This window comes from Glycine soja, chromosome 9 (genome assembly GCF_004193775.1).
Source record: "Glycine soja cultivar W05 chromosome 9, ASM419377v2, whole genome shotgun sequence".
Taxonomy (NCBI): Eukaryota; Viridiplantae; Streptophyta; class Magnoliopsida; order Fabales; family Fabaceae; genus Glycine; species Glycine soja.
This window is the reverse complement of record NC_041010.1, coordinates 46,640,674-46,749,208: the sequence shown is the minus strand read 5'-3', so window position 1 is coordinate 46,749,208 and position 108,535 is coordinate 46,640,674. Positions and strand designations below refer to the sequence as shown.

The 108,535-nt window shown below is 32.2% G+C and overlaps 15 protein-coding genes and 1 long non-coding RNA gene across 19 annotated transcripts; 8 read left to right on the top strand and 8 right to left on the bottom strand.

Moving 5' to 3' along the window:
* The first annotated feature begins 2,032 nt into the window (after window positions 1-2,032).
* On the top strand, window positions 2,033-4,995 carry LOC114425296 (receptor-like protein EIX2). Its single transcript, XM_028392165.1, has 2 exons — window positions 2,033-2,356; window positions 2,429-4,995. Exons 1-2 carry the CDS (start codon window positions 2,095-2,097, stop codon window positions 4,699-4,701), a joined length of 2,535 nt encoding a protein of 844 aa, XP_028247966.1. The 5' UTR covers window positions 2,033-2,094; the 3' UTR covers window positions 4,702-4,995.
* Window positions 4,996-8,954: 3,959 nt separating this feature from the next.
* LOC114425297 (receptor-like protein EIX2) lies at window positions 8,955-11,804 on the top strand. The gene is made up of 2 exons (XM_028392166.1): window positions 8,955-9,275; window positions 9,348-11,804. Exons 1-2 carry the CDS (start codon window positions 9,014-9,016, stop codon window positions 11,618-11,620), a joined length of 2,535 nt encoding a protein of 844 aa, XP_028247967.1. The 5' UTR covers window positions 8,955-9,013; the 3' UTR covers window positions 11,621-11,804.
* A 1,412-nt stretch (window positions 11,805-13,216) lies between these two features.
* LOC114425835 (pentatricopeptide repeat-containing protein At1g56690, mitochondrial-like) lies at window positions 13,217-15,976 on the top strand. Of its 2 annotated transcripts, none has more exons than XM_028392796.1 (2): window positions 13,217-15,608; window positions 15,688-15,976. In XM_028392796.1, the coding sequence occupies exon 1, from the start codon at window positions 13,339-13,341 to the stop codon at window positions 15,472-15,474; it is 2,136 nt and encodes a 711-aa protein (XP_028248597.1). In that variant the 5' UTR covers window positions 13,217-13,338; the 3' UTR covers window positions 15,475-15,608; window positions 15,688-15,976. The 2 variants fall into 2 exon arrangements, with proteins under 2 accessions (XP_028248597.1, XP_028248598.1); XM_028392797.1 differs by having other exon boundaries at window positions 13,217-15,621.
* Window positions 15,977-18,437: 2,461 nt separating this feature from the next.
* On the top strand, window positions 18,438-23,390 carry LOC114425295 (putative zinc transporter At3g08650). Its single transcript, XM_028392164.1, has 6 exons — window positions 18,438-18,765; window positions 18,894-19,585; window positions 20,062-20,346; window positions 20,793-20,921; window positions 21,934-22,031; window positions 22,222-23,390. The coding sequence occupies exons 2-6, from the start codon at window positions 19,115-19,117 to the stop codon at window positions 23,033-23,035; spliced, it is 1,797 nt and encodes a 598-aa protein (XP_028247965.1). The 5' UTR covers window positions 18,438-18,765; window positions 18,894-19,114; the 3' UTR covers window positions 23,036-23,390.
* A 2,730-nt stretch (window positions 23,391-26,120) lies between these two features.
* Window positions 26,121-28,030, bottom strand: LOC114425294 (protein RETICULATA-RELATED 3, chloroplastic-like). The gene is made up of 2 exons (XM_028392162.1): window positions 27,802-28,030; window positions 26,121-27,597 (listed from the first exon to the last, which is right to left on the bottom strand). Exon 2 carries the CDS (start codon window positions 27,590-27,592, stop codon window positions 26,543-26,545), a length of 1,050 nt encoding a protein of 349 aa, XP_028247963.1. The 5' UTR covers window positions 27,593-27,597; window positions 27,802-28,030; the 3' UTR covers window positions 26,121-26,542.
* A 3,471-nt stretch (window positions 28,031-31,501) lies between these two features.
* LOC114425293 (KH domain-containing protein At2g38610) lies at window positions 31,502-38,716 on the bottom strand. Its single transcript, XM_028392161.1, has 7 exons — window positions 38,431-38,716; window positions 38,152-38,240; window positions 36,874-37,025; window positions 33,859-33,975; window positions 33,607-33,723; window positions 33,331-33,474; window positions 31,502-32,315 (listed from the first exon to the last, which is right to left on the bottom strand). The coding sequence occupies exons 1-7, from the start codon at window positions 38,508-38,510 to the stop codon at window positions 32,169-32,171; spliced, it is 846 nt and encodes a 281-aa protein (XP_028247962.1). The 5' UTR covers window positions 38,511-38,716; the 3' UTR covers window positions 31,502-32,168.
* A 4,929-nt stretch (window positions 38,717-43,645) lies between these two features.
* On the top strand, window positions 43,646-45,771 carry LOC114425292 (NADH dehydrogenase [ubiquinone] 1 alpha subcomplex subunit 1-like). The gene is made up of 3 exons (XM_028392160.1): window positions 43,646-43,806; window positions 43,886-43,976; window positions 45,441-45,771. Exons 1-2 carry the CDS (start codon window positions 43,699-43,701, stop codon window positions 43,970-43,972), a joined length of 195 nt encoding a protein of 64 aa, XP_028247961.1. The 5' UTR covers window positions 43,646-43,698; the 3' UTR covers window positions 43,973-43,976; window positions 45,441-45,771.
* A 6,172-nt stretch (window positions 45,772-51,943) lies between these two features.
* On the bottom strand, window positions 51,944-54,459 carry LOC114425440. The gene has a single exon (XM_028392369.1). The coding sequence runs from the start codon at window positions 53,217-53,219 to the stop codon at window positions 52,236-52,238; it is 984 nt and encodes a 327-aa protein (XP_028248170.1). The 5' UTR covers window positions 53,220-54,459; the 3' UTR covers window positions 51,944-52,235.
* Window positions 54,460-60,581: 6,122 nt separating this feature from the next.
* Window positions 60,582-62,343, top strand: LOC114425494. Its single transcript, XR_003669231.1, has 3 exons — window positions 60,582-61,197; window positions 61,433-61,536; window positions 61,841-62,343. It is a non-coding gene; the product is annotated as an uncharacterized LOC114425494 (long non-coding RNA).
* A 1,310-nt stretch (window positions 62,344-63,653) lies between these two features.
* LOC114367158 lies at window positions 63,654-67,463 on the bottom strand. Its single transcript, XM_028324267.1, has 6 exons — window positions 67,010-67,463; window positions 66,409-66,588; window positions 66,073-66,213; window positions 65,428-65,601; window positions 64,880-65,050; window positions 63,654-64,301 (listed from the first exon to the last, which is right to left on the bottom strand). Exons 1-6 carry the CDS (start codon window positions 67,235-67,237, stop codon window positions 63,942-63,944), a joined length of 1,254 nt encoding a protein of 417 aa, XP_028180068.1. The 5' UTR covers window positions 67,238-67,463; the 3' UTR covers window positions 63,654-63,941.
* Window positions 67,464-73,344: 5,881 nt separating this feature from the next.
* LOC114425289 lies at window positions 73,345-76,439 on the top strand. Of its 2 annotated transcripts, none has more exons than XM_028392158.1 (2): window positions 73,345-73,454; window positions 74,517-76,439. In XM_028392158.1, exon 2 carries the CDS (start codon window positions 74,517-74,519, stop codon window positions 76,170-76,172), a length of 1,656 nt encoding a protein of 551 aa, XP_028247959.1. In that variant the 5' UTR covers window positions 73,345-73,454; the 3' UTR covers window positions 76,173-76,439. The 2 variants fall into 2 exon arrangements, with proteins under 2 accessions (XP_028247959.1, XP_028247958.1); XM_028392157.1 differs by having other exon boundaries at window positions 73,423-73,618.
* A 1,046-nt stretch (window positions 76,440-77,485) lies between these two features.
* LOC114425758 (protein PIN-LIKES 6-like) lies at window positions 77,486-82,105 on the bottom strand. 2 transcript variants are annotated; one of them, XM_028392714.1, is made up of 11 exons: window positions 81,810-82,105; window positions 81,464-81,688; window positions 81,288-81,367; window positions 81,054-81,178; window positions 80,797-80,918; window positions 80,386-80,574; window positions 79,823-79,897; window positions 79,194-79,294; window positions 78,443-78,495; window positions 78,129-78,317; window positions 77,486-77,815 (listed from the first exon to the last, which is right to left on the bottom strand). In XM_028392714.1, the coding sequence occupies exons 2-11, from the start codon at window positions 81,650-81,652 to the stop codon at window positions 77,694-77,696; spliced, it is 1,245 nt and encodes a 414-aa protein (XP_028248515.1). In that variant the 5' UTR covers window positions 81,653-81,688; window positions 81,810-82,105; the 3' UTR covers window positions 77,486-77,693. The 2 variants fall into 2 exon arrangements, with proteins under 2 accessions (XP_028248515.1, XP_028248516.1); XM_028392715.1 differs by lacking the exon at window positions 81,810-82,105 and having other exon boundaries at window positions 81,510-81,626.
* Window positions 82,106-94,045: 11,940 nt separating this feature from the next.
* LOC114367459 (cytochrome P450 714C3-like) lies at window positions 94,046-95,190 on the bottom strand. Its single transcript, XM_028324651.1, has 2 exons — window positions 94,714-95,190; window positions 94,046-94,479 (listed from the first exon to the last, which is right to left on the bottom strand). Exons 1-2 carry the CDS (start codon window positions 95,003-95,005, stop codon window positions 94,259-94,261), a joined length of 513 nt encoding a protein of 170 aa, XP_028180452.1. The 5' UTR covers window positions 95,006-95,190; the 3' UTR covers window positions 94,046-94,258.
* Window positions 95,191-98,331: 3,141 nt separating this feature from the next.
* Window positions 98,332-99,379, bottom strand: LOC114367068 (calcium-binding protein CAST). Its single transcript, XM_028324157.1, has one exon. It carries the CDS (start codon window positions 99,256-99,258, stop codon window positions 98,707-98,709), a length of 552 nt encoding a protein of 183 aa, XP_028179958.1. The 5' UTR covers window positions 99,259-99,379; the 3' UTR covers window positions 98,332-98,706.
* Window positions 99,380-101,179: 1,800 nt separating this feature from the next.
* Window positions 101,180-101,864, bottom strand: LOC114368562. The gene is made up of 2 exons (XM_028325780.1): window positions 101,721-101,864; window positions 101,180-101,635 (listed from the first exon to the last, which is right to left on the bottom strand). The coding sequence occupies exons 1-2, from the start codon at window positions 101,862-101,864 to the stop codon at window positions 101,180-101,182; spliced, it is 600 nt and encodes a 199-aa protein (XP_028181581.1).
* A 3,053-nt stretch (window positions 101,865-104,917) lies between these two features.
* Window positions 104,918-108,055, top strand: LOC114425688 (mediator of RNA polymerase II transcription subunit 33B-like). Its single transcript, XM_028392636.1, has 3 exons — window positions 104,918-105,590; window positions 105,903-106,109; window positions 107,017-108,055. The coding sequence occupies exons 2-3, from the start codon at window positions 106,001-106,003 to the stop codon at window positions 107,451-107,453; spliced, it is 546 nt and encodes a 181-aa protein (XP_028248437.1). The 5' UTR covers window positions 104,918-105,590; window positions 105,903-106,000; the 3' UTR covers window positions 107,454-108,055.
* The last annotated feature ends 480 nt before the right edge of the window (window positions 108,056-108,535 follow it).

Genomic DNA, 108,535 nt, shown 5'->3' with positions numbered 1-108,535 from the left:
AAGCCAAACAGAAAGAACAACCCGACAAAATCCCCCTCTCTTTCTTTCACCCCTTTTATCTCACGAGTTCTTATACTTCATCCATTGTAAAGCCTCAATGACCATGAGTGTCTAAACTCTTAGTTAGGACCTGGGAGGCCTAAAAGCCAAGTGATGTATGATGTACTCACTATTTATCAATGCAAAGGTGTTTTCTATTCTTTTCTATTTTTATCTTACATTACTCATCTTTAGATTCTGTTAGGGGTTGTTAGACGTTCGGGGGAGGGTAACTTCTAAATAAGATTTAAAGAAGGTATGCATGCATTGGTTTTAGGGGTTACACGCTCGGGAGAGGATAACTTCCAATGGAACAAAAAGAAAGGATTTCTAGGAATAGAATGATAATTTTATGCCCATGCATTCTTGCAAACATCTCGAATTCATATTTCATGCATTTTATTTGAGTCTTTGCAAAGGAAGTTAGAAGATAGATAAATAAAATAGGCTTGTCATGGTGAGGAATCAGGTTCAAGTAATTGAACAGATGTGGGTAGAACAGAGTCACCTAAATCGATAAAGAAAAATCATAAATTCATACATCCCAGGTCCTAACCTTATCAAATTCTGATTTTATTTTATTTTTATCTTCTATTTTTATTTTTTTATTTTTCTTATCTTATCTTTATCTTAATCTTTTATTTTCTTATTTTCTTTATCTTCTATCTTTATCATCTTTTAATTTAAATATTTTATTTTCATCTTTAAATCTTTATCTTATCTATTATATTTTCTTTTCTTTATTTTAAATTCTTTATTTATTGCTTTTAAATTGGATTTGTAACTTGTAGATTATGCATAATTAGAAAATTTCTAATATCCACAGCCACAACAATTGATAGTACATTATACACAAGCTCAAATAAAGGTGGTAGGTAAGTTTGGAAATGTCACTGTCTAAGGCTAGAATTGATGCATTAAAAATTATAAAAAAAAGGTTAAATTAATTTTTTATTTCTCTAATTTTTTTTAATTCAATTTCATCCTTTAATTTTTTTTAATTTGGTCCTCTAATTTTTAATTTGGTCCTTTAATCAGTTGTTTTAGAAAAAATAAATGGAAGAGATAATGAAAGCTAAATAGAAGATGACTTCATAGTCAACTAGTCAACTAGGTAGGGTACATTGTTTTAGAAAAAATAAATGGAAGATATAATGAAAGCTAAAGAAAAGATGACTTCATAGTCAACTAGGTAGGGCTACAACACTTTGTGAATTTAAACTTCAACATAATGGTTCATTGTATCCGTGTCCGGTGAAGAATAATTATATTATAATCATACATTCACTTTCTTATCATCATTTCGTTACAACTTAAATAAAAAGTGGACAACTAAGTTGTAACTAGTAAATTATGCATGATTAGAAAATTTCTAGTATCCATATTCACAACAATTGATAGTACATTATACACAAGCTCAAATAAAGGTGGTAGGTAAGTTTGGAAATGTTACTGTCTAAATCTAGAATTGATGCATTAAAAATTATAAAAAAAGGTTAAATTAATTTTTTATTTCTCTAATTTATTTTTTAATTCAATTTCATCCTTTAATTTTTTTAATCTAATCCTCTAATTTTTAAAATCAATTCAATTTGATTCTCTAATTTTTTTAAGGTTCATTTTGCTCCTCTAATTTTTTAAAACGATTAATTTTTTGAAAAATATGTATTTTATGACGGTTTAAAATCACTTATGATTTTGAACCATCACAAGATATGATTTCTTATAATTTAGATTAAATAAACAAATTAAATTAATTTAAAAAATTAGATAATAAAATTAAATCCAAAAAATTAAAAGATTAAATTAAACCCAAATAATAAATTAGAGAATTAAAAACTAATTTCACCTAAGAAAAACCTTCAATTTCTTGTGTAGAACAATTAACTCTTATAACGTACCTTATTGAATATTTTTTTATTTTGAAGCTAAATATACCATTACCAGCATAAGACTTGTAGGCTGAACGTTATATATAGGCGCTAATATATTGAGTGAGAATCACCACTCACCAGCAACGACCCATAGAAAAGCCCCCAAATTAATCAATCAACCATGGTTTGCTTCACATTACAAATTTCAGTTGTTTTGCTACTTTTGCTATATGCAATGACATTCCACAAAGGCATTTGTAGCACAAGTTGCAATGCAAAGGATCAATCTGCACTGCTAATCTTCAAACGCGGTGTGGTAGACCGTTCCAACATGCTCTCCTCTTGGTCCAATGAAGAAGATTGTTGTGCATGGAAAGGAGTCCAATGTGATAACATGACAGGCAGAGTTACAAGGCTTGATCTGAACCAAGAAAACCTGGAAGGTGAAATCAACCTATCTCTGCTTCAAATTGAATTTTTAACTTACTTGGACTTGAGCTTGAATGCCTTTACAGGTCTAAGTCTTCCAAGCACCCTCAACCAATCACTAGTCACACCCTCCGATACACATGCTAACTTCTCTAGCCTCAAGTATCTAGACTTGTCCTTTAATGAAGATCTTCATTTGGATAATCTTCAATGGCTTTCTCAACTTTCTTCATTGAAATACCTCAATCTCAGTTTAATTAGTCTTGAAAATGAAACAAACTGGCTTCAAACTATGGCCATGCATCCTTCTCTTTTGGAGTTGAGATTGGCAAGTTGTCATCTAAAAAATATCAGCCCTTCTGTCAAGTTTGTGAATTTTACTTCACTTGTGACTCTTGACCTGTCTGGGAACTATTTTGACTCTGAATTACCTTATTGGATTTTTAATCTTAGCAATGACATCTCCCATATTGACCTTAGCTTCAATACTATTCAGGGTCAAATACCCAAGAGTTTGTTAAATCTTCAAAATCTTAAATATTTAGGATTGGATAACAATGAATTTACTGGACCTATTCCAGATTGGTTGGGGGAACATCAACATCTGCAGCATCTTGGTCTGATTGAGAACATGTTTTCCGGTTCCATTCCTTCAAGTCTAGGAAATCTCACATCCTTGAACCAATTAACTGTTAGCTCCGATTTGTTGAGTGGTAATCTTCCAAACACCATTGGTCAACTCTTTAACTTGAGGAGACTATACATTGGAGGTTCCTTGTCTGGTGTTCTATCTGAAAAGCATTTTTCCAAACTCTTCAATTTAGAAGCACTTGCCTTGAATTCAAATTTTGCATTTGATTTGGATCCCAACTGGATTCCTCCTTTTCAGCTTCATCAAATTAGCTTGAGAAATACAACTCTAGGTCCTACAATTCCAGAATGGCTATACACACAGAGGACACTAGATATTCTAGATATTTCTTACTCCGGAATTTCATCCATAAATGCAGACAGGTTTTGGAGCTTTGTATCCAATATTGGAGCAATTCTCTTGTCCCACAATGCAATTAGTGCTGACTTAACAAATGTCACTCTAAATTCTGGTTACATATTTATGTCTCACAATAATTTCACAGGAGGGATCCCACGTATATCAACAAATGTCTCCATCTTTGATATATCTAGCAATTCCTTGTCTGGACCAATTTCCCCTTTATTGTGTCCTAAATTGGGTAGGGAAAAAAGTTTGTTGAGTTACATGGATTTATCATATAATCTTTTGACTGGAGTAGTTCCTGATTGTTGGGAGAATTGGAGAGGTTTACTTTTCCTTTTCCTAAACAGCAATAAGCTAGGTGGTGAAATCCCCCCATCAATGGGTTTGTTAGATGGACTCATTGAAATGGATCTGCAGAAGAACAACTTGTTTGGTAAGTTTTCACTAGACATGTCAAACTTTACATCATTGGTATTCATCAATCTTGGAGAGAATAATTTTTCTGGAGTTCTACCAACAAAGATGCCAAAGAGCATGCAAGTGATGATATTGAGGTCCAACCAATTTGCTGGCAAGATTCCACCAGAAACATGCAGTCTCCCTTCTCTATCACAACTTGATCTTTCGCAAAACAAACTTTCTGGATCTATTCCTCCTTGTGTCTACAACATTACTCGGATGGATGGTGCAAGAGCTGCGAGTCATTTTCAGTTCAGCCTCGATTTGTTTTGGAAAGGTCGAGAGTTGCGGTATGAAGACACTGGACTGTTGAAAAATCTTGACTTTTCAACAAACAACCTGTCCGGAGAAATCCCGCCTGAACTTTTTAGCCTCACTGAACTGTTGTTCTTGAACTTGTCTAGAAATAATTTAATGGGAAAGATACCAAGCAAGATTGGTGGCATGAAAAATTTGGAGTCCCTTGATCTCTCCAACAATCATCTTTCAGGGGAAATTCCTGCAGCCATCTCTAATCTTTCTTTCCTAAGTTTTCTCAACCTGTCATACAATGATTTCACTGGACAAATACCATTAGGGACTCAGCTTCAGAGTTTTGAGGCATGGAGCTATGCTGGGAATCCCAAACTTTGTGGACTTCCCTTAACAAAGAATTGCTCTAAGGAAGAAAATTATGACAAGGCAAAGCAAGGAGAAGCAAACGAGTCTCAAAATACGTCACTCTATCTTGGAATGGGAGTTGGCTTTGTTGTCGGCTTATGGGGACTTTGGGGTTCTTTGTTCCTCAATAGAGCATGGAGACACAAGTATTTTCGGTTGCTGGATCGTATTCTAGACTGGATTTATGTGTTTGTAGCTCTCAAGATAAATAAGTTTGGTGAATTAAGGGCAAGTTCTAGATGAAGTAAAAGACTGTTTGGATGAGCATTTTAGAAAGTATTCTAGACTGGATTTATGTGTTTGTAGCTCTCAAGATAAATAAGTTTGGTGGATTAAGGGCAAGTTCTAGATGAAGTAAAAGACTGTTTGGATGAGCATTTTAGAAAGTACTAATTAAAATAAGAGAAGAGCTTCTTGGAAAAGTGGTAATGTCAGAAGCAACTTTTGAATAACTCATTTTGTGTTTTGGATGCTGATCTAGTCATCTACTTATGTGCTTATTTAAATGATAAGTGATTTTCGTCATTTAATTGTAAATTGTAATTATATGTTGAAGTGTTTTTGTCTAATAAAATGATTAAAATGGACAAACATAAAGGTTACTTAATTTGAATATTAATAAAAAAAAACAATAATAAATATTATTTGAGAGAGTTCTGCTGTAATGGTAAGGTTGCTATCTTACTAACATATTTAAAATCTTAACTAAAGCCAGGAGGTTATGGCAATATCTATGAAAGCATTTTATCTGATGAAACTTTTGAGGCCATTAAACGAACAGTCGAAGCTTCCTTAGAAGGACAAGACGAGATTTTGACTAAGGTTGAGCTTTAATCAAGTTTACATCATCGAAATCATGTCTCACTGATTGGATAATCTAATGAAGAATGGGAGCAGATATCTAGTTTATAGATACACTTACGTTTTCTATATCATCTTGCAACCAATTTTATTTAAGAATTCAAATATAAATGAGAAAATAATTTGTTCTGCATGAATCTGCATAATGATTAAATAATGCCATAGCATAAGTATCATCTAACTGTCAAGTCAGATCCCTTAGTCTCTGAGCTAATATGCATGCTGTTTGTCTTCTTTAGACTGTTTAAGCTTTTTCTTAAGTTGGTTATTTCTGTTGATCTGGTTTTGCATGTCTGTGCTGTTAAGCTCACATATAAGATGAGCTTATCACTAATATATTCAAGAAAGCTTATCTTTGGAAACCAAATACAATCTGAGTTTAGACATAGATTTTGCCATATTAGCTGTACACTTGACACTGACAACAATATTATGTTGTGTTTTTGTGGAGTATTTCAAAAGATTTGAATTTGAAAAGCTTACCGGACAGATAGTAAACATAGAAAGTTTATTAGAGACATAGCTATATTTTGTCTGCACTTCCCATAAGGAAAGTAAACTTTATAGTGGTGACTATGATGTAACAGTGATATATAACATTTTTTATTTTAAAAAAACTAATAGAAAATAATGTTTTATTAATACGTTTAAAGCTCAACCTTTAGATGTAACTAAAAAATAGAATGAAGAAGGATGACAGCTAACTTAAAAAAAAGAATCATACAACTAAAATCAGTTCAACTTTCTCTTAAATAAATTGCTTCACTTAAAATTAACAAAGAAACACTAAATAAACAAGTATTAAACTTTGATGATTGTTGATGTAAAGATTTTTTTACACTGTCAATCAATTATCATATATACATGACAACTCATGATTGGATGACGGCGTAAAAAATCCTTATACTGTTAGCGTATTCTAATTAAATTCAATAAACAAGCTATCATTAACAATGTTACACAATTTTATTATGTCAGGTTAATACGGCTCGTCAATCTGGCACAATATATTCCATCATAGACAGCAGAATGGGGTTATATCCATCCGATTGCTTGGACAAGTTTTTAACTCTGGCCCTCAGATGTTGCCAAGACAATCCAGAGGAGAGGCCATCAATGCTAGATGTCGTGAGGGAACTGGAAGATATCATTGCAATGTTGCCTGAACCTGAAACTCTTTTATCAGATATTGTTAGCTTAGACAGTTCTGGTAACATAGCACCCCCATCATTTGCATCAACATCAGCATCAAATGTGACAAGGGAGGAGCAACACATGTCCTCATATGTTTCAGGAAGTGATCTTGTCAGTGATGTCATTCCCACCATTGTTCCTCGCTGATGCTGTACTATGCTAGACTACTTCACATATTCCAAAAAATGTAATTATAATTTTTCCTATACTAAAGATTTTGATAAATGGTAAAGTAGGAAGTTCAAGTTCCCATTTGGGACCTTGTAAATTTTATACTCATAGTTATAAGAGAATATCATACAATTGGCGGTGAAAAGAAAACGAGAATGATACAACTACTACATTTAAAAAAAAAATGTTTATCATGTGTGGTTTGTCAAAATTAAGGAAGTGCTTTCTTTTCAGTAATTACAAGGAATCCTATAAGTTTTAAAAATCGATTAATTTTAAAGTCTGTTTCCAGATTCAAAGCCATGACCAACTATATCAGTGAGAGAGGGCTTGCTCTCCCTTCCAAACTTGACTATATATATCCACCCTACTTAAAACCCATCTCTGGTCAACACTCTTGTTTTCTCTTGTATCAATCATTCAGTGATCGTGGTGTAACATAACATCCAAATCCAACAGCACCAACTCTTGTCAAGACCATATGCAATAGCAGCAGGCGGCATCTTTGGTGGCTTTTCGCTTAGACGGTAACAACAACATTCTTTACATGCGCTTTTAAATATGCATGTTGATTCCATAAAATGAATCTAATTCTGCCAAGCAATTGGAATTCACCACTTAACTATTCCCGTTAACATCTGCAATGTGCAAATGACATAAATGCCTAACATTGCTTGTGAGATACGTGCTTTAATATACACATTCCCCCCTAAAAATTTGAGCTTATCATTAAACTAATAATATTCAATAATAAATCTTAATCAAGTGATCAAGTGCAAAATATGGTGCTGGTCGGACCAATTATCTCACCTTTTTAACCAGCTTTTTTTGTCTTTCAAATGCCAAAAAATATATAAAATAATATTTTTTAACATACATTTTAATCAAACAAAAAAAGTAATTCATTGCAGGAAAAAAACGTTTAGTGAATTATTAAATTATTAATTAATTAAACACAGAAGTAATCATAAAAAACCATAATGGGTCGTTACAACCAGTCAATTTAAACTAGTCCACAACGTACTATTTTCTACATGGAATTTAATAAAAGTCATCCTTCCTTTCTTTCATATATTTTTGGTCTCCTTTCACATTGATTGTTTCAACATTCTTCCTTGCTTTCATATTTGTTTGGTCTCCTTTCACATCGATTGTTCCAACTCTCTTAAAGAGAATACAACATTGGTTTCTGCACATCATTGTATACCGTTTTAACATTGCATAAATTTTCCCCCATTTAACTGCATATATTTTTTTCATGAACAGATATTTCCCTATCATAATACAAGTCCTAAAAAAAAATATGAGAATACAATTCCTAAAAAGAATTCTAGATTTTTACTTGAATAACTTATTAAAAAAGCTATACATAAAATGTCTTTTTAGAAAATTACGTACTTATGTTAAATATTCTGCCTATGATTATGTGATATACTTGAATAATTAATTTATTGCTTGAAATTAAAGTAAAAGTCATTAATTGGTATCTGTCACAAGGCTGTATCACTATTCATACATGATACACCTCTCGCAGGTTTCAAAGTTCATCCAAGTCACACATATATAGAATTAGACGTAGGATTCAGTTGTTTTAGAAAAAATAAATCGAAGAGATAATGAAAGCTAAATAGAAGATGACTTCATAGTCAACTAGGTAGGGTTGCTTTAGAAAAAATAAATGGAAGAGATAATGAAAGCTAAATAGAAGATGACTTCATAGTCAACTAGGTAGGATACATTGTTTTAGAAAAAATAAATGGAAGAAATAATGAAAGTTAAAGAAAAGATGACAACTTGACAACTTGAAAAAAAAGTGGACAACTAAGTTGCAACTTGTAGATTATGCATGATTAGAAAATTTCTAGTATCCACAGCCACAGCAATTGATAGTACATTATACACAAACTCAAATAAAGGTGGTAGGTAAGTTTGGAAATGTCACTGCCTAAAGCTAGAATTGATGCATTAAAAATTATAAAAAAAGGTTAAATTAATTTTTTATTTCTCTAATTTATTTTTTAATTCAATTTCATCCTTTAATTTTTTTTTAATTTGGTCCTCTAATTTTTAATTTGATCCTTTAGGTAATTGTTTTAGAAAAAATAAATGAAAGAGATAATGAAAGTTAAATAGAAGATGACTTCATAGTCAACTAGGTAGGGTATGTTGTTTTAGAAAAAATAAATGAAAAAAATAATGAAAGCTAAAGAAAAGATGACTTCATAAGACTTGTAGGCTGAACGTTATATATAGGCGCTAATATATTGAGTGAGAATCACCACTCACCAGCAACGACCCATAGAAAAGCCCCCAAATTAATCAATCAACCATGGTTTGCTTCACATTACAAATTTCAGTTGTTTTGCTACTTTTGCTATATGCAATGACATTCCACAAAGGCATTTGTAGCACAAGTTGCAATGCAAAGGATCAATCTGCACTGCTAATCTTCAAACGCGGTGTGGTAGACCGTTCCAACATGCTCTCCTCTTGGTCCAATGAAGAAGATTGTTGTGCATGGAAAGGAGTCCAATGTGATAACATGACAGGCAGAGTTACAAGGCTTGATCTGAACCAAGAAAACCTGGAAGGTGAAATCAACCTATCTCTGCTTCAAATTGAATTTTTAACTTACTTGGACTTGAGCTTGAATGCCTTTACAGGTCTAAGTCTTCCAAGCACCCTCAACCAATCACTAGTCACACCCTCCGATACACATGCTAACTTCTCTAGCCTCAAGTATCTAGACTTGTCCTTTAATGAAGATCTTCATTTGGATAATCTTCAATGGCTTTCTCAACTTTCTTCATTGAAATACCTCAATCTCAGTTTAATTAGTCTTGAAAATGAAACAAACTGGCTTCAAACTATGGCCATGCATCCTTCTCTTTTGGAGTTGAGATTGGCAAGTTGTCATCTAAAAAATATCAGCCCTTCTGTCAAGTTTGTGAATTTTACTTCACTTGTGACTCTTGACCTGTCTGGGAACAATTTTGATTCTGAATTACCTTATTGGATTTTTAATCTTAGCAATGACATCTCCCATATTGACCTTAGCTTCAATACTATTCAGGGTCAAATACCCAAGAGTTTGTTAAATCTTCAAAATCTTAAATATTTAGGATTGGATAACAATGAATTTACTGGACCTATTCCAGATTGGTTGGGGGAACATCAACATCTGCAGCATCTTGGTCTGATTCAGAACATGTTTTCCGGTTCCATTCCTTCAAGTCTAGGAAATCTCACATCCTTGAACCAATTAACTGTTAGCTCCAATTTGTTGAGTGGTAATCTTCCAAACACCATTGGCCAACTCTTTAACTTGAGGAGACTACACATTGGAGGTTCCTTGTCTGGTGTTCTATCTGAAAAGCATTTTTCCAAACTCTTCAATTTAGAATCACTTACCTTGAATTCAGATTTTGCATTTGATTTGGATCCCAACTGGATTCCTCCTTTTCAGCTTCATGAAATTAGCTTGAGAAATACAATTCTAGGTCCTACAATTCCAGAATGGCTATACACACAGAGGACACTAGATATTCTAGATATTTCTTACTCCGGAATTTCATCCATAAATGCAGACAGGTTTTGGAGCTTTGTATCCAATATTGGAACAATTCTCTTGTCCCACAATGCAATTAGTGCTGACTTAACAAATGTCACTCTAAATTCTGATTACATATTAATGTCTCACAATAATTTCACAGGAGGGATCCCACGTATATCAACAAATGTCTCCATCTTTGATATATCTAGCAATTCCTTGTCTGGACCAATTTCCCCTTCATTGTGTCCTAAATTGGGTAGGGAAAAAAGTTTGTTGAGTTACTTGGATTTATCATATAATCTTTTGACTGGAGTAGTTCCTGATTGTTGGGAGAATTGGAGAGGTTTACTTTTCCTTTTCCTAAACAGCAATAAGCTAAGTGGTGAAATCCCCCCATCAATGGGTTTGTTAGATGGACTCATTGAAATGAATCTGCAGAAGAACAACTTGTTTGGTAAGTTTTCACTAGACATGTCAAACTTTACATCATTGGTATTCATCAATCTTGGAGAGAATAATTTTTCTGGAGTTGTACCAACAAAGATGCCAAAGAGCATGCAAGTGATGATATTGAGGTCCAACCAATTTGCTGGCAAGATTCCACCAGAAACATGCAGTCTCCCTTCTCTATCACAACTTGATCTTTCGCAAAACAAACTTTCTGGATCTATTCCTCCTTGTGTCTACAACATTACTCGAATGGATGGTGAAAGAAGAGCGAGTCATTTTCAGTTCAGCCTCGATTTGTTTTGGAAAGGTCGAGAGTTGCAGTATAAAGACACTGGACTGTTGAAAAATCTTGACCTTTCAACAAACAACCTGTCCGGAGAAATCCCGCCTGAACTTTTTAGCCTCACTGAACTGTTGTTCTTGAACTTGTCTAGAAATAATTTAATGGGAAAGATACCTAGCAAGATTGGTGGCATGAAAAATTTGGAGTCCCTTGATCTCTCCAACAATCATCTTTCAGGGGAAATTCCTGCAGCCATCTCTAATCTTTCTTTCCTGAGTTATCTCAACCTGTCATACAATGATTTCACTGGACAAATACCATTAGGGACTCAGCTTCAGAGTTTTGATGCACGGAGCTATGCTGGGAATCCCAAACTTTGTGGACTTCCCTTAACAAAGAATTGCTCTAAGGAAGAAAATTATGACAAGGCAAAGCAAGGAGGAGCAAACGAGTCTCAAAATAAGTCACTCTATCTTGGAATGGGAGTAGGCTTTGTTGTTGGCTTATGGGGACTTTGGGGTTCTTTGTTCCTCAATAGAGCATGGAGACACAAGTATTTTCGGTTGCTGGATCGTATTCTAGACTGGATTTATGTGTTTGTAGCTCTCAAGATAAATAAGTTTGGTGAATTAAGGGCAAGTTCTAGATGAAGTAAAAGACTGTTTGGATGAGCATTTTAGAAAGTACTAATTAAAATAAGAGAAGAGCTTCTTGGAAAAGTGGTAATGTCAGAAGCAACTTTTGAATAACTCATTTTGTGTTTTGGATGCTGATCTAGTCATCTACTTATGTGCTTATTTAAATGATAAGTGATTTTCGTCATTTAATTGTAAATTGTAATTATATGTTGAAGTGTTTTTGTCTAATAAAATTATTAAAATGGACAAACATAAAGGTTACTTAATTTGAATATTAATAAAAAAAAACAATAATAAATATTATTTGAGAGAGTTCTGCTGTAATGGTAAGGTTGTTATCTTACTAACATATTTAAAATCTTAACTAAAGCCAGGAGGTTATGGCAATATCTATGAAAGCATTTTATCTGATGAAACTTTTGAGGCCATTAAACGAACAGTCGAAGCTTCCTTAGAAGGACAAGACGAGATTTTGACTAAGGTTGAGCTTTAATCAAGTTTACATCATCGAAATCATGTCTCACTGATTGGATAATCTAATGAAGAATGGGAGCAGATATCTAGTTTATAGATACACTTACGTTTTCTATATCATCTTGCAACCAATTTTATTTAAGAATTCAAATATAAATGAGAAAATAATTTGTTCTGCATGAATCTGCATAATGATTAAATAATGCCATAGCATAAGTATCATCTAACTGTCAAGTCAGATCCCTTAGTCTCTGAGCTAATATGCATGCTGTTTGTCTTCTTTAGACTGTTTAAGCTTTTTCTTAAGTTGGTTATTTCTGTTGATCTGGTTTTGCATGTCTGTGCTGTTAAGCTCACATATAAGATGAGCTTATCACCAATATATTCAAGAAAGCTTATCTTTGGAAACCAAATACAATCTGAGTTTAGACATAGATTTTGCCATATTAGCTGTACACTTGACACTGACAACAATATTATGTTGTGTTTTTGTGGAGTATTTCAAAAGATTTGAATTTGAAAAGCTTACCGGACAGATAGTAAACATAGAAAGTTTATTAGGGACATAGCTGTATTTTGTCTGCACTTCCCATAAGGAAAGTAAACTTTATAGTGGTGACTATGATGTAACAGTGATATATAACATTTTTTATTTTAAAAAAACTAATAGAAAATAATGTTTTATTAATACGTTTAAAGCTCAACCTTTAGATGTAACTAAAAAATAGAATGAAGAAGGATGATAGCTAACTTAAAAAAAAGAATCATACAACTAAAATCAGTTCAACTTTCTCTTAAATAAATTGCTTCACTTAAAATTAATTTTAAGTAAAATCAGTTTTGCAAAACTAATTTTATTTCAAATCAATTTAATAAATGCTTACACGAACACGCAATTAATAAATATTTGGGAACGTGATTTTAGCGTAGATAATAAAAAAATCATTTTAAAATTAAGAGGATTATATAACATTTATAAATAAAACATTAGGACATAACATTTTCATTAGACGTGACAATTTGTTCAAGTAAAAAGAATATACTCAAAATGCATTTAAATAAATTCTTATATTTATACTAATCTATTATTTTTTTACAAAAAAATACTAAATTAAAAAAATATTTGTTTGAAGAAAAAATCATTCCCCTCTCTATAATTACCATAAAGTATTTGTCAAAAAATAACTAATTACCATAAAGTAATCATGGTTATAAGGAAGAAACGCTAACGTTGCATCCTTTGCATTCATGTGTACATGGGTCACTCTGGTCGCGCAATTCTGCGTCGTTGCATGATGCTGCAAGTGAGACTACAGTGCACCACTAGTAGCAGTTACGCCATCGCATGTTACGCGCGCAACGGTCAACTCGACCATGCTCGGAAGGTGTTCGACGAAACGCCTCTCCCTCACAGAACCGTCTCTTCGTGGAACGCCATGGTCGCCGCGTACTTCGAAGCCCGCCAACCTCGCGAGGCCCTCCTCCTGTTCGAGAAAATGCCCCAAAGAAACACCGTTTCATGGAACGGCCTCATTTCGGGCCACATCAAGAACGGAATGCTCAGCGAGGCGCGCAGGGTGTTCGACACAATGCCCGATCGCAATGTTGTTTCGTGGACCTCCATGGTCCGCGGCTACGTGAGGAACGGTGATGTCGCGGAAGCGGAACGGCTATTCTGGCACATGCCTCACAAGAACGTGGTGTCGTGGACCGTCATGCTCGGTGGGCTGCTGCAAGAGGGTCGTGTTGACGATGCGCGCAAGCTGTTTGATATGATGCCTGAGAAGGATGTGGTGGCGGTTACCAACATGATTGGAGGGTATTGCGAGGAGGGCCGCTTGGACGAGGCGCGTGCGCTGTTTGATGAAATGCCGAAGAGGAATGTGGTTACTTGGACCGCTATGGTTTCTGGTTATGCAAGGAATGGGAAGGTGGATGTTGCAAGGAAGCTTTTTGAAGTGATGCCGGAGAGGAATGAGGTGTCTTGGACGGCTATGCTTCTGGGGTATACTCATAGTGGGAGGATGAGAGAGGCTTCCTCGCTTTTTGATGCGATGCCGGTGAAGCCAGTTGTTGTTTGCAATGAGATGATCATGGGGTTTGGGCTTAATGGGGAGGTGGATAAAGCAAGGCGAGTGTTTAAGGGAATGAAGGAGAGGGACAATGGGACTTGGAGTGCGATGATTAAGGTGTATGAGCGGAAAGGGTATGAGTTGGAAGCATTGGGTTTGTTTCGGAGGATGCAGAGAGAAGGGCTTGCGTTGAATTTCCCTTCGCTGATTAGTGTTCTTTCTGTGTGTGTCAGCCTGGCCAGTCTTGACCATGGCAAGCAGGTGCATGCCCAGTTGGTGAGATCTGAATTTGATCAGGATTTATATGTTGCCTCGGTCTTGATTACAATGTATGTTAAGTGTGGCAATCTTGTAAGAGCAAAACAGGTTTTTAACAGGTTTCCTTTGAAGGATGTTGTTATGTGGAACTCTATGATCACGGGTTATTCCCAGCATGGCTTGGGAGAGGAGGCTTTGAATGTTTTCCATGACATGTGCTCTTCTGGAGTTCCACCAGATGATGTTACCTTCATCGGAGTTCTTTCAGCATGTAGCTATAGTGGTAAGGTGAAAGAAGGGCTTGAATTGTTTGAAACAATGAAATGTAAATATCAAGTGGAACCTGGAATTGAACACTATGCTTGCCTAGTTGATTTGCTAGGCCGAGCAGACCAGGTAAATGAAGCAATGAAACTAGTAGAAAAGATGCCTATGGAACCTGATGCTATTGTTTGGGGTGCATTGTTGGGAGCATGCAGAACCCATATGAAGCTGGATTTGGCTGAAGTTGCAGTTGAGAAACTTGCACAGCTAGAACCCAAAAATGCTGGACCGTATGTCTTGCTCTCAAATATGTATGCTTATAAAGGAAGATGGCGAGATGTTGAAGTCCTTAGGGAAAAAATAAAAGCTAGGAGTGTTACCAAATTGCCTGGCTGTAGTTGGATTGAGGTGGAGAAAAAGGTACATATGTTCACTGGGGGAGACAGCAAGGGCCATCCTGAGCAGCCTATTATCATGAAAATGTTGGAGAAGTTAGGTGGATTGTTAAGGGAAGCTGGGTACTGTCCTGATGGTAGCTTTGTCCTTCACGATGTGGATGAGGAAGAGAAGACACATAGCTTGGGTTATCATAGTGAAAAGCTAGCCGTAGCATACGGACTCCTAAAAGTGCCAGAAGGGATGCCAATTAGAGTTATGAAAAATTTGCGGGTTTGTGGTGATTGCCATTCTGCAATTAAATTGATTGCAAAAGTCACTGGAAGGGAGATCATTTTGAGGGATGCTAATAGATTTCATCATTTTAAGGATGGTCACTGTTCTTGCAAGGACTATTGGTGATTCCTTGGAACACATATGGCATAAGATGTGAAAAGAGGGTTGCTTAGTTCCTGAGCATGATGGACTTGGATACCATGTACTTTGGTGGGCTGTATTTTACAATCAAACTGAAGCTCCCCTTACAAATTGCATTGGTAACATACATGAGTGAGTATATTTTACATTCAGCTGACAGCATCATTTGGGATGACATAGTATTTGTTTTTTATGCAGAAAATTGGAAGAGCCAGTTGACGTTATACGAAGGGATTTTTTTCCAACTGAAATTTGCATTACCTTGAGATGTGTTTAAAGTGGAGAATTTGCCTCCACTTGGAAAGAATTTGAAAGACAATCTCCCAAAGCCAGCGTATGCTCTGGTTATATGATTTAATTGGGAAATATAGATGATTCATAGAGAATTTTAGGTAAAATGCTTATCAATCTGGCATCACATTCTGTATTATAGACAGAAGATATCATTCACAATTTGAAGTTAATCTTAAATGAATTTGTGAACAAATTCATAAATTTATAAATAAAAGTAAATAATAATTCAATATTTTTAAATAAAATATAAAACAAATTTAATATAAAATATGTTGAATTAGAATTCATTATTGACTGTTATTGTTAGTCATAAAATTAGGAAAATATAGTTTTTTATTAAAAAAAATATATGTATGATATAAATTATTTACTTAAATAATATATTTAATACATTAATATAATTATGTGGATTAGGACAAGGTGGATATTATAATATTGGTACTAGCACTCATTTTTGTAAAAAAATTCCAGGTAAATATTTGTCCACATTCCTAATCCCAATAAACGAATAATTATCCTCTAACAGGATATTGATAAGATAAGATTGAGTTTATTTTGTCATTCCTACAGAATGCAAGTCCAATTTCCTATCTTTGAAGCCTTCCTTATTAACTCCGTCCTCTTCGTGCCCTCAACCGTCCTTCGTCCAATTGACCTCCTCTCACCAACCCATACCTTTTTTACTCCCCTTGTCTAATGGGTGTGTCACGTAACCTCTAAACAAATTTTATGTAATAACTATTAAAACAATTATATATTTCCTTCCTGTATATATTTCAACATCTTTCAATATATAATTTTTAATACTATTAAAACAATTATGTTTTATTTCCAATAAAGGATTCTTTTAACGTAATGGTAATTTTTTTAAAACATTAAATGCTATTTAATAAAACTATGATTGACACGTTAAATGTTAAACGTTAATAAAACTTTTAAGGATTCTTTGAAACGTTAAATGATAAATTTTCCAATATCTTATTTATTTGATTGATTCAAATTCTTTTAATATATCATTTTGATGGATTCAAATATTGATATTATTATAAATTGACACTGATAGGAAAATTTATCAAATGTGTGTATTGGATTTGTTTGACATGTTAAATGCTATTTAATAAAAAATAATAATAGAATTCCAAAAATTGCATACCTCAATAATAATATATTTCCAAAAATACCCCACATATTTTCCTTTATATAAAAAAGATAAAGATAAATTTTTGTGAATAAATTTAATTTGTGAATAAATATATTTATTATAAATTTGATTATAGCAAAATCAAATGTACATGTTTAATTTTTAAGATCTAGTTATTAATGTTGATTTGACTGTTACAATTTTTTTATAACTTAGGAATTTAATTTGTGAATATATATATATATATATATATATATATATATATAAATTTGGTTAGAGAAAAATTTACCACTATCTAAATTTAAATCCTTTTTAAAATGTATTATAAACTTTTTTTTTACATAATACTATAAATGATCTTCTTATGTAAAAAAACATATATTTTAATTATGAATTCTTTTAAATTTAGTCACATATTAATCAAATCATTATTTTAAATTATTATCATTTTTCATGAGATAAATATTAATCTATATTAAAAATGTTCATGCAAAAAATCATTGATTAATATCGTTAATTAATATACCATTAATGTGAATAATCTGATTAAATAAAATTAAGTGTTGTTGTAAAATCAAATCTTCGATCTAACGATTTTAAAATGTTCAAGTTCTCTTTACATAATGAACCAACTAGTGTAGAATTTTAGAAAGTTTAATCTAACGATTCAAAAAAATAAATAATTATGTGAGAATGACATGATCAAATTGCTTCAAAGTCAAACTACCGAACGTTCAGATTTTGATCAACAACAACACTAACAAATATACTTAAATACAGTAAAAAAAAAAAAAACAAATATACTTTAATTAGAGTTGTTAATTTATAGGTTTTTGTTAGCTTTTCTATGTTAACTTTATATATATTTTTATGAGATTTATGTTCTAATGTTACTGCCTCTAGATATTATTATAAGGTCTAATTAATTAATCCAGGAATTTGGTTAATTTAATTTGGAGCATTAAATTTATCTTAAATTAATATTTTTTCTAAAAACTATTCTCCTAAATAAAACTAATAAACATTAATGAGTGACGTTAATAAAAGATATTTTTCTGAAAAAAATAATTAATATATGAAAAATTATAGAATAAATTTTATAAAAATAATTAAGTTACATTCTTAATTTAGACCTTATAATAAGAAATGGACGAAATAAATTACACTTAAGTGACTAACTAATAATTTTCTTTTTATATGTAGAAATTCTTATAAATTTTACAATAACTAACCCATCATGTTTAATTGAGTGAGTTGAGTTACACAATTTATTTTTAAAATGTTTAGATTTATTTTACTTTTGTACAAGATAAAATCCATAATAACCTGGAAAAGTAATAAAAAGAAGAAATTGAAAACAGGAAATAGACAAAGTCACAAAGCACATCAATTCAGTCATAAAATAAAATCCATAATAAGGATTCGTATCTTCCCCCTTAATTAAGACAAGAGAAAGCTTTGTTATTTAGTATTTATCTTTCCGCGTTATGGTACACAAAATTTTCCAAAAAGCATTAAACTATTTAGAAAATATCACCGTCACATTAATCATCAACCAAATTAACCCTTTTATTTCCCCAAATTGTGATTTCGTTGGATTTTGGTGGGGCTGTGGCCTGTGGATGCCTAATCGGTTTTCACTTCACATCCCGGTGACGTCAGCATCGGTTTCTGCGTGCGCAAAGTCGCTTGCTTTTGGTGCCCCCAAATTCCCATTTGCTATTAACGTGATCCTCTCTCAATTCCTTTTCAGTAATCGAATTAGGGTTTTCAAAAAGTCTTCCCTTTTTCCCTTCGTCCTGTGGTTCCGTGAATCCCTTCAAGAACAATCACCCTAGCATGTATGTCGCCTTCCCCTTTAACTATTCAATTCCAATTTCAATTTTTTCCTTCAAAAATGATGTTTTTATGTCATTTGAATTTTGGGTTTTAATTGGGTTTTTGGGTTGTGTTTTATTGGTATCTACAGGTAGGTTGGTGATGAGCGGTAAACCCTATTCCAAATGCTGACTTGCATTTGGGGTGTCTTTTCAAACTACATTCTTTCTGGAATTCGATAATAGGTGATTCTTGAATTAAGTTGATCATAGAATAGAAGCTTATGGAGTCGTATTTGTAGCTTCTGAGAATTTTGGTTTGGAGCTGTTGGCTAAAAGAAGGTGCTCCTTCAGAAAGTGGGGTATTTTGCACATGGCTCCAAATCTGAGGCTAAGATTGTGTGTTCCCTTGTTGTTTTTGTTGTTGAGTTTTCTCTTGAATTCTAATGCGGAATTGGATCATCGAGTTTCACATAAGGTCATAGCTGCTCCTCATAAAGATGTGGGGACAAATGTAATTGATGGCACCGGTGTAGAGAATGCTTTTAATTTTGAGAATGGCAATAGCGTGGTGGGTAGTAGGAAGGGTGGAAGCAATAAGGTTTCGGTTTCAACTGTTGCGTTGTTTACGCTGGCAATGGCAGCTGCCACTGGTTTAGGTGCCGTGCCATTCTTCTTTGTGGAGCTTGATCCGCAGTGGGCTGGATTATGTAATGGAATGGCTGCTGGTGTCATGTTGGCAGCGAGCTTTGATCTGATCCAGGAAGGGCAGGAGTTTGGTGCTGGAAATTGGGTTGTCACTGGGATTCTTGCTGGTGGAATCTTTATTTGGCTATGTAAGAAGGTGATGATGTTTCTTCCTGTATCTGTGTCTCTACTTTTCTATGCATTGCTTGAGAGAATATACTCGGTGTTGCATTTTTTCTCCAGCGCTGCTTTATGCACTATACATGGCTTATTCTTCAATGTTGCTAGGCTCGAGTCATACATTGTTGATATGGATAAGCTTCACATCCACAACAATTTCAGATGAAAATAAAAATTAACAAAGGGTTTTCTTGTTCACATCACTTGTACAAGTCAGCTGTATTGATTTTTCAGTGAACTTTCGCACTGATCTTCTACTTAACAAATGTGAGCAAAATTGATGAATTGATCATTTAGTAGTAGTATTGTTATGTTTAGTGTTTCTCTTCTTTTTTTTTTTCTGTTTGCCTGGGATGCATTTTTGTTGTATAGTTCTCAAATTTTACTCTACGAATCTTGGTTTTTTAACTTCCTCACTTGTGTCTTGCTTAATCTCTTGGGTTTCGGTTTCAGTTTCTTGAGCAGTATGGGGAAGTAAGCATGTTGGATTTAAAAGGTGCTGATGCTACCAAAGTTGTTCTTGTTATTGGAATAATGACTCTCCATTCTTTTGGGGAGGGATCTGGTGTTGGGGTCTCATTTGCTGGGTCAAAGGGTTTCACTCAAGGCCTATTGGTAACTTTGGCTATTGCGGTACACAACATTCCTGAGGGCTTAGCTGTGAGCATGGTACTTGCATCAAGGGGTGTCTCTCCACAGAATGCTATGTTATGGAGCATAATTACATCTTTACCCCAGGTAATTCTTAATTCAAGATTTTAATTATCTTAAACTGTCAAGGAGAAAATTATTTGACTTTAGTCAGCATATCACTTTCAAGAGTTGCTTTTATGAGTTATATATGTACTATAATTTTGCAATCCCTTCTGCCCGTTGTGAACCCCATGCTCACATTATCCTTAGGAATAAAATTAGGATTGGATGGGTCTCAGACTCTCAGTCACTCAACTCTGTTTTGGTACACTTTTAATCTGATTCAAGTGAGGTGTAATATGTTGCATGATTAGGCCAGAACCATTTGTTGTAGTGCTTTTCACTGATTGGTAGTGTCATCCAACCTAAGAGGACTACTCTGTCTTTGTACACTATTACATAGACCATCGATGATTTGATAAGGTCCTTTAAGTTTCTCATTCTGTCTCTGACCTCATCCTCTTAAAATCTTATTCTGTATGTTAATGCAGCCAATTGTAGCCGTTCCTTCATTTATTTGTGCTGATGCATTCAGCAAGTTTCTTCCTTTTTGTACGGGATTTGCTGCTGGGTGCATGATTTGGATGGTTATTGCAGAAGTGCTTCCTGATGCTTTCAAGGTTATTTCCCATTATTATTTTACATCGAAGATATTCTGATATTTTCTTCTCTGCAGAATTCTAAAGACTTAAAAATTGGCTTTTCATAACTATTTTATTTTAATTTTTTTGGCTTTTCGGTGTGGATAAACTCCCAAAGCTTAAGCTATTAGATAAAGTCTCATGAATGGTTTTAAATCTCTAGCAATCCCTCTAAAGCAATGCTCAGGCCTCCTTACCTTGTGCTGTAATTTAATTTAATTTTACTGTTAACAAGGCTGACTAGTATTAAACTATTGACCATTGTGATACATGTTAAAATTGTTGAACAAAAAGGAAGAAGAAAAACCCTGAATAATTTATATGAAATAATGGGTTGTGTGTTGAAATTATGGGAGTTTAGATATAGAGGGAAGAAATTGAGAGAAAAGAGACTTTGAATAATAATGTATTACAATGAGATACATTTTCTTAAAACCTAGAGCATACCCTCATTTATATTAATAATAATGCTATCTAAATAAGAAACGAATCATGATATAAAGAAATATGGCTACTAATTAAAATGAGGAAATAGGGAAACTAATCTAAAGGATAGTCTAATATATGATAAGATGTTTTCATATATTCTAGCATTCAAAAGACATTCAGCATAACACAGTCACACACTTCATGGTTCAATTTACAAGGCTAAGAGTTGGTGGGTGCTCTTAGACACTAATCCCTATTTATTAAATGGATTTGTGATACACGAACTGCATGCAGTTATTCTAACACCACCACCCTCCCCCCTCTAGATAAAGTTTATTAAGCTTTAAGCTATAAGCTTGTTGCAAATAAACCCTTCAAAAGGGAGGAAAACAGAGATAATATCGTCTTCAGTAAACATGAAAAGGGTGGTTGGAGTATGCCTTATTTTTTTTTAATATCATCCATTCTCTTCATATATATATATATATATATATATATATATATATATATATATATATATATATACATTATAACATTAGTTTCTCTTCCTTTTGGGTTATAGGAAGCCTCAGCTTCACAGGTTGCATCAGCTGCAACCCTTTCTGTAGCATTTATGGAAGCTCTGAGCACATTCTTTCAGAATTTCAGTCATGACTACAAGTGAGTTTGTATTAAATTTCCTTTTGGTTATCAGTTATGTTACATTGGGTTTTGTTGCTCTGATGAAAAAGTATTAATCACCCATGCTCTGTTGCTAAATTGTGAAATGTAGAGATATGCAGAAAGCTACCCTCTTTTCTTTCTTCTGTTACAGTTTTCTTTTCCCTAAATTTTGATTTCTTTGTTACAGCTCTGAGGATGCTTCTGGCTTTTTTGTTTCATTACTTTTTGGTCTCGGCCCTTTACTTGGAGGAATTATTCTTGTTGTATTTGCTCTTGCCTTACGTCTTCAGCATGCTCTCCTCATGAGCACCGCATGTGGTATTGCCTTTGTTCTTGGTGCCTGGCGACCAGTGCAGCTTATTTTGTCTTCAAAATTGGGATTTTTTCCTGTTTTGTTACTCCTTGGAATGGGGGCTGCTTTCATCCATGTTTCATCATCTGGTGTATTAAAGGTGGCAGCATCCAAAAAAGCCTCAGTCAATGACTTACCTACACTCACCGGTTTCCCACTCAGTGTTCACACCCTTCAATCATTCATATCATGCGGTGCAGTTGCATTTCACGCTTTGGCTGAAGGACTTGCATTGGGAGTGGCTGCACCAAAAGCATACGGACTTGGTCGTCATATGGTCCTTCCAGTCTCTCTACACGGGCTTCCCCGAGGTGCAGCCGTGGCTAGCTGCATATTTGGAGCCACTGATAGCTGGCTCGGTTCTCTTGCTACAGCTGCCATAATTGGATTCATGGGACCAATATCAGCAATAGGAGCTATTCTTACTGGTATTGACTACAGTGGTCTTGATCACATAATGGTTCTTGCCTGTGGTGGATTGATCCCTAGCTTTGGAAATGTAGTAAAGAGAGCTCTAAGTTTGGACAAGAGGAAAAGCACCTGTGGCCTCATCATGGGTATTGGATTTGCTACTTTATGTCTAACATTCACTAGGTTGGTTTGTTTACATACACCTTACTGCAATTCTGCACCAGAAGCTGTCAGATAAGAGTCTAGTGCTACCTTTGCCACATGCTCTATTGTTACTCTTGTAACAGTAGTATACATTTCTGTAATTCGGTTTCTTGAAGCATGGTTGCCCTAATTTGAAGAGATCCATGGTAAAGAAACAAGAAAGAGCAATTCAAATGGAAGTTCCCTAAGATGAAGGCAGATTTACAAGTGACCAAAGTTTTCATTTAGAAGATATCCATTGGCGTCATATTTTAGTGCTTACCTGTATATACAGTTTTACACATGATCTAAATTTGCCGACAATGTAAAACTATTGAGAAGTGAAACAGATGATATCTTTTTTATTATTATTCGGCGCTTTATTTATGAATTGAATCGATATTTTACAATGTTACTGGACTACAAGTTCTTTTCTTTTTTGTTGTTTATGATGATTTACGACATAGTTGCAATGTTTTGAGAACGGTATGTGATAATATCTAAGATTTTGTAGATTTTTTCACCAGCAAATTGAGGTCAAATCATTTGTATTTATGTCATAAATTTTTTACAATATTAAAGATAGTAACAAGATTATAGATTTCTGTAATTTTTTACAAAATAAAACTATAAAGGTTGTAGCGAAATTGCAACTACAATCATAACTGTAATTTTAAATCTTGCATAATTGTTTTCATAAGTGATTTTTTTTTACTGAATTGTATTCATAGATGATAACACATGGAAAAAAATTGTTTACCGCATAAGTTATTGAATTATGTTCGTATAATTGTTTTTCACTCATTTATGTGAGTATTTGTTGCAATAAAGCAGAAAATTATTTGTCCGATATGTTTGGAAATTAACAATAGCCAAGTAATGTTATAAGATTTTTTGCGTGTGATTTTATCATTTCAGTGAAAAGATACAAAATTGGTGTCTTGAAGCCTAGTTTGACAAAATAGTTTAATGTCACGGCATCGCTATTGAATTGCTTATGTGACGGAATCGACGTTGAATGGGTAAAGAAAATGATGGAAGGAATGAGAAACAGACTCGAACAAGATAAAGTCTTTCGGTAATCCTTTTAAAAAATGAAATGTTGTATTTAATTATTTTTTTGAAATGATAAATTTTAGATAAATTTTGCAGACTGAAAAATCTAAGTTATACATGCGATAATAAATCTTATTAACCAATTTGTAATTTTTGTTCATTGGGTTTTGAATTTAGACTAATTTTGTAAAGAGTAGAATGGTACTTGTCACAGATCCGGCCTAGGGCTCAATTGAATCCAAGGTCACTTTTTTGAAATGTCGATCATAGAGAAAACTTGTTTTCATTTTTGCATATACATCTCTGCAAAATAATTAATTTGTTCAAGTATAACTAAATTTTAAATTAAAGATTAATCTCCCAGTTTAAAAAACTGAAACTTGAGTCTAAGCATAGAAATCTAGTCCATCTTCACACCCATAAAAAGTGTTAAGAGTATACGATAACCTATGCGCATTTATTACTATTAACCTTTATGTAGGCTTCTTGGCTAACTTGAGTTTGTGATATCCTCCATCGCTCATGTAAACTGCATTCTGGGAATTTGGACTAATCTGTCACATCTCAAGACAAGTTACTTGTCAATTCAATTTGTCCACTTGGGATAATGTAGTATTCCTTGATTTCTGAAATAATTCCAGCAAAAAATATTGAAAGTTACATCAAAATGAGACTGCAATTACGAAACCATTAGAGTTGACCTTGTAATAGAAGTCAGAGTAAATGCACAAAACTTAGTTCAATTATTATTGTTGTGCTTAATTGCAGCTATAAGTGTGACTCCAAACACTTTGATGTCAGAGTAAATGCACAAAACTTAGTTTAATTGCAGTAAAATAAGTGTGACTTAATTGCAGTTATAAGAACTCCAAACACTTTGATGTCAAGACCTTAATTGCAATTCAAACATGTTTTTATACGAACTCCAAACATTTTGACATTATGGCCTCACTTACAATTACAATATCATCATTTTTCAAAGGTAACTTTCACGTTACGGCCTCAATTGCAGTTACGAACTGTTATTTTAAAGAAAAATACTTTAAAAATAAGCTTTATGTAATTACAAGAACTCCAAACACATCACAACTTCAAATGTAGTTATGGATCTTTATTTTTCAAAAATCCTTAAAAATAAACTTCTTACTCCTCACGCGTTACTACTAAATAAGATATTAATGACATGTTAAGTATATCAATATTATAGTCATTATGGTCTCATTTATAGATACTTATTTTTTAAAGGTAACTTTGATATTACAAGTTCAATTGTGATTACAAAACATTATCTTTTAAAAACCTTTAAAAATAATCTTCATGCAATTACAAAACTCCAAACACCTCTACTTTACAACTTCAAATGTAGTTACAAATCATTCTTTTTAAAACACCTTAAAAATGTAATCTCCTTCCTTACTTTTGACATGATACTACTAGGTAAGATATCAACCGCATGCTAAAAAACAAAAACTGTTACAATTATTCAACTAACCTCTAAACATCAAAGTATCTTTCTTAAAAGAGTTGCTCACCAAACAAGAAAAGCAACAAATAAATATTCGAATATGTAATTATGTGAACTTGAAACATTTTATGTTATGACCTGATTTATGATTCTCAACCATTATTTTTTAAATTAATACTAAAAAAAATCAGCCAAATAATCGAAGCTACAAGATTCAATATCATTATCATTAAATTTCCGGTTTTATTTGGCGTGTATTTGGATGACCAACGACCGTTGATGAAATTAATTTTGAAATGATTTAATTTAATATGAAATTTTAGATTCAACGCAAAAATTATTATAAGATGAAACCTTTTAAACTATTAATATGATAAAATAATTAATTACAAAGTTATAGATAATTTAGTAAATAATTTTAAGCTTATTATTCATTTGTAATATATATATATATATATATATATATATATATAATTATTGTACACTTACAGTTAGTAATTTAATAGTGAATAAAATCTTAATTATTTCATCCTTTGATTAAAACCAAATATATGAAAATATTATCAAAAATCAATTCTGAATTCAGAATTAATTTTTCAACATGAAACTAAACCTGCACTTAGCCAATACCCCAAAATAGATTATATGATAATTTTACAAGGATGGATGCTCGAGAAAACGACAACAAAAGCCTACTAATTGATCAGAAATAAAAGCAAAAACATCTACATGGCCTAAATATTTTGTTTATAATGAGGGAGGGGGGGTCCAATACTGGCCGGACTAATTTGGCATGTTATTGTTGTTTCAGGTAACATTAATACATACATACAAGCAGCAAATGTCACAGACTAGGTCTCAAATCTCAATCTACCTTTTCCACTTATTTGGTGCTCCCAGACTCATCATATGCCCATACTACCATAGGACACAATTTTTCATAAAACTAAAAAACCTTACCTTCTCCAACTCCAACAACCCTGGTCAAAATTAAAAGACAAACCGCTCTGAAACAAGCCAAAGTGAGTGATACAATCACTTTTATGGTGCTGTCGACTGATTATTCTGCAAACCCTCTTCCCTCTCTGACTCCACCACCTTCTCCTTCTCAGCAATCAAAGCAACCTCATTCTCCTTCTGCTCCCCCCCAACACTCTGTGCCCCAGTCAACCTTGCCAACACCACAAAAGACATTCCCCCAAGAACATTGTTCACACACCTCAGCACCAACACTGAGGACTTGAAAGCTAAAGGGTTAAGCACCCTCTCCAACATGAACTCAACTCCATTCAAAGTCTGGTACCTAAGATTGCTGCTAATCCCCATGTGAGCAGCCCAAGTGAGAGCATTCAAAATGGTTGGTGGAGGCTTGTTGGGGGTCTCAAATGTTGGATCCATCTTCTTCCTCATCTTGATTAACCCATTTGAAAGTGTGGTTCCAACAAGTCCTGCACCAAAGCCAACAACAGAAAAAATGGTCCCTTTGTACACCAAGGTTCCTAACCTATCCAAAAGGGAAAATGCACCAGGCTCAAACATGTGACTCTTGGGGCATGAGGCAAATAGGGCTGGCAGGTTTGATGCTGATGATGTCATGGTAGGTGCCAATAGATACATGAGAGTGAAATTCAGAATAGCCCCAACCACCAAAGTTGAAAAGACAAAGTCAAGTTCATTCAACCCAAAATTAGGCCTTGAAGCCATGTCACCTAATACACAAGCACTCACACCCACCAACTCCTCCATCAAAACCTTGAAAGGGAATTGTGGATCAGCAGCAACCCTTGATCTCCAACCGTTCAGAAAAAGACCCAAAATTCCAAGAGATGAATCTTTGGATTTTCCTTCATCATCCCCCCAGCTTTCACCTCCTCCACCGCCGCCACCACTGCCACCACCACGTCCGACCCCATCTCCGCCGGCGCCTCCGGCGAAGGAAAGTTTCAACCTTTGGGGCAAATGAGGCAAATTGGTGAGATACAGAGGACGGTTCTGAAGCTTAGGTGGTGGTGGTGATGGCGATGATGGGAAAGAAAGAACATGGTTTTGACCAGAGAGTGGTGACAAACGCAACATAGCCATGGCTGCCATTTGATCTGCAAGAGAAGAAAAATCAAAGAGAGAAACTTTGAGATCAAACGAATGAATGAATCTCACATCATTCGTTCATTCATGATCACAGCAACAGATCATTGTTCATAAACATGAAAAGAATATATATATATAAAAAAATAGATTTTTATAACAAAGATCAGATTTTTCAAAGAGGGTGGGGTGGGGATCATGGAACGAGGGCTTACCTGGATCTGGATGGTGTGGTGATGAGAGAACAAATGCTGGCTGCTTGAGAGACAGAAGAACCACCGAAAACGAAGGTTAAACTTAAACCTTCAGCGGAAAAAAACCCTTTTTATATTTATATATGATATATGATAGTTTAGGAAATTAGAAGGTAAAAACACAAACACTAGTGACTAGGGTAATTTATTTATTGTTGTTGAGTTGAGTGGAGTGAACCAGGGCTTGTGATGTTTTATACGTGGCTTGGAAAATCATTATGCTATGCGGACTTGTGTTTTTATTAGAGTGGACAACTATGACAATCAAGTGAAGTAGAAATCTCATAAAGAGAAAATGATGATAGAATTGTAATTACATAAAATAAAGAAAATGGTAATATGATGCATTTTGTTTTTAAAAATTTGAGGGAATGAAATATATTACCGAGTGTCATTTAATTTCAAAGTCTAATGTATATTAACCTTGAAGCTTGATGACTTTTCATAATAACTATTTTTTATAGTACTTTTTTTAACATAGTGTATTAAAATTAAACTTATAAAATAAAATTAGAATTTAATTCCCATTTACTCTCAACATTAAAAATATGTATACAGCTAATTATTATAAATGGTCTTAAAAGTAATTTTTAAATTGATTATTATAAAACAATACTTTTATCATATATATAATAATTTATAATTAAATAATATTGTAAAATAATTTTAAATTATCAGTGTACTTATATTAAATTCATAAAATTAATTTTATTTCTGTTATAAAAATATTTACAGTAATTATTCTATTAACTGTTAAATAGTAGTAAATAAAAATGTTTTTCTTACTGTATTAAAGGAAAATGTCAAAGGCATGACTTAAAGGATACAATGAAAACTATTCATTAAAAATTTATTATACTGAAATAGATAATTATTTATTATTTACTTTATAAATAATTTTAAAAACTACCTATGAGAGATGGGAGATACATTGAAAAACACACGTTATATGGAGGGTTGACCCCACTGATTTTTTCCAAATTAAAAATCAATAGATTATTATTTATTTATTTTAAAAAAATTGATTTTTTATTAAAAAATTTGATCTTCAACTAAATATTATATTTTATTAAATTTTAATTACTGTACAATTAGTTTTGATATCTTAATTTTTTTAAAAAATTATAAAATCAATTGTAATCTTATTTTAAAACAAATCTCATTATTATATTTGATCAAATTTTAATTAGTATATAATAAATTTTATCTCCTGATATTTTTAAATTATAAAATCAATAATAAATTTATCTTCTTAAAAGAATTATCTAAACATTATATATCATCAATTTTTATTTAATATATAATCAGTTTATTTTTTGAACTTTAATAATATCTAATTAATAATATCTAATTGTTAAACTTTATTCTCTTGTAATTAAAAGAGTTTTTATTTTTCCAATCTCATATAAACAAGTGTTATTTAGTTTATTAGAGATTGTTATTTTAGTAACAAGACTATCCTTCTTAATAAAAATGAGCAATCAGTCTTATGGAAATAATATTAATTATGACATATCTAATTATAATTAGACCTCTTGTATAATTTTACTTTAATTCAAATATTGTTGATTTAACATATGTTTAGCAAAGCATTTTAGTTAATTATTAGCTGAAAAATTTATTTAATTGTTTAATAAATAAGTTTTTTTAATAGTTTTTTTGATAGTTTTTAAGATTTTTTTAAACACTAGTATTTTTTAACGCGCTGGCTTATAATTTTTTATATTTTCTTTTTTTATCCTTTAATATATTTATCAACTGATTTTTTAAAAATAAATTATACTTTTATTGTTTTTCAATTATTTTATACTTTTAAATTACTTCAACAAGTAATTTTATCACTTATAATTTAATAAGTTAATTAGTTAACCTTTAACTTATTTTTCGACTTTGAGCTAGTTTCAAGAAATATATCCTTAATATGATATATTATTTTAATTCGGTTTCAGAAATACACAATCAAGGAAACTGTCTAGGAGTTTGAAGAAATACTGAGTCATTCAAGAATATTTCTAGATGTTCCAGGTTAGTATTAATGAGTCATTAACTCGTTAATATGTGAATAACCCATAATTGAATTAGTCTTTTATTTTTATTATTGCAACTTATCCTCCGAAAACAAGCTCAGTGTCCATCTAATTCCTTGATTTAGGGGGAGAATTTGATTTTATTTCTTCTTACTTTGGATTCAAGAAACTAACTAAAAATATCTTACAAATTTTATAAGAACTGGATGACTACAAACTTAACAATTTTATCACTTTTTCTTGTCTTCTCCATGATCATGAGCTCCTTCTCTGGGTGCTTCATTTCATAGTTTTTTGTGGTGAGAAACTCTGCAACCTTGTTTGTGTATGTGTCTATTGTGACTGATGATTGTAACGGTTGCACATGGACAGGAGCAGATGATTTAAATGTTCTCACGTACCAGATGAGGACTCTTCACATAAGATATATTTAGAAATAAGATACAGAACACAAGAGATTTTCCCCAACAAACGATAACTTTACTCGAAGACTCTGATGACATAGTTTTGGTGTCAGTATTGTTTAGCACAATGTTATATTTACTACCAACTTAGGGTGAAATTTTCTTCAAGAAAGATCCTACTTTTTATGGCTGTTTGAGATATGTATAAATTTTGTTTATTGTTTAAAATAGAATTAGCTTCTCCTCGATTCATCATTTATTTTCTAATACGGAAAATTTACTCATAATTTCATTAGTAAGTTAATACAAAAATTATAAATATATAAAATAATTACATTATTATTGACATTTAAATAGTGATTATCATATCAAACTTTGAGGATCTAACTAAGTTAAATAGTTAGAAAAGAAGTTCTAAAATGATCTTATATAACTCATAAAGTATTGTTTAATTTTCTTAAAAGATACTTGTTGCCTCGTACCAAAACATACCAAAAATCATCCTTTTAAACTATTGTTTTTCAAACAAACCCCAAGTTTGCTTGATCAATGCATTTAAGAAAACAATAACTCTGAATTGAAAAAAAAAAACAAAGTAAAATTATAATTATAATATTTGGGATACCCATTTTTCCTCTCCACATTTTTCAACTATTTTATTCGTGAACTAACATAAATACATTATAATATTTGTACAAAATTATCCTTTTAAAAAATTTGAAATGACAAATATTATTACTTGTTATATATTTTTTTATCATGTTCATCTCTTGAGATGCGGGAGTAATTTTATAAAAATAAATTCAAGATTGTTGCATCTAAATAAGTTAAAAAACAATTTTATTTAAAAAATATTTTTATAATTTATAACGAAACACAAATTAATTATATTTTAGATTCGGAATTAGACCTACGAATATCACTACCGTAAGAAAAGAACAAATTAAAAGACAACTCTTTCATTAAAAAAAAAAAAATACAATTCCATGACCCACAAATTCTGTTAATACAAGTCGCTATTAATGCTCCAAGTGAGGTTTCAGTCCCTTCAAAATATCCCTCAGTTGAGCTTCAACGGATGTGCAAAAATCCACACATTTCTTAGTAGGTCAATCCAGTATCCATTTTCAGGCTCTATTGTGATGTGAGCCTGTGACTTCTGTTTAATGTTACTAAAGTTTTAACAAAACAATAAAAAGGAACAAAAAAAAATATCACTGTCCATCTGCATTCAATAGGGTGGCAAAAATCAAACAATTTGCATAAGATTTATATGTACCATTCTATATAAACAAATACCACATTTGTTCTTTAATGGTACATGGTAAGAAGTTTATCTGACATGCATCATTCCAATTACAGTGCATAGTCCTCCGAAGAGAATACAAATGCCTGTGACAAACAACTAAAAAGAATCCAGCCTATGCTAACTTATAATAAATATTAAAATACCATGAGACTTTGACAATGTCACATGCCAATAAACACTGCATTGTCTTAGGACCTAAAACTTCATCACCACCAACCATCACATGTATATATTCCACACTTCTCAAAAAGTAACTGACACATGAATAAATCCAATGAATGTATTAAGTTTGCAAGGGGAAGAAAAAAAAAGGGTTGGTTTGAACAAACCTATTCTCAATACCCCAACTATATAATTTTTTTCTCTTTTAAAAATTCTTCATTCCAGCTTTGTCTCCTGTCTGTTCAAGAAGAAAAAGGTAGGGACAAAGGGGAAGGAAAAACCACCAGAGTGCTAACCAGCAAGAATTGTTAGCCTATTCTTTTATAGCTTGCATTGAATGAGACATCATGTACTGGAAGATATTCCCAGCAATCAATGGCTGGAGGACCACAATACTCATCATCTACACCATCAATCAAGAACAACTCAGCGACCCGTCTTTGCACGTTTCATTCCACTAGAGTTGAATGGGGACACACTACCACTTGGTCCAGGACTCTCTTCTCTGAAATTTGAATTCAGCAAAGCAAGTTCACGCAATTGCTGCCTCTTGATGTAGTCCTGTGACTCATCCTGCATATCAAACGTTGAATCCAACACAAAAAGAAAAATTATATACTGAGATGAATCAGCAAATTGGTTACCTTATGGAAAATTTCCTTGTTATTGACTTTCATGGATAAATAAAATGGTTGTGCAGAGAAAAACATTGATGTACAAAGTTAGAACTAGTGAAATGATTAATTTGTACAGTATTTTAAGATGTTTTCCACATGTGGAGAGTGTCCTTTAGAGTTTAGACTAATTTCAATAGGAATACTTTAGGAAACAAGGAAAGGCAAGATGCAAATAATCAATTTTTCAACAGAATCCTATTAAGTCAACCAACATGAATTTGACTCTTGTGAAGTGCAAGGCACACTTATCTGGATTAAGGTGGAGGGTTTTGGCAACCAACATAAAACTTGGCAATAAAACACATGGATCACTCAGTCTTTGACTAAGCTTAATGATGCCATATGATCCATGTTGTTGTAATCATTGTTTACAAAGGAAGGAAACTTTGACATAGACAATGGGAAGATATGTAGCTACACTTTTTTGTTAAGATCACAAACCATCTTTTTGCAAATTGTGATAATCTACAAATATGTTATGCATGAATGGGAAGTGATCAATATCTCTTTACAAATACATTTTGTCTAATGTAAAATCATTTTTTAAAAATAAATTTACATTAATCTATCTAGGCCATAACCTATCTTGAATTCTTATGAATTTCCCATATCCCCGTATCCATATTGTATTGTACTTGTGTTGTATTAAATATGTAGGCTTCATAGATCAATTGTTACCTAATCATCTACTTTACTCAGGCACGTATACTGCTCTTCATCACTTCAAATAAGTAAATGGTGGCATATCCAAAGATAATAACTATCTAATTACAAGTTAAGAAGAGTAAAGATAAGATGCATTTTTATATTGAATTGCCTCTTTATGTTCTCTGTTCAGAAAAGTGAATTTGAACAGCAGCTAGTACAATCTGCCTGCATCACAGAGAAAGATATAGGGTGAATGAGCATACCACAGGCTTGAGCAGTTCTTCAATAATTTCCTGAGCCTGCCTGAGCCTTATGTCAACAACATTAGCAGGTAAATCAGCCTCAATCAAAATGTGCAGTGGTTCATTGAGATGCTCATAGCCCGGTCTTCCTCGTAATTTCTCTTCCTTCAAATTGAAAAATCAATAATAGTCTCAGTTGATAAAAGTATGAATGAGTATACAGATCATTCATGGATGCACCATAGATTTTAGGCAATTTGCAAATAAGACCTGGAAAATTATGGTTGTCTTCATTACCTTGTCTGGATCCTTTATCGACCCTTTTCCTCTAATATACACACGACAACCAGTTGTAGCTTCAACCCGTTTCAAAGAATTTCCTCTAGGCCCCAGAAGTCTTCCAACAAAATTGAACTGATGCAATAAAGAGCAACATAGTTTTATTACTTATAGTTGATGGAGCTTTCGGTTCCAGAAAAGTTGAAAAATAGCTGTCTGATTAAGTTATCAAAGATGACTTATATAAGAGATATTGGTAGAAAAGCTTACATTGGGATATGTATCTACTGGAATTTCCAAGCGCAAGATTCTCTTAACAGTGAACGAACTAGGACTTGCAGGTGCACTTTGCCAGTCCATTGTCATTCCAGGGGCTCCACATAATCTCTGCTTTTTGCAGAGAAAGTAATGTTAATATATAGAAGTTATAAATAACAATGGTAAACAACAAGAACAATTGATAAAATCTTTTGTTATAAAAAACACAAATCAAAGAGCAACTAGCATTTCAATCCCAGGAATTAGCAAATCAGGAAATTCTATAAGTTTGAAATGAATGAGAGAGGGAAACATATCAATATGCAGAAAGGCACTGGAAGAGGCAACTATCACTCTGCAAGCCAGATAGTCAGCAACTTTACTTTTAAAGGATAATAACACTAGTACACCACCAATCAGATTTTATGTTGCCAATCATGGCTTATGTTAAGATGGGAGTAGCAGAAACAAGAATGTTAAGATAGATGTGTGACCACACAAGAAAGGACAAGATATGAAATTATTGTATCCAAAGAGATATTGGTGTGACACTAAATGAGGAAAAGATGACCGAAAATTAGTTAAGGCAATTTGGACACATGTAAAGAAGGTCAGTGGAAATACAATTGAGTAGTGTAAATTGAATGGATTTTAGCCCAGTGAAAGGGGGGAGAAGGACACCAAGAAATAAATTGTTTAGCGGGATCTCATGGTAAATGATATTGTTGATAATTTAGTCTTTAACTGAACCCAATGATATTGTGTGATTCATGTAGGTGACCTCACCTAGTGGGAACAAGGCATTTTTTGTTGTTGTATCATGGCTTATATTATTTTATTTGCACAGGGAAGGCATTCATTGACTTCATGAAATTGTTAGCACTAGCAGTACAAAATTCTTGGTTGAAGAGAAGACTCGATCCCTTAGTTTGCTTGAATCTTATTCAAACAGAGTCTAAGCTTTTGTATCAAGCATCCTTTCACTTGTATATGTTTCTTCCAATCTTTGCATCATGTAAAAACTTTTATCCCAGTTTTTATGCAAGTATATGCCTTGTCTAGTGTGTTATCATGAACAACTAATTCCAAAAAATAGAGACATCCACAGCATATCATAAAAATACAATACTTTTCAAGTTTACAAGAGAAAACATAAAAACTGTTGATATGTAATATAGATAGACATGTACAAACACCTAAGACAAGAAGACCATCATTAAATGACAAAACACTATCATCATGGGACAAAGTAGGTATAGATGTGAGTGACATGACTACCGTAAAATATTGGCACATGAAATGTTGAAAAATAAGCTAATGCCAATATATAAGACAGATCTTTGACTTGGATCTCATCAATGATTGGATGCCTCAGTTTTTATATGGGAATTTTCTTTCTGTTTTTTTTTCTTTTTAAAATCTCTATGATAGAGTAAGGTTGCATTTGGAAGAGCTTATTTACAATTATATGGGCATATCTTATGACATAAGCACTTGTTTACAAGAACTTATAAAAACAGATAATGAAATGTCCTCAAGTTATTTTTAGCTTATTTCAATAAGTTATCCAAGATATTATATGAAAATAACTTATAACTTATATGAAAATAGTTTAACTCTACTTCCTCTTCAATTACACAAACAACTTATACATAAGCACTTACATGATAAGCACTTAATTAACTTGTTTACCCAAACACAAGCCTCAATGTGGAGAATGAAGCACCTATTGGTTTGTTGGGCCTATTTGTTAAACTTCTTTGCTAGAGTCTAGAGATAGAAGAATTTGTTCTTTAGAACCCTTTGGAATCTTTACCTGTAAATCTTACTCTCAATTCCTCAACCAATCTCTAAACAGACAGCTTTTTTCTTGTTATCACCTTGGAAATCTATGTCCTTTTTGAAGCTGAATCCTCTATTTTGTATAAGTCCACGTTATACATTACTCTTACTATGAGAAAATTAGACTTCTATTTCTGTGGGGTTATTTGTGGTATAAGCTTTTTGGTATTTTTGGTGAATGTTGGGATTGTACACGAGTTTAAAGCATTTGCTTTTTCTCATTTTAGAGTCTTGGGAGATATTGAGAGGGCAAAGGTCTTTGACAACATGAAACATTTACGGCTATTTTGTGCCTATGGATGGAGAGAAATGCTAAAAAAGTTCACAGCCTACTTGCATTGGCATATTTTATTGGATAAAGAGATTTTCTTAATTTTTTTCTAGTGCTCAGCTGATGGATATTTTAACGGAGTGCACCTTTGGTGGATATGCCAAGACAGAGCTTAAATGAAACTATTTCTTTGGCCTTTTTGGGTCTCTTTTAGGAGGATATCTTTTCCTCTACTCTTGTACTCTTATCTAACAAAATATATCTTTTGATCAAAATAAGACTCACACATGTATACACACACTTTTATCATGCATATTTTAAGTTTTATTCTTATATTTGAAATTTCTAACAAATGTACGGGTTTAAACTTCAGTAGTGCCAACTATCCTGTAATTTAGCATTCCTTGACTTTCAATATTTTCCACTATTTCAGACTATGCAGTCAAGCAACCCATCTCATGTCACACCTGTTTTTCAAGAAACTGCTTTGAAGAACAAAAGAGAAGATCTTGCAAGTGTTGTGGCCTTAAACCTTGTCTTATGGTACTGTATTATTAGTTTAATACTATTATTATTATTATTATTAAAGAGTTAAGACAAGGATTTAGGGTACATGAGGCTTGACAAAAGTTTGAGAGTTACAGCAACATATAATCCATGCAGTTAAGGCCACTTAGCAGGAATAAGGCTTGGTTGTTATTGATGCTGAATACAAGGAATAGATCATAAATTTTTAAAAAGATAATCCAATGTTAGGAATTAGACTAGACAAGCATAGTAGCCATTTATAACAACTACTACAACATGGTAGTTGAATGTGCATCTACACATACAAATGATATACTCAAAAAATATAACAAAAAATTAAGGATATAAAGTTCAGATGCAACAATTAATAATCTAAAAGCAGTCACCTCTTGCTGAAGACTATTCCATCCACCCAACCCTGTCCCACTTACATTGGACATAAGGTTTGAAGAAGCCATAGGACTAGGGCTTCTATGTCGCAGTCTATCAAAGTCACCAAAACCTTGATTGGACAACATTCCAGAAACTCTTAATATTTCTGCACATAAAGAAACATTGAAATGAGAAACCATTGAAAATCATAAGAAATGAATGGAGAAGGATATTTTTAAAGAGTAATCAAGAGTGATTAATTATCTCAGAAAATATATCATTCACATGTGAGCATCATGTGATAATAAACTATATCAAACAAATGTCTTGTTTGGTTAAACTTCTCCATAAACACTTATAGGAGAAAAAAATAAGAAGGTAAAATGAATTGAGCTTCTCTCACCAGTCACAAGCTAAAATCAACTTATGCACTTAACTTTTATAGAACTTCTCTAAAAGTTGAAGTGCATAAGTTTATTTTAGTTTATGGAATTCATTTTACCTTTCTATTTTCTTCTCCTATAAGTATTTACGGAGAAGTCCCTATATTATCAGACACTACAGCAGATAGAAAGCCTGGCTTTTTTGCAATCTTATATGAGACTATCTACTTGATCATTGATAAAAGGGAGCAAATAGACAGGCCCTAAATTTCTGAGTGGATGAAGGTCTACTGAAGTCAACAGTCCCAATGTTAATGGCACCAGCATTCTACATGTTAATAACAAACCAAGCTATTTTTCAAAGTCCAAACACTTCAAATCAGGCATATTCAATGCCTTACATTGAGAACACCTTCAAGAGTACATGCTTTGAAAGGATAGGATTTTTCATAAGTCCTCAAAATCACAATCTGTTCAAATATAACTAATCCCACGAGTAAATACCATTCAGGACTACGAAAATCACAGACACATCATATCTCACCATCAAATTCATCGCCGGTAGCATAAGGTTAACACTGTGAAGGTACATTTCATCTAACAGTCAGACACCATCCAATAGGTGATACATACAAAAAAAAATAGTTCAATTTGCATTTCCCCTTATGAAAAAAACATCAGCATCAAGTGAGGCGTGAAGGGAATGGTGCCACCACAATGATGATGGATGGCAAGAAGAGGAATCAATGCACGATTAACACTATAGTTAGTGTCATTGTCCAAGACTATTGACACAGATAAAAGCTTTGTGACACGATCTGCCACACACACACACCAAGCATGCTTCCATAAACAACAAGAGAGCAAAAACAAGACGTGATAGAGATCCACAAACAGGAAGAGCTAGACCTTGATTTAGGAGGCGGCTGCATATGGGAAGCACTTGCATGAAGGGTCCAAGCTTCTGATGTTCTGCCAGCAACTCTGATAGGTACTGGCTGCAAAAAAAAAAAAAAAACCCACCCTTTTCTTTTATGAATCAAAAGCACACAAATTCATCTAAAACAAATCAAACAGACATGGCCAAATCCAAAGGGTGTTTCACCAAGAGTCCAAGATTGTGTCCTTTTTCTTTTTTTCAGTTTTGATCTAAAAAAAAAACATCACAAGAAAGAGAAACCAACTCACCTGTCCACTTCTGGATTGCTCCTAATCTGAGGAGAAGCAGCTCTAGCAGGAGAGAAGTTGGGATTATACAAGCCTGACATGGCTCACTTTTTTTCTTTAGTTTCTTTTTTCCTTAAGGATTGGAAGAAGGAGAAGAAGAAGAAAAACAAACCAAAAAAAAAAAAGTTGAAAAAGAAGGTTTTAGTTGGTGTAGTTCTTGCAGAAGAAAAAGGGGATACAGAGCACCATCAATTAAGGGGGGTCTGTAATAAGGAGAAAAACGAAAAAGAGTGGACAGTTCTCTCTGAATTTTTACACAAAAGGAAGCAACAAATAATTATTTATTTATTTCCTTTTTTCTCTCTCTCTATATATATTAGTCTTAATATTTCTCCTTTTTTGCCCTTTTTTTCTATAATAATATATTTTCCTTGTCCACAGGCTGCCTTGTAAAACAACAAAATAAAAAAATAAAATAAAAAAGTAGAAGACAGTGTACTGATATGGAAGGGGATCTTTATATGGAAACAACAGTATCAGCAAAAGTTTACGCAGTAAAAGTTTCTAGATTTTGTTTTTTGTAGTAAAAAAAAAATTCAGTGCCCGAGGAACGGAAGTGAAGTGTTTTTTCAGAATGTATAACCGTCATGCAGTTCCATAGTAAAGTGTTAAACAGTTTTATAAGCTCAATAAAAAATTATAATTGATATAACTTTAATTCAGCCTTTATAATAAGATCTAAATTTAAAATAATATTTATTCATTTTTATAAAATTTAATTTATAATATTTTTTATTAATTATTTTTATATTATAAATATTCTTTATTAAAATAAGAAAAAGAGTGTACGAATCAATCATACAAATTTAAGATAATAATAATTTTAAAAAATGTTATAAATTTATAATAAATTTATTATTATTAACTAAATTAATTATTTTCATCAATCTTGATAAATTAAATAATTAAGTCTTATATATAAAAACATAAACAATATGACTTTTTAACACAGTTATTATAAAATTTAATAAATTTATTATACATAATAATTTATAATTAAATACTTGTATATTTTATAATATCAATGACTAGTCTATTTTTTCTTTTTTTGACCACATTTGCTTATAATAAATAATTTTATTCGAATCAAATACAACTAACATGATATAATTGAGTAAATTACAATAATATTGTATGAGTTAATTTTATGCCTTTAGTAATAGTAATAGGTGTTATTAAAAAAATAAGAGTTTAATAATCAATGTATTAAGTATATAAAATAATTTTATATTGTTATTCAATAATAAATTATTATTAATATATTTTTTAAATTAATTATTATAAAAATTAATAAATTTATCTTATTATGTTAAAATAATATCCTGTGTAACTTATTTTCTCCATAAAAAAAACCCTATTTTCTCAAAAAGTAATAATAATGGTGAAGTGCTCAAGTGGATTAAGGTAACGTATGTTTGATTTGATGAGTGCTACAATGTAAAGGGTATAGGGTACAACAGGTGGAGACGCGTGTTAGGCATGCAGAGAATCATAGGTTGTAATCAAATAAATCAGATGTGTGTGTATGCAAATACTATACTGTGTGTATATATTATTTCTAAAGGCTTTGGGGAAAATCAGAAAAATCAATGATGTTTGCCAACGCGGTCTTAGCTGGACCCTAACACTGTACACTCTCTTACAAATCTACCTCACCATACACAACATACATACAACTACGTCGTTTTGAAGGTTCAACGTCAATCCTTATATTTTTCCACATTATTATTATATTAGTCACATTTGAATAATGTTACAAAATTCTTGTTCTTGAGTTGAATAATGCTATCATTGAATTGCGGTCGGATTCTGTTCCCTCTCAAATTTTGATTCAACACCCTTCTTATTTTCTCAGCTCATTTTTTTTCTTCTTTTTTCAAATTATCGGTTTTTGCTATACGAAAATGTGATTATTAATTTAATATCACCCATACAAGGTTGCTAATAATTCTCAAAAGACAGCAACGGTTTCATTAATTTTGACTTTACATTGCATAATGCATTTGCACCTACCTATAACCCTATTCGGTGTTGTTAGAACCAATCTTTCTTTGCTCCATACTATTACTTGACCCTATGAGGAACGAGGATGGTGTGGAATGGAATACATTGTCTATTTGTCTCTATTCACTCCAAACCATTCCATTTTATTAATTTTTTATTTTATGGCACCAATTGCCAATCCTTGCATTCTGTCTTTCTCTTCTTCTTTTTAATAAATTGGTTATTTTTATTTTTTGTTTGGCAAGCCTGTAAATATATATAGGTCTTCGAGAACAATCTAATTACCCTTATTTTTTGCTTCAATTTTTTTAGGTCTTGGAAGGGTTGTCAACAACCTTTTGACTCGCTTCTACGATGAGCTTCATGTCATAATTCACATTAAATTATTAGGCAGTATGAGTGCTCCCATATTACTTTTGTTTGAGTAAATCCCTCCTAAATCGATACCAATTCCGATCCTATTTACCTACCTTTTTTCATTCTTTTGATAATTTTGCATTTATTTCTCTAGATGTCGTATGTGATAAGGATACATAAACCTATCAACACACCCAGCATTAATAAAATAAAATAAAACGCATAAAGTTACCTATGGACCTCTAAATTTGACGCATAACTAATTCAAGGACTTTAAAACCCCTTCCAAATCCAATTCTTATTTCTTTCCCACCAAGCTCACTAATAAATATTTTCTATTTTTTTCTCTCATGAATTAATACAGTTACTAATTACCTAATTAAGATCAATGGGGACAAAAAGTGAGGCAAGTCTAATAAGTTTTTTTTTTAATATTAAAGATAAAACAAAAGATGGTAGGGGCAGAGTAGGGAAAAAAGGGGTGTGTCTTGTAAACGATAGAAGTGTCCACAACCACAAGAAGACAATGCATGGTGGGCCATTATTTTAACTGATGCTTCACTGCCTCTGACTGAGTTGGCCGTAGGAGAAGAATCCTAAGATGTTTTATGCAAAAAAAAAATAGAAAAATACAGCGTTTTCTTTTGCTCTTTGTCATTGGCTTTGATTCCTTCCTCCTACAGGTCATGTGTGTATTTTCAGTCTTTCTCCATAAGGAAGAAAACAAAATAAAGGAAAAAAAAATCAGAATAGTATTTTTCTTAAGAAGGCTAGCTGAATGGAGGGAAAAAATATTATTTTCTTTATTTGGATTTTTACTTAAAGAGAAATGAATTTTTTTTTTCATTTTTGGTAATAAATAGCAGTAGGGAGAGGATGGTCCATTGGTCCCAATCTCACCAGGCAAATTGACACATAAATATTAGAGAAATAAATGTTTTTTCTGTGACTTTAAATTTTTTTTTTGTTGCTTTATTATGTTATTTATTAAGTTATTTGTTTGACAAATTAAGCATAAACTTGGTCAAGTGAAAGAAATATAATTTACATGTTATCAAAGTAAACGAGAAAGATGGATTGGGCTTGGATTAAAAAGATAGAAGAGGAAAACAATGATTCCAACTAACAATAGACTTTGTTTCCAAAATAATAGGATGATTCAAGAAAAAGTGTCTAAACAAAGTTTGCCTTCACTCGAGTCTGACAAGATTCGGACAGGTCATGTCTTTCCAAATTAAAAGTGGCTATGGTCAGCACTCAGCAGTACCATCAGTACTGGAAGAAATTAACCAGCCAGTAAAACCTAAAATATTAAATAGTATATGTCATGAAGACATGAGAGGAAAAGATTTTGAAACTATTCTCTCATAATTTTCCTTTTTAGCTATTATGTATTTATTAATAATTATAAACATATATACACTCAGGGTAAAAAATTTATATTATTATTTAATCATAATTTATTATTTGAATTACTTTAAAATAATTATTTTAAAATTTAATAAATTTATCTTATATAATCAATTATATTAGGACGACTGAGTAAAAATTACAGTACATAATCATTTTTCTTTTTAAAAAATTGTTTGCTTGAAGTGTGTAAAGAAGTTTATATTATACTAAAGAAACTTATATTGTTGGTTAAAAAGATTATATTATTAATCAATAAAAATTTGTCCTAGGCAATAATAATTTGCATGTGCAATTAAGTCTTTCAGTCACATAAAATGATTTTTTTTTTCCTTTGGTATTGGAAATTATTAATAGGAGACAGAAAGTCACATACACATATCATTTTCGGTCACTGAAGAGGAGCCCAACCCATAAAAAACTTATGTTAATCCCAAATGCAACTGGATTAGTCGTGTGAAAGACAGACTTTGTTTCTTAATCAATTTTTCAAATATTTTTGGAGTTTTTTGACATTTGTATGACTAGGAATATCTGTTACATTACTCCTAATTGAAATGCGGTTTGGAAGTTTTACAAATGGTAAATGGAAGGCTATAAAAATGTAAAGAATTGATTTTAGATAAAGAGATAAAAGAAAATAAATGACTAAATAAATCATTTGTATTGATTTGGTTAGGAAGCTAGTTTACATTAGGAATTCTCCTATTTATGTTTCTATGAAACACCAACATCAAGTATTTTTCCTAAAAATAATTATCCTTGCTTTCCTTTTTTGAGACAGTCATGGTGCATGCCATATCATAAGTAATTGCCTAAAAATTGCACTCAAATAACTCTGAATATTCTCACTTTCAACTTGTTTGGATGGAGGGGAAAGAGGAGAAATAGAGGAGATGAAAATAATTAAATATGTTTAGTGTACAAAATTAGGGAGGAGGGAATTAAAAAATGAGTGAGTTTCACATGCATAAATTTTTCTATTATATTTCTCATTTATCTCTCTATATTCCTTTTCATCTTTTTTTTTTCTTCAAGCAAACATTTTTCACTTTCTATTTTATTTTCATTTTCTCTATTTTTCTTCTCTCTACGGAACAAAATATTTAAGTTTTTATGCAATTATCTCTCTCAACTGATTGCCCACAATTTTGGAATGCTTCCAGCCTAATTTAGTCCATTCAACCACATGGGTCAAAGCTACACAATTGATTTTAGTACTAATACTATTATGCATAACTTACTTTTAAGGTAATTATTAATTAAATAATAGTGTGAATAAAAATAATCTTTTTATTAAAATATTTCTAACAGGTGAAAGAAGGAGCGGATGGGACAGGCCGGCCCATTGAGTAAGAAAAGAAAAGGTGGGCTTTTGTGATGGATGAGGCCCAATAATAAGAAAAGGCAAAGAGTGAAGAGAAGAGAGAGAGAGAGTTGGAAGAAGAAGAAAGGAAGATGAACTTGAGATGGATGGAAGCGGTGCTGCCGCTGGGAATCATAGCGGGAATGCTCTGCGTCATGGGAAACGCTCAGTATTACATTCACAAATCCGCGCATGGCAGAGTAATCTAATCTCACTCTTTCTTTTTGCTTTTTTCTTTCTTTGATTGGATCTTTGTGAATGATGCCATAATCGTTTCAGCCTAAGCACATCGGGAACGATATGTGGGACGTGGCCATGGAACGAAGGGACAAGAAGCTTGTCGAGCAAGCCTCTCCCTCCAATTAACATCGTGAGTTCCGCTCTCGTTTTTTCGCTTCCGCACAACCCTAGCTAGGGTTTCTACCAAATACATTCTATTATGCCTTGTGTTTTATCGAGTAACTAGATCGGGACAAAATAATTGTTTAATTTTAGAGTTTTTGTGTTGCTGTCATGCAAAACGATTTAGATTGTTTGGTTCCTCTGATTTGAAGAGTTGGTTTTGGAAGACAAGAATGGAATTAGGATTGTTTGCTTGAAAATTTATCGTTGAGATTTTACTAATTCAATAATTTTTCAATCAATAGTTATAACTTTACTCCCCCCTTGTATTCTGTGACGATTTTTCAATTATGTCCATGCATTCTGTGAATTTTTCAATCAATAGTTATAACTTTACTCCCCTCTTTGTTTTTTAAAGTCTTTTTTATTTAGTACTTTAGGATTGATGGAAGATGATGGAATGGAGGGGAATGAAATATAATGATATTATGTTTCATTGTTTGGATTGATATGGGTAAATGAGGATGGAATATAATGGAAAGTGGAAACTAGTGGAACCTATTCAATTCTAGGTCCTGTTTGAATAAATCTATCAATAAACACTTATAGGAGAAGAAATCAAGACGGTAAAATGAAATAAGCTTCTCTTATAAGCTACAATTAGCTTATGCATAAGTTAAAATCAGCTTTTGGATAAGCTAAATGAAGGAGATTTCTCCCATAAGCTAAAATTAAGTTATTCACAAGTTAAAATTTTCTTATGGAAGAAGCTTATTTTCATTTTCCTTATGTTTTTCTCCTTCAAGTGTTTATGGAAAAGTTTATTCAAACATGAGCCTATTCTATTATTTTCCTCCATTTTTTTTCTTGATCTGTTTTGATCAATTTTTTCCTTTTTAATCTGGGAGGAATGAGATGGAACAATAATTGTATTTCATTTCATTTCACCATAACGTATCTAAACAATGGAATGAAGGTTTTATTCCATTTCGTTTCTTTCCATCAATCCTGACGTAGCTTAAAGAGAAGTCAATTTCTTTTTTAAATTCTAGGATGTGACACAGGCCTCAGTAAAACATGAAATTAACATAAAGATGTAAATCTTAAATCAAAAGAGAAAATTAGTGTTTTAGAAGTTTGTACGAGTATCTCTGAGGTTATGGCTCTATGGCTATTCAAATGTGTATGCTTTCTTGGGGATTTTAGCTCCTATGTTTGGTTTGATGGCGGGGGAACTCCAAACTCTGGAGATTAAACTCACTTTGGTGTCATGCTTGGTTACCCCCAAAAGTATGTTTGCATATGGAAATTTTGCCAGGAAACTCAGTTTTGTAGAAGACTTTGGTTGCTTTTGCAAGATTTAACCCAAAATGCACTATATGTTCACCATCAAGAATATCCTCCTTTATTATTGTTTAGATTTGCTCTGCTTTGTATTTAATGTTTTTGATATATAGAGTAGAAACCATAATATTTGTTCTGGAACATGCAGGTTGTTTTGCCAATGACATTGTGAAGAAAATAAACTGCTCACCTGGATTTACGACTGTGTTCTAGGGAAGCAGGGTTAATCACAAGAATCAAATTCCGTCTGTTTTCTTGTATGCAATTCAACATAAGATTTATAAATATATCTATGTTCCAATCGCAATTACTTTCGCTAAGCTTGGCTTGTCTAAAACTAAGTAGTTCTGTGATGTTTGTTGCCTTCTATAATCTGACCATTTTGTGCTTAACTAGTCACAACAAATCGTGCTAGTTGACGTCAATGTTTGGTGAATAATATAAAAGTGGCGTAAGCATTCACAACATTTGAAGAGAAAGCTGAAAACAGAAAAAGGCTATCATGGCACCTTGTATTAGTTATTTCGTATATAATAAATGCCACGATGTTATGCATACACAACGCTGTGATTATAGATGGGCAATGTAAAACCTCTTGAGCCTTGTAATGTAGTAGTTTTACAGGAGGATTTGATTCTCTTGGAAGAAAAGAACTGACTCTGGACTCCATGAGAATGTCAACGTGGCTTCACTGCTTCATTGACACAAGATTTTCAACTTTCAAGACTTCGTAGAAACTGTTAAACCAATTTCGTTTTTTGTTTTGGCAAGAGCAGTGTTTATAAGGACAACTGGTAAGATAATATTAATTTCAAAGATTAAATGCTAAGGTCAAGATTTATTGATCTTAAGCTTAAATTGATTTCTCGTCTAAAATGAAACTTATGTTCTGAGGGAGGGAACGGGGATAGAGAGAGATAGGGGTGTAAAAAAAAAAAAAAAAAGCTCAGAGAACTGGTTTGACTCTTAAAATCGGTTTAAAATTGATTATAAGTCTCATTTGAAAAGTGAAATTAACTCAGAAGAGAAAAAAAAATCCATTTAGTGCTGGTATCGAACATAAATTTATTAAAACGTATTTCTTAACCAATATTATCACGTTTGGTCTAATTGTTTTTTAACCTGAAAAGTGAAGTGATGCCTGAATTCTCTGAATTTACAGCATAGTTGTTTAATAATCTGTACAAGTTTTCAAAGAATTTGGAAACTATTTCTGCAAATTTTAACAGATTGAGCTAGGAAAATAAAAGCAGGTATCCTGATCAACTGAAAATAAATAAATACGTGTTTGGTATCTTCTAATGTTGCTATCGACATTTTACCTGTTCAAAGTTCCTTCATTATAACAAGTAACAGGACCAAAAATTGCCGTGTAATAACATAAAAATCTCCTGAATATGACACATGCTGGGGCATGTAAACAAGGTGAGGAGATCTCGTATCATTTCAAGCCACATTTTTCTTGGGAAATTTAGGAACATTATTACTATATTCATTTTTCTTTCTGCCTGTCTTCTGTTTCCTTGTGAGTGGCTCGTAGTACTTACTGGTTTGTAAAACAAGGGGTACAGCAACCCGTTTTTACTCTTCTGCTCGTATGTTAGGGTGAAGGTTTTACTGTGGAAAATAACTTAAAAATGAATAATTAAAAGAGAAATGACTTTTGTGCATCTGGAACAATTTTTTTTAATAAGAATAAATTAGGGAGAACACACATGTATAACATGAGTTTCAAAATGTTTTCTTTAAGGTTTAGATAACATTTTAGTCTTTGTAACAGTGTAATATAAAATGTTATTTTTTTCAAAATGTTTTTTTAGGCTCAGGCCCTTACATCAGTAAAAACAAATAAAGTGTTTTTTTTTAAGTCCTTACAAAATAAATTATCAATTTTAATTATTGAAAAATTAAACTTTTTGTTTTTATCTTTGTTGTTTGACTTTAGCCTCTATAATATTTGGACAATATTAAATTATAGTGTGTTTGGATTTATATTTACACACACTAAGCGTCCATTCATCTCAATCCATTGAGAAACAAATGTTTTGATTTGGATTTATGGGAATGTGTGACAACTGATATAAAAAATATTAATCCTTGTAAATGTTGACTGTATTAAGTTTAATTCCTAAAGAAAATGAGACTAATTTAATGTGGATCAAATATTACATTTACATGACTAAAGTCAAATAACAAGAATCAAAAAACAAAACATCTTATTTTATAAGAATTGAAACTAATAAAAAAATTGTAAGAACTAAATCCAAAAAATAAAAGTGCATACATGATAAGAACTAAATCCAAAATATCTTATTTTATAAGAATTTTAATGTTGTTCAAGTGTTTGATTCATATTGCCCTCATGTGGTGTTCCATTATGTGCCCTCCTTGTGGAGCTGGGACCTCGAAATTCAAGCATCAAAGAATGGAGTGAAATAATAATTTCAGAATAAAAAATTATACATGTTCCTACTAGCAGACAGAACTTTCTGATTTTTCAATGACTGAAACTGAGTTAGGTGTTGGTGGTGCTGAGCTGTGAATGTGATACCTTCCTTCATAAGTCATCTTATCTCACCCGTGCAGCTAGAAGCATTTCTCTTATTTGTTTGGTTTGGTTGTTTATTACATCCAGATTGAGTAGTTGACTTATAATAAAAGAGTGGCCAAGTTATTATATCTTTTATAATGTATACTCCAAATTTTAAATGCTTTTTGACAACTATGGTCACTATCCTCTATCGCACATACTAATAATAAAAATAATAAAAATATATTAATAATAAAAGTAATAAAAATGCAGAATTAATTATTAATTTTTAAAACACATTTAAATAAAAATCTTTCAAAAAGATAAAAGACCCACATTCACTTTTCTGACATCATAATAAAACTTGTCCAAATAAATAATAAATCATCTCGGCTCAAAACAAGGTCGTTCAAGACTTCATGCAATTAATATAGAAATCTATATCTCAATATCACATCCTATCAGAATATTGTGTTCCCGTGTCCTCTAGCATGAGATTCTTCATAATCATCTACCTAACCTAACCATCTGCTCTTACGAACACAAACTTTGAGATCATCACAGGATCCAAACACAAATAGCACATGGGAAGTGAGTTATCACATTCCTAGTTAATAGAGAGAAACAAGACAACATGTAAATTTACATGTCATATAAACGAAATATAACTTACTTAAATATAACTCATGTCATTCCATCACTTTGTCGCGTAACATCACAACACAACACAACATGTCTCATTCATTTTCACAACATTCACATACTCAAAGATCAAAACATAATATCACCAAGTCAATCAATATTGATTGATATACAAGCGTTATGCAACATATACACTAAGACTCAATCCTATATGCAATGTGGTACCATGTCAGTGAAAAACTTCGTCGGGCGCCTAGGAGTACATGACAAGATAAACCACACACTAGTAAGTCAGGTCACTCTCACTAGATAAAATCATAGGGAGACCAGTCAAGATCACGTTGTTTTGTGAGAATGCTCCAATCACGTGGGATCGGTACAAACTTAAAGGAGTACTCAAACCGGGTGTATTTACCACCAAGGCCTACACTTCGAAGAGTCCGTCAGGACCTCTCCCTCCTGATTCGGGTCCAACCCAGAAAATATTTTAGCACGCAGACTCTATCTATGAATTGTACAAAACACACAACTCCTCAATTGTTCTCAAAATAATTTTATCTTGTCGCGCTTGTGATTAAACTTGTTAGGTTCCCTCAATGGTTCCTATCACAATACTCGTCGCTTATTAACTCGTCGCCCTTAAAGGGTCTTATAGTCGTGTGATTGTATAATTCATAGCTCACAACTCAATGCACACAACATCTCAATGCACATATATATTACAAGTCAATAAACATTCAATTTATCACATACATTCGGTCTCAATCATAATGGTATAATCCCAATTTAACATGTTATCACACCTCATGAATCATATACACTTTACCTATGAACTATGCAATACACACAACTCATCAATTGTTCTTAAAATAATTTTATCTCGTCGCGCTTGTGATTAAACTTGTCGGGTCTCCACAGTGGATCCCATCACAATACTCGTCGCGCAAAAACTCGTCGCCTTTAAAGGGTCTTACAATTGTGTGATTGCACAGTTCATAGCTCACAATTCAATACACACATCTCAATACAATTGTATTCACCATTCATCACACGTTCAATTTGTTACTTACTCACAATTTAGATCACAATTTCATAATCTCAATGTAAGAGTTATACAAAATGTTTCTCACAACATGGAGAGTAAAACCCCTCAAACAATTCCACACAATTATATTAAAATTAATGAATCAAACCATAGGTAAAAAATATGAAAACATCAAGAGCACTAAAGTTTATCAACCAATTCGCATTAGGACATCAATTGGTCCATCAATACAACAATATCGTATTTATAATTGTAAAGGAAAATTATAATTCAATAAACATTCCAAAATAAACCCCAATTTGATCCCATAAGGATTCTTACACATGTTCATTCTAATCTCAATTGCGATAAACTCATCTCTTACCTCTAAGTGGGTTCACGTGTGTATCCTAACAGCGATAGCAATATCTCTAGCAATTTTCTGAGATTCCTCGAGCTTTTCTTCTTATTTGTTCTGATAGGGTTTCCAAGCGTTATAGAGAAGGAGAAGAGATTAAAGCATTTTTTTGTATTGTCTTCGTGCGATTCACTTTTCTCTCTCCATGAATATTATTTTGCAAATCTCAATGGTGAAGGTGTGCGGAATTTAATTTCGAACGTGGTGTCTAAATTTCATGACGATCCAACGGTTAACGCATCCGGGATCGTAGTTTTACTAGACATGTTTTGAGTCTGTCCGAGAAAAAAGAAAGTTACGATGCGCAGGATATTTCTCTTAGCTCCGAATTTTTTTTGCAATTTCCAACGGTGAGAATGCTTGGAAATGAGTTGCGAACCTGGTGCTAAAATATCAAGACGATCCAACGGTTAACGAGTCTGAGATCGTCATTTTACTAAGATAGGTCTGAGTGTATGTAAGAAAAAAAGAGAATTTTGGAAGGAAAGAGAAAACGAAATTGAAAGGAAGAAAGAAGAGGCGTAGAGTCTATAGTAAAAAACTGACCTAACATGTTTATATTTATAGCGAGACTACTCACAACCTATTATTTACTCTATTTATTTATTTTTATTATTTTATAAAAAAGAATTTTATTTTATTTTCTATCAAATGAATAAATCATTTTTTTCCTTCAAACCACTATTTTAATACAATTATTTCTCTTTATTTATTTAATTATAAAAATCTCACCATTTTCTAAAATTCTATTTCTTTTTTTAACTAAAAAATATTTTTAATTTATTTACGAAAAATGAAATGTTACAGTTCCTTCATGGTATGTATAGGAAAAAAAAATCTATTACATAATGTATTTCAAGTGTTATTCAAGTGGCAAGGAAGAGATACAGATTGTGGCACTTCAACTCATTAAGAGAAAAAAAACACTATTATTTAAATGTGATTCACCTTTTTTGGTATTTCTGTCGCTTCTATTGTGTTTATATTCCCATTAAGAACTTAAAAAAAATGGTTTGAGTAAAAACTAGAAAATACAAGTCTTTAGTTCAAACAATGGCTTAGGACTTTCACAGCTGAAATTCAAGCATGCTAAGCTGAAAGTCATGGCACAAGAATTGTTTTTTTACATGCCCATGTGTTGTTGTCTTCTGTCTTTGGAGTCTGAACAATAAAATGTCAAGCTGAAAAGTTTTTATGTTTTCAGAAAAACTTTTAATAGTGGAAGAGGAAAGAAGTAATTGCTGTCAAAACTATACAAATTTACTTCTTGTCCTGACTTGGTTGCTTGCATTACCTTGTCCTTTTCGGGTGTAGATGAACACTGAAATGCCAGCACTCAGCAGCAGGTCTTGGTATTTATTCATTTCATCTCTTTAGTAACTTTCCTTCAACCACTTGTCTGTTTGGAAACAAAATGCAAGACACCAAATTTAATATGCAATGATCAACATGCTACTTAAATAGTACTATATTTTCTTCTCTAATTATTCTAAGCCATTAGCTTCTTCCTGGTCAATTTCTAAGCTTTTCCATCCCATTTTTTTGCTTGATATGTATTGTATACATCTTGTTTGAATAAACACTTGCAGGAGAAGAAATTAAAAGATAAAAGTAAACAGAGATTTTTCTTGAGTTAAAATCAACTTATGTACTTCAAGTTTTATAGAAATACTATCCTTTAACTACTCCAAAAGTTGATTTTAACTATTTTATCTTCTTGTTTTCTTTTATAAATACTTGTTGAAAACTTTATCCAAAAAAGATCATCATTAACATTAAAAACAGTATTCTACCTAAATCCATTTGTTAGCAAGACCGTTATTAACAATGACAAGAGAAGCCACGCAAAAGGGTACACATTGAATATCCAAGTGTGCTTCTGAGGAGCAAAGTGAGGGCATCGAGGCCTTTGGTGTCTCTCCCTCCCTTAAATGAATGAACAGGAATGATGGAAACTGGTGCCAATAAGCATAGTGTGCCCACAACATTTATATCAAGTTATCATCTTTCAACCACGTGAAAGGGATAGTAAAAACATGACAAAATAACCCAACAAGTAGGTTCTAGAGTTTTATTCTTTGTCAATTATGGAACAACTGAATTCATCACATAATCATCACTTTTGGTTACTACTACTAATTCACACCACAATGAATCACAAAAAAAAAAAAAAGATAACAGATGTACACAAAAATCCTATGTTAAAGCAAACAAACCGGGGGGAGTAAAAAAAAAAGAAGTTTGATTAGAAGAATTTCTGAAGACAGTAAATTAACTTAAATGTGAGTGGGAGAGCGAGCAAACTGAAAGATTGTGCAAAAATATTGTGTCATGGCGCATATTCATGTTCAAGGGTTGGTTGTGTTCTTGTTACTGTTGCAGCAGGTGCTTTTGTATCCCCAATTGAAGACATTTGAAGAGGCTCTCCCACCTCTGCAGCCCTTTCCATCTGTTGCATTTTCATCTTCTGTTTGTACTTGCTCATCCACAAAACTAGAAGTGACAACAACACAAGCAATACTAGTCCACCCACAACAGACCCTACAATGATCCACACTTTCTCATTATTGTTATTCCCCTTCTCACCTTCCCCTTTAGGAGCAGCACCTGCCGGAGCTGGAGAAGGTGCTAAAGGAGCAATAGATTTAACCACTATAGAGAAATGACCCTGTTGAGTAGTAGAACATGTGTTGCCTCCTGTTACATTGCTGAAATTGGAAGAACCTTGCAAATCAAACCAAATACATTTTGCAACAGCACCATGAGGAGCTGGTTTTACATCCCTAAACTTGACCAATATAGGGCTCTCAGATGCATCTATGTCTAGTTCTGATAAATTTGTAGCCGACAAATTTGAACCTTCATAAGCTAGTAGTCCCAACACTGGAGCCAAATAAGTATAATTAGGCAAAGGGTAGTAGTAACTGCTGGACCTATTATCCAGATTTTGGTACACCAACACAAGCCTTTCCACATAAGGACTCACAATGAGTCCCTTGGGAATTTCAAACTCATTGTATGCCTGGAACCCTTTTCTCCTTAGACTTCCACTCCTTAATCTCAATGCTGCAACCTCAATCCCAGTCAAATTGGAAGGAAGTTGAGTTGCATTGTAAATGATACCTGTTTTTGGATTCACCAAGTCCTTGTAAGCAAATTGTTGGAGAAGTGCATCAAGAGCCTTTGCTTCTTCCCTTGTTGAAGATGACCCGGGAGAAGTAGTAGTAGACTGAGCCCTAACACTAGGAAGTGATTCAAAGCACAGAACAAGAACAAGCATTATTACTAGACTTGGAAGAAGAACAGGCTCCATGGATGATTTAGGGAATTCTTGAAATTCAGCTCAATGTGGTTCTCTCTTTGTATCTGATATTCACCTTGGACTCACAGATACAACCCCAATGCAATATATCAGTAATGAATAGTTGATACTGAACAATAAGCAATGAATCTCTCCAAAGGGGTCTTAAAAATGGAAACTTGTAGGCACGTTTTGCTGTAAAAAAAAGAAAAATATTCTCCTGCGGGCAGAAGAATAAAAGCAGCTTTGAACGTTTCAACAACCGTTGCAATGAAACGTTTTTCTCTCAAGAATCCTTGCAAAAGGCAAAGCCAAAGAGGCAAAGATTCACTCAATACTTGGCAATCTTCTTCTGATTCTAAGCATTTCATTCCTCTCTCTCTCTCACTCTCTCAACTCAACCAAATCTTACATGAGTTGTAGCAGTTAAGGCAATAATTGGGTAAACTTTTAAGGAGAATTACTGGGAGAACAATAAAACCTGAATCTGAAATCAATGCTGTTCATCAAACTGTGATTCCAAGAAACAAGATCCAGGCCCCCCTTTGGATTTTGGCAGTGGTTTACTCGGCAAAAAGGCAAGGCAAACAAAGAGTAAGCATTACCTGAACAAAACAAAAACCAAAAAAGTGTCTTCTTTTTAGCTATGTGTTATTGGACTTGGAGCTGAAAACACAAACACCATGCACTTCAAAGAAGCTCCAAACTTGAGGCAACAAAGGAAGAAGGGTTGCGGAGGATGGCAACAACAACAGCAATAATCTTCAAGAAAATTATCCTTGGTTGAGGCTTGGTTATGAGAGTGGCTGCCCCCATTTGGTAAATCTAGAGGACAGTGACTGAGAGAGACATGGAGAGTAGTAGTCAAGTCCTAGTCAATGATTGATAGTGGTGGTGGATGCCTATGATGCTGAGCACATTCATTTCTTTTTCTCTTCTTTTCTTTATGATTTCTACAGTGAATAAGTGTGAGGGAATGCCTCCTGCTTCTGTAGTAGCAAATGAGAGTTATAGTGGGAAGAGAAGAATATAGATTATAGGCTGTGTACTGTGTTGTTGTTGGTGTTGTGAAATGCCAACTGTAGCTTGTGACTTTTTGAGTTGTGAATGAGTGAGAGAGAGAGAGAGAGAGTGGTGTGTGTGGAGATGAGTTTCTACTTCTAGGAGTTGTAGATGCACACACTGTTCACTTGGGAGTCACCAGCAAAGCAACCAGAGAAACAAAAAATAATGATAATGATAATAAAAGACAGAAAGGCAATGTGCTGTGAGCGTGAGAAAAAGAGCAAGAAAGTGAAATGGGTGACAGAATAAAAGTACTTCCTAATTTCTATTCATATTATTAAAATTAAAAAAATAGTTGTATTATCACTGGATTAAATAGTTTATACGCTAATACTATGATTAAAGATTTTTACATTATAATTCAATTAAAAAGTTATTTTATAAGATTAATGCGTGTTTGCTTTTATTGGTAGAAACAAAAAATAATTATAAAAAATTTGTAATCAAACATGCATTCATTTGTTGACGTTTACTACAACTCCATTAAAAATTATATCTATCATTATTTTTTTATTGATTAACGGGCTAAACATTTTACACCAAAATTAAGTCATCTTAAGGTACATTAATATCCCTTCTCACTGTACCAACAAAAATATCAGGTATGTAAAATACATGCTGAGTTCATAAACATTTATTGTAAAAATAAATTGTCTGCTCAAAGGAGATCCTAAAAAAAATAACCTCTTAATAAGTGAAGCAAAAACTGAAAACCTAAAATAAAAATGAAATCATACACAGGCTCAAAAGGCTAAACATGATCACTATACCCTTTGAGCCCTTGACGGCAATGACCCCACTTCATTTTGCAGATATGCTAATTTCTCCTAACCAGACCTCAAGGTGGCTCCAAATATCATGTGTTGATGGTTGCTGTCTGGATTTTTCTGATAATTTTTAAAATAGTGTTTGAATTTTTAATGCAGGGAAATGTTTTTTTTTTTTATTGAGAAATATTGCAACATATAAAGAAAACACTGTATGACCACTTCTGAAACAATAACGAGATATCAATGTCAAAATCAACCTCAACCAACTAAAAATAAAAGCAATTTTGTATCTTTGACAACTTTTTTTTTTCTTGTCCACCGATAATGAAAGAATGTTCAACCCTGTGGAAGGTCAAGGATCTTTACTATTTAGGGTTGGTTGTGTGAAAAAATTAAAGTTAATTAGATGAAAATTTAATTTATAATGTCCACTTAATTCAATAGATTTGAGGGCCTTGAACAAGTGGATTTGTGGACAAGGGTGGCGCAACAACTGCAATGGCTGTTAACGACACATTTGACCGACATTACAGAGTCTAAAACTATATTTTTTCTCTTTAAAAATGGAGTATTGATAACTATCATTCTAAGGTATTGTTTAAAAAATTAAAAATAAAAAATATTTATTGTGTAGTTTATAAGAAAATATAAAAAAATTATGAATATTATAATTTTACATGTTTTAATAAAAAAATATTTTTAATTTCTTAATCAATATTAATTTGTATTTGCCTAAAAAATGTAGTATTTGTTATGGATTAAGCTTGGTCAAACCGCAGGCACAAATTGTGTCGCTGAAACGTGCAGAAAATGTCTCTTCGACTATTCAGCATATGGTGAATAATAATCAGACAATCAAATCATAAATAGATTGACTAATCCTTTTGAACATTTCGAAACTAATCAATATATTATAAGCACAATATCGTTCCCCTAAAATTAAAAAAAGAACATCGTCATTATATGTGAAAAATATGCCATGTTTACTTCGTAGAAGCATATGTATCCTCTACTTCGGGGTAATACTAAGAATACGCACATGCAGTTGCGGAACAAGTGCATTATGAAGTAGAATCGAAAAGAATCATGCTTTGGTGTTTTATGCATCATAATTATGAGAACTGGGTATGGGCTAAAAAAGCTAATTTTGTACTACCAATGAAAACTGGGTTGGAAAATGAATAATTAATGAGGAGTAAATGCAGTGCAAGTCTTGTTTCCCAATTCAATAGAACTTGAAGACTGGAAAATGGAAAGTTGTGGGTTTGGTGAGGTGTTAATGCTATATGGAATTTACTAAATAGAAAAAAAAAAAGATGAGAAGGAGGAGAGGGGCCACCTTGCAAGACATTCCAAAGTGATTCACGGAATTTTTATGTATTCGCAAATCGAATGTAGTAAAATGGTCCATTATGACAAATTGACTATTTATAACAAGGGTTGTGGTGGGTTTCGTAAAATACTACTACTAACAAACAAACAAAAAGGAAAATTAATCGAACAAAAATAAATAAAATAAGTGTAGCCACATATTGCCAGCTCATGGAAGTTGTTGACCACACCCTGGCCCGCATGATATTATTATTATTATTATTATTATTGTATGATATTATTATTATTGTTAAATTAAAGGAAACGAGGTCCACACTTGCATAGCAGAAATATCCCATGATGCGCCTAAGTGCCAAAATGCACATGCATTTGCTCTTAGCATTTGGCACTGGCATGTGATATGAGAGCCTTGGATTTTAACTACCCTAATGTGTACCAATTTTTAAATATTAGTTAGTTAAAACTATAATGTATTTTAAATTAAGTGTGCATTATCTTTTACAAGTGAAAAAAAAGTTTACAATAATCTGGTCTACCCTCAGCTCTTAGCTCGTAAGTTTTACATATATCCTTTTTCTTTTTTCCTAAAATGCAAACTGATATTTGTATGTATCTTTTTTTTTTCTCTTACCACAGCATTATCCTATAGCTCGTTCAAAAACAATCATGCTCAAGACTTTGTTAGACACCTCTCTCAATAGGAATTGAAACTTTGGTTTGTCATATACTGATATTGTAAGAAAACTATTTTTTTTTTCTTCTGATAAAATTAATCCCCGTTGATATATTTGAATGTGCTTTCACATTACGCACTTTTGCGCTCATAAAATATTGTGTTCAGCTTAGTATTTTATTTTTTAAAGAAAATTTTAAAAGCTCCAAATTATGATTTTAATATAATTTCATTTCTTATGACTTTCATTCAAATTATATATATAAAAAATTAAATACAAAACCAACAACTTTAATTGTGTGTGTATACATATACACACATCCAACCGCTACTGATTTCAATGATAAAATTTGATTTTCCTCAAACATTAAGGTCTTGATGAATTTCAATTTATAAAGAAAATTAAAAAAAATAAGTGTTGAGAATGATAATTAATCTAGATCTAACATGACTTTTAGACATAAAGCATAAATAGCATCATAATATAACATATAAAACGTGTGTAATATTCTAACATGCATACGTATCATGATGTATATATAGCTTGGGTTACCCTCTCCGTAAACTTTTCTTTACATACTTACGTGAGTATATATTTATTAATCACAGAGACAGAGTTGCTTCTGGTACATTAATGATGCAGTTGCGGTTGAAGGGTACAGTTCTGACAACAAGGATATATATGCAAATATATATCAGGGCCCCGAGACTTCAGAGTTGAGAGTTTGACCCCAACCATCACTTGTTGGCTGTTATTGTTATACTATCATGTTCAGTTCAACGTCTGAATTTGATGCTAATACTTATATTGCTTGGTGTTTGTTTCTGAACTACCCCATGTAATGATGCAAATGCATAAGGTATTCTAAATTTGATCCTTATAAACAAAGTTTGACGCCAACAATATAACTTCCGTTATTTCTATTTGTGCATCAAATGCCAAAGTGTAATAAGGTTTTTACATCAGTTAATGATAATTAAATCATTAGTACTAGTTAATAAAGTATACTAGTACATTGATTAATAAGTAATTGATAGCTTGTTTTCTGCTTATATTAATAAATTATTAATTATTAACCCATTAACCGAGTTACGAAACAACAAATGGTTAATTTGCAAATAATATTTTCATAAGGATGACTCATGACTGAGTCTGGTATATTATATAAAGTCAAATTTACTTAAATATTCAGAAAAAAGTATACTAAATTTAGATACCAATTTACCGAATATTAATTAAATATTGTTCCTTAACCTGCACCTGGATTCCATGTCTGAAACAGGTTGGTATCACATTGATGAAATTAATGTATATTCTCATTTTGGATTTGAGGTTTGTTCGCTAAAATTAGATTACGCCATCCAATAATTCAGAAAATAGAAAGTTATAATAAAGCCAATAAAGTTTAGCTGAGCCAGTGGGGTTAAAGTTTAGCACTTGCAGAATATTTGTAATTTGTTCAACGCGAAGAAGCCAAATTCCAGCACCGTCTCTGTATTTTAAAAACAACGATTAAAGAAATAATAAATAAAAGAAAACCTTTTATTAAAAAATTATAACACTTAATATGTTTATAATGTTAAACATTATATTCTTTAATACTTTTTTTTTATTTCTTAACTATACTATAAAGATAATAATTAATAAAATAGGTATAATATTATTTATATATTGTTGCTGCTTGCTATCAAAACACTTGGACGCATATTCATTTTTTGAGGCCGTTCTCAACTCACATCTTCTATTTAACTTTTTTAAATTCTAAAACTTGAACTTTAATTATCTTCTTTTTTTTTTGAATATTTTTATAAATATATAAAAAATATAAGAAATTTTGAATCTATCATTACATTACATTTTAATTATGTTGTGCAAACCCATATAGTAATATTAATGAACATTTGCTAATCTCATTATTATAAACCCTATAGTAATATTAAGAAATTTTGAGTTTATAATAACGAGATTGTGAACGAGATTATGGGTTGGGAGCTGATAGAGAAGCGCAAAAAAAAAAAAAAAAAAAAAACAAAGCACACATCAAAGCTTTTCCATGTGTAATTTATGTTGCACTTACTAGAATACTATCGACCTTAAGGCAGGAAGGGATACTATTGACTTTTCCCATTTTCTGTTTTGTCCTCAGCATTCAGCAAAGGAGATATATGATTTAATGATTTATGAATGGAGGTTTTGGCTGAAAAAAAAACCCAGCAACAAGAGTAATAATTAGTTAACGCGTATGAACATTTAAACTTTTCCTACATTATTAGTAGTCTCATGCTTTCCAAGCAATAACATAAAAGTACTGAAAGAAAGGGACTCTTTAGTTTCCTTTCTTTTTTCTTATTTCCCTCATGTTTGGTGAAATGGAAAGAATCCAAAGCATGAGAAGCACTTTTTTTAATATAAATTTGGATGTTCTGCATCCAACAGTTTAGATTTTTTTAAAAAGTTAATTCAATAATTTATATTTTAACTGCTTTATTGCATGCCATATTATGTTAATTTGGCTTAATAATAATTATACTTTTGATTAGTATGTTATAAAAAATATATTATAACCTGAGCAGACCCAAAGGTAGATAAGCTTATAGACGAAACCATATGTAATGCTTTTAATTAAATCATCATTGCCTAAAAAAGTAGAAAGTGATTTGAAATTGAGTAAATTGAATGTACAATACAATTGTATCCGTGTAAAATGAATCAATTAGAAGGTTCTTTTCATAATTGGTAAACTCAGCTAATCTAATCTTGTGAGTTGTGATGCCGACCAAATGTAGCAAATCTTGCATTAAATGGGTTGCACTAGAGAATCATCTTTTTTTTTTTTTCCTTTTGGTGATGAGGATCATCTGTTTTCTACGATAATAATAAATGGAGCTCTTAATTAGTTGTTGAACTTAAATAAAATGAGCAACAATATATCGGTTTTGGAGAAGGAGTAGTAGTTGTGGGACATTTACTATTAAGAATGAGAAGAAATAGTATTGATTGGCATAAGTGTTGTGGTAGGCTGGTAGGCATTGTGGAGTGGAAATAGGGTTTCTTTTTTGCAGCCCACAAATGCTTAAGAGACGAGTGGCATCATAGGGTGTCATTTTGCGGTTCAGACTACCAAAAATAAAGGCCCCTAAGACCTAAGTTATTTCTTGTTATTTAGGGCTAGGTTACCCCACATTTCTTGTTCTATTCCAATCTGGGATATATAACACTAGCAACGCCATTGAGAGCCTTGCTTTCTTTATTTCTTTTGCCAAGCTTAATGACGAAGAAAAATTGTGAACTATATTCTAAAGAATTTTTAAAATGATGGACATTTAGAATGTTTTTTTATATCAAAGTAACCTGTTTTTATACCAATTTTATAAATGATGGACATTTTAGAAATATTTAAAAAAAAATAAAAACAAAGAGATTAATTATGAAAATATTAAAATTTTCTTTTCTCGTTCACTTACAGTCTCATTATTATAAACTCTTTTATCCTAAAGTTTTGGTGTGCTTTACTCTTTTTTTTTTTTTTTTTTTTGCACTTCTCTATCTCCCAACCTATAGTAGGAGTACCATGAAAAAGCTTGAAGTTCCATGGGAAGGATTTGGAATGCTTCAAGGTTCTTTGAAGACATTGGAAGAAGAGACTTTGACAAAAGCTAATAACATGAGAATCAATGAATACTTGTAAGGTCAAGAAGAAGGAGGTGGAACCAAGGCTCACCAATATGAGTCATATTGGGGAAGAAAACATATTTTGACCCTTTGGCAGAAAGCACCACGCCTAGGTTAAGGTCTCCACCATGACTGGTCACCCTTGACAGAGGCCACAGTAGTCATGACAGATTATGTTTGCAAAATGAAAGCTTTTTCTATGTGAGATGTTTGGAAGAGCTTTTTTCGCTTATATTGTCTGTTAATTTACTAGTTGTTTAATTATTCATATGGAAGTTCTAAGAGGCCCTAAGTATAGTGACACCATTTAACTAGAACATGATGAAGTGCTCATGCTTTTTTCTTAAAAAAAAATGAAACTCTCTGGATTTTTGCATCTAGTGAGTGAGTGATTGTCAGGTGCAATCCTTCTTTGCTGCAGTGAAGGCATTGTCACGTAAAGAAATGCACTATGGGGCTTGTGCAACATCAGAACAGGTACTGTGGGTGTCTTATTTTGATCACTGATTTTTGGAGTTGGTCAATCAATCACTGAAGTTTCAGTGTCTATCCATTTTCACTGTAAATTACATTTTGTTAGTTAAATGACAGAATTTGCTAATATGTAAGCAATAGGCATTTGCACACTTCAATCTGTTATTAAGAGCTATATAGCCTGCTATATGCATTTGTGGGAGCAGGGAGTTCATGCAATTAATTTATCTGATGGCAGGTCAATGCAGCCGGTGATCTTTGTGCTATTTGTCAGGAGAAGATGCATACCCCAATATTACTATGCTGTAAACATATTTTCTGTGAAGACTGTGTATCAGAGTGGTGAGACTTGCTTTGCTTTTGTTTATTTTTGTGTAACTGGTCTGCATAACAATCTGAAATGGCATTTACATTTGAGTTAAATAAGCTCAACATTGATAACCAGTATGTGAATTTTCAATCTGGCTGGTGTTTTAAAATATAGTTATATATGTTGCTTCATATTTGTATATAAAATTTATGTTATGCTTTTTAAATCTTTTTTAGTATTGGTGTTTGCACATCTTATATTGCTTCCTTTTTTTTGGTTACTACATATTTATTTGTTTGTGTTTTCTGGCACCTGATTACTAGCTTGTTTTTCCAGTTATTCTGAAGTCATATATATAAATACTAGCCAGGAAGTTTTTTCTGCTTTGAAGCTTTACTTTTTCAAAGTAGCAACCACGATCTATATACATCAACACATGTAAAATGCTCTGGAGGCAATCGTGGGGATCCCTCTGAGAAAGATGAATGCAGCTGAATACTGGTCATGCGTTCATATAATGTACTAGCAAAAGGTTGAGTGTATATGAATGACCCTGTAAACTAGGAAGTCGATTGAAAATATAATTAAGCATGACTCTTCATTTGCAAGGAGTGAAGGTCTTCCTCCGAATTGCATAGCGATTCTGTCATATAGTGCCAATCAAACTGTTAATTTCAAACAAATTTTTTATTTTTGAATTTCTCTTTATGTGGGTTTTGATTCACACCTCAAGGAGTGTTGCCCACGGGCAGATTATGGTCAAAGATCTCACACTTCGGTTCATGTATTGAATCTGTGGATACTAGTTTAATATTGTAATACGTCTTTCATTTATCATATTCTCTCTCTTGTAGAATTCTCCACCGTGGATCGCATTTTCTCTCTAATTGCTGTTGCAATAACCAATCAATGGTCAAAATTTTGCAGGACGGTGGCTGGAGAGTATCTGAGATGGTCCTTAACCAATAGCCACCACTAGGTCGGAATAAAGTTGTCATATTTGATTCATTTAATAAACATAAACCAGTTGAATTACTTGACTTTAATTTCCTTCAGCTACACTTTAATTTTATTAATCATAGTATAGAAACAATTTAAAGGCGAATACAGTTTAGAATTTAGATACATATTTTATACGATTTTTTTTATCAGAACAGAACATGTATTATTTCCCAGATTCTTAATTCAATTCAATGCCTGTATGCCGTCTTTTAGATGAAGAAGAAAATAATGGATCGATTCAGAAGAGTTACTAATGTTTTCTGAAATAATTTGCTGCAAAGGATCCTGATTCAAAGAGGGTAGCCAAACCAAAGGCTTTCAGTTACAGTGTTTCGATCAATTTACATTTCCAGAATTTCGAGTTGGTTTATTATAAGTTACAACTTCATATTGTGACAAATTCACTTCATTAACACATCGTTCCTTTCCTTTCATAAAACATTTTACATGAGAATTCGCCTGACCCAACTTTTCACTTTCACGACTGACCAAGAGGATAAATTGATATTAGATGTGAAGTATGATAAATCTTTTTTCCTGCTTTGAATACTTTTAAAAGGCTTAATTGTAAAATTTATTTTTCTCTTTTGTTTATTTCACCCAATTGGTTCTTCTAAGGAGGAATATCATATTCCTTTATCACTATACTCACGTCATCATTTATATTTTTGATGTAAAATATAATATTAATATAAATTTTATGTGAAAATAATTTAAAATTTATTTTTTTAATTTATTATATTTTTATAATCTTATATATTATCTTTTAAAATATAATCTTATATATTATATTTTAAAAGAAAATATATAAGATTATAAAAATATAAAAATATAATAATTAAAAAAGAATAAAATTTGAATTTTGAAATACTTTTACATAAAACTTATATTAATAGTATATTTTGTACCAAATATTTAAGTGAATATTTGGATGTAGTGGTAAAAAAGTGTGCTTCCTATTTCAATGACCATGATTTTAGTCTTTTTTCAAGTTAACAGTTAAAATCAACTTTAGGAATTAAGATAATGTATTTTAAAATATAAGGAGACTCAAATAGTGAATAAAAAAAATAAGACCACCAATTTGATGAAATAAACAAAATAAGAAGATAAATTTTACAATTAAACCTTTTTAAAATATTAAATGTATCAATCATATTCATAATAGGTCAAAATCCAAAAAAAATTATGATCAATCAATACATTTTTTTTTGCTTTTGGCAAACCAACCTTACCATGAAAGGAAAGTCACACACAAAACAAAACATATATGGCTTTCTCTTCATATACCTCACTCTCTTCCTCACATTGCAACAAGGTAGAATAAATAAATAAACGTTCCAAAAGCATGCATACACATTTTCCTCAAAACAAGAGAACCTAATCTAAGGCTAAACCATGAAAAGAAAAGAAAAGAAAAAAGAAAGAAAAGAGATCATTTTGTATGTGGAGAAACTGAGACAGTAGAAGGAGCCCCATCTTTTGATATGCTCTTACTATCTTCTTCCGGCACAGTAAATATTTCTTTTGACAGCATAGGTGGACTTGGTGAGACCAGAACATCCTCATCAGATGAGTGTGGAGAGACAGATAGTAACCGTGTGATCCTACTGTCATCCACAGGGTAAACTTCATTGACTTCTTCCATGCCCTCATCTATATACACCACATCCTGCATAGTCAGCTGATGGTACTCCACAATTTCCCTCAAGAAACGGTTTTCCCGAGAATATGTCTCATTCTCGCTTGCCAGACGAGCCTTCTCAGCTAGAAGTGTCTCCAATTGATGCCTTATCTGAGGAGCTCACAGATATATAAAGTTAAATTTCTCACTCAGAGATATTCTTTCATGCAAAACTCAATACAAGGCAGTCGATGTACATGATGCGTCATGCTCACGTGCATGCATCTACCTATGAATGAAAGCACTAATGCTTCTAAAAGATCAGCCATATCATCAGTCAACATGAAATCTCTAACACACACTCGTCGAGAATTAGACGTTCTGAGTGTGAAGTTTTAGACATTGAACATCTGTGAGTGATCCGATAACAGGTGGCCCAATAGACTCAACAACAATCACTAAAATAAGCTCTAATGGCAACTTAAAATTTTTGGGTTTGAACTTAGCTCAGCCCCAAAAACTAACTCATGAGACAAAGGTTGCACTACAGATATATACTATTTTAACCATATCACTAGTTAATGTGGAATCTCCATGGGACACAATACTCTCATGTTAGATAGTAGATGCTTAATACTACTAAGCACCACATGACATAACCAGAAACTTCAAATTTTGTTATGTCAATGTGAGTGTTCTAGGTGTATGAACACAAAATTGAAGTAGAGAAATATCAAACTAATCAATACCAGATCATCATCTTCACGGTTCTGTCCCTTATCGCTGCCCTCTCGGTCCCGGAGTACTTTGTTCTCTTCCTCAAGTTGAGCACACCTTGCTTTAGCAAAAGCCAAATCTGCTTTAACGGATTTTAGCTCGCGAAGAAGTAATTTTGCTTTGGCAGCTGTTGCCATTGCCACCTGCAACCACAGCCAAGGGAAATTATGCTTCTCTGGTCACACAAACAAAAACTGTCAATTCAAATAAACAACCATCACATTCTCGGTTTCATGTTCACAATGACAATTGGAAGCAAAAGTTAAACTTAGTTTCCTGCATCTACATTGAGTATGAATGCCTATGGGTAACAAAAGTCTAAGAAGCAGAACAGTTTCTTCAGGGCCATTTGTGGACTGAATTTAAATTAATCACTTGACATGGAACCAAGAGCACTTTTATGTTAACCTAAAATCTATTAATAACTCCAATATATATTATATAAGACATTGTATTTGTTTGCCTTCACTACTAGAATTAGTGAGGGTAGTGACACATGATTACATAGTTGCCACCTTACGTCGCGTGATGCCTTGAGTTTTGTTTCATGGCTAGATTGAGTCTGTGTCTGGTCTGCTTCTTGAAACGGATTTCTCAAATCTGAAGTTTGGTTTGTGTCCCCAAAGTTACTTCCTTTTCGCCTTATTTGAGTTCTCAGATCTGCTGTCTTACTCCCCACAATTGTTCGGCCTTCCTGAAGAAATTAGAGAAGCAACATTGAATTGGAGAAAGTGATATCTTAAATAAGAAAGTCTGCTTGTACTCCTATTTGGGATATGAATATCTGATGTACTGTTAAAACATGAAATTCAAATGAATTCATCAACAGCTATATTTTGTGTTTAACTCTGTTGTTTGCAAACTATAATTCCTTACACCATTTTAACGCTGATTGAGGGTGGTTAAATTATTGGTTAATAAGATATATAGATTGATCAACCGACTAGTAACATGTTACCAATTTTTTAGTAACTTAGCCAATTTAATAACCGAGTAATTGTCAACCAGCACGAAAACGATGTGAAAATTTTGTGTCTGCACGAAACATTTCTGAATTGTGTTGATGGAAATGACAATGTGCATCATAGCATATTTAGAGTAACTAGAGTTGTGAAGTAACCAATTGTAAAATGGAAGTATATATGATAAAGACAAGTATGTTTACCTCAAAAGCTTTCTCAAAAGTGTCACCTAGTTGATTGAGGGACGAAGTGATTTTATCCAAGCCCTTCCGAAATTTAGGATTGTCCATTTTTCTACTCGAGTCAAGGGATTCATATCCAGGCTTGAATTGTGAAGGGGAGTTCTAAGCATGTCAAAGAAAAAACATACATACACAATTAAGTTAATTCCAACCCAACTGAAAGAGTAAATGACAGACATATATTGATTCCAAAATCAAGAGTCTTAGTTTTATGCTTCATGTAATTTTTGGCAACATAATATCATATCTCCCTGCATCATATATAACAACAAGCGCCAAATTATACATGATAATCACCTGAACTGCAGAAGGATCTGAAAAGGTATTAAATGAGTGTGACTTGAGCGTTTGGGTTTGAGGCATGGTGTCATGTTGTGGGGTTGGCTTATCATCATCCAGAATTGATTTGGCTTTCTGCGCAATCACACCCCAGAAACCACCAGACTTGGAGTTGCCATTTCCATAAGCCCCAAAGCTCTGCATTCATTCATTCATTCGTTCGAAGAATTAATTAACTATATATATGTGTGTGTCTGCGTGCACAAAGATTGTGAGATAAATTTTGATCATTAAGTCAAGATTTCTCACACTCTCAATATACACACAGATATATGTGTGAACATATCAAGTGAAAGGTAAAATTGGTGAGAAGAGTTAATCTTGACCCTTTAATAAGGATTAAGATTATATTTGTGTAAAATCAATTTTGATTCATCCTTATAAGATTGAATTGTTAAGATTATCTCTTCTCATTTCATATTCTCACCTTCTATCTATCTAAATCTATTTGTCTGTCTACGAAATCAATAGTTTCAAAGTTATCACGGGAATTTGATGAGAAGTGTTGATACAATGGTTGCTCTAAAACAAAGAAATAGACACATTGAGCATCCAATACCTTGGATCTTTGATGGTCAAACTCGGCGGGGGCAAAAGCAAAGGAAAGAGAAGGTTCACGACGAGAAGCAGCAGCTTTGATGGCTTGAGCAGCGAGAGATGATGGTGGTGGTGTTGAAGAAGATGAGAAGATTGAAGGAGAAGCATTGTCATCTTCCAATGATGGATCATGAAATTCTTCCTTGAAGGTGGAAGACTTGGATATACCTTGCCTTCTCCTGTACGCCATGCCACAACAACAACCTCAGAAGAGATCACAAAACCAGAAACCAGGAGATTCAACTGCTAACCAACCAACTCTTTCTGTTTTTTTTTTTCTTCTCCTTGTATTTTTTTTTTTCCTATGGTTGGGGAACCATATATTATATTAATATTAACAATTGCTTCTTAATGACACATATCATACGGAGAGAGAAGGAAAAATAAATAAATGTTGCTTTTAACTGTAACGAACAGGTGTGTGGTGTGTCCCCTTCATTTAGGCCACCTTCAACATATATTTCATCTAGGCTGAGTAAATTATCAGTTACCCTTAATAGCTTCATAACAATATTTTTAATAATACAAAACTAAATAACATTTTACTTCTTGTTAACTAACTTTAAAGTTGTGAAGAAATATCAGGTGTAGGGAGGGGTATGGGGTAACCCCTTTAAAGGTCTATTCATGGCATAACATTTTATGTTATTCACGCGGGCTATCCTTTTTTTTTCTTTTCCTTTTTTCTTCTCATAATTCCGTTATTGCATGAGAATGGCAATAATGTTTATAAAAGGTAATTATGAATGGATGGTCCATTGATATTGATAAATGTGGTCATATTGATATTGAAGTATCAACTCAACCTTCATATGAAATAAATTTTATAGTAATTTTACTTTGGTATACATTTTTCAATTTTATTATTTTATTATCTTTTGTTATTATGATTACAATCGTATGAACCTCCAAGTCTAACCTGTTTAAGTTATTATCTTTGTCAACCAGGACAAATCAAACGAGAGGGAGGGTCATACGCGTTCAGTGACAACTCAACTCATAAGACAACCAGCGAAGCAAAACCTATTTGAAGCATAGATTGGCCATTACTATACACAGATATGATTCTTCACTCATTCTTTTCAAGTGATATGCTTCTGTAGACCATCTTCTTATTGTTAACATTATTATTATTAATTCTCAACAAGCTTTTCCATGTGGCAACTTTAGTGAGGCCTTTCCCAATAAACGAAGCAATTTTGTGTGCCATATGCCAAGAATATAATTGTTTGGCTTAGCTTTGAGACTCCACCTCAAAAGGAAAGACCTTTTCCACATAGTTCAACACTGACACCAGGTTTTTGTAGGCCACAAAATGTAAACATGTATGAAACTAGATCCATCACTTGAACTTCAAAATTGAACACTACTCGGGAGGTAACAGCATAATTGGATGTTAGGTAATTTTCTAAAAAGGTTATCATATTTTACTTTAATATAACAAGAGAACATTTTAAATGGCCAACATTTGGTCCTTAAAAATTAATTGCATAAGATCTTTAGCCAAACATGTATATATATAGAACGATATCTGCACTAAAAGATTCTCTCATAAACTGCTCAATCCATCTTTCACTAAAATCTCTATTTTGGGATCCATGGACCCCTTCATTCACCATTCACAACAAGGCCGACAAACACCAAAGCATGTTTTTTATTTTTATTTTTTTATAATCATATTATTAGGATTGAGTATTCACTAATTTTATTAATTATTAATCTTTATCAGAAAATGTGACTGATTATTTTTTATGAAAATCTTCCTTCCCAATCACATGTTTTCGTAGGCAAAATTAAAATTCAAGACCTTACAAAAATTAAATATAATATCATTAAAACTAACAACTTGTTACTAAAGCATGGTTGGTCTTAATGATATTATACCTTATGGAAATGTACTGCTGATTGGTTGTACGTTGTACCAATGTGACCCACTATGCTGCGTGAAACTTTTGGGCTTGCACCATGTAGTGGATTGGGTTAATTAAATACGGGCTTGATTTTCACAACCCACAGTTATCTTCACTCTTCCTAACTTTTGTTTTGCTTACAAAAATATCTTTGCCGGAAACATTTTTGTTGTGTATTTAATACAACAAATATATGCTTTATTCAACACAACAGAAACACGTTTGTCGAAAACCTTTGGTATTAGAGAAATAGACTACTTATACCGTCGCAATTCCATGGATTCTAAACAATCAACCAAATAGACGTTTGTTTGCTGGTAAAATCATCGATAAATTTTGCAAGTCTGTGTCCGAAATTGTATATTATTCTATTCTAATCTAATATTTTTCACATAATAAAAAATAATTAATAAACTGAAATGTGTTCCTACTCTTTCATTGTTTTATTTAAGCTTTAAAGTGCATAATCTTTTATACTATAGTTTTTTAATTTTTAAAACTATTAATAAAATGTAAAAAATCTCATATTATATAGATTAAAAAAATAGTTTATATCCCTAAAAAATAGTTCATATTTGGTCATTGTTAAATTCGCTTCAATATCATAATTAAAAAAAATCTCTTGCATTATGGTTTACACTTCTAATATTATCTCTATGAGCTTTCAAAATCTTCATTAGGATGTTGTCATTTTAGAGATTTTTTCATGTTGGTCGTGAAAAAAAGCAAGGTTACATGCCCTAGAGAAACCAACTAACCTAGCCCAAATGGTCCAAAGCTAGTAATACAAAAAAATTACAACGGTACCGGTGACTAGTGAGAAAACACCAGATACGAAGAACAGCACGCTTATAATCCTAACATTTAGGTTGTGTTTGATTTAGATGATGAAAATATAAGATTTTTTTAATTAAAATAGAATGTAAAAAATATGAATCTCATAAAAAAAATATAAATTTTTTCTCAAATATTATTTCTCTCATCTTTATCAAACATACCATTAAGTCAATCATTGATTGCATAACTATTTTTCACAAATATCTTAAGCAAAAAGTTAATAAGTACTTTTATTGAAAAAATAGTCGTACAAGTTTTTTTTTATAGAAAACTATTATCAATATTCTCTTATCATTGTTTTAATACATTTTATTATAACTAATAAAAATAATTATTAATTTCTTAACCATGTCCCTAGAAGACTTGTTAGTAAATTTGAAGACTTGTTATATCTTCAAAGTTCAGACCTAAATTTGAAGATTTACTTTGCAGCTTAAGTAAATTACGCAAAGTTATCTTAAATATGTAGAATAAGAAAAACCCATCACTTTGCAGCTTAAGTAAAATAGGCAAAGTTATCTTAAATATGTAGAATAAGAAAAACCCATCACCCATTCGAAAAATCCATGCTTTACATAGAAATAAATAAGAATTCAATTAATATCTAATATTTTTATACTATCATTTAATAAAAAAATGTCAAGTATAAATTTATTATATTTTACAAAAATTATTTTAAATATCTTGTGAGAGATTGTTTCTCATTGATTAATAGTGTAAAAATCTGTACATATTATATTATAAAGGATGGATAGATTTAACATAGTACAGAACTACAGATACATATTGTTTTTAAATCATGTTGTCAACTTTAAAAAAAGCTCGAAAAGGCTTTGTGTTAAAAAAAATACTTTCAAACATACTTGTTGTATGTTGAAGTCCCTATCATTATAAAGATAAATGGTTTTGCTTAAAAAAAATAAAGATAAATGATTTAACTCAAGGTTTGGCAGTTGGCATGATTATGACGCCATAGCGTGGGGACAGACCGACAAATTAAACATAGTCTTTAATTGTAAATAATTATGACATTCCCACTTAATTACGTAGTTATTTGTTAGTACAGTATTGAATAAAATTTACTGAATTCGTAAAATTTTGTGCGAAACTGGTTTAATAGGAAATTTCTATCATTTCGTGAATCTTAATAATTTTTTTTACGAGTGAATCTTAATAAAATTAAACCAATAATAAAAGAATAAATTAAACGTAGCCTTTAATTGTAAATAAGTTTTATGACTAAGGGGGTGTATTGGATTAAGATTTCAAAGGATTTTAAAAGACTTTTTTATGATTAAAAAGTCTTGTGGTATTCAATCAAGATTTTTATAAAATATAAACAAATCTTGTGGTATTCAATTAAGACAATAAAGATTTTTTTTTCAGGGCAACAAAATCTGTTGGTATTCAATTGAGATTTCTTACCACTTTTAAAATGTCTTTTGGTATTCAAAAGTAAATAGATTTTAATGGATTCTTTTGTGGAATGGATTTTGAGAGACTTTTTAGTTAGAAATACACATAAAATACTCCTCCAACAATCTCACCCAAATCCTTGAGACTTTTCATAATCTACCAAAGACTTTTTCTTCTCCTGCCGAACAAGACACAAACCACTACCAGGTTCATTCTGTTACAACTTTTCAATCAATTTTACCTATTTTTTTAATGGCAATCGATAGTCAATATTGTTCATACTATATGTATATTACGCAAATCAAAAGAAAATGGTGTTGTATATGCTTCAAGATTTCGTATTCATATTGTTTTCAACGTCCAGGCAATGAATATGCATCAAAAGAATGGCAATTGATATGTATCAAGATTTCATATTGCTTTTTTTTTTTAGTACTGTATATGCAAATCAAAATAAAAAACTCTTTTTTCTGTTTCTTCAACTTGTTTTTTTACAACGTCCATTATTATTATTATTATTTTCTTGTGTTATTATTAAAATGTTAATTATTAATGTGTTATTATTATTTTTTTGACAGCGTGTTATTATTATTATTATTGTGTTAATAATTTTTTAATTGTTATTTTGTTAATAGTTTTTTTTTAAATGATTTTATGATATATTAGTATTATTTTTTTTTTAAATGATTTTATGATATATGAGTATTATTTTTATGGAAAATAGATTTTAAATGATTTTATGATATATGAGTATGATTTTATGATATATGAGTATTATTTTTTAATAGTTTTTTGTTAATAGTTTTTTTTAAATAATTTTCTTCGCAAAGAATGTCGTTCTGATGAATTTCCAGTGGAACCTACTGACGAGTCTTCATCTTCATCTTCAGTGTTACCAAATTACGAAGACAATGATCATGAACTCATTGTTCAAACACAAGAGCAGGAACGAGAAGATGCTAATATATGGAGGACTAATATAGGTTCAGATATGTGGAGAAATGCTAATAATTAGGCGAACATGAAGTGAGAATCACTTTGTTATTATTTTTTTAGGCAATAATGACTTTGTTATTAAAAGGTTTAAAATTTCTATCGTTTTTATTTTCTTTATTCAAACATTATAATTTATTTATCATCTTTTTCATTCACTTTTGTAACTTTCGTTATTTTTTTGTTTAAAATGTATTAATCTTTCAAAATCTTAAAAATCCATAAAGTACTTTGAAATCTTAAAAATCTGTGTTAGAAATCCATTAAAATCTTGGGTTAAGAATCCTGATTGTAAAAAGTCTTTTAAAAAAAATCTTTTAAAATCCCACAAAATCAATACAATCCCACATAATCTTTTAAAATCTTCAAGATTATTTTTGTCAAAATATTCTCTCAAAATCCCAATCCAATACACCCCCCTAAATTTTGTCTGCTTGGTCATAATTATTCTTATGAATAACTTATCTTAGTTACTCGGAAATCAAGAAGATGATTTTTTACTAGAAATATTAATTATTTATCACATTAAATAATATAAATAAAATAATATTATATTTTTTTTATCGTATTAAAACTTTTTTTAACTCAGAAACTTATGTTCTCATTTCTCATTGAATAATTTTGTGGGAAACATAATTTTAAAATAAATTATTTCCCATAAATATTATTTTAATAGGAATGTTATTTTTTTAAAAATAAAACAAACACTTTAGAAAATTAAAAAATTCTTCTACATCAAATCCTCCTCAAAGTTATACCAATGATAATTTATTATTGATTAGTAGTATAAAAAAATTCTACCGAGAGTGTGTGGTCGTTACACTTTTTTTTTTTTTTTTTTACTTAATGTTATTCTAATAAAAAATTAACCTCATTCTTAAAATTAAAGAAATTAAAAAAAATTCAGAATTACAATTCAGAATCTAACAGTTTTTATTTTTTTTACTGAATGTTATTCTAACAGTTACTAAGTGATAATGTTACTACTACATTCATGTTAAAGAAATAAAATGAGAATAAGTAATTAATTTTAGACAAATAATAAAGATGTAATAGTTTGAGAAATTTATTTAAAATTCACCAAAAAAAAGAAATTTATTTAAAATTTGCTTAATGCTTAACAGTAACACGACTAAAAAAAGGTGATTTACCAAGAAACAACAATAGAGATAGGGAAAACGTCGTCGTGTTGACGAGGCTGGCGGAGTCGCCGGCTGAGGATTTGATAGAAAGAAAGAAACAGAAAAAAAGGTTTCTTCTTCTTCTTCTACTTTTTCTTCTTCTTCTATGACTCATTCTTCTTCTTCTTCTTCTTCCCATATCGAAATCGAAATTCATCACTTCAAATTTCACATCCCTTTGGTGCTTTCTTCGTAGATCCCACTCTCCGCTTCATCGTGATACCTCACTCTCAGGTCATTTTTTTTTCTCTCACTTCAACCCACAAATTTTATGCCATCTCACACCGTTAAAAATTCGTCCTTTTCACTACCCCCACATTGCTTCCATTCCTATCGACGATTTCCCTCATCTGGGTATTTCGTAATTGTAGCGGTTTAGTTGCGATGATTCGAATATATGATAATATAATATTTTATAATTATGTATTTTTTTAATTTCTTCCTTGCAATGTTTGGCAATGCACTGTACGTTATTCCTGAATTCACAAGCTTTCCACTTTCCACCAATCATATGCATTTAGAGCTAGTTGGGCATATCATGAGATGGACCTAAAATTGAATGATTGAACTGGTTAGCATCTTTCTGCCACTAATTGTGTGAGCGGTTGTAAACTTGATTTTGAGTGATCCTGATTTTAGTTGAAGGTGAATTTGAAGTGATGTGATTTATGATTGGTAATTTTTATTTAGGAAGTAAGTTTGTAGTGAAATTTAGTATAAAATTTTCAACTTAGCATGGATGTTGTATATATTTTTTCCAGTTGTAGTTAAACGTGATTTTAGGAGCGAAGTTGATTTTTAATCACTGTAACCAAATATGCAAAAGTTTGCCAAAATCATGTTTTGCCAAAAGTTGATTTTTAGGAGCTGAAATGCTCCCCCATACTATTAACCAATCCATGTGCATGCAATCAGATTTGAGCTTAACTTACATGATTTGATGAAGTTGGTGGTCTTACTGGTCTGTTGGGTTGTGTCGTTCTTAGACGTAGAATAGTCCTAGTGCTAAGTATTACTAGTTATTATTATCTCTCGTTAACGATTAATTTAGATTCCTTGTTATCGGCATTATCTGGTTTGTTTTGATTATATTTTATTGTCTTTGATAATTTAGATTTTTATGGGGTTTCAGATGGCCGCAAATTCTGGGAATATCTCGTTTGCGTCGTCTCAGTCTAGTTCACAGATTCATGGGAGCACTGATACTGTCCAGGTTGCAGTGTGTTCTCTTTGTCAAAAGGCCCTATCACCTGATAATGAGATGGCAAGCGATCTTGCTAGCAGTGGTGTGTGTGGTGATTGTAAATTTTTGTTACTTGAAGACTTTGGGAATCATACAGTTACCCAAAGCTCACGAAGGAGGCTTAGAGGAAGATTCAGGCACAATAGTTCTGAATCCGTTGAGAATAATTTCTCACAACAGATTCCCCATGTGGTTAATACTGTGAGACAACATCAGTCAGCTGTGTCTGGGGAGGATGATCAACTTGTAGATGGTGATACCCCTGCTTGGTCATTGCAATATGCTAGTACACATACTACCCCTAGTGGGTCTAGAAGGTGGAGGCAGGTTCTCTCTGACACTGACAGTGATGGTTTTGATAATTGGAATTCTCTTTATGGTGAAAATGAATCTAGTGCGAGTTTTAGACAGTACAGAGTTCCCCATGGCGAGACTGATTCTTTCTCTCACAGTGCTTATGGAGGCGACTCAGATATCTCTATGGATACTCATAGTTTTGAAGGCACTGGAGTCTTTAATTTACCAGATGAAGGAGATGAGTTTGACAGTGATACTGACATAGATCCAATGCATGCTGGTCTCAGCCAATGGATTTCTACTGATGAAGATGATGAAGAAGAGGAGGAGGAGGAGGAGGAGGGGGATAGGGAATGGGAATTAGCCGAGGCTGAGGAAGCTGAAGCCACATCCCACCTTCAAATTTTTTTCACCTCTAGTCCAAGTGAGAGCAGGGATCGCATTAATTCTACTGAATCTGGGGGAATGTTTAGCCAGATAATCCGAGAGACCTGGCATGGTTTTGAGGATGTTGATTTACCTCATGGAGCAAACTTTGGGGATTATCTTGATGCTAGACATTTTGAAGATCTGCTTGAGCATCTGGCTGAGAATGACAGCTCAAGACGAGGAGCGCCTCCTGCTGCTGTGTCTTTCGTGAATAATCTGCCACGTGTAGTCATTGGCAAGGAACATGAGAAGCACGGCGAACTAGTTTGTGCCATTTGCAAGGATGTCTTGGCACCCCGCACTGAAGTAAATCAACTTCCATGCTCTCACCTTTATCACATCAATTGCATTTTGCCATGGTTGAGTGCCCGAAATTCATGTCCTCTTTGTCGGTACGAACTTCCAACTGATGATAAGGACTATGAAGAGGGAAAGCAGAACATTGATAGTAGAAATGTGATCCATGAGAGGCAACGAATAGATGTAACAGATGATAGTTATTCTGATGTTTCTGATGGAGATGAGGTGAATGGTAGTGGTCAAGGTGGAATACGGCAAAGACTTCTGAGCTCAGGTTCCACTGTGGATTCTTCTGCAACAAGAAGTGGTAGAGGAAGATGGTTTTTTCTTGCTGCAGCTCCAATTGTTAGTCTAGTGGGCATTGTTCTTGTCTTGTGGTTGGGTAACAACTCTCAGAATGAAGGAAGTAGACATCTGGGCAGTCACTACTTATCCGGGCAAAACCAACACGCTGTTCATGCTTATTCCTCTCCAAACCAGAGGGAGAGTAGAAGCAGAAGGTGGTGGTGCCCATTTTAAGCACTTCTCTAATTGTTTATCAATAATGCCTCATGATGGCCACTTGGGATGAAATTTTTAACTGACTCATGGCGTGCCTTTTGTCCTCACTAATTCAAGAAGACATGTACAGATTTTAGTTTGTAATATCGTATCTGCTTTCTGTTTCTTGTTTCATTTCTTTCCTAGTTTGTGCTTCGAGGACCCAATACCTAAATATTTTGATTATCTATTGTTGATGTTTTAGTGTGTTAGACCAAAATCAGTCATTCAACTGACGGAAATTACTTAGCTTGGAAAGCACCATTATCACTAGTATTACTATAAGCTTATTTTGTTGCAAATTTTCCAAACCATGGAATCCAATTTTTCCATTTGGCAGGTTATCTGATCCTTAATTAAAGTTTTTCTTTGATCTATTAATTTGTTAACATGTGACAAATTATGAGAGTGTCATGTCGGTCAAAATTGATGCTGTTAATCCAAACAATTGGAAGAAGGATCAATTTGGTCTAACATGAGAACTACAGGATCAACGTTAAACTTTTTAAATTCAAAAGACTAAATTGAGTCCTAAAATATAAATAGGAATCAAAATTCTATTTGTCTTTGAAAAAAGTTGCTACTTCAACTACAAAGTCAACTTTCTTTTGAAAAATGTTTCAAACTCCATCAAATTTCAAGATGTAGGAACATGGATAAGAACTGATGCCCCCTTAAGATTGATACCCCTGGACCTAGGGAGTTAGTCCTTTTATATCAGCCTCGATGGATTATCAGTCCTACTAGGTATCAATCCTAGAAGGTATCGATCCTAGGACTAGGCTACAAAACTTAATAAAAATCTTATATAGGAACTAAGTTGTAAAACTTCATAAAAACCACTTCTGAGTATTCGGTCTTCAATCAAATCCGTCAAATTTTCCACTAATATATCCAAATCCAATAACTAGAATCAGTGATACTCCTTAGACGTCACACATGTAAACAATTAGAATAGGGAAAAATATCTTCTACCCGTTTTTAAGGTCTAGTTTACTGGTTTATATGTGAAAAATATCATGTTTATGTATTTGTGTAAAAGCTATCGACGTAAAATTTTCCTTTACACCACCAGCGACAATAATAAACAAGGCAAAAATTACGCTTTTCTCTGGCCACTAAGTTATGACAAATAACAAATCTCTTTTGATGCAACAGAGAAGGTTGTCTTTTTGTGTTTTATTTAAACTAATGGGAATCAAACTGGGTGACAACGAATGATGTGTAACCTATTCAAGCGTGGCATGTGAATATAATGATTGATGATTTCTCTCGTACATCCTAATAATGCATTGAAAAAAAATATTCCAGTATATTGCTGGTGAATGTGTTCACCAACCCAATTTGGAATAGTTAATAGACTAACATAATTCAGTAGGCAGCAGACATTTTGATCGTGATCATCATATAAAGGCATTTTGTATAAAAATATTGGGGTTTCTCTACTAATCTATCATCAAAATGAACAAAATGAATTGGATCAAATTTCTCTATACAGTCTCAGAAGAGTATGTTTAGATATAGAATAATCCATCCTGCCATTGAGAATATAGCAAAAATATGAACCCAAAACAATACAGCAGCTGCATTCCTCCCACAACCTCTTAAATTAGCAACAGCACCTGTGAGCAAGTAAAAAATTTGTGTTAAAAATCAACACAAAAATTCTCGTCCATACAAAGTCCAACATTTTTTGTTATTTGTTAACTACTAGTATATAACAACAATCTTGTTTACAAATGAGAAAAACCCTTTAGAGAAACTTAAGATTACTAAACAGCAACTATTTCCCACCTTTCCACCCACTTTGTCAACCCAAGAAGAACCTATGTTGTGTTAGTTAAGTGTGAGTATAACAGAGTTTGTTCTTTTAACTCGTAGAAAATGTTTAAATGTCTCTACCAGTAACGAGTAAGATAAATGTGTGTGCTATACCTGCAAGGACGGATGTTGGCATTGAATGCTGAAGGAGGAGGACAAATCGAAACATCTTGTCATCAGAGGGAAGAAAACCAAGCTTGTCAGCCAACGTGACAATCCCAAGTCCAACCAGAGGCACTAAAAGTAACCGTGCAAAAATAATAGCAGCAGTTGTCCGAAAACCAAGCTTTGAACTTCCAGGTCCTGCAACCAATACAAAATGCCAGCCATGATTAATTTAAATGCTTCAGTCAAAAGATCATTTAATTCATACAAACTTGACAAGTGACATTGGTTAAATATAATGAGAACACTAGACATAAACTTACCATCAATAAGGTTGCCTCCCAGTGCCAACAGAATGCAAGGAATCATGGCCTCCCTGATCACCAAAGGAACTATTAGACTGTATCAAGTATCAACTATAAATAGCATCATAAGTATCCCTAAATGACTTCTGACTGAGAAAAAATAATTTATCACTTTATAGAACTAAGATACTGGGACTTAGTTCCAAAACACATTTTTGAAGTTTCTTGGATTGACTTGTAGACAAGATTGAAATATTTTCCTGAAAATATTTTTTGTTTTAAATATATTGTTTTGACAGAAAAGAGGAAGGAGGATAACATATTCTATTCTATACTAATAGCTGAGCATAAATAAAATATTGACCCCAAATTGTTTAATGTTTATATAGTTGTAAACCTAGTTAAAAGAAGAATAATTGGGTGAAACTATGAGTTACTCCAGGCCTACTCTTTGTTATTTCTGATAGTAAATGTTTTAATATATTGTTGCTTAGTTTTCTCGAAGAAAATGGTTCAACTGCCAATACCATCTAAACTTTTAACCAAGGACTTACCATCAATGTGACAGAAAATGCCAATAAGTGATTGATTATCCTTTAAAAATATTATCCATGGCCAAAAAGAAAACAAAATTGTTATATGTAAAAGTTGGTAAGTTGTTCAATAATAGACTAGTGAATACTTATATTATAAAAGAATATAAACTAAATTTCAGAGCACACTCTACATAAACATAAAAACATTCATTTCATTAATTAAATGGGCATACCCAAGAATCATGCAGCTGTCTGTAAAGAAGAACAGTGGACCATCAGGTGTAAAGATCAGTTTCTTGAGAAATGGGATTGCCCCTAGTGTCATGGCAAGGATCTGCAAAACACATACAATACTTTCAACTAAAAATCAACTCCATTAATATATCAACATCACACTGGTCTATTTACCACAATACCAGTAGTAACTAGTTCAGAAACATTGCTTCTACTATATCAAGTCTACACATGTAAAGTATTTGCTCAGGGTATTTGATTATTATGAAAGTAGGTAATCCTATGCATCTGTTTCCTTCTGATTTTTAAGCATAAAAGGAAAAAGTAAGTTCCAGACCACTATCCTCAATGCTTTGACTAGAAGTCTAGAACTATTCTTGACCTGGTTGCTCAGAATCTAAAATTGGATGCTAACAGATTCGTTCACAGGAGATCCAGATTTTTAGTGTTTCTCTAATTGATCTATCAGATTTTGCAGAAAACACATCATACATAAATTAGATAACCCTATCAGGAAAAGCAGGGTATAACTCTCAAACTCAATGGAGAGGGATGAGGAGAATCCAGTATATAAAATGAAAAAAAAAAAAAAACTAGATGACTATAAGTTCAATATAGAAAAGCTTACTGATGCAATGATAGGGGGTTGAAGAATTTGCTTAAGCTTCAATTTCTCATATAGGAATGCCAAGACGTCTTTAATCTGCACCAACAAACATGTGTTAACCTCATATCCGGGGAAGAATGACATATAAAGGAGTAAAACAAGCACTCACTAGGAGTTTGAGTGCATAAATATAAAAATTAAACCATCACAATAACTCATCAGAGGCCAAATAGAGAAATTTTAGAAGTTGAACCCCTGAAGGATATAATATAAGAAAGAAAAATTCAAATCAAAATGTATGTCAAGACAAATTAGAGAACATAGTTAAGAAAATAACATGAAGCTATATAAACTCTTATTTTTACACAAAACAGTCATGAAGACAATCACACTACAGTAAAGATTGGTACAAATTTCCAAGGTTACATGGCAAGGTAGTCAAGTGTCATCTACTCAACAAAAGTGCAAAAAGAAGGGGGAAATTCTGATTTAGATTATAGGTAAATATACTTGAGAAAAACATAGCATCAGTATGTACATGGTTGTCACACCTTGCCAGGGTGACAAAAATAAGTCAATCTCACCTCCCACTTCTTATTTTGAGCTGTTGAAGTGACCCCCTCCTCATTAGCGAGCAATGGAGCTTGTTCAGGTGTAGCATCACTCATTGGAGTGCTCTTCAAGGGAACACTTTCATTATCAATCTCAAATGTGCCTTCTGGAGGAGGCGCCAACATTTGAAATACATATGTATATAGGATGATAGCACCGACCTAAGACAAATGAGAATTAATAACTCCCAATTAGTACTAGGTTTTTGTTTTAATGGGAGTAGAATATCTAGAACAATCTTAAACATATGAACTAGTCTAAATTATAATAAAGACCCTATATATTGAAAATTGTGTAAGAAGTGAATGAAATATTAGGGAATGAACAAGATATCAACACAACTAGGACAAGATGCAGTAGTTAGAAAGATATCAAGAACCTACCCACTGGCCAAATGATACATAGGCAGTTCCATCTGTGCTGCATTTTTCCATGTCTCCAAAGGGATTGGATTGGTCTCGACACAAAGCAGAAATCAGGACAAGTGGAACATTCCCAATATTCCCTGTATAATAATTTGCAATCATAAGACTCAAGACAAAGCAAAACCAACACATGGATTCAAGTCCTAGTTATCAAGCAAGATTCCAAATGTAAAGAAAGAAAAACAAGGTTGACTCATGAGTCATGACCAGCGTACCGATTCCAATCTGTACAATTGTAAACTTAAAGAAAGGGTATGGGGGACGGACGATCGTGGCAACAACAAAACCAATGAGTGAGCCTGCTATGGAACTCAGGACAACATTCATAGGAATAAACCACCTGCATAGAAATTAAAGATCAATAATTTGGTATATGTATGTGTGGATACGAAATAATAAAAGGGAAAATAAAACTGGGGGCAAATTGAATACTAGTTACGACAACTTACCAAGCAAGCATCTTCTCCAAAGTAACAGCTTGTCCCAATTGGGAGAAAATCAAGCAAGGTAGCAAGAGTGTAAAGACCAGCTGCAAGAAGCAACAAAAGGATGAGTGAGAATTTGATGGCACACGCCACATGCATCAAGCACACGCACACACATACATGCATACATAATTGCATACCCCATTCAAAAGCTTTCTTCCAGAAGCAGGCAAGATGTTAACATACTTGGAAGCCATAAGGAGTCCCAAGGAACACATGGTGAACACTTTAACTATGGGCATCACAGCAATTTTTATTGACCCCAACAAGGATTCTCCTCCTGCACCCTCATTCTGCAGGGCCAACAGGATCCTCTCCACCGTGGCCATTGCTATTTGGTGCCCAAAAACCAATTCAATCTGAAACTGTTCCCAGATAACGAAATTAGACTCCTTGATTGAAAGATAAAAAAACATTCCACAATCTAACACAATCCAAAATTGCAAACACAATTCAAAAATGAAACTTTCAAATCAATGACTTTACCTCATGCACCTATGAAGGAGCTGAAGAAGATCTTGGCCTTGCACCGTCTTTGGCTTGAGAGAGAGAGAGAGAGAGAGAGAAGAAGAAGAAAGAGGTTTATTATGTTATGGGTCAGTGGTGTATGAATGCCTTCTTCAACTAGAGCACGTGAATAAGAGAATATGATTCTGTTCTGTTCCTTGTTCTTCTCTTATTTATTTTTTTCTTGTCTCTCTCCTTTGGAGACACGAAATCAACAAACAGAAACAGCCCTTCAAATTTAAATGATGTAGCTTTAATTAACACACTTGTCCTTCTTCATCACAAATTAATGAAAAAGATTGGTAGTTCCAAACAAGCCGAAAGCAAGGGAAGTCCACATGTCCACACATATTTGTATAAATTTTTCCAATTTTCTTTTAGTGGCGTTACAACGTCAATTCTTTCCCTTCCAACTTACGTAACCACCATTCTTCTATGCTATTTGAATACTAGATAAAAAAATTAACACATCACTGGCATATATAATATTAAAGATTCACTAATTATTGTTATATAGTTCATATTACTAGTCAAACAATATAGAAAATTTTACATTATCAATTAAGATATGTTGTAATTCAATTTTATGTGAGAATTTAATTTTGTATTAAAATATGTTGTAATCACATTGTATAGAAAGATAATGCTTTAAAAATATTTTATTTCATGTTAGACTAAAAATAATCGTGGATTCGAAGGACAAAAAAAATTTAAAATTTGGAAGATTAAAAAGATGATTTAAATTTAAATGAATAAAAACATATTTAAGTGAAATAAATTAAGTTCTAATAATTTGTAGAAATATTTTGATTAACTAAAATTATAAAATTTCAAATTTCACAGAAAAGCAAAAATTTGAAAATTTTAATCTTTAGTTTTTTTAAGAAATTTCAGCAAGTTGGATTGAATTAATTTTAAAGAGAAAAATTATTTAATTCAATCATTTCATTTTTTTAATTCACCGTCTAATTGATTTAATCTCAAACTTATAAAAAAACATATGTGTATGTATAAGTTTGTTATACATTGGATTAAATTAGTTTTCAAAATTAAATTTAAAATTTGATCCAATTTAATATTTTTTTTTGTTTTTTAATTGATCTTTTACTATTTTGATTGGATTAGATAAGTTCATGAATACCTCTATTTTATTTTTCTCTTCACTCTCCTCATTCTATTCTCCCCCCTCTCTCTTCTTTCTCTCTTGTCTCTTTCCTCTCTTCTCTCTCTTTTAACATTGAATTGATTTTTTCAGGGATTAAAACTGAATTTCATTCACTTTATGGGGGATAAAAACAATGATTTAAATTTTTAAAGGATAAAATATAAATAATTTTTTTATAGGACTAAAATCAAAAGTCATACATTTTATAAGAATTAAAACATATTTAAGTCTTTAAACCAGTAAACATTATAAAATTATAAAATATGATCTTATATTGAATTTTTTTAATTAATAAATATTTGCATTTGAATAATTAATATTTATTTTCACTAAATTAAATATATATTACAAATAGAGTCTATCCAATTGAGAAAAATAGAAAGAAACTCATAAGATTTATCGAGTGGATATTATGCTTGTCCAGGTTCTGAAAGTAATTATACAAAATTCATTTAGCTAGCTTATAACTATAAATTATTTTTATTTAAATAAAATTTCAAGTAAAATTTTAAAAAATATTTTTTTACTTGTTTAATAAGTTTATTTAATAAGCTTATAAACAAATTTTCATATTATTATTGAATACGTATTTAATTAAAATATTTATCTAAATGCATTTATATTGCTAGCTCAAAAAAATTCAACAAATAAGACCTGATTAACATACAAATTGCTACATTGAATTTAATCTAAAATATATTGGCGTTGTAATTCTTTTTTGTTACTGTCATTCATCATAAACTGTTATATGACAAAATTATTAATTTTTATAATAAAAAATTAAAAATTTACATTTAAAATATTTTTAAATTAAATAATAAAATAAATTTGGATTAGTCAGATACTTCTATGATTAATCGGATGGTTAAGATAAAAAATAAAAAATAAAAATTAAAGTCTTGTTCACTTATATATGAGTAGAATCATCGTTAAAATTTCAAATTGCAGATGCGTTTGAGCACTTGAGAATCGAACCATTATGTGTTGTTTGGAAACCAAGTTATCCTTACACTTTTCCAAATAATAAACACCACAAGTTCCAGGGATGATATGAATGAATAAGATTCGGCTTGAATGGTGAAGCATAAGGTAACTCTACACTACTTTGATTATTTTATGTTAACATATGCATATTTAGTTTTAAAGTGACATAAGTTAACATAACGAGATGAAAAAAGAATGTAAATTCAATATCTAGAGTTTAACCAATGAATGAAAAAATTATGTCTAAAATTTTAAAATGGATTTAAATTATGATAAATTTAAATATTTTTGAAATTTTAAAATACAAAACAACCTTGATAACATCATAAATAAATAAAAACTTATATAACAGTTCTGATATATATTAGCTTCGCAATGTGATAGATAAATATATGCTTAATTATATTTATTCTGAACCCCTCTCCCATCTCTCCATCCGTACTCCCTAAGTAGTTTAAATTTGAACTGGTTATAAATTGTTGCCGTGTTGTAAATGCAACTAAATAAAAGGTCAAATTAATCAGTAATTACTAAGTTATTTAAACTAAAATAATTGTAATTGAATTATTTATCGTACGGATAGTTTGTAGTTGAAACCTTACAGTTAGTTTATGATGACTTGAAATCATTGGAAAATGACAAATTTTGGCGATTTTAAAAGTTTTCAGTTTCAATTGCGTCAACATTTTTTTATGTTTCAATTAACCCAAATAAAATAATAAAAAAACCCTATAATAGATATTATTGTATCAAAATAATCAATTAAATAAATATCCATTTAGGAGCATGCCGTTCAGACGTTGTATTAAGAATTGTGATTTTAGTTCCTATTTTTAAAATGAGATATTTTATCCTTTACTCTTAAAAAATTTATAATTTTAAATGTTAATATATATATAAATGTTGACTAACACATATTATATATAAATATTAATCTATATATTATATAAACGTTGAATAACACATTTATTTATTATCTACATGACATATATATTTTTTTAAATTATTTAATTACTAATAAATATAATTTATTAAAAAAATTAAAAAATACACAGTCAAGATTAAAATTTAAAATTAAAGAAAATTAAAATCATATATTTTACAAAGTGAGGGAAGTTGTCTCAATAAAAACAAAAACCAGGAGGACTGAAATTATGAATTTTTTAAAATTGGAAGATAAAGTATTTCTATTTTTTAAGAGAACTAAAATCATGGAATTTAAAAAATAGGAAGAAGAAAATTATGTTTTATCCCAAAATAAATAAAATAAAGGAGATGCTATTCTTTGAGGAAGTACATGCTTAACAATGAATTTATTTTCAAGTCAATTTTTTTTTTTGCTATTATTCGAGAGATCTTTTTTGTATATAGAAAAAGAACAAACATTTTCCTGGAAGTATTCATTGCCATTAGTCTTTTCTGGAGTAAAGTAAATTCATTGAGCCCAGATTGCCATTTTGTTATGAATCTTGCATTCTTTACCAAAGGAACACGACTCTTTCATTTTTGAGCGATCAATGTCAACAAAATGCTATTCGTGTTGACGGATGGTTGCATTATTTGTTGATCGTCATTCTAATTAAACTGCCTGTTTATGGATTAAGAAAAAAAAAAGTGTTTTGAGCAACTATATTCCACCTCTTCCCTTAATTAGGAAGCCTTTGATCTTGTTTTTAAAGATGCCAGTTAATTAAGGTTACAGAGAAACGTGTGCAACCAAAATATGATTTTGTTTAGTGCGTGTTTGAAGAGGAAGATAATAGAACAATTGAAATCATAGAAAAATAACAGAAAGAACATAAAAGAAGGAACAGGAAGAGAAGCAAATGTTGGTATTATACTTTTACAAGTCTTAATAAAGTTTTTTGTTTTAATAGATAAATACGCAATTTAAGTTATACGCAATATCTATATGCCTTGTTGTAGAATCTTAAAAGAATATTTAACTTTTAATAAAAGTAATATCTCTATATTTGGAAAAGAAAAAAAAAACTAAAGAAGTTATTCTTCATGATATATAGGTCGTCATATTACAAAGAGCATCTCTATATGAGTGTGATTAAAATTATTTTTTGATATAATTTTTAATGAAAATTTAATTATTAGAAACCCTGTAAGTTTATATTAATTAAAGTATAAGTTATTTTATTTCCGGCTTTAGCATAGCAAATGCATTGTAATAGTATAAGTCTTAAGTTACATTGTTTACATATTTACAACAGGTGGATATAACTTACATTTAAAAGATGAAAATTTCGGGTGACTAATACTAACAGTCAATATTTTGGAAAATCAAAATCATATTTAATTCATATTTTTATTCATATAATTTTTAACGAAAATTAAGTTATTACTATAAAACTTGTAAGTTTATATTAATTAAAAGTATAAGGTATTAGAGTAACATATGATGTACTTATAATATATACTATTTTTTTTTATAAAGCAAACATAGTCTATCATTTGATTAGGATACAAATTCATAATATTTATACTAACAACTTAAATTTATCAAATAAAAACCTCATAAATAGAGGTTTATTCAATGTAAAATGTCATAAGTAATATATGATTTTTTTACCGTGACAGTAAAGACAAATTTTATAATCCTCAATCTTGAAAATATCAAATAACAATATTAAGTCGATAAGTATCCCCTTCCTAGCTACAGGTCGACTAGTTAAACGTACAATTTATAGTTTTTATTTTTTGTCTTTTGAAATATATATGTATGGAATTGGAGCCGTTAATTAAAATGGTATCGTTCATAGTTGTATGCTCTAGAGTAAAGCTGACACGTGCATGTATGTTAAAATAGGGTTCTCCATGTGTCATGTATATATGTACAAGAAATTAACTTTTGCTTGACATTTACCCAAATCCTATCATTCTGCAGGAATCCCGATCGCCCATTTAGATCACATTTATTTATTTATTCGATCTCCCTCTATCATTCCGTCAACGTTCCTTTATTATATTTTTGACAAATCTGGTACTGAAGGTTGTCTATTTATTTATGATAACAAAAAATGATACTAACTTTATAATTTTGTCGTCTCTTTTCCGATATATATATATATATAGAATTGTGAGACTCCTATTTTATATAGATTCGTTTAAGCTAGTAGAATTAAATCGTAAATTTGTAAGAGTTTATTCAATTTTAAAAATATATTAATATTTGTATATATAAAATTATAATTAAATATTTTAACCCTAAAATAAATCAAAATAACAAACTTTAACAATAATTCATCTAAGATACTTTTAATATAATCATCATATTATGATATGTTTCTTAGATATTTTAATTGACTTTATATCTATGGCTTAAGAATGATTATACTTGTTGGAGTCGGATCTCACAATACACCCAGGAGATGAGCGAGGGAGAGGGAAGTGAATTTGTATACCTGCAACCTATATATATACAGTTAAAACTCTATAAATTAATAATGTGAGGATTGAAGAAATTTATTAATTTATCGATAAATTAATAATTATTAATTTAAAGAGTTTTTAAGTAATTATACTGTACATACCAAATAAAAAGGTAAATTAGTTTATGTCTCTTAAAATTACGTTGCAACGAATCTTGAGACTCAACGTAAACGTAAATTAGTAATTACTGTGTTCATATGCATTGGAAATCAATAATGACTTTTGAAGTACAATAAATGTAAACAAGAGAAACAAATGTGTTCAATGTATTCTTAAACAAGTTTGACATATATAAATTATTATTGGAAAATATCCATATCTTAAGCAACTATTGAATCATATTTCAATAGAGTATAATATTTTTTTTTTCAGTTTCTATGAATTTTTAATTTATGATTTTCTTGGGATCGAAAATTATAAAGGAATTTCACGAAAAATTGTTATCTTATTATTTTATCGAGTTTTTTAATTTTTTATATTGGCCCAAGTCGGGACCGGACAAATTTATTATTTTAGAGAGTTTATTAATTTATCAAATATTAATTTAAAGAGTTTCTACTGGACTGCGTATTAATATTTTGAAAAAGAAAATTGTATTTGGACACCCCTTACAACATAAACACCTTCAGATTGAGTGATAAAAGAGAAAAAAAATAGATGATTAATATGGTTGATAATTAAATGTAATAAGAAGAGGAAATAAAGAAAAATAAAAGATGGATGTTGATATCATTGACATATCTAAATATCATGATTCTTTTGAAAGTCAAACAAGATGTTGAACTAACAACACATTTTAATTTATATTATTATATAATCTTGGTAAAACTAGTTTAACCCGTTAATTAATGTGTAGTTGAACCAAGTAATGTTTTATATAAAAAATGTTATCGAATTTGTCAGTCTATGTAAAAACACATGTTTTTTTAGGGAGTGTTTTACATATATAAGAACTTTCAATTATTGTGAGAATTTCATACGAGAACTTAGTTAGTTATGGAGAGAAATGTGATTATTTAATTATAAGCATTAGATTAAAATAGAAAATTCAGATTTCATATATAATAATAAATTTTGTGATTTTTTTTTCTTGATTTTTGAATTAAAGACAAAGTTTTGTAATTAATTAAGTGATGGTCTGAATTGCATATTTATCTTTTTCCATATTTAAATTGCCTCGAAACACTCCCTAAAAACACACACGTGTACACATGTCCCTACATACCCGCTCTCAGACGCACATATCATTAGCTAATAATTTTCATTATCTCACAATGCCACAAAGTTATTCACGAGGGTTAGTAGGACAAATTAAGGGTAAAGCGATAGAAGATCCCTCCCATTTCCAAGATTTCACATTCTTTGAGTTAGCTTTTTAGTTATTTAAATGCGAACAGAGTTTGATAAACAAAAAAGTAATCTGAGTTATAGATTTTATATTACCAAATGTCTTATTTGTTTAATTGTGATACGGATTCTATTCTCATGTCCTTTTTCACTTAATTAATTAATAATATGCACTTCTACTTAATTATTTTTATAATAAAAACAATTAATGCAGGTGATATGAAAGGAGACTATATAAAAAAAAGACTCAGAAATATTATGAGTTTTTTTTTCATGAGGTTCCTGTAAAAAAAATATAAAGGGTAATATTATATAAAAGCAAAAAGACATATATATTTGAGGTTAATTTGGTTTTACTTTTTAAGAAGAAAAAAAAAATTAGCAAATCTCATAGAGTTTTTACTTATGCATCATCCAACCCAACAAAGCCACCAAAAAAACTAGCTAGTCTTGGTCACATGTTGGAGTAACACAGAACAAAACCTTAACTATGCAGCAAGTCTCGTGAACCTTGCTAGCAAGAAGCCTTACACCATATTTTGGCATCAACAGCAAACCATCCACAGGGCAATGGCAATAGTTTGGTGAAACAGCAAAGGAGAAGTTGGAGAGAAGAAGACACAGCACTTCCTTCATTTGTAGCATGGCAAAGTTTTGGCCTAAGCAAATTCGACTCCCGAGGCCAAATGGAATATAAACTTGGGGGTACTTGCATGCTGCAGAAACACCACCAGCAAACCTTTCTGGCTTGAATTCCCTAGCATCTGGCCCCCAATTATCAGGGTCACGGTGCAATGCAAGTGTGAACAACCACATGTTGATGCCTTTAGGCAGAACATGTTCCCCCAACTTCACCTCATTGGCCAACACTTCCCTAGTGGCCATAGTTGAAGGTCCATAAAGTCGTAGACTCTCTTGAATCACCATTGTTAGCTGGACAAGTGCACATTAGGATCATTATTTAGATTCTTAATTAGGATAGCAAATGTAACAAATTAAGTGTTTTTTTACTTTACTAATGTGTCATGCCAGCTATACTGTACATGTGTGGATATACTGATATACATACTATAAAGAGAAATGCATTTTGTATTCAACATTCTCTACTATTAGGTGGCAATGTAATTAATCTCGTTTAATGGGGTTGTTGTAGAATTTCACCTAATAAGAATGTTGAAAAATTAAGTCACCCCAAACTAATTATAAAGAATCTTTCTCTTCTACGTAATAAAGGACAATAGTGTCATGTACAGGGACTGTGACATTTGATGTCTTAGGTCCAATGTAGCTAACAATTCTCAATTAAGGAATAATAAAGTATCAACTATTAATTTAGTCTCTAAATAGTATTATCCTTTGTCTTAAATAAATAGTGCCTAAAGTGATAAAACTATACAGTTAATCTTTCAAAGTATTAAATATCTATCAATTTAGTCCTTCAGTAAACATATTTTAGTAAAGTTCAAAGACCAATTTAAAGATTTGTAGTATATATATATATATATATATATATATATATATATATATATATATATATATATGTATGTATATATACTTGAAGTACAATAATAAATTTCAGAAAAGGTTTTGTACTAACTGCTTTCAAGTTTCGAAGTTTGTCCTTGTCATGAAAGGAATGAGGAACCATGTTTTCGTAAGTCTCCATAATCTCAGATCTAACTCGTTGTTGCCACTCAGGGTGTAAGGCAAGTAGCAGCAATGTCCAAATAGTTGCAAGAGCAGTGCTCTCAGAGCCTGCAAAGTAAACATTTTTGCAGATGTCTAGAATCAGCTGGTTTATGTTATACCGAGGCCTAAAAATACCCTTTCGACTAGTATCGGTGGTGGCACTGGCAGCACCTTCTAGTATTATTTGTAATAGATCCTTTTGATTCTCATGTGTGCCACTCTTTTGGTTATCTGCTTCACGGTCTTTGATCACTTTTAGTATCATCATTTCCACCTCTTTCTGCAATTTCCATAGCTCTTTGTTTTCCTTGGTGGGAAGAAACCTGGGAATTAATGCATCATATCATATATGTCTTTGATTAGCACATGGTATAATCTAGTATTGATTTCTTGTTTACATGTTTGGCAAAAGGATATACTCCTATAACCTTAGGTTTAGAAATCCAAACAGAATGCTAGTATCGCTTGCATGGAGGTCAGTTTTGCAAAAATTAAATTGCCTTGAGCATAAGAGGTGCCAAAACAAGCTTTGGAAATGACATATGCTGTCAGAGCCTTCAGATCTCCATCAATTACCAACTCTGCAATCCCCCCTTCACTTTCTGTTATATGGCTCTCCCATTTTTTTATTAGTGCCATGGTTGATTCGTCCACTATATCCACCCAATTATGTAGGTTATAAACCCAAAACAAAAACAAATTAATACATTATACATCTATATGTGCATAACGGACTTTCAATATCTCTGCCACATGCATGAACTTTCAATCTAATTAAGAATTTGGTAAGAAAATTATTTAATTAAAAATTATTTATAATATATGTAAATTAATTAATTTACTGCCAATAAATTATTAATCCGACTGGTACTGAACTCGATCTTCTTAAGAAAATTGATGTTCTAGTGGATACTACCCAAAAAAATTTAATTGATTTATTAGGAGAATAGACCCCTTTCATGCTAAATTTTAAACAAGGTTGTTTTCAATTTTTTTTTCTTTATTTATTTTTCTTATAATTATTGGAATTTCAAGAATGGAGATGAGAGTATTTCAAGAAGGAATAGTAAAACTTTCATATATCAAGTTCATTAGAAAATAGTTTTATCTCGAGACTTGCGGGGTCACGGACCAAAACTATTAAAAGCTAACTAAAGCTACCTAACTAACTTGACTTTTGTGTCAAAACTTTAGTTGGTAACACTACTACGACTACTTTTTTTCTTTTCTGTTTTTATTTTATTTTCTAAACTAGAATTATATGGATACTTCAACAATCCTCCCTAATTCTAGTTTAAGCAATTCACTACGCCAAGTTTTTTCTCTGAACTTGTAAAACTTCTCCCCATGAAGCGCTTTGGTTAGAATGTCAGCTTCTTGTTCTTCTGGCTTGCAATAAGCCAAACTTATTCTTCCTTTCCTCACTTGATCCCTGAGATAGTGGTACTTTGTCCCAATATGCTTTGTTCTTCCATGTGCAATTGAGTTGTTGGCAAGACATATAGCAGACTTGTTGTCCATGTTAAGTTGAACAACTGAATCAAGTTGAATCTTCAATTCTGCAAAGAGTGACTCCAACCAGGCTAATTGACAAGCTGCTAAGACAGCAACCATGTACTCTGACTTACAAGTTGAATGTCCAACATCTTCTTGTTTCTTAGAACTCCAGCAGATTGTTGATCCAAGTAATTTGAAGACATATCCAGTGGTGCTTTTGTTGTCCTCTACATCACCACTCCTGCATCAGAAAAAACAATTAACCTTATTCTTTGATTATGATTTGATTTGGAGAATAACAAACCATAGTCAAGTGTGCCCTTCACATATCTCAAAATTCTCTTTGTTGTAGCCATATGAGAAGTCCTCGAATCATTCATATATCTGCTTATCAAGCCCACACCATAAGCAATATCTGGCCTACTATGGCACAAATACCTCAAGCTTCCTACCATTTGCTTGAACAATGTGGCATCCATTGGCTTTTCATCAAGACCAACACCTAGCTTTAATCCAAACTCAACTGGACTCTTAGCTAGGTTGCATTCTTCCATCTTATATCTTTTAAGAACTTCCAATGCATAATTCTTTTGATGCATCACAAGTCCTCTATTCTTGTGAATGAACTCAATTCCTAAGAAATAAGACATGACTCCCGGGTCTGTCATATCAAATTCCCGTTGCAGTTGCTTCTTGACAGTTTGAATCACAACTTCATTATTGCCTGTGATTAAAAGGTCGTCCACGTCTAAGCATAGTATGATTATGTCTCTATCATTCATCCTTTGCTCGTGTGCCTCCAATGGACCTTGCAGCTCCTCTATCTTCAAACCCTCAAGATTCTTGGATTCTTCTATGGCACACACAATGTAATCAAACCGAGGTGAGAGTGACCTCAAGATTTTCTCCACAACCATTTGATCATCAAGCTTCTCTCCACAGCCCTTCATCAAATTGGCAATGCTGAGCATTCTTGTGAAATAATTAGCTACCTTCTCAGTTGGCTCCATTTGAATCATCTCATATTGTCTCCTTAGAGTCTGCAATTTCAACTTCTTTAACTTTGCATCTCTTGAATATGCCTTTTCCAATATGTACCATGCCTCCTTTACTGTCTTTGCATGATCAATCTTCTGGAAATTCGCCTTGTCCACACTTTGATGAATAAAAAATAAAGCCTTACAATCACGTTTCTTGGCATCTTTGCATGTGGCTTTCTGCGGATCACTTGATTGCTTTTCAAGTTCTGCAATTCCACATTCCACAACCTCAAGAACATCTTGAAATCCAAATACAACTTGCATCTGAATTTGCCATTCGCCCCAATTCGTTCCATCAAGAATTGGAAGATTGCCCATGAGATTTCCATTCGAGCCTGTCATGATCACGATCTTGCTTTGTTGATGAAGCTATTGCGAAACTGATGATTCTACCTCCACGAACTCACGAATCTTTTGCAGCAGAAAACAATGATTCGAACATTTGCTCTATGATGCCAGATATTGGAATTTCAAGAATAGAGATGATAGTATTTCAAAAAGGAATAGTAAAACTTCCGTATATCAAGTTCATTAGAAAAAAAATTTGTCTCGAGACTTACAGGATCACGGACCAAAATTATTTAAAACTAATCAAAGTTACCTAACTTATAACTTGACTTTTGTGTCAAAACTTTAGTCGATAACACCACTATGACTAATTTCTTTCTTTTCTATTTTTTTTATTTTTTAAACTAGAATTATATGAATACATCAACAATAATTTGCATCTAAACTATAAATTAGAATTTCTAACACTTTCTTCTCTAATTAGAAGGTGCATTTCACACACCTATATAACTAACCAGAAAATATTTTTCTTAATCATCTCAAACTATTCTTATTTTACTGTATATATACTTAATTTTCTTCATTATATATCCATTTCAATTTATTAATAACCTTAAATTCGGCATGTATCAGCTATATAATATGAATTTTTAATCCAACTAAAGATTTGGTAAAAAAAATAGTAATGATATATTTATATTTATTTACACAGACCATATGGGATATAGTAGTAGGCTTTTTTTCCATTTGGGGCTATTTTTTTTTTTTTTGAAATTGACACGTTTTAAATTAATTCTTATTCAGGAGTAACCCATAAAGGTAAGTACGATTCTGTAAACCGAAGTCATATATAAATTGTTATACAACTTTAGTTTATAAAGTCGTAAGTAATTATTTGTATGACTTATATGTAAAAGTCGTATAAAAGTTTATGATTACTTTTACAACTTAACTGAAAATTAATCAAAAAAGTATTCTCATTTAATAAGTTTGTAATTTTTTTTATCCCAAATGATAAAAGAAAACGATATACTAACCATAATTTTGCTCTGGAAAAACTCCGGAGCAAGTAAATTCCTTTGGAAGGTCCAGTTCGGTCCATTAGACATAAGAATTCCGTCACCTATCGATTTTATTAATTCGGGTATTTCCACATACAGATGTTGTTTGGTTCCAGTGGAGTACATGAACACTGGACCTGATCATCATTCATATATGTTAATTTCAAAAACCAAATTAATAACTACCAAACAACAACGAAGAATCCTCCCATTAAAGTGAGATCCACTACATCAATCATAAATTATACGACACTTACGGTTATAAAAAAAACAAATTAGTAAAATAGATAAAATTAATTTTGACGTACAATAGTGATATATATAGTCACCAAAACACAAATTATTACTTCTAAATGTATTCATGCATGTACCATAGCGTTGTTTCCATGTATGGAAATATGGGTAGAGGGAATAAGCCCATTCGTCTAAGGCTTCAAGAGAAAGAGAAGGAGGTTGGTTGATCTGTTGCATCTCAGAAACGTTGCCAAAGGGGAAAGAAGGTTTTGGTCCATTGATGCCTTGTTTCTGAAGCATTGATTTTAACCTTTGAGGCCTATGCCACAGCTTCAAATATAATAATATTATGATGCTCCATGCAGCTATGAACGCCACTGACCAACATATCTCCCTCTCTGAAATCTGCCATTGACCTTCAGCTTCCATACCCAGTACAATCTCTCTCTTTGGCTCAGACACTTTGAGTAGTTTGGTTCATGAAATGGACACCTCTTCTGCTTCTACAATTTTATATTTAGCAGTTAATTGACCTGGCTATTGTCCACTAGTATTAAATTTAGTCCAGTTGTAATAACTTTTTAACATATTCGTTTTTTTTTTTGTAACATGGGCGTATTAACAAACAGAAAAAAACAAAGCAAATTACACTAACAAACAAGAATCTTGTCCCATTGATTCCAAAGCAAAATATGGAGGACTTACTCACATGCAAATCCAAACAAGGTGCATCTTTGGATTAAAGTTTGTAATCTTAAATTTCGATTAAATTTAAGTATGTAAACTGAGTTTGCATTAACAAGAAAGTTTTACTTCTATAAAATTGAGTTTTCAGATAAAATTTATAAACAAATGTACTTTAAAGTTAACCAAACATGTACATATAATCAAAATGACTTTCCTCTCCAAACTGATCATCAGTTACACCCCACCGACAAACCAATCATAACCATGTCTAGCATCAAAAGCTACCAGCACATGTGTTAATTTCTCATTGATAGATCCTCCAATCATGTCTAACTAGATTCTTAGTGTGTTTTTGAATGAGCATGGATAAAATTAATTTTATAAAATGAATTTTTTGAAATGAAGTTATTTATGTTGAATGTTTTTATTATAAAATTAAGTTAAAAATAAAATTTAGTATAAACTTTTGATTTAATGCAAAAATTACCTAAAATTATTTTAATTCAAAATGAATTCTAACTCTTCAATGTAAAACTAAAAATGCAAAAGCTTATCTAAAATCATTTTAGATTCCGAATCAAGACCATCAGTGTGCATGCCATGCATAATGTTCTGTCATCTCCATCAATGGCGGGTGTACTTGCAAGTTGCAACTGTACGTGGCCAGTTGCCCCCACAAGTAGTATATTTTTACTTATAGACATCTTTAATTAAAAAAATTTATCGCCCCATTAAAAAAATAGGTGTTGTTCCTACAAAATAATTTCTTTGTTAAAATGAAGTAAAAAGTTACGTACAAGAGATTACATTGATATGTGTAGAATGTAATTATAATTTATAGAAATTGAGACATGCATTTTAAGTTTTTTTGTCATATATATAAAATTATGTATTTTACAAAAATTTATAATATTTTTCTATGAAAATATTCTGAATTATTTTTCCCCTATTAAATAAATTTTCTGGATCCGCCACTAATCTCCATCCTGCATCACTTGCACTTCAGTCTGCAGCCAAGTAATCCGACTCACAAACGAGGTCCAGAAAACCTCTCTCCCAGGACAGTTGAAGACAGAATTTAGTTGCTAGCTAGGAGTTTGGACTGGTACCCATAGCTCATACATGACGCATGAGAATAATTTAATGTAAAGAAAATAATTTGTTTCCTCATGCGAATGTTCTCCTTTGTTGTCAAGCTTGAATCTTGGATTAGGAGAGAGCTTTCAATGACTATCATCCTTGATCAAGACTTAGTTTGAGATCGATAACTATGTGATTAAGAAGATAGTACCCTTATCAAACAAAACAAAAAGTTATATTGTTAAATGTGTGACATAAAAACCATTCATTATGTTTTCATTTATAATTTTTTTGAGATATTGTTGATTTATTATAGTAAAGTATATATACAATTTAGAATTTTATTTTTGTACCTCCTTTTGCTCTAAGAAAAAGTTAAGTTCACATCAACTAATCACATTAGATATTTAATGTGATTAATGTTTTTTTTTTCTTGCTTCATGGGAAAGGAAAAACAAAGAGCCTACATCAGACCATCCCTGTACAAGAGAGGCAAAAGGGAGGGGAGGATCAAGAATGCATAACCGAAAGGCTTTGACGTAATGTGATTAATATTTACTCATGTGTCTTCGATTTCATATGATAACAATTATGCTTTTAAAATTGTTAATTAATATTTTTTTTTTACAAAATACTGATCTTATAATAGAGTTGATTAGTTTTCATCAATGTCCTTTTTTTTTGTCCCCTTTTTTTTGTGAGTGATAATTTAAATGTCCGTCCTATTTTGAGGTAGATTAATTAAGGTGATGAAAAGATTGAGGAAAAAATAGAAAGAAAAAAAGATAAAAAAATAATGGATATGATAATGATGCGATAAAAAAAGAAAAAAAATGAGATCCAAAAGAATGTTATAATATCCCATCAAAATATATATTTATAATTTTTTAGGGTGACTGTCCTAAACGGCTATAAGCCTATAGCTTTGTATTCAAATATGCAAACACTGTACCCAAAAATGGCCCGGGCATTTAAGATAATATTTTTTTTTCAAATACTTAAAAGAACGAGCTACTTTCAAGATCTCACTAATGAAAGCCATCAAACAAAATTAATTATTGTTGTATAATGTTCATAAGCTGTATGCGCGCTCCACGTGTATACGTGTCTGCCTCAAAGTTAATGAGAAAGTCCCCTTTAAAGTTCAAGCCCCTAATTTTTTATATTTTAAAACAAAATAATATTATTTTCAAATATAAGTAGTGATAATTTTTTAATATTATGTATAGGTAACTTATTAGTAATATTATGCGATTTAAAAATCCATATACATATAAATATTTTTATACATCATTAAAAAAATGTGATGGAAACTTGAAAAAAAATATCCACTAAAATATAATTAGTTAAATTATTTTAAAAAAAATTAATTATTAATAAAATTGATAAATACTTATACCTAGATTTGTAAAAATTGGTTTAGCCCAACAAGCTTGGTCAACCTTGTAAATTATTGGCCTGAACACTCGCTTGCATATTTGGTTAGGCATTTTTTTTCCTTTTAAAATTAATATAAATTTAAGCATAAAAAATAAATTAATCCAACTCGACAAGCCAACAAAACATGGCCTATAGAATTTCGGGTCAAACTATGCCGGTCTATTTTCACCATTTGGTCCATCGGTGTGTCAAATTCTGTGTGTCCATTTGACAATTCTATTGTTCTAGTCATGGTGGTCCAAAAAAAATTCAATATTTATTTATTTATTAAATTGACTAAAATACACTTTTAATTTCTCATCTTTATTTTTCAGTCGTATAGTCGTTTTAAGTTTAAAAAGTTTTTTAAATTTTATCAATTAAGTATCTCTATTTGACCAAGTTAGTGTAAAATATATTAATGGAAGAATGAATTTAAGTATAATAGAAACAAAGATACACCAAAATAAAGCTTTTTAAATTTAGGAAATTAAACTGAAATAAAAAAATAATAATAATTAAGACGAGAACAAAAGTACTACGAGTATATTTTAGCTTAACTCCATTGGTTGTTATAAAATCGTTTACATGTGTACCATATATATATGAAAACTTTTGATCAAGAGGCTGCATATTATATGGGAGGGTAATATGAAGAGCTGGTATTGAACAGCATACAACATTCATTCATATATACCCGCAATCAAACTAATTGAAAGGAAACCTAAGAAACAAATTGCAATGACAGAACCTGAATTGATCGATCGAATTCCTTGAAATTAAACCGAGATTTCAATCTCTCCTAAGAAAATTAAAGTATTAACATCTGGAACAGAATTATTATTTATTTCCATGAAAAGATAACTATGTATGTATGAAACCAAAAAAGTTAGAAGCATTTTGAATTGGATGAGTGATCGTAAGAAGCCAAATCCGGTAGTGAATCAAGCACTGGCCGGGACAATAGTGGCGCGCATCATTTCCTTAAACTCATCGAAATCAACACGACCATCGTGGTTGGTGTCGACAGATCCAATCATCCTATGAACATTGTCCATCAAATTTCCTTCAACCAAGCCAAGTTTCCCCAGCACCATCTGCAACTCCTTGGCGGAGATGTAACCGTCGCCGTTCTCGTCGAAAACCTTAAACGCCTCCCACAGATCCGAATCCTGCTGCTGCTCCTCCTCGTCCTGGACCAACCCGAAGTAGGTCTCACCCAGCGACTCGTGCAGCGCCATGAAATCCTCGTACGTGAGTCCCTCGTTGCCGGGTCTTATGTAGAGTTTCGTCATGGACTCCAGCTCCGCCACGTCGGCGTCCAGGCCGAGGAGGCTCAGCGCCTGGCTGATCTCCGTGACGGTGATGGTGCCGTCGCCGTTCTTGTCGAACATGTCGAAGATGCGGCGGAGGCGGAGGGAGTTGAGGCTGCGGCTGCGGAGGCGGAAGGACGAAGAGGGAGGGGCGAGGGCGATTTTCTGTTGTCCCATTACCATCCCCAAATGCAGCTTGCGATGGCTGGGAATAATGTTATCGGAATTGTGTGTTTTTTTATATAGAATGTGTTGTTTTTGTAGCAATGTTCCTTAATTTTTTTCCTTCTTCTCCATCTTGTGCTATTTTATATGAGACAATGCGTGTTCGGTGGCCTGCCAAATGGGACTCTTCCTTCCTTTGCGTTTCTCAACGACCGTTTCTTCATTCTCCATTTCATACCTTATTATGTGTGTGAGTTAATTAACATGTGCATGCTCTTCTTAAGAGTCCTAAGCAGCCCTCAATAATTTTTCTATTTTATTATTTTCTCTTAATTATTAATATTATTTTTATTTCTTAAAAAATAAAACTCATCTCTTTTATTATCTCTTCTTCTGTAATTATTTCTCTCTATTAATATTGTCTTCTAATAATCTTGTCATATGCAATTATTAGTAACGTGCTAAAGAGTTCTTTGCATAAAATCTGTGTTCTTTTAAATTTCTATATACCTTTGTCTTCTTAATAAATTACTATAATATAGGCTAAATAAATAAAAGAGAGGAATGGAAAAATTCAACTGGTGAGTGATTGCATTAATTAAAAATGGTTCACAACGACGGCTGTATTTGGAGAACTGGCTGTTGAACACAGGCAAGTGTAAAGATTAGATTTAAGAATGAGATTTGATAGCTATGAAGGGCCTATATAATAGGAATAGGAGTCTCTTTTAGATTCATGTATCTGAGATTCAAATGAATATGCTTTAAAAACAAAATTTAGATACAGTTTTTTTAGGTATTTTTGGTTCCACTGTTCTTCACTTCTTCTCCATCAAAATTAATGTCTTACTTCAGGAATCTATGTTCATACTACTTCACACTGAATGTAAACTTTTATTGTATACCTACTGAAATAAAATTTCAATTTTAATTAGAAAATAATATTAAAATTACATACAAAATTACTCCGAATTTCCATCTAAGAAATTGCATCCCAGTTGCAATACGCCTATTGAGATTTCAGAACTCAGACTTTTAAATGTGAACATAATTAAGCGTGCTAATTACTTTTGATCGTTAAAACTTAAAAGGAACTGTTCATACTCCTTAAAGCAAAATAAAATATCTATTTTGCTATCAAATTATACTTCAACAATAATAAGTAAAGAAAATTTAAATCGTGTACTTGGATATATTAAAATTCTTGAAACATCAATTTTTTTTTCAGTTGTGTGAGCGTATCCATATCAAGATCAATTTCTGGTATTAAACTCATGCAATCCTATAAAATAAAACAACTCTTTTTAGCCTCTATTGACTTGATCATATCTTTATCTTTTATCTGTTTTCAACTCGTTCTAGAATATCTTATTTTCAAACGTAATTTGAAAATAATTTGTTGTCGACAATTGTCTCATAGGATATTTGAAAACAAACTTGACTAAGTCCAATGTGAGATTGTGAGGTGGTCACGTCCACACCAAACTCATTTGATTAAATTAAATTTTTTATTTTAATCATCAAATAAAATATTTTTTTCATGCTAATATTATCAAATTCAGTATTAAGACGATAGTAAAATAATAAAAAATAATTATCTAACTAAAATAAATATCTAATATAAGTTAGCACATTAAAAAAATAAATGAGATTTATTAAAATTGATGATTTCTAACCAGTGTAGTAAGCATTTATTATAAAATAAAACAGGTGTTTTTATTTGTTTTACTGAAAGAAAAAAAAAAGACGTTCTAATTAGTACTACTTTCTTCACGTACGTTTTATTTCTCAAACAAGGTGCAAGTGTGATATAATTGTTTTGACGTGTAAATAACATTTCTCTCCCTTTATCTATTGGATGGCACAATGTTTCTACATCAATTTCTTCACATCATTTTTGGATTTTTAAAATAAAATAAAACAAGAAATACATATTATATCAATATGTGGAAGTTGAGGGAAAATAGATCGATATCCAATAAGCTCTTTCCTTCCTTACATCAATTTCTTTTCTTTGAATCTTTTCTCCCTTCTCCAAACCGAACAAATCAACCAGAAAATCTGTCTTCTCTTGGCACTTTTTGTTCACTATTGTTCTATAGGAAAGATTGAGGGTGAAATCACAAGATGAGGTGGAAGCCACATAGAATTTAATAAACCCTAAGACGTTGACTTGGGAAAAAATTCTCACTAAGGTGTTGAGGGGCAATGAACCCAATGCAACATCCTTGGTGACCTTAGAATTGGAGACCAAACGATCAGCCATAACAGTGAGTGTCAAGTTGAGTCCCTTAATCTCCTCAGCTAATATGTCTCCATTGGGGATAGGAGCTTCCAATGTCAAGTTGGGCAGAGCTATTGTAGTAATTGAATCCAAGTTTATTAGGGTTGTTGACTGAAACATCCACTTCCAATGTCAAGTTCACATTTACACTCATGCTAAACATGTCCATGCCCAAGCTCATGTTCTGAAGCCTTACTGAATCCACATTGGTAATGGGGTGCCTTGGTTTGAACACTGTCAATGCTAAGATCACCCCTAACAATACAAGTGCAATCGCTACACATAATGCTACCATCAGGCACACAATGCTTCCTTTGCAGCCAGCAGATCCCTTCTTCATTGTGCCTAGTGGGGATCTACACCATCATGCAAATAAAAAATATTAAATACGTAGTAAGTGCATATCAGATGAGATATGCATGTTCAAATTCAGAATAATTACTAACCATTATGCATGTTCAATGTTCATCAAATTTTCCATTTTTAATATTCACATTCTTAGTTTCTTTGAAACTGAGGACAATAATCAATAATGCATCCTGGTCGATATTATACATATTTTGGGAAAGTCTAAAGCAAGCTCTAATTTCAAGAATCTACTCTCATTGTCCATTAACTATCCTTGAGATATATGTATTTTTATAAATAACAATATATAAGGTTTCGAGATATTTCTTGTGTGATATGATGGACAAGAGATCTAAGATAAAACTGTCAAAGTCGTCGTCTTCTTTTTTTTATCTCTTTGCTTGCTCTATTTCCCTTGTCTATAAAGTTTCAGTTAAAGAAAAATATATTTATGATATATCAAACTGCAATTACAAAAATTAAACTACTAATTAATGATCTTCTTGAACAAAAAAGAAGATACTTAAGTTTATATTATCTTATATTATAATGTATAATATAACATGATAGTTAACAAGAAGATATAGGTAATACAAATACATTGTGTAATGATTAAATACAGTGCAATAGTTCACCAAATATTAAGAGTTTCGGTTTGTTGAGCATCTGGCTTACCTGGACAGCAAATGTTCTGTGAGGAGGTTTAGTTGTTAAGAGTTCCACTTGACAACTTTTCTCCTCAACCAACTGTATTTGAAAGTAAGCATTATGGAGTATTGGGTTCTGTGTAACAGTAGTATAACCCTTAGTTTTCACATATTACGCAGCATATTTCAGGACAGAGGTGTACATCTGTGTGTCTATGCACACAATTCAAAATAGAAAAGAGAGTATGAAATCCAAACTTATTTAATTATTTTGGCTAGTGAGAAAAAACCTTGGATTGCTTGTGGATTGACAAAAAAAATCACTCTTGATTTGTTTAAGCTTCAGGGTTTCTTATGATTAACACCAGTGACTAATCAAAACTAGCAAAGGATTTGAATTTGTCAAAGTTTTCTGAAGAGGAAATATACCTACCTTCTCCAATTAATCAACCATACCATACATCTAAAAATGATGCTATTACACGTTTCCAATAAAACAAAATTATGTGGGACTAGTCCCCACATTGATTCAAATACATGTGATGCAGATTATTAGGCTGTTCATTGGTTTCCAACCATATTTTGAATTATTGTACCCTCATTTGTTTTTCACTTAAGTATTCTATATCTTATTGTTGACCTGCCCAAATAATAGAATTGAAGAACATGGTACACAGTACAGATATTTAGTTTTAATTCAATCCTTTGGTTTGTCCTAAACACTTGAAGAAATCATGGACCTGGATTGTGAGTTTTACTGATTTTGAACCTACTTTTTCTCCTCTCCTCTAAACTGGAAAAAAGTTGCCATGCTTTTTGTACTATATGCAGTGACGACTAATGACAAAACTCGGATTAACTCTACTCCCATCAGATTTTTTTGAGTTTTACTGTTGTATTTACATCCTTGATTGACTATGTGCAGAGCTATGGTGTCCTAATACAAGCTGTAGTGCAAGAATTAGGCAGCCATAGATCTGAATGTAACTAGATAACCAACCACAAAAAGAAACAATAGACCAATCCCCCCCTGAATACAAAACCCAGCCCTGATATTGCTAGACCATGAATGAAAAGGAATGTCAAATCCTTTTTCCATATTTTTAAGCCATGTCCAGCAGAAAAATATCGCGTCATCCATCAGCTTTTGATCGTTGAATGTCTTTTGGTTGTACTGGCTTGTGGATTAATGTGCGAATACTCAGTTCTTGGTATTGCATTCTTGAATTGTGTGTCCCTTGTCATTTATTGTTTCTGATCATCTGATGTTAAAGTTTGTCTCCTTGGCAAGAACATGTGGTTCACCATGTGGTCAAGCTTCTTGCTTCTCCGGTACCACCTAGTCATTCTGGATCTCGGAGCCCTTTGGTCGATAATGTGCCCATGCTAAGTGCTGTCCTCCGTGGCACTTCCTCTATCGATACTATTCATATACTTTCTTTATATGGTGTAGTAAGTGAATCACTTCAATAATTTGTTTGATGGCTGTACAAATTTATGAGGATGTAAAATTTTTGGGTCTACTCAGCAGCAGTCGGCAACTTTTGAAAATGTTAGGCCTTGTTTGGTGCTTGGAATTGGGCTCCAAATCAACCTTGGAATCAGAATTGAACTATCAATGCCTTTTAGAATGGGAAAATTCAATTCTTTATAAAAATTCCAACTTCCATGGTTGGAAAACAATTTAATAAAACCCTTTCCAATTCTTTACCTAGATGCTCAAAAGTGCAATTACCAGCCACAATTATGCGCCTATATCCACTTCACCTCCCATTCTGAGTAATACCAAGGAGGAAGATTAATTTTATGTTCTTCCAGCTGTTGAAATTATAATTATGGACTTCAATTTTGTTTTCTAAGCTAAGTTTGAAGAGAATTCTTGTAGAGATAAAAATGAAGGTGGGAAAGAGAATTACAGAGACATGAGGCAACATTGAAAGGCAGGAGACTTTAATAACATTTTAGAATGTGAGTTTTGATCTAACTCAACCCCAAAAACTAGCTCTAAAGGTTGTCCCATACTTATATATTCTATCTTAGCATAATTTCTAGCCGATGTGGAACTTGAGTTATCAGAACCTATCCTAGATCCATTCAAAGGACCACCCACCATGTTATCCACACACCAAACCCAAAAGCGTTGGGAATGAGTGAGTGTATTGGAAAAAATTTAAGTTCCACATTAGCTAGAGATAAGATCAATATAGAGTATATAAGTGGGGGACAACCTCATCTTATGAACTAGCTTTTAGAGTTGAGTTAAGCTCAAACTCATATTCTAAGAAAGTTAAAACAACCTTAGATAGTTGTCTAATTCATGGACCATTTCTAAGCTATTAGTGCACAAACTTCATTTAATTTCTTTTCCAGTCACATGTTAATGTCAAATTTTTTATCAGAAGTTCTTTGTGAAGGTCCCTGCAATTGCTGCTTCTTTATTACCACTTTGTGAGACATTTGGCTCAATTAAACCGACTTCGCATAGCACTGGCGATGAGTGCTCCTCAACATCAACATATATGGCCTTTTCTTTAGCCTTTCTTTTCCTTATTCGTTTATGGAAATTCTGTAGACCCCCTCTTGACCCACTGTGCATCACGGAATTAGGAGTTGCAGCTGGACTGCTGGAGGTTTGGAGTATATTTTGTCATTGCACAATACTCGTGTCATGTTTTCCCAAGATAAACTGAAAAGCAATCCAAGTCTCTCTGATTCTGCATCTGTTAAACCTGTATATATTGATTCGTTTCCAAAATTACGGGCCTTGTATTGCCAACACAAATCTTGTGTTGCTTCAGCCCTTTCTGGCATTTCTACTGGAAATTCCATTCATCAAACTGCTAATATGATTTACCAGAAGATAACCAAAGCTGGAAATTCATCAAGTAATTCTTCATCACCGACTACTAATAGCAGTAATGCATGTAGTTCCCTCATGAATTCTGGTGAAGATACTTTTCCAAGACCCATGCTTCCTGCATGAGAAGTACTGGAAGCTCTTCCTTTTGTCCTTGAATCAATTTTAACTGCTTGTGTTCACGGGAGGATTTCATCACGAAAATTGACCACAGGTTGGCTAGATGCTAGCTTTACTTCTCAATAAGCTTTTTGAATCCATCAATTGGTCCCACCTTTCTTGTGTCTTTTTTAATAGATGATAATTAAATCATTCCAACTCTTTTGTCAATATGTTCTGGATATGTTAAAATTTTGCTGAATTGCCAAAACCATTGTACTAACTCCTGTTTAGTTTCATTATTCCATCCCTGTTTTTAATTTTAAGATTGTAATGTTAAAATTTTGCTGAATTGCCAAAACCATTGTAATGTTCTGGTGCTACCTTCATTTAATCACTCTAACTCTTATGTGCCATTCACTTGCAGGTCTGAGAGACCTTGTTGATTTTCTTCCGGCGTCGCTTGCTGCTATTATTGATTACTTTTCTTCAGAAGTTACTCGTGGTGTATGGAAACTAGTTCCAATGAATGGAACAGATTGGCCCAGTCCAGCAGCATTTATTCAATCAATTGAATCAGAAATGAAAGCTATATTAACTCATGTTGGCGTTGAGGTTCCAAACCGTTCTTCTGGTACTCTCCTGGTTCATTATTTTAATATAACTGTTTGATTTGTATGGATTTCTATTGAGTCTCGTAAAAACATCACACATGATACATGCATGCACTTATAGATGGAACTTTTTCCCCTTTCCTCTTCAAACTGCATTTATGAGAATCGGTTCTTTTAAATTTTTCAAGCTCTGCATTTATAGGCATTTATATTTATGTTTGTAATACTTTTGGAGAGTTATATTTGGTAAGAAAATATTTTTCTTGATATAAGCTGTTAGTGTTGTGTTTTTTTACTTTTTTAAAAATTATGTTCTGCAGGTCTTTTTAGTATAATTTGCAGTTTTGTCTTGCTGCTATTTTCCATTGACAATACTGGTGGATAGAGAGAAGCAAATTCTGAAAATGGCAGTATTGTCAAATAATGATGTTTCAAGCTCTGCTCCTTCAGTCTCACATCAATGCTGAAATGTGTCATTTTTCATCAATGTAAATAATCTAGTAATGCCTAACAAAAATGTTAAATTAAAAAAAAAAAAGTACAAAACACTCATCATATTAGAGACCATTCAATGTTTTCTAGTCCTTGTTTTAATTATTACACCATAATAGTTTCCTTTACTATGCAGTGATGATTTTTCAGTGGTAAACCTCTCAAGTCTCAATTTAATCAAACATGCCCTAAAAACATGAAAGGGTTAAAACTTTTTATATTTATTGATTGGCTTTGCTGAGAATGGTGGATATCTTAAGTAGCTGGTTCTTCTCTTGGCTAGTGAGATCTTTAAACTTAGTCCTTACTGACATAAATCTTCAAACTTAATTGTTTTCTAATCCCTTCTTATAATTAATAGGGATACTTGAGATTAAGCAATCCAATGATAGTGTATTTATATTGCTTACGAGTTACATTTTTGTTGTATGGTAGGTGGTGCACCGGTAATGCTTCCTCTACCAATGGCAGCTCTCGTCAGTTTATCCATTACTTTTAAACTTGACAAAAGCCAGGAGTACATGCATGCTATTACTGGAGCAGCTTTGGAAAACTGTGCATCAGGTTGCCCTTGGCCTAGTATGCCTGTAATTGGCTCTCTGTGGGCCCAAAAGGGTCGCCACTGGCACAACTTCATTGTTGTATCAGGTTCCCGTTCTGTGTTTAAACATAGCAATGAGTGTGTAGCTCAGCTGTTGAGAAGTTGTTTCACCTCATTCCTTGGAACATTGTGTGTTTCAACCGAGTGTAATGTGAATGGCCTGTTGGGTAGCACCATTAGTGCCCCTGGTCCCTGTCCCTTTGTTGCTCCTGGGTTCCTTTTTCTTCGATCTTGTCGAAATATACACAACGTGCGGTATGTAAACATATAATTGTGGGTCTTGTGACAGAGTACTCTAATGAATTAGCCAGTTCTCGCCACGTAAAATCCAACAAAGCATCACTATCCTTAGCCGTGCAGAGTGCAAAAGAGGTGGCAACACTTGGAGCAAGTCTTCTTATGTGCGGCAGGTCAAGGGATGTGAAGCAAAACAATGATAGTGTTGGGTCGCACATACTTGAGGGTTATGCTATGGGGTATCTGTTGATATTGTCCGGGTCAATTATATGGGGTGTTGGGACCAAGTTACCATCGGGGACATTCCATTGAGGTCCATTTGGACTTCTTGGCTGAAATCATGGAGCAGAAAATCTCACTCAGTTGCAATCCAATTACATGGAAAACTTATATCTGCTGTTTTGTGGGATTAATGGGTTCAAGAAGTGAAGGTGGCTTAAGCAGATGGAATGAACATGAACTGGCACTCATGATAGAATTTATGAAGACTAAATAATGTAATGTCAAAAATTGCTTCAGAGAAAATAGCAAATCTACAAGTGAGATTGAAATTGCTAGAGTATTTTCTCCCAATCCGGGTAGTATGTACTATGGAGCCGTAGTGGTAGTATGCTCCTCGACAATGGGAGATGCAACAAGGCTACACCATTCTCCCCCTCAAAACACAACTTTCTCTTTTCTCATTCAATGAAATCTGAGTTGAATAAAGCTCAACGGTAAAAAAGAAAAAAAAGAAGTAATAGAGATAAATAATATTAGATGATGATATTTATACACATAATATCACATTACTTTTGCATTTTATTTGTTTGAAAATGTTAAGATGTTTTTTTTATTATATAAAACATTTAATAAAAAAATGTTAGATAAATATTATCATTAACATTGGACAAGATCAAGGGTAGAAAAAAAAAACTACTTTATATTTCATTTTATCTTTTAATTATTGAGAAACCGATTTTGATAAATCATTTTTAATCGAGATTAACATATAAAAAAATTAATTAATTTTTATTATAACAATTAAAAATTATTTTTATTTTGGTCTAGATTATATGAATCTTTTATGGGAAACAAAATTCTTTTGTCTAATAGTTATGGTAATTGTATATTGAA

Excerpts from the sequence above, each read along its gene's own strand:
- LOC114425289 (XM_028392158.1), top strand. The coding sequence starts at position 74,517 with ATGGCCGCAAATTCTGGGAATATCTCGTTTGCGTCGTCTCAGTCTAGT.
- LOC114368562 (XM_028325780.1), bottom strand. The coding sequence starts at position 101,864 with ATGAAGAAGGGATCTGCTGGCTGCAAAGGAAGCATTGTGTGCCTGATG. Across the intron at positions 101,636-101,720 it reads CCATTACCAATGTGGATTCA|TCAACAACCCTAATAAACTT; the intron begins GTAAGGCTTCAG and ends TGGATGTTTCAG.
- LOC114367068 (XM_028324157.1), bottom strand. The coding sequence starts at position 99,258 with ATGGTAATGGGACAACAGAAAATCGCCCTCGCCCCTCCCTCTTCGTCC.
- LOC114425297 (XM_028392166.1), top strand. The coding sequence starts at position 9,014 with ATGGTTTGCTTCACATTACAAATTTCAGTTGTTTTGCTACTTTTGCTA. Across the intron at positions 9,276-9,347 it reads GAACCAAGAAAACCTGGAAG|GTCTAAGTCTTCCAAGCACC; the intron begins GTGAAATCAACC and ends ATGCCTTTACAG.
- LOC114367459 (XM_028324651.1), bottom strand. The coding sequence starts at position 95,005 with ATGGAAGCTGAAGGTCAATGGCAGATTTCAGAGAGGGAGATATGTTGG. Across the intron at positions 94,480-94,713 it reads TACATGGAAACAACGCTATG|GTCCAGTGTTCATGTACTCC; the intron begins GTACATGCATGA and ends AATGATGATCAG.
- LOC114425758 (XM_028392714.1), bottom strand. The coding sequence starts at position 81,652 with ATGGCCACGGTGGAGAGGATCCTGTTGGCCCTGCAGAATGAGGGTGCA. Across the intron at positions 79,295-79,822 it reads AACCCCCTATCATTGCATCA|ATCCTTGCCATGACACTAGG; the intron begins GTAAGCTTTTCT and ends TGTGTTTTGCAG. Across the intron at positions 78,318-78,442 it reads GGGAGGCAACCTTATTGATG|GACCTGGAAGTTCAAAGCTT; the intron begins GTAAGTTTATGT and ends TATTGGTTGCAG.
- LOC114425440 (XM_028392369.1), bottom strand. The coding sequence starts at position 53,219 with ATGGAGCCTGTTCTTCTTCCAAGTCTAGTAATAATGCTTGTTCTTGTT.
- LOC114367158 (XM_028324267.1), bottom strand. The coding sequence starts at position 67,237 with ATGGCGTACAGGAGAAGGCAAGGTATATCCAAGTCTTCCACCTTCAAG. Across the intron at positions 66,589-67,009 it reads TTGACCATCAAAGATCCAAG|AGCTTTGGGGCTTATGGAAA; the intron begins GTATTGGATGCT and ends GAATGAATGCAG. Across the intron at positions 64,302-64,879 it reads ACCGTGAAGATGATGATCTG|ATAAGGCATCAATTGGAGAC; the intron begins GTATTGATTAGT and ends TGAGCTCCTCAG.
- LOC114425294 (XM_028392162.1), bottom strand. The coding sequence starts at position 27,592 with ATGGCAGCCATGGCTATGTTGCGTTTGTCACCACTCTCTGGTCAAAAC.
- LOC114425295 (XM_028392164.1), top strand. The coding sequence starts at position 19,115 with ATGGCTCCAAATCTGAGGCTAAGATTGTGTGTTCCCTTGTTGTTTTTG. Across the intron at positions 19,586-20,061 it reads TTATTTGGCTATGTAAGAAG|TTTCTTGAGCAGTATGGGGA; the intron begins GTGATGATGTTT and ends TTTCGGTTTCAG. Across the intron at positions 22,032-22,221 it reads AATTTCAGTCATGACTACAA|CTCTGAGGATGCTTCTGGCT; the intron begins GTGAGTTTGTAT and ends TCTTTGTTACAG.
- LOC114425688 (XM_028392636.1), top strand. The coding sequence starts at position 106,001 with ATGAATGGAACAGATTGGCCCAGTCCAGCAGCATTTATTCAATCAATT. Across the intron at positions 106,110-107,016 it reads GGTTCCAAACCGTTCTTCTG|GTGGTGCACCGGTAATGCTT; the intron begins GTACTCTCCTGG and ends GTTGTATGGTAG.
- LOC114425293 (XM_028392161.1), bottom strand. The coding sequence starts at position 38,510 with ATGTCAGGCTTGTATAATCCCAACTTCTCTCCTGCTAGAGCTGCTTCT. Across the intron at positions 33,724-33,858 it reads CAGTAGATACATATCCCAAT|TTCAATTTTGTTGGAAGACT; the intron begins GTAAGCTTTTCT and ends TTATTGCATCAG. Across the intron at positions 33,475-33,606 it reads CGATAAAGGATCCAGACAAG|GAAGAGAAATTACGAGGAAG; the intron begins GTAATGAAGACA and ends TTCAATTTGAAG.
- LOC114425292 (XM_028392160.1), top strand. The coding sequence starts at position 43,699 with ATGAACTTGAGATGGATGGAAGCGGTGCTGCCGCTGGGAATCATAGCG. Across the intron at positions 43,807-43,885 it reads ACAAATCCGCGCATGGCAGA|CCTAAGCACATCGGGAACGA; the intron begins GTAATCTAATCT and ends TAATCGTTTCAG.
- LOC114425296 (XM_028392165.1), top strand. The coding sequence starts at position 2,095 with ATGGTTTGCTTCACATTACAAATTTCAGTTGTTTTGCTACTTTTGCTA. Across the intron at positions 2,357-2,428 it reads GAACCAAGAAAACCTGGAAG|GTCTAAGTCTTCCAAGCACC; the intron begins GTGAAATCAACC and ends ATGCCTTTACAG.
- LOC114425835 (XM_028392796.1), top strand. The coding sequence starts at position 13,339 with ATGGGTCACTCTGGTCGCGCAATTCTGCGTCGTTGCATGATGCTGCAA.